This window comes from Adiantum capillus-veneris, chromosome 13 (genome assembly GCF_014529385.1).
Source record: "Adiantum capillus-veneris isolate H3 chromosome 13, ASM1452938v2, whole genome shotgun sequence".
Classification (NCBI taxonomy): domain Eukaryota; kingdom Viridiplantae; phylum Streptophyta; class Polypodiopsida; order Polypodiales; family Pteridaceae; genus Adiantum; species Adiantum capillus-veneris.
Window position 1 is genome coordinate 52,723,145 of NC_140943.1, and position 144,179 is coordinate 52,867,323.

Here is a 144,179-nt window from a genome sequence, read left to right on the forward strand (position 1 = left end):
ATGGCTAGCTTTAAAAATAGAATCTAGATCTATAAAGTTTGAGAAGTATTGAGATTTTTCATTAAAAATTTAACAGAATCCACTTTTGGTAAAGAGTACCACCATTACATGCTTTCACCCTGCTATGACTACTATTTATACATTCACTACTGCAATAAGGCTGGCCAAACGAGACTATTTTGCATTTGTTCCATTAAGAAAAGACCCCCCCCCCCCCCCGCACAAAATAAAAAATTAAAAAAATTTGTGTGTTCTATACGTTAAATCTAACTTCATTGTAAATGTTGTTGGCTTGTAAAGGCCGCGGGAGGTGGGCGAGGGTTGAAAAGGAAGATTTTTTAAAGATTATATCTTATATTTTAAATGATTCTTTCCATCATTCTTTTTTTAAAATTAATACTCTCACACTGTGGGTGATCCATTTTTATAAAAAAGAATTACAACATCACCATGCATATATCGTGCAATGGGAGCTACTAAGCAGAAAGAGCATATAATGGATACACCGATGCGCATGCCTGGAGTAATCATCATGGAAAGTCACAAAGTCAAGGTAATTTACCAAGGACGGAGTTTGCATGGGCCCACAAACATCACTATGCACAGATGCAACCTGCACGTAGCCCTAGCTGAAGCATTCTTTGGAAACTTTGAACGCTGTATTTTGCCCAAAATATAGCCTTCACAAAGATGCTTCATTGGTGCTTCAAGAGGCAACAAAGAAGCAACCATATCAGATTTCTGCAAACGCAACAAACTGAGAAAATTCAGATGCCCAAAACATGCATGCCAAAGTTTTCCATCTAAAACAGTCTTTGAATCCACAATTGCATTTGCAAAATTCTATCCACACTTGTCGTAAAAAGTGAGCTTATTACAGCCCACGGCATAAGATGCCAGATGCAACAATTTCATCACCAAAAATAAGATCATGAACTCTACATCTGTCATTCAAAAATTTCACAACAAGACGAAGTCTAGCAAGTGCAGATACAGACAAAAGGTGCAGATATAGACAAAAGTCTAGCAAGTGCAGATACAGACAAAAGGTTCTTTTTTATCCTAGGTACATAAATTGCATCAAAAAGTGTGAAAAAACTCCCATTCATAGCAATCAACACAATCTTTCCAACTCCTTGCACTGAATAAGAGGCATTTTTGGCACAAGTGACTGAATTCCATGAGGGGACATCCTTGAGAGAGGTAAATAAGTCACGATGAGAGGTAATGTGCTTCGTAGCACCACTATTGAAGTACCACATATGAGCATCTGTAGCAACTGACATACATGCATCATGGATAGAAGGATCATAAGTGCACACTGCACTAAAAGCCCATTCTGCATTTACATCAAAATCACACTCTCCTTTCACGGAAGACTCTACAATAGCTGCACTTATAGTGGAACCAACCTCTTTTGCCTTCAACTTAGGACACTGCTTGATCAAGAGATCTTTAGCTTTACAATAATGGCAACGCATCTTCTTTTTGCCCTTTTCACCAGAACTCCCATATGAGGTGTTAATAGCGGAAGCATTGGAAACAGGTGATTTGGCACTCGCCGAAGAACCATGAGAAGTCGCTACATTGCTATCACCACTTTTTCTTTGACTAGCAATAAAGGCATGTTCAATTGGACGTTGTTTAGCTCTGTTTTTCTTTGAAAGTGACTCTTGCATAGCAATGTGCATAATGCATCAAACTTAACAGCTTCACTATTTCCTTGAGCCATAAGTCTCTAGGTACTAGCAAAAGTCTGGTAAGAATCTGGCAAAGCATCAAGAATAGTCTATACAGAAGGGAACTATAAAAAATGACTTCGTTTGCGGAAATAAGTTGCTTATTAATATCCTTGATACTACCAAGGAAAGTGTCCATTTCATCTTCCTCATGCATAATCTTTGATTCCAACTCTTTACGCAGTAATGCAATTTTAGCACCATTGCGACTTGCATAAAGACTAGCCAAAATATCCCAAGCCTGTTTTGTAGATTTAGCTAAGCGAATGTGAGGGAGTACTAGTGTGCTTCATAGATAATGCAATCAATGCATGAGCCTGCACATCTCTAACATCCCACCAAGCTTGCCCAACCGTAGGCAAAACAACTCTGGAAGACAACAACAATCATGCCACCACAGCTTGCAACATCCTCAACATTGCCTGTATCCTCAAAACCAGGGTGTACATCAATGCCCTGCACAACATTCCAAATTGTTGCATCATGTAATCCCACATTGGGCAATTGTCCTCATCTAATTTATCCTTAGCAACAAAAATCTTGAACACATTTGTGTTGTTGTCAGCCATGGAGAGTGCATGAACTTGATGTAAAAACTGCCCAAAAAGCGGAGAAACAAAGCGGGACCAACATGTTCTATATAGCACAACCGGTAGAAGACCGTAAGGAACCTGTTATGCAGCAAATGGCACTGACTAAAACTTTGCACAAAATGATAAAATTGCATGCACAATACTGCCTTTAGTGTAAACGGAGGTCCCAATCAGCCTGAATGGAAACTTCGAGCAGATCGAGATGTACGAGCGGGCCCAAAGTATTTGTCGATCTGCTAATGCTCATCAAAGCTCACCGACCTGAGAAAGTGAGTGGGCGTATGTTGGCGATGGCGGCTAAGCCCGAGAGGACACAACTTGCTCTGATACCAATTCTTGAAAATAGGGTTGGAGAGAAACACACACAGGTTGGAGAAGACAAAGAAGCTAAAGGATTGCAACAAAGAGTATGTATTGGTTAGTTCACAATGAAAGATAAGTTAGCCCTAGAGTGATGGGCATATATACAACGCACAGGGGGAAAACCTCCTAGTGAGGGAAAAAAATGCCGCGGTGGTCCTAAGTGTGTTCACACACATCACTACCACATATGTATGGCAACATCAACAGCCCATCGCATAGGTTTAAAAATTTGCGAAACAAGACCCATTGATGCCCTTTTTCAAGAGAGGAGACAGAATCGGTCTGCTCCCTTCTCTAAAAACAATGGGAAGGGACCATCATCCCAAGGGAAAGGACGAAAGGTAGGCGGGTGCCTAAAACTATACTCGTCACCTCCACTACTCCAAGTTCAAGGAGAACACTAGGAGCGTGAACCCTACACCATACCGATACCCGGAGCCTCCTACTCATGGTCGACACATAGATTGTTCAGACTAAGAACAACAAACCCTCTCGAACTCACTCTTTGCATCATTCTAACTTGGTCCCTTTGTTTAAGACTCATTTGACTTTTTTATTGTCATTGCTTAGTTTGTGAATGGGCCCCCCTATTAAAGGATTTAGTGACTTCCTTTTCAACTTTTTGGTTTAAAATGTACTTCTTTAGTTGAAAATTGGCCTTTTATTTAAGGGCCTCAAGAATTACATCTTAGCTTTTGATTTTATATGAAAATATCAGCATTTATCTTGTTGTTTTTGTCCAATATGTATCATCATTAGGGATTAGGTTTAAAGCTTCCCAATATTGATAAAGTTGTGAAGTAACATCTCAATGGGGAAGCTTATATATACATGTCACAAGTAACACATGATCAAGAGAATAATGCAAGAAAGAAAATGCCATTAATTAGTGCCATCTTACGCAAAATTATTTAGACCCATTAATCCTTAGAAATTTTTACACAAAATTACTTAGATCCATTTATCATTAGAAAATTTTCTACAATCATGTGATCAATGTCATTGTCATACTTCAAAGTCATCAATATTAACTCTAAAATCCCAACCTATGTTGAAATAATCAAAGCGATTTCTTTACTTCCATTTCTTATGTTTACCATCCATGAATTATTCCTCACCTACTCTTCCATGCCCACATAATTCCATACTTCCATTGTGTGGAATCTCCATAGAATCCTTTTCTTTCTTTTTCCCAGCAACCCCAGTGAGCAAGCAAAAGTGCCTTGGTAGCTTTTCCATCCAAGAACTACCCATCACCTACTCTTCCATGTCCTCATACTTCTATACTTTCCTTGTATGGAAGCTTTGTAGATTCTTTTCTTTTGTTCCACCTTCTCTTAGTAGCCCAACGAGCAAGCAAAAGTGCCTTGGTATCAATCAGAATTGAACTCTGGTACTTGAGAGCAACATCAGATCATCCTCATAACCATCCCACCCTTACAACACGGTTGTAACCAATGCAATGCTTCTCCTTTTAAAAAATATATATATTTTTGTCATGCCCTAGCTCTTTGTTCCTCACAACACGTGTGGCTCCTAGTCGGCACCTCCCGTCGATGACAACACACGTCCATCTAGTGGCTTGTGTCACTTGCATTTTGTAACCTATCTCACTCATCATGTGTCCCATTCTTTTAATTCCCTTTTTGCATTGGTTTACAAACTTCCCTCAGCATCACGCGAAATTCATATTAAAAATTTATGTTCCAAGATTGTAGACACATCTTCCTTTATCATAAACTCTTTCTACAACCTTTCAAAATACATGTTGTAAATAAGAAACCTAATGAATTCTACAAATCAACCTCATCTACTTTGCATTGCATTTCCCGAAAAAGCCAACATGATCATTCACCTTGTTGGCCTCCAAAAGGCTATGAGGGATGGTGAAGCAAATGGTGTAGATTTTTTAGCCATTGATGTAGAGTTTGCCGATGGTAGACACATGCTCTCTTTGGTTGAAAGAAGGCTTTGTACATATTATATCTTCTTTTTATATTGTACATGAGTTTTTATCATTGTAACTTGGTTCTTTCATTTAAGGCTCACTTTACTTTCTTTTTTATTGTCTTTGTTGAGTTTGTAGAAAGGTCCCTTCATCATTTAAAGACCTAATGACCTCTTTTTTAACTTTTTGGTTAGAATTTTCCTTTCATTTAAGGACCTCAAAAATTTCTTTCCAACTTTTGGTTCTGATATACAAATGTCAACATTCACCTTATTACTTTAGTCCACAACATGTATCATCATTAGTAACAAGATCGGGGGAACATTGCAAGAAAGAAAAAAATAGTACCATCTTGAAAAATATTGTTGTTAATATGAACTTTTACACAAAATTACCTAGGCTCCCTATGATCAATGTCATTCAATCATACTTCGAGGTCGTTTCAATGTGGATATTAATTAACTTTATTGAAATATTCACATTTATTTCGTTACACAGTTTATGACAACCTACTAAACAACAAGCAACAAATCTAGGCAACAAGTAACTTTCATGATTACCACTAAAACAAACTTGACCTATTTTAGTCACAAATTGCCATCAATCTATTATACCTTGATCATACAAACCTTTTTACTTGCAAATAAGAAACTTATTAACTTCTACAAACACGACCCTTGTCTACTTTTACCTTCACCTTGTTTATAACATAAAAAGAGGGGGCGAGAGTTCAAAAACAGTGAAGTTCTTTTCTTTGGTTGCAACAAGCAAAGTATATATGTTGTTTTAAGCAATCACCATCAAAGGGTAGAATTGTTTTATTGTTGCATCGTGAAAGAAAGGCAAAGTGAGCATGTTTTGCCTAGGTAGGGCTACAATAAAAACAATTGAAGAGTTGCACTCATGACTCCTTATTTATAAAGCAATGGCACCAAAAGATTTGTTTCCAATTTCAAAAACTTTATACACCAACAAAAAAAAAGGGAGATCAATCTATAGAAGGTAAGCATACACTAGGTAATTAAACGGCCCCACTACCCATCTATATGCTTCGGACAACAAAAGACCAAGATGAGAAAGGCCCTTACTTGCATCCATACAAATAGAACAAGAATTCATTAGTTCTAAATGTGGTTAGTAGAAGACCATATTGACCTATGTGTACGATCCAATTATACTGGGTCATCACCTACCAGAGTGGCTCAAGTGAACAGTTTTTTGAATTCATATCGGAAAGACAATCCAAAGGACATTGATTTCGTAGGGTCACCAATCCTTCTTCAAGAGGATTTTTATATTATTTTGAAGTAAGTTTATAAGATGACCTGTAATCCAACTGGTTTTGGACCCAATCAGTCTTTGTATGACACGACCAAAAATATTCTTCAAAGGCTATGAAAAGGTTCCCTTGATTAGTAAAAAAAAAGAGTCAATTTCTTTAAGTTAATTACAGTCTGATTCAGGTAAAGTCTGATCCTTGTGCAACCTTAGTTTGTATACATGCAAACCCATCAACACCTACACAAAGGCCGGTATTGTTTCCCATTTGTACGAGACCTGTGCCTATTGAAGGCTATGTCCTGTAATTGATTTTTTAAAAAATTGAACCATCTCCATCGAGAATTCTCAATCAACTCGAGACTATAGTGTCTAGTCAGCGATGAGACAGATCAATATACATGAGTATGTCCTCTTCAAGTATCCAGGAACATGACAAAAGAAACACAGAGAGAGAGAGAGAGAGAGAGAGAGAGAGAGAGAGGGGGGGGGGGGGGGGGGGGGGGGCCGGTGTCGGGTTCCTCACCTTAGCTGTACAACTTAATTGGAAAAAAAGTTTTTTGGTGCATCCTCTGTCAACCATCCTAACTGCTTAAAGAATCATAAAGATGTCCTTCAATGGGTCTCGAAAGGCCTAATCATACATAGGAATTCTAAATCTTCCGATTTATGTGACCAAGAGAAATATCCTTATGTTGAAAAGAATGGTACATGATTGGCATAAGCAGAACCTACTAAGGCATCTTTTAACTCTGCCTGCCTTAAGGCATCTCTTAATTCTGTCTGCCTTATCCCAATTCTTTTAATCCTGCAGACACTAATAAGGAGTGTCCTATTTGCAAGTCCAATGGCCCATCATTTACTAAGAATGAAGACCGCCCACACCAGTCGTACTGATGATGCTTTGTAACATAATCAATACTGTGAATGCCAAGTTCCATAGTCTTGCAAGAATTTAATCAAGTGCCCACATTCCAACAATCCATTACTAAGCTCCTCCTGCAGTCTAGCAACACTCTTTCAAATATCCCCCCCCCTTTCCATGTCATGTGCATAGACTCTTTTGTCTTAGCAGCTGAGGCAGCCTGCTTTCCTTATGAGAGGGGTCTTTTTCTAAAGATCCATTCTGCTGATGCTCTTCCGCGAGTTCGCCACAAATCCACGATGTGCAGAAACTGTTCTCAGACTAAGAGGAGCTACGACTCCAAAAAGTTAGTTCATTAAAGTCTAGAAGACCATAAGAACCTATAGGCAAGAAGAGGATTCCTCCTTCGGCCGTTCGCCCCAAATTCGATATCAACCGAATTGCTCCATTGTTGCTTAGTCACCAAGAAAGAGCCTATCCTTCGGTAAATGTCAGCTCTTCAGTGGGTTCCACTGATGTAGTAGCAAAAGACTCTGGTGATTGACCTGCTGGAGGTGGGGAAGGAGTATTTGACAGTCCCAAAAGTGTACCTGGCTCTGGTGACTCTAAGGGAAGCCGATTTGAAAATCCCAAAAGTGAGTTTGGCTTCGTTCCCCAATCACACTGCCAGCAGCTACTATTGTCAGAGAAACATCCATGTAGTTTTCTTTTAAACTCTCTTGATCACTTCAGTAACTTTCTTGCCTACCTTAACACGCTTTTCGCATATGATCAGTCCATCTGCTGCTTGAATAGCCAGGGCAGCTTCTTCATGAGTGCTGTACCTGACAAATCCATAACCCTTATCCCTCGCAATTTGCACATCCTCTATTGATCCAACCCCTAGCCCATTGAACATTTCCTGCAGCTCCTCTTGAGATGCCTGGCCAAAATTGTAAGCACTAACAGTTTGCTGCGACACAAACGCACACACATGCACGAGTGGATTCATCAAGCACCTCAAGACAACTTTGTCTCATGACCTCATTCTCCTACATGCTTAGCTACCTCATCTCACTAACTTCAAACAGGAAAACTTATGTTCCCCCCCCCCCCCCCCCCCCCCCCCCCCCCCCCCCCCCCCCCCCCCCTCCCCACCCACCACACACACACAGCAGCTTCTCATTCCTCTACTCATGCAGCATGAAGTTTCCAAATATTTAGTAGCAAAGCCATGAGAAATTGCAATCAGGTCATATCAAGTGCTAAAAGATACAATGATGACAAGATGCAATCAGGTCTCATTATCATATCCACAAGCTAATACAACCTCTAGGCTCTACCTAATAACACCGTTATATCTTTGATTGGACACACAAGTGCTTACCACATTGTATGAATAGTGTTCATTACATAATGTTACCTTGCGTGCTAGATTGCCGACATATACTGTTGTATATCGCATGTTGTTCTTGATGAGATGCTTTGCACCTTTTTTTGCTTTATTTTCTGTGCAAACAATTCAAGAAAAAAACCACAAGAAACCTCAATAACCCTCCTTGTTACCCTCAATGCAGAAATTCAATTGCACAACCACCAGCACAAGCCAAATGGACAAGCAAAACAGAGAGAGGAATCAACACTCACAAAATATTGAGACAAGATGCACTCACACAAAAACCTTTGCATTCCTCTTTTTCTTTTGCCCAATAAAACAATGCTGATTTACTAGTACTGAAAAGAACTTAGGAAAAAATACTCTAGAATCAGCCTGTCCTTCAGGGAGGAAATGAAAATTCTTGAGACTAGATGGACTCACACAAAAACCTTTACTCTTTTCATTTTGCCCAATGAAACAATGCCTTGGTCTTTCATTTCTTTGCTCATTCCTCTGTCGCTTTCAAACTCTCTGGCTTGTCCTCGGCCTGTCATTGGACGCTTTGTTAGGGCTCTTGGCAAGAACGTGCCCCTGCTCCCCGCATCCATAACATTTGCCCTCTTTGTAGTATTTAGCACACTGCTCTGCTGATAGCCTAGGGCCCGAAGATTTCTTCTTCTGTTGCTTCCCCTTCTTATTCTCACCATTAGGTTGATTCGGCCCCCGTGGAGCAGACAAGGGCAAGTCCGTTGGGTACGTTAGTGTACTGACGTGCATTCCAAATCCGTGCTTTTCGGTATTTCTTATTCTTATTGCACTTAAGAAAAACGTGTAAACTTCTACAAGCTGTCCCTCTTTTATCGGGCTGAATGTCCCCTACTCTAACCCAATTTCGACAGTATAACCACAGTAGAAGTCTCCACGGACAAAATCCCAAGTAAACGGTGACTTTCCACGCACTTTGGAGCACTTTACAAAACCTGGTGAGAAATTACAGCACGCTGAATTCTCTGTGGGCATCAAAACTAGCCGAAATCCTAAACCTGCAATTCTCTGCTTTGCGCTCCGAGTCGCATGCCGATCACTCCTGTGGGTAGCCCTCGAGCTCCCGCACCGGTCACTTGCCCTCTGAATTCGACAAGATTCCTCACGGGAAATTCTATAGATTGTCCTGTACAAGCACCCACAGCTTTCCTGAGGCTCCCTTGGTGATAACTGGCAGTTTAGGTGCGAAATCTAAACCTCCAGAAAAACACAGCTGGCTGTAACTCTCTGTTTCGGATCATTTTGAGCGGAGCAAACACGTCTACACGTGCCTCAGAAGCTCCCACACACAATGGGACAGTTCCCCTGTAAATCGGACGAGTTCTGACGCGAGAAAACTCTCTGTTTTCGCATTCCTTCGCGATGGCACTGTGCGTACAGAAGGAGATTAGCAATTAGCTAATCCGGTTCCTGTACAGAAGACTCTTGCCTTGGCAAACGCACATACAACCCCCAAAACTGTATATGGTCATCTGAGAAGGAAGAGACGCATTACCATACGTGCAAAGGGGGGAGAGAGATGCGCAACAGCAAATCATCGAACTGCATGAGACAAGGGAGAAGGCAAGCTTTCCATTAAAGCTGTGATCACCTGCATCCACTACTAACACAACACATTGTCAAGCAATAAATGAAAATTCAATCCCCCAGCCTGTAGGTTGCTCTTCTACTACCATGTGTCCAATTTGCTCCTTTTGGTTTAATTCCTAGTACCCACCAACTTATAAAGTCTTGCCGAGAGGCCTAAATGACTTTAATTGAGCCTAGCCACTTCTTTATTAGTCGGATTACAATGCCGATCAGCCCAACCATCTTGTGGCTTCTTGGCAGTGACTTCCGCAGGTGAAACTCTCGGCCAACAGCCGTTTCACACTGGCCACGCAATGTTTTGGCATTTGTGATTTTAACAAGAGGATCCCAAAAATTAAATAAAAATCAAGGGAAAGAAACCAACAAATCTATATAGTGGTTGTCACAATCTCGTGACATACCGCCCTCTTAAAACATCAAACGTCCTCGATTGCATGCCATATATACATGCCATAGATGATTTAGTGTGGTAAGCACCCTTTTATCATCGCATGTATCCGCAATTAAGTTGCCAAACATGTGTACAAACACTTAATGAGACCTTCAAAGTTCATACTTTTGTCAAACAATGTACACTGCTATTGCACTGAATCCTTATGTACATTTGAAGTGCTAGCTCTATTATCACCCCTCTTTTGAGCATGTGTCAAGCCCTTTGACCTTTGCTCTATTGAAGTGATTTGAGTTGGAGAATATCTGGGTTGTAAACCAAAAGCTTCAAGGTAAAATTGCAATACATTTGGTGACTCTATTAGTTCACTTTCTTCCATCTACTTTGCATCCTTAGGTGAATAGCTTTTGAACTTCACCAAATAACGTCTTGAAACTTCTCCCTTTTCTTTTCTTTCTTTTGGCCTGTCCTTTAGAAGACTCGGCTGAGTCTTTAGTCTTCTCTGCATTTCCTGACCCTTGGGAAGATTCAAGAGTCGCTTTTGCAAAGGACCTCTTTGTTGAATATTTCTTTGACCGACCCCCTTTCACGTTGACCTGGAATCCATTGTCTTCTCCCTTCAACTAGGCATGACGAAAGTTGGCAACTTCCATACGCTGAGTAAGGGCGGCCACTTTCATCTTTATACAGTAGTTCCTGAGCCCTTTAGGCAGTCCACAACAATACTTCTCTATCTGCTCTGTCAATGGCACAAACCTGTAGGAAGTTCTTGAGAGCAACGCATTACAGAACCTCCCATTGTACTCCTATAGACTCTTGCAAGTACGCACAGTAAGTTGGTGCCAATCCGTCATGACATCGGCTTCAAATTCATTTGACAGCCATGCAAATGCAAACATTTTCTTAAAGTATACCCAATTGGCAAGTGCCTGTCCTTGCATCAACAAAGTCGTCCACCATGAACGCGCATTTCCTTTCAAGAAAGTGGCAGATTTCCCAACCTTGGAGGCCTCTTCAAAATTCCCCCCTTTCATAAGCTATATCAAACTGCTAGAGGAAAGTAAGAGTCTTTGTCTTGTCCTGATATCCATTGAAGGTATCGAATGTCACACTTGCACCACCTTCTTTGTATGGTTTTGGCTTTTCTAGCACTCCCACATTATCATGGGAAAGTGTTTGCAACATAGGCACTATAATAGGAATCATCCGCGCCCCTTGGCAATTGAGATTTTGCGTCACTCGTGCCATATATTCCTACTCGTCGGAAAAACCAGCCATACGAAAAGTGGCATGCGGCACCCCAAACTTGTATTGATTGCATTGAAACCCTTGCTGCATGCCAATATTACCATAGATGGAGTTTGGTATCATGCCTTGCATACCCCCAAACACTGTTCTTGCCATATATTGCTGGTTTCTAGGCGCATAACCAGCCATGCTTTGAAAACACAGATCCACCTTGAAATACCGAGGATGTAGCGTGGGTTGTGGAAAAACCTGACACATAGCCTGGAAATTAGTTCCCTGTCCACTTAAACCGACATTTGGACTCCGAAAGGTGGCTGGCTGTATTGGTATGGCCTATGGATCTGGCATCCTAAACACCTGTTCGTGGACAAAAGGAGTTTGCCTTGGAGCCCCAACTGACTCCGCAACATGCGAGTGCTCCTTGGCCTGCTGGGACGCATAAGGGACCTGAGCTTGAGCCTCAACGGGCTCTCCTGCATGAGAAAGTTGCCTTCTCTGCTGTGACACTGGTTGCACTTGCAGAAATTCCATAAACCTAGGATTCTTCACCAATCGAGAAAACACATTCACAACAACAACCAATTGTGTCCGAAGGTATCCTCGTCTACTTTCCTGGTCATAAATCCTTTAACTTGTGGAGCATTCACTTCAACAAAAGGGTACCGACAATGGTGGTCGGGAACACTCGCCATGCTCGAACACTGGAGGAGGAACAACCTATCTGTCCTGTGAAGAGGAACCCTCTTCCATGGCGTCATTTGTCCTGTCAGCCATAATGTGCTTTATTTTTCGCTGCAAACCAACCAAGGCTCACTCTTTAAGGAAAAAGTGATTCTGTCCCAAGAATAGAAACCATGAAACCGGCCCGTAGGACGGTAGACTTTAGCTTTCACCCGATCTTTACATTGAATAACATTACTTGAACTTTATGACACAAAGGAACTTCACGAATAAACCTGTGACTAGGAATTACACTTCTAACAAACCACGGCTTGATAGCTAGAGTGCTTCCAAGCAGACAGCGACACCCTGTAGGCCCCAAAGGCTGGCAACCCTTTTGGTATTTCTTGATTCTTATTGCACTTGAGAAAAACGTGTAAACTATTTTGTCCCACTTTTATCAGGCTAAATGTCCCCCGCTCTAACCCAATTTCAGCAGTATAACCATAGTAGAAGTCTCCACGGACAAAATCCCAAGTAAACAGTGACGCACTTTGGAGCACGTTACAAAACCTGGCGAGAAATTATTGAATTCTCTGTTTTTGGCCTCCAATTTGCACCAAAACACCTGTTCGGTGATTCCCTAGCTTCCTCAAAGCTCCTGGGACCTGTGGACATCAAAACTGGCCAAAACCCTAAAGCTGCAAAAAATTACAGCAAGCTGGAATTCTCTGCTTTGCGCTCCGATTCGTGTGCCAATCACTCCTATGGGTAGCCCTCGAGCTCCCGCACCTACAGGGTCACTTGCCCTCTGAATTAGACAAGATTCCTCGCAGGAAATCTCTCTAGATTGTCTTGTACAAGCACCCACGGCTCTCTCGAGGCTCCCCTGGCGATAACTTCCAGTCTAGGTGCAAAACCCTAAACCTATAGAAAAACATAAGAGGCTGTGATTCTCTGTTTCGCATCATTTTGATGTGGAGCAAACACACCTACGCGTGCGTCAGAAGCTCCCACACGCAATGGGACAGTTCCCCTATAAATTGGACGAGTTTTCACGCGAGAAAACTCTCCATTTTCTCATTCCTTCGTGATGGAACTGCGCGTACCAGAAGGGGATTAGCAATTAGCTAATCCAGTTCCTGTAGAGAAGGCTCTTGCCTTGGCAGAAAAGGTGATGACGTCGAAAAACTGCAAAAACACTAGGCTGAAAATCTGGCGTTTCTGATGCAAAAACGCTATGGATGTCTGGTGTGAATCTGCTACCGCCGGCTGATCTGCAACTGCAAAACGCTGGGGCTGATCTTTATGAAAACGGTAAGGATGTCTGCTGCAAAAACGCTAGGTGGTCTTGTTGGGGTCTTGCTGAGAAGATGCCTGTCAGACGCTCGGTCTCTGTTGCCTCTTCTCCAAAAAGTGCTAGCGCTATGTTTGTTTATATATCTGCTTGGCTAAATTGCTCTACCCAATTTCCCAACAAAGTCACTTATTAATAATAAGTGAAAAATGGCTAAACTAGGGAAAATAGGTCTATGCACTGTAAAAATACTCCTGATGGGTTCTAATGGTAATCTGATGATCATCTATGTGCAACCAAAGGATATGCATCTACTCTAAGTGCCTGGACATGCACGGTCTGCGAACAAACTCGTAAAAGTGCCAGAACACTTCCTAAGGTAGGCTGACTGAATTGAACTGAACCCTAGTCATGAAGTAGCTTGTCCACGTACACATAGGGTTAGATGTGCACGTTACCTTATAAGTGACTTTTCACGTAATGAATTACAAGGAAATTGTGGCTGCACAAGTGCAGAGTGCAGCTGGACAGCTTGCCCTAGCATTTTCTCACAAGATCAGCCAACGTTTTTGGAGCTATTGGCCCAACGTTTTCAGCTTTCACAACAATCCCATTTCCAGCCTAAGCCGCGCCGTGTTCTCACCCATTCCCTGGTTTCAAAACCTCGCTGGACGTGACTATTGCAACAGAATTCCATCGATCAGTTTTCAGCCACCAGCATTTTTGCATTAGCCACCATGATCAGCCATCAATTGGGTCTATCCGACCTAGATTCAGACTGGTACCAGCAAATCAGCCCCAGTGTTGCCACATTAGCCAAGTTGCAGCGATAGATTCCCATTTCAGATTTCAGCCTCGTCATGGTCGTCACCGCCATAGTCATCGTTTCCTTCGTCGTCGACATAGTTCATCATCTAGCATCATAGCATCAAGATCATTGTACCAGACCTTTGTGCAATCTAAAGCAAATACCTCTCTAGCCATAGAGAGAGGGGCCCTTGGAGGGGGGTTTGGAAACACATCTGGTGTCGCATGTTCTCTCTCTCTCTCTCTCCTTAGCACTCTCATTCACTTGCACTCTCAATGTTCACCCACTTTTTTGGTCATTGCACATTCACTCCCTCTCTAGCATGGAAGGCTCTCCCTTCTGCTAAGTAAACACGAACCTTGAGCACTTAGTAATCACTCATTCTGAGCCGTACACAATCATTCACTTCCGCTGCACATTACATTGTATCAGAGCTCTTTGAAAGTGTTCAGTATCATCACTCAAGGAAAGAAGCACAAAGAACCACAAGAATTTTTTTTTGCTTGTTGTGATCGCACGTAACCCAAGACCATTTGGGCGTGTCGATCCCCAATCTGTGTTTTTGAAGAGTGGCAGGTAACCCAAGAAAGAAGGGCTTGTCCAACCTCCCCTCGTTCCTCTTTTCACTCATTGAGAGCGGACCTTGCACTTAGCGACAGACCAATGGACGTGAGGTGGGAAAAAGCAACCTTGGTGTGAGTGCAAGGCCGCGAAGAGGTGCACCCGCAGGGAAGAGTTGAGTTTGGGTAAGAGAAAAGCCTTCTTAAGTGCAGATTGCAAGCCAAGAACTCAAGAACCTCAAGAACCCAAGACCCCAAGTACCCAAGAGCTCAGTGCATGGTCACCACCTGAAGCGGAGTGGATACTTTGCATGAAGGTGTTGAGAGTGGAGTTGGACAAGAATAAGTTTTTACACCAGGAGGATTGTTTCTTGATCCTCCCCCATCCCCATTTACGCCACGAGTTGCACCACATCCTATGGAGGCTTTGATCAAGTCGATGATAAAGATGATGCTACAAGAGATGCAACGCGCCACATTCGAAGAACGAAGGGCAACTAGTTACTATGGAGCTTGAGCGTGAGCAAGCACGCGAAGCTCAGCGCATAGCGGCCAAAAAGAAGCGCGTGGCTATGGAGTTAGAGCAAGAGGCACAAAGAGACCAATGCATGAAGGAGTTGGTCCTACAGGTACTCTCCTCGAAGTTCGAGCCACTCAAGGCGGTGGGCGAGTCATCAAGTAGCACAGACAGAGATGCAGATTCCAACAACCCAATCACTGAGAAGTTGAAATTTAGTAAGCATGATTTGAAAGATGGATGCTTCTTTGGTTCATTCTTGGCTGCATCAATTTAATGCTTACTTTGTGACTATCAAGAAAATAAGTAACAGTAAAGTTTTGACTGTTGCCATGTACCGAGCAGGTGATGCCATTAATTGGTATCAAGCTTGGCAAGAGTCACAGATGATGGTAGAGCATCTTGAGCATGCCGAAGAAGGCGTACCCCTCTCTTTCAGTTGGGTCTGGAATGGATCTAGATGCGATTACTAAATACGTTGCTGGCAATCATGGTCTAAGATTTGGAATGAATTTTTCTGTGATTTGTCATGTGATGTCTTGTGATGTGACTGTCATTTTGTACAAGTGCTAGATGTGTCGTGTCTAGTGCATCGTTACTAACAATCAATGTCTACTAAGACAATTTTTGGCCTCTGTATGTTTTTGCAGGCGTAATTGAGGGCGATAACAATTCTTTCAAGAGAGAGGTATGTCACAAATTGGTGATGTGGCAAAGCCACCCGGACAAATACACACGTGCTGACGTGGCATGACCACCCGCAAATGTGATGACGTGGCAGATGTGCTGACATGGTAGACAGTACGGCATTCCGCGATTTGCGCTAACAAGTGATGACGTGGAAGCCTGTATGGATTTTCGCAAATTGCGCTGATCCTTTTTTGCCAGCTTTTGGGACCAATAGCTTTTGGAACAGTTTGCTTTTGAGTTTAACTGCTTTTGGGGCTCCCTTGTAAGAATAAAAGAGCCCTAAGGGCCTCACTCTTCAGAGCATTTAGACGCATAGTCTGAGAGCGAAGGACCCTGCAGGAGTTGTAACTTTGATCAAACATTAATATAAAAGAAATACCGAAAGGGGTGCCAGTCTTTGGGGCCGATATCTTTAGACACAGAACTACGCCGGGCAATATCGACCAAATTGAACTGTGATTTTAAAGTTGTGAAGTATTTTCAGTGATTCTCTCTCGTGTCGCGAGAGAATCAAGACTTGGGGTATCCAATTTTGTTACAACGGGCTTTGAACCAACCCTGAACGACGATGTGCACAAATACAATCCTACCACCTTGGATGCCACAATTGCCTATGTGGAGCGTCTTGGCGATAATCGTCACCCTACAAGGAACTTTCTCCCTAGTGATAGATCTTCAAATAGCGCTCGCTTCACAACGCGATCCCACAGACAGCTATAGCCAAAGTTAGCAACATCAGTCTCAATTCAGACAGCAAGCCACAACACCTTATTCAACTTCAACGTTCTATTCTCAAGATTGACAATCTCAAAGCAGATCTTCTTCAAATGCTCCACTTGATTGTGATAAAGGACGTGATTTTTCTCAAGATCGGCGTTCCAATACTCAGCAAGGCTCTTCCTCAAATGTTTCTTCGACTTCAAAGAAGAATGGATTATGTACAATTTGCGGTGGTGACAATAGATGGTATCAATGTCCAAAGAAACCAATCCGAGTAATTTGAAAAGAATTTCAACGTAGAACATCATTGAATTCTAAACAACCAGTTTTTGCTAAAGATAAAGAAAAATTTGTAGTCAATACAATACTATTCTTAGGAAGCATGCTCAGTGCAATTCTTCAGTTTTGGAGCCTCTCTCAAAGCAAGTTTTGAGCCTTCTTCCTCTCAGTAGTCGCTCCATCAATGTTTTGGTAAACAGCGAATGCTCAAATAATTTTGTCAACACTCAGGTAGTTCGACATCTTGGCTTGCCAGCTCAGAAGACATCTCACTTATATGATGTGGAATTAGCAGATGGATCAATTTTAACTTATGATGAGACAGTTCGACAGTTGCAGTTCGAGATTCAAAATTATGCAGATCAACTGGTTTTTGAAGTCATGCCTTTATCTTACTACGACATGATTCTTGGTCAACCTTGGTTATTCCAGTACGATCCAACAATTAGCTTTTGAGGACATCCTATTAATTTGTTCGAAGATGGACGTGAACTGATTTTACATAGACTTTATTATGCGTAACGAGTGATTCAAGCTTCATGTGTACAAGTCAAACAGCATGATACAATGGAGTATGAAGCGAAATATGATTTCCGATGCGGATGCAAAAATTATTATTGATGAATTTTTGAGTTCATTAACTTCTCTTGAACCAATTGATGAAGACAAAGATGATTTCGAGCAAGAAGGTTTTCCAAGTGATACTTCGTTACCAAACAAAGACAAGGACATAGTTAGTTGCAGATTCTAAGTCAAAAGATGATTATGCTTTCTTTGATTCTTTGTTGGATGATGATATGCCAATTGCAAGTCATGAAGTGACAGTTTCTGAAGATGATTCTGAATAATTTTGGGATTTATTATTGGAAGATAATTGCAGTCTCGATATAAAATCCTCTCCAGTGATTAGCAAAGATGAATTTAACCCCTTCGAAGAATGTCTTGAGAAGATTTTCTCTTAACCAAATATTTCACAGTTATTGGAAGATTTTGAACCAGAAGTCTTACATCACATGAAGGATTTTGAAGATCTATCTCTTTGCAGTTAACCTGATTATGCCAGATTGCTCTAAAAAGTCAATGTAATGACATGGGATTTAGCAATCAAAGCAAAAAGGTTTCGCAAGAAGCAAAAGTTCAAGACAAAGGTTTCAAATAACTCAAAGACTGAAGATTTTCGAAGATTCAATGCTTTTCTAGAGTCCTATCACCATCAAAAGTCATTCCTTTAACCAAGGCTCTCATTTTAAATGGGAGGGAATGTCACGATTGTGACTATGTTACAATATTACATCTACTCCTAGTTGCAGATACGCAAAGTGCCATGGCAAGGAGGACCCCTACGCTTGGATGGTCACGACCTTTCGCTCAAGAGACATGCCTCTTCGCCAAAAGCCACACTCCTTCGACGACTGGTCACACCCCCTCGCTCTACGGTTGCGACTCTTCGTCCAATGGTTGCAACTCTTCGCCGAAAGGATGTGTCTTACGTCTAAAGTCGGCTCTCTTCACCATGAGACGTGTCTTTTCATTTGTGTCTCTTCGTCTCCTATATAAGGAGCCTATTGTACTCAGTTTTCAAGTATTCATTCAATCAATCAAACACACATTCAATCTCTTGAGTTTCAGTTTGATCTTAAGTATGAAGTTTTAGTCTTAAATATAGGATTAGCACCATTAATCCTCACATGAAGTCTTATGTGCATGATCAGCAGTCTCATTGGGAGTAGTATCTCCCTTTAGTGCAAGCAATTTTGAATGACTCGTATTTCAGTGTCATTGGTAGAACTCCGTATGAGGCAGCATTTGGCCGTCTGTTTCAATCTTTGTTGACTCAATCGGTCAATCAGTTGCCTGATGCCAATCCTGAGAGCCAGTCTTTGGATGAGATTGCTGAGAGTGTGAAGTTTCGGCTAAGCAAGGCTCAAGAGCCTTATTCTCGTCAAGCTAATAAGCATCATCAGGATGTTACTATCAAGGAAGGGGATTGGGTCTATCTTAGGATCATGAAGCAACCTCTCAAGCAAGTAGGAAAGAAGTGTCCAAAGTTGTCTTTTTGTATGGTCCTTTTCCAATCATTAAAAAGATAAATGAGGTTTCTATGAAATTGCAGTTACCTAACTCATGGTCAATGCACAACGTTTTCCATGTTTCTTGGTTGAAGTTGTTTTAGGAAAACCCACCAAAGGACAATTCTGAAAAAGAAGAACCTGAGATCATTGATGAAGCAGAAGTCATGGAACCGGTACAGATTTTGTTGCATCGGTTTCGCCATGGATCAAAGAAGCAAGCACGACAATACCTTTTGAAGTTCAAAGATCGAGGAACCTGTCACAAGAGGGGCACCACGTGCCAATAGAAAAGAACGGACTGACTAAACAAACTTTTAGCACTTCAATAACAACTGAACTGAGAGAGAGAGAGAGAGAGAGAGAGAGAGAGAGAGAGAGAGAGAGAGAGAGAGAGAGAGAGAGAGAGAGAGAGAGAGAGAGAGAGAGAGAGAGAGAGAGAGAGAGACCACACGCGACACGGAGTGGCGGAATTCCACCCCAGAGGATATTGGCCCCAAACCTTGGCGCCCCTTTCCGTATTTCTTTATATTGCAACAACACAGTACAAGCAGATACTCGAGACTCTGCACCTCCGTATTGAAGCATGCCAGAGAATGAGCCCTAACCTCATATTTAAAGGCCCTTGGCCTAAAAAGCAGTTTACAGTAAAAAGCCTTCAACCTTAAAAGCTTCTGGTCCAAAAGCAAAGCCAAAAAGCTGCCAGCCTAAATCACGGAAATCCGTACAGCCTGCCACGTCATCATGCCAACGCAATTTTCGAAAAACTGCCACGCTGCCCTTAGGGTTAGGTTTAGGATTTTTGCAGTTTTAAGGGTTTCCATTCTTTAGGCTTTGACGCGTCAACAGTTTGTTACATCTCCCCTTCTTGAAAGAGAGTAATCGTCCGCGATTACAGCATATCTGTAAAACAACTCAAGTTAGCTCAAAAATTTCCCAGGGTCATTCCGAGGGACAATCAATTTGCTCTTTTTTATTAAGGAGTTAGCTTCTCCTTTCGGCTGTTTTGATCAAGGAGTTAGCTTCTCCTTTCTGCTCTTTTGATCAAGGAGTTAGCTTCTCCTCTCGACTGTTTTGATCAAGGAGTTAGCTTCTTTGTTCGTCCAGATCGGAACTCTTGATATTCCGGCGTAGTAAAATTAGCCATCACACCAAGACCATACTGATCTTCCACGGGTGTCTTGATGCACTAAAATTACATACCCAGGCAATCTCATCCAATTAGGAATATTCAGTAATTGACACATCACAATGCAACACAAATGCTCACATATACATATTACAAGATACAACAAACAGCGCTGCTGAGCACTCCCCTGAGACAAACAGTCTGTGGTATAAAGCTACTCAACGACTACCTCGTCACTCCCCCCGCAAATAACCTAAAAAGGTCCGGGCCATGAGCTCAGAGGACTGTACAACCAAACGCTCCCCAGACCGTAGTCTGCGTCGCTCGGAGGTTCAAGCATACAACCAAACGCTCCCCAGTCATCGGCCTGCGTCGTTCGGAGGTTTTCTAGCATACAACGAAACGATCCCCAGGCATCGGCCTTCTTGTAACAAGGCGTCTCGTTGAAGTTGTGTCAAACGAGGCCGTTGAGGTTGGTTTTCACGGGAATTTGTTCGTTGTTGCCGGGAGTTTTGGTTAGTGGCCGAAGGTTCTTCTGTGGTAAACTCCAACTTTCCTGTCATGAGCTTGTAGCCGACCGCGGCATGGTCCATAAGCTCTTGCATGGTAGAGACTTGCTTGGAGAGACAATATTCATGCAATGGTGATGGTAGTCCAATGGTGTAGCGCTCGCACTGGTCCTCCAAGGGAATGAACTTAAAGAAGGACACCGGAAGGTACACGTCGAGAAACCTTTGGTTATAGTCGTCCATGGTTTCCGTGGCAAGCATTTTCAAGTTGCTTCACTCTGCCAAAATCTGGACTTCAAACATTGAAGTCATGTAACTACGCGCAAAAACTGTCTTGAAAGCTTGCCAGGTCCTTGGAGTATGCGGTTGTGTCGCGATTGAACTCCACCATTGCATAGCATTATCTTTAAAAAATCCCGCTGCTCGAGAAATCTTGGATTCTTCTGTATAGTTCCCCAAAGCATAGATGTTGTCGAATTGCTAAACGAACTGCAATGCTTTCTTGCGATCTTTCACCCCAGAAAAAGTGAAAAATTTGACTATCGTGCCACCATCTTTGAAATCTTTGGGTTGGTTAGGCCCATGTCCCGGGTATGGATAATAAGGGTATCCATATGAGCTCCAAACATTGTAGCCTGGTAGCGGTGGTGGTGGAAGTGGGGGCAATGGCGGTGGCAAAGGCGGTTGCACTGGATTAGGGTCAGATGGCTGCACCATATTCTTGAAGACTCCCCCGATCAGAACAGACGGTTGAGAAGGTTGCTGATTGGAAGCTCTCGTACTTTCTGGTGCCGGAGGAGGAGGTACCACCTGGGGCATCGGAGAGGGTAACATGTAGTTCAAAAATTGTTGAAAACTTTGTAGCATCGAAAGATTCTCTTGAGGATGCCGTGAAAGAATGTCATGAAGCTCGTTGAGCAGAAACTGCAAATATTCTGTTGAATCCATGAATTCCAAGTATTGGGTTCTTAATTGGCTTATGCCCTGTAAGACACTGCGGTGAAGACGGGAGCGCTGATAAGTCCGGGTTGGAGGGCGAAGATACCTCAAATAAATTCCAACAGCTCTGTCTGCTCTTTTGTAGGACCAGTATGCTTTCAGAAAAGCACACGCCTGATGCTCTGATACCACTGTCACAAGACGGGCACCACGTGCCAATAGAAAAGAACAGACTTACTGAACAAACTTTTAGCACTTCAATAACAACTGAACTAAGAGAGAGAGACCACACACGACACGGAGTGGCGGAATTCCACCCCAAAGAGTATTGGCCCCAAACCTTGGCATCCCTTTCGGTATTTCTTTATATTGCAACAACACAGTACAAGCCGGTACTCGAAACTCTACACCTCTGTACTGAAGCATGCCAGAGAATGAGCCCTAACCTCATATTTAAAGGCCCTTGGCCTAAAAAGCAGTTTACAGTAAAAAGCCTTCAAACTTAAAAGCTTCTGGTCCAAAAGCAAAGCCAAAAAGCTGTCAGCGTAAATCACAGAAATCCGTACAACTTGCCACGTCATCATGCCAACGCAATTTTTGGAAAACTGCCACGCTGCCCTTAGGGTTAGGTTTAGGGTTTTTGCAGTTTTTAGGGTTTCCATTCTTTAGGCTTTGACACGTCAGCAGTTTGTTACAGAACCCATGAGGTAGTGTAGGTTGATGAAGATCGTACCATTGATCTGATACCTGGAAGCACGCCACCGAACCGGCCACCTTACCGTGTGAGCCGAGCACACAACGAAGAGATTATGAACCAAGTGAAAGACCTCTTGGAAAAGGGTCTTGTCCACCCTAGTACCTCACCGTATTTCTCTCCAGTATTGATGGTTTTGAAGAAAGACAGATCTTGGAGAATGTGCATCGATTGTAGAGCTCTCAACAAAATCACCATCAAGAATAGATTTTCGATTTCTAGGATCGATGATATACTCGACAGAATACAAGGATCCTCGTCCTTTAGTAGGATTGATTTGAAGAGTGGATATCATCAAATCAGAAATGCGCCGGGAGATGTCTACAAGACAACCTTTTGAACGACTTTTGGGTTATTTTACTTTTTGGTGATGCCTTTTGGCTTAACCAATGCTCCTGCGACATCTCACCGGATGATGAACAGGATTTTTCGAGAGTACAGGCTATTTGTTGGCACTTTCTTTGACGATATCATTGTTTTCTCCAAGAATGAGACAGAACATAGAGATCAACTGCTTCAGGTCTTTCAGGCATTACGAGATCAAAGGTTAGTGATTAATGCAAAGAAAAGTGAATTTTTCCTACCAGAGATACACTTTTTGGGACACATTGTGTCAGCAGCAAGAGTGCAAATGGATCCGGCCAAGATAGAGACTATCCGTGATTGGCCCGATTTGAAGAATGTCCATGAAGTTAGAAGCTTCTTGGGATTGTGTCGTACTATAGGCGGTTCATTCGAAAGTTTGCAGAGGTTGCTTCCCCTTTGCATATCTTGGCACAGAAAGGAGTCCCTTTCTCGTGGAGACCCGCAAAGGTGACTGCTTTTCAGACATTGAAAGAGAAATTGACTACGGGACCAGTTTTGACTTTGTCGGACTTACAGAAGTCATTTGAAGTATATTGTGATGCTTGTGGTCGTAGTCTGGGTGCGGTCTTAATGCAAGAAGGCCATGTCATTGCTTACAAGAGCCGATTGTGCTCAAGGCCGGAAATGATAGCACAGATTTATGAGAAAGAGATTTTGGCGGTTATCCATGCTCTTACTCAGTGGCGGCACTACGTACTCGGAGCGGATTTTACTGTCTTTACAGACCATCAAGGTTTGCGCTACTTCTTGTCACAGAACCAGCTATCGAAAAAGCAGATGCGGTGGGCGAACATCTTGTCACAGTTCCACTTCCAGATTGTCCATGTTCAGGGACAGAAGAATGTGGTGGCAGATGCTTTGTCTCGGAAGCTGTTAGTTCTGGCTACTTCCGCGATACATCATAGGAGCTTCAAGGATATGGTCGACCAGTATGCCACAGATCCAGATTTTGCAAACGTTTTCACATAGATACGGGATGGGGAGACAGTAGCGGGATATTCCATTCGGGATGGCTACTTGATGAGGAAAACCATGTTGTGCATTACACAGCCATTGAGGGAAAAGGTTATGACTGAATGCCACTGTCCACCTTTTACGGGTCACCGTGGCATTGCTACTACCATGAAAGGGGTAGAGAGATACTTCTTTTGGCCGAGACTCGAGAAGGATGTGGAAGAGTTTGTGCGCAGTTGCTTGGTATGCCAGAAGGTCAAGTTTGACAGGCATAAAGCACAGGGATTGTTACAGCCTTTGCCCATACCCACCCTCCCCTGGGAAAGTATTGCAATGGATTTCATTTTTGATCTCCCAAGAACACAGTGGTCACGATGGTATTCGGACTATTATTGACAAATTTAGCAAAACAGGCTCATTTCATTCCAGTGAAGAAAACAGTCAAGCCGGATCACTTAGCGAGACTATTTGTGGCCCAGATTTTCAGATACATAGCATGCCTGAGACGATTGTCTCCGACAAGAACCCCAGATTTATGAGTTGTTCTCGTCATCTTTCCACCCACAGACTGACGGGCAATCTAGGATTCCCAATTCAATGGTTTTAGATTTATTGAAGTCTTATATCTCAGATCAGCAGACTCAATGGGAAAAGTATCTACCTTTGGTGGAATTTGCCTACAACAACACGATACACTCTTCGATGGGAAAGGCGCCATTTGAGATTGTTGAAGGTGCTTCGGAGGATCCACCCTTCCTAAGCACGAAAGAAAAGATTTTTTAAGCTAATGAGTATACGCGCAACTTAGAGACGGCTTTTGCCAAGGTCCGCGAGGCTTTGCAGAAATCTCAAGAACGAGAGAAAAAGGCAGTGGATCGCTATCGTCACGATTTGAAATTGAAGGAGGATGAGAGGGTGCTCTTACGTTTTGAGAAGGCACGCCTGAGAAAGAAAAAGGGAAAGGAGAGGCTTTTTCCAAAGCTTAGTATGAGATACTATGGACCTTTCCAGATCTCCGAAAAGATCAATGATGTCTCCTCCTGACTGAAACTGCCTGACACTTGGAGGATTCACAATGCATTTCATGTAAGTCTCTTGAAACCATTTAAAGGTGATGTGCCTGATGATGGGGAGCCCGATGAGCAACCTGAAGTGAAAGAAAACGAGGAGATCCTTGTTCCTGAATAGATTTTGGCACATAAGGACACAAAGAATAAGGGTAAAGTAAGAAGGCGGTTCTTGGTTAAATTCAAGAACTACAGTGCATTGGATGCGAAGTGGATGGAGAGGAGGAGGACCTAGCAGATACTCCTCAGACTGTGAAACTTTACCTCGAAGCTTTTGGTTTAGCATAGTCTACTCCAAATGGAACCCAGAATTCAGCTTGGCCGCAAATCTAGTGCAGTGGGATGCACAAGAGGGGACTTACTCCGCTCCTTTGTCAACAGATGCCTTGATCTTTTTTAGAATACTAGAGTCACTGATGCTCTTTGAGCTTCAGGGATACTGGGAGCTGACAGTATTCTACTGTATTACTTTATGAAATGGAATTCCGGAATATGAAACCGATTTGTTCTTGACTTGTTTTTAAGTGCAGGAACTGATAGACGAAATGACTGCAGCATTTTGGTCTAAATGATCTCGAATAGACATGGTTGCAATAGGGGTTAGTCAATTAGACATCTATGAGGGCCCGATTGGATCTAGATGCGATTGCTAGCTACATTGCCGATAAATCACGGTCTAAGATCCAAATGAATGTTGAATGTCATGTGATGTCCTCTTATGTCGAGTGATTACTTGTGATGTCGTGTGATATGATTGTAGATTGGTACATGTGCTAGATGTGTGTTCCTAGTATGTAGGTACTAACAGTCAGTGTCTGCTAAGACAGTTTATGGCCTCTGTCTGTTTTGCAAGCGTAATCGAGGGCGATTACAATGCTTTCAAGAGGGGGGTATATCACAAAGTGATGACGTGGCTGCCCGCTCTGCAGGAAAATCAGAAACCCTAATTTGTTGAAACCCTAACCCTAACTGCAGAAAATCAAAAACCCTAATTTGCTGACGTGGCCTAACACGTGGCAGTTGTACGGACCCCCGCGAACTGCGGCGTGATTTTCGGGCAACAGGGCGACAGTTTTTGATTTTAGCTTTTGGACTTGCTTTGCCTACGCAAGTTGAGAAAGAGAGAGAGAAGCCTCTTTGCTTTATTTCTAATTAAGCGAGAGAGAGAGAGAGAGAGAGAGAGAGAGAGAGAGACTCCTGCTTTGTTTTTTTTTAAAGCTTTTGAGCTTTTGATTTCCAGCTTTTGGGGCTCTGCTTTTGGCAACCCTTGTACCTTTAAATATGTAAGTAGGCCTCTGGACGCAGAGTCCGAGTGTGAGCGCCTGCCCGCACTCTTGTACTTTGAACTCAGATTAATACAAAAAGAAATACCGAAAGGGGCGCCAGTCTTTGGGGCCAATATCTCAAGGCACAGAACTCCGCCGGGCCAGTGTCGAATAATTTGTGAACTGTGAACTGTTTTGAAGTGGTTATTTGGTGCTGTCGCGGCAGATTCTTAACTTGGAGTGTCCAAGTCTGTTACAGATTGCCTTTCTTTCCTCGGGCGCCAAGCGCACTTGTTCACCCTCGCGATCCAAGGATGCCCGTCTTTCTTCACGTTCACGATCCAAGGATGCCTTTCTTTCTTTGCGCTCGCGCTCCAAGGCAGCCCGTTGTGCTTCTCGTTGTAACATCATGTCCATCATCATCTTGACCAAAGCCTCCATAGGATTTGATGCAATCCTTGGCGTAGATGGGGAGGGGGGAGGGTCGGAAAAACCTCTTAGTGGGGAAAATTGTTCTTCGCCACTTCCATGCTCATCACCTCCATGCAAAGTATCCATTCCGCTTCGGGTGATGACCATGCACTGAAGTTTTGGGTCTTTAAGTTCACGAGGAACTTGGGTTCTTGTGGTTCTTGGGTTCTTGAGTTCTTGAGGGTCTTGAGTTCGTGAGGTTCTTGAGGTTCTTCTTTAGCTTGCAATCTGTGTTAGAGAAGGATCTTCTCTTACTCGAGCACTTCTCTTTCCCGCGGGCGCACCCCTTGTTGGCCTTTCGCTCACACCAAAGTTTCTTTTTCCCACCTCATGTCGATTGGCCAGCCGCTAAGTGCACGGTCCGCTCTCAATGAGTAAAAAGAGAAACAAGGGGAGGCTGGACAAGCCCTTCTTTCTTGGGTTCCCTGTCACCCTTCAAAAACACGATTAGGAATCGACATGCCCAAGTGGACTTTGGTTACGTGTGACCGCAAAAAAAATCTTGTGGTTCTTTCCTTGAGTGATACAGAACACTGTCAAAGATTTGATACCAATGTAAGGTGTAGCGGAAGTGAATGTTGAACTTTGCTCAAGATGAGTGCTACGAACTGTGCTCAAGGGTTCCTTTTACTTAGGGAAGGGAGAGCCTTCCGTTCCTTTAATGAGAGAGTGCAAATGATCACAAACAAGTAAATAAACATTGTGAATGAACGTGCTGAGTCTAAGAGATAGAGAGAGAAGAATGTGACACCAGAATGTTGTCAAGCCCTCCTCCAAGGACCCCACTCTCTACGGTGAGAGGTGTAAGGTGCAGCGGATGTGAATGATGAACTTTGCTCAAGATGAGAGCTCCGAACTGTGCTCAAGGGTTTCTTTTGCTTCCGGAAGGGAGAGCCTTCCGTTTCTTTAGTGAGAGAGTGCAAATGATCACAAACAAAGTGGATAAACACTGTGAATGAAGGTGCTGAGACTAAGAGATAGAGAGAAAAGAATACGACACCAGAATGTTGTCAAACCCTCCTCCGAAGGCCCCACTCTCTATGGCGAGAGCGGTTCACTATTGATTGCACAAATCTCTACAATGCTATAAACTTGCCAACGATGTCGACGACGATAAGGACAATGAGGAGACGGGCTGAAATCTGCAAATCTTGTATCTCCTGAATTCTGACTCTATGTCGGTGACGATGGCAATGACGACGATGCGACGACGTGTCACAAAGTGATGACGTGGCGGACAACAGAAACCCTAATTTCCGGAAATCGCAGAGGCTGGAATTTTTATTTTTTTTTTGGAAATTATGAGGGACGCGAATTTTGCTCTTTTTTTTTTTTTTTTAAAGACTCTAAGAGAGAGAGAGAACTGCTGCTTTTTATTTTAAAAGCTTTTGGGGCTCTGCTTTTGGGCATCACTTCTCAGAGCATCTAGACGCAGAGTTTGAGAGTGAAACCCTAACTGCTCTCTTGTACTTTGATGATTGATTAATATAAAAAGAAATACTGAAAGGGTCGCCAGTCTTTGGGGCCAATATATCTAGGCACGGAAGTCCGCCGGGCTAGTGTAAATCTATTGTGATCTATGAATTGTTTTGAAGTGGTTATTTGGTGCTGTCGCGGTTGATTATTGACTTGGAGTGTCCAAGTCTGTAACAGTGGTATCAGAGCACGGCCGATTTCTCTTCTACGGGAAATCCGATCCCCGAATTTTTTTTTCCGCGGCACCTATGGCTTCATGCAAGGATCAGTCGACTCCTTCTGCATCTGGAGATGCGGGCAGGGATCACAACGAAGATTCCGGCAGAGAGTATGGCCTGCCTCGGCCTACTCAGGCGGAGCAAAGAGAGATGGAGCGTCCTCAATTGATTGGCGATGCAACAAAGATGATGCTCAATTTTGCCAAGATGGCAAAATATATGAACCAGACCTCTTTGGAAGAGGTACAGACGAAGTGGAAGAGAACCACAACACCACTCACGAAACCCGCTCTCAAGAAACCTTCTGCCTCCAAGAAATATACGGAGAAGGAACTGGAGAACGTGGTTGATGCACGGATTGCTCAGCTTTTCGACGTGCAAAAGAAAGGCAAAAAGCATGGAAAAAAGCAGAAGAAAGGCACTGACTTCCCGGGATATTTGGGTCGTCGGTCGACATTCGACAAGGCAAAGAAACAGAAGAAGCGTGTCAAGTTTGAAGGCTTACCCAGTTCTTCTTCTGATAGTTCTTCTAGCTCCTCGGATTCAAGCGAACAAGACAGAAAAGGTAAAAAGCGAAGCAAGAAACAAAGCTTCGAAAAGGGTAAGAAAAAGGCAAAGAAGCCTACATCTCACCCAGAGACTGACAGTTCTACTGAGGACTCGTCTACAGACAGCTTAGATTCCGATGACGAAAAGTTTTATGTGAACAAGAAGAATTTTTACAAAGCCAACAAGTATGACTTTCTCGAAGATAAAAGCAAGAAAGTCTGAGAATTTAAGGAAGGTGGCCACTCGATCAAGTTTGATACTTTTCAGCATACTCAGATGCTTCGAAGGCTTTGTCTTTGATACAGCAGTTTGATATCGCTTTCGCGGGAGGACGCTATTCAGAGCACTCCAAGATTCGGAGAGCTACCTTTTACCTTAAGGGGAATGCTTGTACTTGGTGGTCCACGCTTCTTTTAACAAGAGTGCGCCAGTTACATGCCTGAAATTTAAGAAGCTTTTTATTTCTTCTTGGTTGACGCAAGAATATGAACGAGATGTACCGGCTGCTTGGAACCATCTTCGGATGACCAAGAAAGATACAATCAATGCTTATTGTGAAAGATTCTGGAGCTCTTTTCTACCCGCCTCTTCATTCAAGAAGATCTCGTTTAGAGAACAGATTGAGCGGTTTACCTTGGGTCTACCTACAGAGATCCGAGATCACTGCTTGGAACAAAAGTCAGCTTCTGTTCAGGAGTCGAAGAGTCATGCGAAGCGGGGCTTTGCCATTCACTATGGCAGTTTGACCTACCCCACAGATGAGGCCATGACACAACGAGCCGAACAGACTTCTAGGAATGAAAGTAGAAAGAAAAAGAGCAACCCAGAGAAAAAGGATGCACGACCCAAGCATACTCCTGAGGAGAGAGCTCGCTTCATCAGAGAGGGGAAGTGCTTTGGATGCGGGGAACATGGACATATCTCCGCGAAGTGCCCTAAAAAGGCACAGAAAGAACAGAATGATAAAGACGACGACAGGCCTGAGAGTTCGTGAGCAGCTGGGGAACGTGGCAGAAAAAAGGCAAATAGAAAAGCAGAACTGGTACCACATGGCGTGGGACCTGCATCGAATCTAATGAATGAAAGTACAAACTTTGTCGCTTTTGGGGCAAAGTGAAGGATCGGGAAGCTCTTTTGAAGGAGCCAAGGCCAACTTCTTTTCACTTGCAATTGGCGGCTCGATTTGGAATTATCCCCGACAGACTGACGCCACAGGCAGAGGTAGTTCGACTGGCACCCGGATGGGATGTTGCCATTACACCGAGCATTGGCAAACTTCGTTTGCAATGACGGGGGTGTTCAGGGCACGCGAGTGACGTTCTACTCAGGATCCCTTGGTACCACAAGAACTATGCCGTGCTTGACTACCGGGCCGAGAAAGCGACTTTGATAAATGAAGGGCTTAGAGATTGTACTTGATGAACTTCAGTTTCTTACTCATTCTTTTGGGAGAGAACTGAACGCTGGATAGAGGTTGAATATGTTTTGACCTGATCAAAAGAACGCCAAGATTGTTCTCCACACTCGTGCCGATTGCTTTTCAAAGGGCCTGAAGATCAAACCATTGATCTGATACCTGGAAGCACGCCACCGAATCGGCCACCTTATCGTGTGAGCCAAGTACAGAACGAAAAGATTATGAACCCAGTGAAAGACCTCTTGGAAAAGGGTCTTGTCCAGCCTAGTACTTCACCGTATTGCTCTCCAGTGTTGTTGGTTTTGAAGAAAGACGGATCTTGAAGAATGTGCATCGATTATAGCACTCTCAACGAAATCACCATCAAGAACAGATTTCCGATTCCTAGGATCGATGATATACTCGACAAGTTACAGGGATCCTCGTGCTTTAGCAGGATTGACTTGAAGAGTGGATATCATCAGATCGGGATAGCGCCACGAGATGTCTACAAGACAGCTTTTTGGACGACTTTTGGGTTATTTGAGTTTTTGGTGATGCCTTTTGGCTTAACCAATGCTCTTGCGACATTTAACCGGATGATGGACATGATTTTTCGAGAGTACAGGCTTTTTGTTGGCACTTTCTTTGACGACATCATTGTTTTCTCCAAGAATTGAGGCAGAACACAGAGATCATCCGCTTCAAGTCTTTCAGGCATTACGATATCACACGTTAGTGATTAATGCAAAGAAAAGTGAATTTTTCCTACCAAAGATACACTTTTTGGCACACATTGTGTCAACAGCAGCAGGAGTGCAAATAGACCCGGCCAAGATAGAGACTATCCGTGATTGGCCCGATTTGAGGAATATCCATGAAGTTAGAAGCTTCTTGGGACTGTGTTCGTACTACAGGCGGTTCATACGAAAGTTTGCAGAGGTTGCTTCCTCTTTGCATACCTTGACACAGAAAGGAGTACCTTTTTCGTGGGGACCCACAAAGGTGACTGCCTTTCGGACATTGAAAGAGAAATTGACTACGGGACCTATTTTGACTTTGCCGGACTTGCAGAAGTCATTTGAAGTATATTGTGATGCTTGTGGTCGTAGTCTGGGTGCGGTCTTGATGCAAGAAGGCCATGTCATAGCTTACCAGAGCCGTTTGTTCTCTAGGCCGGAGATGACAGCACAGATCTATGAGAAAGAGCTTTACTCAGTGGCGGCATTACCTACTCGGAGCGGATTTTACTGTCTTTACAGACCATCAGAGTTTGCGCTACTTCTTGTCACAGAAGCAACTTTCGAAAAAGCAGATGCGGTGGGCGAACATCTTGTCACAGTTCCACTTCCAAATTGTCCATGTGCAAGGACAGAAGAAAGTGGTGGCAAATGCTTTGTCTCGGAAACCGTTGATTCTGGCTGTTTCCGCGATATATCACAGGAGCTTCGAGGATATGGTCGATCAGTATGCCACAGATACAGATTTTGCAGATATTTTCACACGGATACGGGATGGGGAGACAGTAGCTGGATACTCCCTTGGGGAAGGCTACTTGATGAAAAAGACTATGTTGTGCGTTACAGAGCCGTTGAGGGAAAAGGTTATGACTGAATGCCATTGTCCACCTTTTACGGGTCACCGCGGCATTGCTACCACCATGAAAGGGATAGAGAGATATTTCTTTTGGCGGAGACTCAAGAAGGATGTGGAAGATTTTGTGCGCAGTTGCTTGGTATGCCAGAAGGTCAAGTTTGACAGGCATAAGGCACAGGGATTGTTACAACCTTTACCCATACCCACCCGCCCCTGGGAAAATATTGAAATGGATTTCATTTTTGGATCTCCCGAGAACACAGAATGATCACGATGATTTTCCGATTACATGGCACGTCTGAGACGATTGTCTCCGACAGAGACCCCAGATTTATGAGTTTGTTTTGGAAGGCAATTTGGGAGAACATTGGCACGCAGTTGCAGTTCTCGTCATCGTTCCACTTGCAGACTGACGGGCAATTTGAGATTGCCAATTCAGTGATTTTAGATTTATTTAAGTCTTGTATCTCGGATCAGAAGACTCAATGGGAAAGGAACTTACCTTTGGTGGAATTTGCCTACAGTAACACGATACACTCTCCGACGGGGAAGACACCATGTGCGATTGTTGAAAGTGTTCCGAAGGTTTCATCCTTCCTGAGCACGAAGATTAGATGTTTGAAGCGGATGAATATTCGCGAGATTTGGATACGGCTTTTGCCAAGGTTCGCGAGACTTTGCAGGAGTCTCGAACGACAGAAAAAGGTAGTGGATCGCCATCGTTGCGACTTGAAATTGAAGGAGGATAATTGGGTGCTCTTACGTTTTGAGAAGGCACGCCTACGAAAGAAAAAGGGAAAGTAGAGGCTTTTTCCAAAGCTTAGTGTGCAATACTACGGACCTTTCCAGATCACTGACAAGATAAATGATGTCTCCTTCCGATTGAAACTGCCAGATACTTGGAGGATTCATAATGCATTGCATATGAGTCTTTTGAACCCAGTTAAGAGTGATGTGCCTGATGATGGGGAGCCTGATGAGCAACCCTAAGTGGAAGAAAACGAGGAGATCCTTGTTCCTGAACAGATTTTGGCACATAATGATACGAAGAAAGGTAAAGTCCGAAGGCGGTTCTTGGTTTAGTTCAAGAACTTTCCTGCATTTGATGCGAAGTGGATAGAGGAGGAGGACCTAGTAGATACTCCTCGGATTGTGAAACTTTACCTCGATGTTTTGGTTTAGCATAGTTTACTTCAAACGGAACCTAGAAATTCAGCTTGGCCGAAGATCTGGTGCAGTGGGATGCACAAGAGGAGAGTTACTCCGCTCCTTTGTCAACAGATGCCTTGATTTTGATACTAAAGTCACTGATGTCTCTTTGAGCTTCAGGGATACTGAGAGCTGACAGTATTCTGCTGGATGACTTTATGAAATGGAATTCCTGATTATGATACTGATTTGTTCTTGACTTCGTGTGAGTGCAGGAACTGATAGCCGAAATGACTGCAGCATTTTGGTCTGATTGATCTCGAATAGACATGGTTGCAATAGGGGTTAGTCAATCGGACATCGATGAGGGCCTGATTGGACCTAGATGTGATTGCTAGCTACATTGCCGATAAATCATGGTCTAAGATCCGAATGAATGTTGAATGTCATGTGATGTCCTGTGATGTCGTGTGATGTGACTGTTGATTTCGTACATGTGCTAGATGTGTGTTCCTAGTACGTAGGTACTAACAGTCAGTGTCTGCTAAGACGGTTTATGGCTTTTGTCGGTTTTGCAGGCGTAATCGCGGTCGATTACAATGCTTTCAAGAGGGGGGTATGTCACAAAGTGATGACGTGGCGGACAACAGAAACCCTAATTTCTGCCAGAAACCCTAATTTTCGAAAATTGCGGAGGCTTGAATTTTTTTTTTTGAAAATGATGAGCGACGCGAATTTTGCTTTTTTTTATTAAAAAAAAGAGAAAAAGACTCTCTAAGAGAGAGATAGAACTGATGCTTTTTATTTTAAAAGCTTTTGGGGCTCTGCTTTTGGGCATTCCTTGTTATCTTTAAATTAGTGGTGAGGGCCTCACTTCTCAGAGCATCTGGACGCAGAGTCTGAGAGTGAAACCCTAACCGCTCTCTTGTACTTTGATGATTGATTAATATAAAAAGAAATACCGAAAGGGGCGCCAGTCTTTGGGGCCATTATCTCTAGGCACGGAACTCCGTAGTGCCAGTGTAAATCTATTGTGATCTGTGACTTGTTTTGAAGTGGTTATTTGGTGCTGTCGCGGTTGATTCTTGACTTGGAGTGTCCAAGTCTGTTACACGACGACTCGCTGAAAACGCAGATGCTGAAATCTGTGTTTTCCGAACTGAATGTGCAAATGCTGGCTGATCTGACCGCGCAACGAGGATATTCTGCGGGAAGGTGAGATCTGCAAGGTTCGAGGGCTGTGGTATGGAGTCTATATGCTGAAAACTGAAAACGCTGATGGAGAAAAGGGGCTTGTCGCCGGGAAAATGCAAAACGCTAGGTTGTCCTGTTGATCCAAAAACGCTAGGGCTGAACTGATGTCTTGGTGCAAAAACGCTAAGGGATTGGTTGTCGCCAGGCTGATCAGGAATTGCAAAACGCTGGGACTGATCTGCATTTGCTAAGAAAACGTTGGCTGGTCTTGGTAGCTTGAAAACGCTAGGTCTTCTTGCTGGTCTTGCTGAGAAGGTGCAGTTCCACTGTGGTCTCCTACCTCTTCTGCCAGAAAGTGCTAGTGCTAGTTTTCTTATATATAATCTTGCCAGAATTGCCCTACCCAGTTTCCCAACAAAGTCACTTATTAATAACAAGTGAAAAATGGCTAAAATAGGGAAAATAGGTTCTGTGCACTATAAAATGCTCCTGATGGAATCTGATGGTAATGCTGAGGACCATGGTGTGTGCAACCAGAGGATATGCATCTACTCTAAGTGTCTGGACATGCACGATCTGCGAACAAACTCACAAAAGTGCCAGAACACTTCCTAAGCTAGGCTGACTGGACCCTTGTCATGAAGTAGCTTGTCCACATGCACATAGGGTTACATGTGCATGTGACAAGAGTGGTCTATGCTATTGATTGCACAAATCTGGTACAATGGTCTAGATGCGATCGACTCGCCGACGATGAGGACGACGGCTGAAAATTGAAAACGCTAGGGGCTGAAATCTGCAAATCTTGTATCTGCTGAATTCTGACTATATGTCGGTGACGACGGTGGTGATGATGACACGACGACGATGCGCTGAAAACGCAGATGCTGAAATCTGCGAATAGCGGGCTGAATCTGCAAACTCTAGCTGATTTGACCATCCGGCGAGAATCTGATGTGGGAAGGTGAGGTCTACGAGGTTTGGGGGCTGCGGTACAAAGTCCTACAGCTGAAAATACAAAACGTTGATGCTGTGGGCTGAACTGTCGCCACGAATCTGCAAAACGCTAGGTGATGCAGCAACTCGAAAACGCTAGATGATCTGCTGAAAAATCTGCTAGCGCCAAGCTGATTTGCAACTGTAAAACGCTGGGGCTGATCTGCAAATTGCTGAAAAACGTTGGCTGGTCTTTGGTGGCTGAAAACACTAGGTTCCCTTGCCGGTCTTGCTGAGAAGGTGCACTGCCAGATGCTATCTGTTGCCTCCTTTGCCAGAAAGTGCTAGCGCTAGTTTTGAGGAAATGCAACTACTCTAAGTGTCTGGACATGCACGGTCTGCAAACAGACTCACAAAGGTGCAGAACACTTTAGAAGCTAACTAAACCCTTGTCATGAAGTAGCTTGTCCACATACACATAGGGTTAGATGTGCACGTGACATGGGGCCTATAGGGTGTCGCTGTTTGCTTGGACGCACTCTAGCTGCCAAACCGTGTTTGTTTAAAGTGTTAAATTCCTATCACAAGTTTATCCGTGAAGTTGCTTTGTGTTGTAAGTGTTGATGCCACGAAAGAAAGTCGCGAAACTTGTCACGGAGAAACTACAAGTATTCTGCCGAATCCATGAAAGCCATGTCTTGGGTTCTTTATGGCTTATGCCCTGTAAGATAGAGCAGTGAAGACGTGAGCACGCCCAATGCACAATGGAGTAAGGGTGGGAGTGGCTAATAAGACCGGGGTCAAGACACGAAGATTCTCTAGGGCAAAATTTAAAAGCGAACGTTTGCTTTGTCTGCTCTTTGATAGGACCAATATGCTTTCAGAAAAGCACAGCCTGAAAGTCTGATACCACTGTAACAAGACGGGCACCACGTGCCAACGGAAAAGAACAGATGAACACTTTTAGCACTTCAAATAACACTGTACTGAAAGAGAGAGAGAGAGAGAGAGAGAGAGAGAGAGAGAGAGAGAGAGGGCACGGCACAGAGATGAGGAGTGGCAGAGTTCCATTCTGAGAGAGCATTGGCGACCGGGGTCAAGACACGAAGATTCTCTAGGGCAAAATTTAAAAGCGAACGTTTGCTTTGTCTGCTCTTTGATAGGACCAATATGCTTTCAGAAAAGCACAGCCTGAAAGTCTGATACCACTGTAACAAGACGGGCACCACGTGCCAACGGAAAAGAACAGATGAACACTTTTAGCACTTCAAATAACACTGTACTGAAAGAGAGAGAGAGAGAGAGAGAGAGAGAGAGAGAGAGAGAGAGAGAGAGAGGGCACGGCACAGAGATGAGGAGTGGCAGAGTTCCATTCTGAGAGAGCATTGGCCCCAAACCTTGGTGCCTCTTTTGATATTTCTTTATATTGCTTGAACTTAGTACAAACTTAGTACAATGACGATTCTCGCACTTTGCACCTTCACCCGGAAGAGTGTTAGAGACCGCTATGAAAAGCGATTACATGAAAAGCTTTAAACTCAAAAGCATATGGCCCACAAGTTCGCACTGAAAATTAGCCAACGTAAATCACGGAAATCCATACAGGCTACCACGTCAACACAATCAGCGTGAAACGCGGAAATCCATACAGTCTGCCACGTCATCAAGCTCCACGCAAGTCTCTGTGTGCGTGTCTACACGTGTGTGTGTGTGTGTGTGTGTGGGTCCCGCTTTATTTTAATGGCTTTAGGTCCCCTGGGCCCCATCAACGGGGTCCCGTAAGTTGGTGGGAACTCGTCTTTCAAATTAGGCCACTCGGCAAGACTTTGCAAGTTGGTAAAACTTCTTCTGCTGCTTGTTCTTCTTAGGGTTTAGGCCCCTCGACCGAGATATGTAGGTTGGCTCCGTTCTTCAGTGGCTTGACACTCAGCAGTTTGTGACACACGAAGGGGGACTGTTTTTATGTAAGTGATAAAGGGGCCCCTCTTTTAAAGTGGGTTTTTTAAAAAGGAGGCTAGCCGCCCACCAAATTTGGCCACTCGTTTTAAAAGGTGAGTTTTAGGTGTGGATGAGCACCTTAACTAAGCGAAAGGACACTTAGAAAGGGCATAACCTTTCAAGTGGGGTGCGAAGCTTAAAAGAGGGGCACGTGGCAGCTAGAGGCATTGTGGGCACGATACATGCGTCGCGGATAGTTGGGCAGCACACTCGCACATCAGCAAGAAGGGGGAGCGCCATGAAAGCACTGCCATCCATGACTCTCTCTTGCTCTTTCTCTGCTCCAATTTTGTCACGGGAAAAGGACGTGAGATGAGGTTATCCACTATCGGGAATCATTGCGAAGAGAATCCACTGTTCTACTTCTTCCATACAAGTCCGAGAAGGGGGAGAGGTGAAAGTGTAGCGGCGAGGGTGAGAGGCTCACAACAAAATTTGCTCTAATACCATTATGACAATTAGTGGTGCTAATCCTAGAATTAAAACTAAAACTTCATACTTCATATTAAACTAAGACACAAGAGATGAGAACACTTGTTGAATTGATTTGATTAATTGAATTGTATTTACCTTACGTTAGGAATTAAGAATTTGTTTCTTTAGAAGTTGTTGTGTGAAGTTTGATTTCTAGGATTAAGTTTTTAAGATGTCTTATCCTTTTTTGTTTAATGTTGAGTACTTCATTTAAGTTTTAGCCAAGTAAGTTGCGTCAAATTATTTTGTGCATGCCTTTTCTAAAAACATTTTTAAGTTAATAATGTTTTGTTTTATCTAGTTTTATTTCGTAGCAAATAAAGTGATTTTATTTTTTTCCTTTTCTTGTGTCCCTTGCTTTTATAATTTGATAGTGCTTTATTCCCTCTTATAATTCGTGAGTTCAGACTATTCTAAACTTATGAAGGTATATGTATACATAGCCTCCATTATATAGGAGATGAAAAGATACATATCACGTGACACATCCAACCCTATGTGTCCGTGGACAAGCTACAACACGACAAGGGTCCAGTCAGTCTAGATGAGAAGTGTTCTGGCACTTTTGTGAGTCTGTTCGCAGACCGTCCATGCCCAGGCACTTAGTATAGATGCATATCCTCTGGTTGCACACATCATGATCATAAGCATTCCCATTAGAATCCTTCAGGGAAATTTTTTTAGTGCATTTAGCCTATTTTCCCTATTTTTGACATTTTTCACTTATTATTTTTAAGTGAATTTTGTTGGAAAGTAGGTAGGGCAAATTGAGTAAGTTTGTATATAAGCAAACCTAGGCTAGCACTAATTGGCAGAAGAGGCAGCAGGAGCACAAGCTCAACAGGCAACTTCTCAACAAGAACCCTCTTGGTGGCGTTTTCTCCTCCAAGCAAGAAACCCTAGCCCTAGCTTTTTCCATCAACCACCCGTCACCCATAGCCTCCCAAGCATTAGCGTTTTTCATCCAGATTGCATCACCAGACCACCTCAGCCCTCAGCCCTAGCCCTCAGCCCTTGCGTTTTCCAGAAGCCCAGATCGCCCCCTTTGCATGGCGTTTTTCAACAGATAAAGAACCAGCAGATTTCAGCCTTTGACCACCTGAAGACCAGCAGATTTCAGCCCGCAAAGACCAGCCCACATCAACATTTTTGGTTCCAGACAATTTCATCCATTAGCGTTTTTGGGACAGCAGCAGAGCGGCGTCAGATTTCAGCCAGTAGCGTTTTTGGATAGCAGTTAACTTGCATCAATTTTCAGCCATAGTGCCAATCTCGTCATCCCCGTAGTCAACCTCGACATAGCCTAGGATTGCATCAGTCCACCGTCATCCACTTTATACCAGTTTGTGCAATCAATAGTAGACCACTCTCGCCAACGAGAGTGGGGCCTTCGGAGGAGGGTTTTACAAGGTCTCTGGTGTCGTATTTCTCTTCTCTCTCTATCTCTCAATCTCATGCACTTTCACGCACAGTGTCCATTCACTTGTTTGTGATCATTACTCTCTCTCACTAAGAACGGAAGGCTCTCCCTTCTATAAGAATAAAAAGGAACCTTGAGCACAGTTCGGAGCACTCATCTTGAGCAAAGTTCAAACATTCATTCCGTTGCACCTTACATTGGTATCAGAGCTTTGGCAGTGTTATGTATCACTCAAGGAAAGAACCACAAGAATCACAAGAAATTTTTTTTGCTTGTTGAGGTCGCACGAACCCAAGTTCACTTGGGGGTGTCGATTCCTAATCGTGTTTTTGAAGAGTGACAGGAATCCCAAGAAAGAAGGGCTTGTCCAGCCTCCCCTTGTGCCTCTTTTCACTCATTGAGAGCGGACCGTGCACTTAGCGTCCGGCCAATCGACGTGAGGTGGGAAAAAGCAACCTTGGTGTGAGCGCAAGGCCGCCAAGGGGTGCACCCACAGAAAAGAGCAGAACTCGGGTGAAGAGAAGATCCTTCTCAAACACAGATTGCAAGCGAAAAAAGACCCTCAAGAACCTCAAGAACCCAAGAACCCAAGACCCGCAAGAACCAAAGTTCCACGTGAACTTAAGAACCAAGGATCATAGTGCATGGTCATCACCCGAAGCGGAATGGATACTTCGCATACAGGTGATGAGCATGAGAGAGGCGACGAAGAATTTTTTTCACCAGGAGGTTTTTCCCACCCTCCCCCTTCCCCATCTACGCCACGAGTTGTACCAAATCCTAAGGAGGCTATGGTCAAGTCGATGTTGGACATAATGGCACGAGAAGAAGCGACTCGCATGGACAGGGAACGCGAGCGCGATGAACGAAAAGAAAGAAAAGCAATACAACAAGAAGCAACTCGCATTGCCTTGGAACACGAGCGCGATGAACGAAAAGAAAGAAAAGCACAAAGAAAAGAGGAAGCCGAAGCCAGCGAATGGCCTTGGACGCCGATAGTGAGGTTCAAACAGACCTACGCACTCAAGAATTGATTCGACAAGTACTTGCCTCGAAGTCCGAACCAGCCAAAGATGTTGGGAGTTCATCAACTGGCGCAAGCCGAGATACGGACTCCAACAACCCAGTCACTGAAAAGTTGACTTTCGGTAAGTATGACGGTAAGATGGATGCTACGGTTATTCATTCTTGTTTGCATCAATTTAATGCTTATTTTGCAACAACTAAGAAGACAGGAAATAGCAAGGTTTTGATGGCAGCTATGTACCTTGCCGGTGATGCCATCAATTGGTACCACGCATGGCAAGAGGAACAGTTAGCCGCGCACCTAGAGGAAGCCGATGAATTCACGCCCCTTTCCTTCAATTGGGCTGATTTCCAAGACAAACTCAAGGCGCGGTTTATGCCACCTCAGTACCTCGAACGATTGAAGGACGATTGACGCGCTCTCAAGCAAAATGGTATGCCGGTTATGTCTTTCTCTAATCGTGTTTTGCAGCTAGGTACCCAATTACGCAAGTCGGATGATGAGCAAAAAGAGGCATTCTTTTATAGATTGGACGAGTATATCAAGTACGATGTCGAGGTGCTCAATCCAATCGATCTCAACAAGGCGGTAGCGATTGCTCTCGCACAGGAGATGAAGCACAACAAAGGAAAGCCTAAGGAGAACAAGACTTCCACAAGTACCTCCCAGACTTCTCAAAACCCTCAGAATGGTAAGAACGTTAACTCTTCTAACCAATCTTCCAACAGTCTCTCAGAAAAGAACTCTTTCAATGAACCTAAGGGTAAGGCTAACACAATTGCTAAACCTAAGCTCACTCCAAATGAAAAGATAGCACAAGGAATTTTAGGAGGATACATCAAGTCAGAAGAGCAAAGCACTTATTCTAAGGAAGGTCGTTGTTTTCATTGTCACATTAAGGGTCACATAACAAGAACATGTCCTAAGCTTGACTCTAATGAATCTAAAGAATCCACGAACCCACTTCCTTTGTCAATGCAATCAATGACAACACAAGTGTGCCCCAAGTTTCTCCTGACCCTCCCATTGATGAGTCTCTCATTAAATGTTATGGTCATATGATGGGGCAGCGTTTTGTCATATTGTTTACCCACGTAGTATGCATGATGTGATCAGTCCCTCTCTTGTTGAGAGAGCCCGCCTAGAGGTTAGTCAGAAATCTCCTCTCGAGGTCTCTGGCTTTGCTCCCGGTATGGACTCTCTCATCACGAAAGAGTGCCTTGATGTGTTGTTTACAGTTCAACAAGCTGCTTTCCATAGAAAACTTTTTGTCTCTCCTCTCTCAGGATGTAATTTGATTTTGGGCATTCGATGGTTTCGTGAGCATAACCCTCTCATTGATTAGGCGGAAAATACGTTCACTTTCAATGCCAAAAGTGACTCTTCCATTGTCATTTGTGGAGAGGAAGTTGTTCATTCTCCCTCTCTCATTGGAAATGTGCAGGCGAAGATTGAACGGATTCAGGAGAAGGAGACTCTCTCAGTCTCTTCTTCTCCAAAGCATGACACACAGGATTTGCATGATGATTTGAATAACAATGATAAGCATGATGATTTGGATGATAATGATGAGCCTCCATTATATAGGAGATGAAAAGATACATGTCACGTGACACATCCAACCCTATGTGTTCGTGGACAAGCTACAGCACGACAAGGGTTCAGTCAGTCCAGTCAGTCTAGATTAGAAGTGTTCTGGCACTTTTGTGAGTCTGTTCGCAGACCGTGCATGCCCAGGCACTTGGTATAGATGCATATCCTCTAGTTGCACACATCATGATCATAAGCATTCCCATCAGAATCCTTCAGGGGAATTTTTCAATGCAATTAGCCTATTTTCCCTATTTTTGACATTTTTCACTTATTATTTTTAAGTGACTTTGTTGGAAAGTAGGTAGGGCAAAGTAGGTAACCTAGGCTAGCACTAATTGGCAGAAGAGACAGCAGGAGCACAAGTGTAACAGACTTGGACACTCCAAGTCAAGAATCAATCGCGACAGCACCAAATAACCACTTCAAAACAATTCACAGATCACAATAGATTTGCACTTGCTCGGCGGAGTTCCATGCCTAGAGATATTGGCCCCAGAGACTGGCGCCCCTTTCGGTATTTCTTTTTGTATTGATCAATCATCATAGTACAAGAGAGCGGTTAGGGTTTCACTCTCAGACTCTGCGTCCAGATGCTCTGAGAAGTGAAGCCCTCACCACGTATTTAAAGGTACAAGGGATGCCCAAAAGCTTTTAAAAATAAAAAGCATCAGTTCTCTCTCTCTTAGAGAGTCTCTTTTTTTTTTTAGAGCAAGTTCTCTCTCTTTCTCATGGCATGGAGAAAAAGCAAGATTCGCGTCGCTCATCATTAAAATTTTTTTTTTAAAAAATAATAATAATTATAGCCTCCGCGATTTTCAAGAAATTAGGGTTTCTGGCAAAAATTAGGGTTTGCAAGAATTTTAGGGTGTCTGGCAGAAATTAGGGTTTTTGCTGTCATCCACGTCATCAATTTGTGACATATCCCCCCTCTTGAAAGCATTGTAATCGACCGAGATTACGCCTGCAAAACCGACAAAAGCCATAAACCGTCTTAGCAGACACTGACTGTTAGTACATACGTACTAGGAACACACATCTAGCACATATACAAAATCGACAGTCACATCACATGACATCACAGGACATCACCAGACATCACACGACATCACATGACATTCAACATTCATTCGGATCTTAGACCATGATTTATCGGCAATGTAGCTAGCAATCACATCTAGGTCCAATCAGGACCTCATCGATGTCCGATTGACTAACCCCTATTGCAACCATGTCTATTCGAGATCAAGTAGACCAAAATGCTGCAGTCATTTCGGCTATCAATCCCTGCACTCACAAGAAGTCAAGAACAAATCAGTATCATAATCAGGAATTCCATTTCATAAAGTCATCCAGCAGAATACTGTCAGCTCTCAGTATCCCTGAAGCTCAAAGAGACATCAGTGACTTTAGTATCAAAATCCAGGCATCTGTTGACAAAGGAGCGGAGTAACTCCCCTCTTGTGCATCCCACTGCACCAGATCTTCGGCCAAGCTGAATTTCTAGGTTCCGTTTGGAGTAAACTATGCTAAACCAAAACATCGAGGTGAAGTTTCACAATCCGAGGAGTATCTACTAGGTCCTCCTCCTCCATCCACTTCGCATCAAATGCAGGAAAGTTCTTGAACTAAACCAAGAACCGCCTTCGGACTTTACCTTTCTTCGTATCATTATGTGCCAAAATCTGTTCAGGAACAAGGATCTCCTCGTTTTCTTCCACTTAGGGTTGCTCATCAGGCTCCCCATCATCAGGCACATCACCCTTAACAGGTTTCAAGAGACTCACATGCAATGCATTGTGAATCCTCCAAGTATCTGACCGTTTCAATCGGAAGGAGACATCATTTATCTTGTCAGTGATCTAGAAAGGTCCGTAGTATCGCATACTAAGCTTTGGAAAAAGCCTCTCCTTTCCCTTTTTCTTTCGTAGGCGTGCCTTCTCAAAACGTAAGAGCACCCAATTATCCTCCTTCAATTTCAAGTCGCAACGATGGCGATCCGCTACCTTTTTCTGTCGTTCGAGACTCCTGCAAAGTCTCGCGAACCTTGGCAAAAGCCGTATCCAAATCTCGCGAATATCCATCCGCTTCAAATATCTAATCTTTCGTGCTCAAGAAGGATGGAACCTTCGCAGCACTTTCAACAATCTCACATGGCGTCTTCCCCGTCGAAGAGTCTATCGTGTTATTGTAGGCAAATTCTACCAAAGGTAAGTTCTTTTCCCATTGAGTCTTCTGATCCGAGATACAAGACTTTAATAAATCTAAAATCAATGAATTGGCAATCTCAACTTTGCCCGTCAGTCTGCAAGTGGAACGATGACAAGAACTGCAACTGCGTGCGAATGTTCTCCCAAATTGCCTTCCAAAACAAACTCATAAATCTGGGGTCTCTGTCGGAGACAATCGTCTCAGACGTGCCATGTAATCGGAAAATCATCGTGATCATTCTGTGTAATCGGGATATCAAAAATGAAATCGATTTCAATCCTTTCCCAGGGGCGGGTGGATATGGGTAAAGGCTGTAACAATCCCTGTGCCTTATGCTCACACAGTAAGGTGGCCGATTCGGTGACGTGCTTCCAGGTATCAGATCAATGGTTTGATCTTTAGGAATTGGCATGAGTGTGGAGAAAAATCTTGGCGTTCTTTTGATCAGTTCAAAACATATTCAACCTTTATCCATCGTTCAGTTCTCTCTTAAAAGAATGAGTAAGAAACTCAGTTCATCAAGTACAATCTCTAAGCCCTTCATTTATCAAAGTCGCTTTCTCGGCCCAGTAGTCAAACCACGGCGTAGTTCTTGTGGTACCAAGGGATCCTGAGTAGAACGTCACTCGCGTGCCCTGAACACCCCTCTCATTGCAAACGAAGTTCGCCAATGTTCGGTGTAATGGCAACATCCCATCCGGGTGCCAGTTGAACTACATCCGCCTGTGGCGTCAGTCTGTCGGGCGTAATTTCCAAATCGAGCCGCCAATTCCAAGTGAAAAGAAGTTTGCCTTGGCTCCTTCAAAAGAGCTTCCTGATCCTTCACTTTGCCCCAAAAGCGGCAAAGTTTGTACTTTCATTCATTAGATTCGGTGCAGGTTCCACGCCATGTGATACCAATTCTGTTTTTCTATCTGCTTTTTCTGCCACGTTCCTCAGCTGCTCTCGAACTCTCAGGCCTGTCGTCGTCTTTATCATTCTGTTCTTTCTATGCCTTTTTAGGGCACTTCGCGGAGATATGTCCATGTTTCCCGCATCCAAAGCACTTCCCCTCTCTGATGAAGCGAGCTCTCTCCTCAGGAGTAAGCTTGGGTGTGCATCCTTTTTCTCTGGGTTGCTCTTTTTCTTTCTACTTTCATTCCCAGAAGTCTGTTCGGCTCGTTGTGTCATGGCCTCATCTGTGGGGTAGGTCAGACTGCCAGAGTGAATGGCAAAGCCCCGCTTCGCATGACTCATCAACTCCTGAATAGAAGCTGACTTCTGTTCCAAGCAGTGATCTCGGATCTCTGTAGGTAGACCCAAGGTAAACCGCTCAATCTGTTCTGTAAACGAGATCTTCTTGAATGAAGAGGCGGGTAGAAAAGAGCTCCAGAATCTTTCACAATAAGCATTGATTGTATCTTTCTTGGTCATCCGAAGATGGTTCCAAGCAGCTCGTACATCTCGTTTATATTCTTGCGTCAACCAAGAAGAAATAAAAAGCTTCTTATATTTCAGCCATTTAACTGGCACAGTCTTGTTTAAAAAAAAGCGTGGACCACCAAGTACGAGCATTCCTCTTAGAGTAAGAGGCAGCTCTCCGAATCTTGGAGTGCTCTGAATAGCGTCCTCCCGTGAAAGCGATGTCAAACTGCTGTATAAAAGACAAAGCCTTCGAAGCATCTGAGTATCTTGAAAAAGAATCAAACTTGATCGAGTGGCCACCTTCCTTAAACTCTCGGACTTTCTTGCTTTTATCTTTGAGAAAGTCGTACTAGTTAGCTTTGTCAAAAAAAAATTCTTCTTGTTCGCATAAAAGTTTCCGTCATCGAGATCTGAGCTGTCTGTAGACAAGTCTCAGTAGAACTGTCAGTCTCTGGGCGAGATGTAGCCTTCTTTGCCTTTTTCTTGCCCTTTTCGAAGCTTTGTTTCTTGCTTCGCTTTTTTGCTTTTCTGTCTTCTTCGCTTGAGTCTGAAGAACTAGAAGAACTGTCAAAAGAAGAAGAAGAACTGGGTAAGTCTTCAAACTTGACACGCTTCTTCTGTTTCTTTGCCTTGTTGAATGTCGACCGACCACCCAAATATCTTGGGAAGTCAGTGCCTTTCTTCTGCTTTTTGCCGTGCTTTTTGTCTTTCTTTTGCACGTTGAAAAGCTGAGCAATCCGTGCATCAACCACGTTCTCCAATTCTTCTCCGTATATTTCTTAGAGGCGAAAGGTTTCTTGAGAGCGGGTTTCGAGAGTGGTGTTGTGGTTCTCTGCCACTTCGTCTGTACCTCTTCCAAAGAGGTCTGGTTCATATATTTTGCCGTCTTCGGGTCCTTGGCAAAATTCAGCATCATCTTTGTTGCATCGCCAATCAATTGACGACGCTCCATCTCTTGCTGCTCCGCCTGAGTAGGCCTAGGCGGGCCATACTCCATGCCGGAATCTTCGTTGTGATCCTTGCCCGCATCTCCACATGCAGAGGGAGTCAACTAATCATTGCCTGAAGCCATAGGTGCCGCAGAAAAAAAAAATCGGGGATCGGATTTCCCGTAGAAGAGAAATCTGCGGTGCTCTGATACCACTATAACAGACTTGGACACTCCAAGTCAAGAATCAATCGCGACAGCACCAAATAACCACTTCAAAACAATTCACAGATCACAATAGATTTGCACTTGCCCGGTGGAGTTCCGTGCCTAGAGATATTTTACCCAAAGACCAGCGCCCCTTTCGGTATTTTTTTTTGTATTAATCAATCATCAAAGTACAAGAGAGCGGTTAGGGTTTCACTCTCAGACTCTGCGTCCAGATGCTCTGAGAAGTGAAGCCCTCACCACGTATTTAAAGGTACAAGGGATGCCCAAAACCAGAGCCCCAAAAGCTTTTAAAAATAAAAAGCATCAGTTCTCTCTCTCTTACAGAGTCTCTTTTTTTTTTTTTTAAAGCAAGTTCTCTCTCTTTCTCATGGCATGCAGAAAAAGCAAGATTCGCGTCGCTCATCATTAAAATTTAATTAAAAAATATATATATATAGCCTCTGCGATTTCCGAGAATTAGGGTTTCTGGCAAAAATTAGGGTTTGCAGGAATTTCAGGGTGACTGGCAGAAATTAGGGTTTCTGTTGTCCGCCACGTCATCACTTTGTGACACAAGCTCAGCAGGCAACTTCTCAACAAGAACCCTCTTGGTGGTGTTTTCTCCTCCAAGCAAGACACCCTAGTCCTAGTGTTTTCCATCAAGCACCCATCGCCCATAGCCTCCCAAGCATTAGCGTTTTTCATCCAGATTGCGTCGCCAGACCACCTAAGATGTCACGTGACACATCCCAACCCTATGTGTCCGTGGACAAGCTACACCACAGCAGGGTTCAGTCAATTCAGTCAGATTAGATTAGCAGTGATCTGGCACTTTTGTGAGTCTATTCGTAGACCGTGCATGCCCAGTCACTTAGCATAGATGCATATCCTCCAGTTGCACACAGCATGATCATCGGAATTCCCATCAGAATCCATTAGCATCAGTTAGGGGAATTTTCTAGTGCATTCAGCCTATTTTCCTATTTACTGGGATTTTCACTTATTATTTTTAAGTGACTTTCCTACAAAAGTAGGTAGGGCAATTTTGCTAAGTTAATATATAAGCAAACCCAAGTTAGCAGTAATTGGCAGAAGAGGCAACAGGAGCTTCCCGCTCAACAGGCAACTTCCCCTCATGACCCCCCATCGCCATACCTCCCACTCCTTTTGGCGTTTTTGTCCAGAATCAGCCATCGCCAAATCAGCCCATTTCCTGGCGTTTGTGACCCCTTCAAACAGCCCCCAAAGCCCAACGTTTTTGGGATTGCAAAGCATCAGCAGAATCAACGTTTTGACATCAGCAATTTCAGCCAAGCTAGTGTTTTTGCTGGCGTTTTTGCCTTGCTGTAGCGTTTTGACCTTCAGTCCCAACCTGCTGCAGATACACAGCATTTTCAGCCTTTAGCAAGTTAGCAGATACATCCCAGATCGGTTGCAGAAGTTCCCCCATCTTTAGCCCAAGAAAACGCAGCCAAAACAGTCATTTTCAGCCACCGAAACAGTCCCGAAATTCAGCAATTAGAAGATCTCAGATTTCAGCCGGCAAGTCGCCGTCGTCATCGCCGCCGTCGTCGTCATCAACATAGTCCCATTGCATCAGTCCTTGCATACGCATTTTACACCTTTGTGCAATCAAGGTAGACCACTCTCGCTCGATGAGAGTGGGGCCTTCGGAGGAGGGTTTTACAACCTCTCGGGTGTCGTATCTCTTCTCTCTCCTTCTCTCAGTCTCATTCACTTGCACGCACAATCCACTCACTTTGTTCGTGACCACACCACTCTACAAGACGGAAAGCTCTCTCTTTCCCTAAAGAACTAAAAGGAACCTTCAGCAATAAAGATCACTAATCTTGAGAAAATTTTTAACATTGGTATTAGAGCTTTGGAAGTGTTCTGCATTACTCAAGGAAAGAACCACAAGAACCACAAGAAATTTTTTTTGCTTGTTGCGGTCGCACGAACCCGAGTTCGCTTGGGCGTGTCGATTTCTAATCGTGTTTTGTTGAAGAGTGACAGGAATCCCAAGAAAGAAGGGCTTGTCCAGCTTCCCCTTGTGTCTCTTTTCACTCATTGAGAGCGGACCGTACACTTAGCGGCCAGCCAATCGACGTGAGGTGGGAAAAAGCAACCTTGGTGTGAGCGCAAGGCCGCCAAGGGGTGCGCCCACAAAAAAGGGTAGAACTCGGGTGAAGAGAAGATCCTTCTCCAACGCGATTTGCAAGCGAAAGAAAACCTCAAGAACTCCACGACCCTCAAGACCCACGAACCTCAAGAACCCTAGATTCTCACAAATCAAGGATCTCAAGAACCTCAAGACCCTCAAGAACCCAAGTTCCTCGCGAACTTCAAAACCCAAGATTATAGTGCATGGTCGTCACCCGAAGCGGAATGGATACTTTGCATATAGGTGATGAGCATGAGAGAGGCGGCGAAGATTTTTCCCCACCACGAGACTATTTCGACCCTCCCCCTTCGCCATCTACGCCACGAGTTGTACTCACTCCTATGGAGATGATGGTCAAGTCGATGTTGGACATGATGGCACAACAACAAGAAACGAATCAAGTTGCATTGGCACAACTCGCAAGCAAAGCAGAAGCACAAGAAGCCAAGGACCGCGAGTGCGATGAAAATCGCCTTGCTCAGGAGCGTGAGCGCATTGCTCTTGCCGCAAAACAAGAAGAAAATTGACTTGCTTTCGAACGCGAGCGCGATGAACGCGAGGCTCAAAGGGAGATTCGTCATCAAGAATTTATTTCCCACATCCTAGCCTCGAAGACCGAACCACCCAAAGATCGTGGGAGTTCGTCAAGTGGCGCAAGCCACGACGCGGATTCTGTTGCTAATTTGACTATTTTCTTATTTTTAATGATTAATTTCTTTGTCAAGGATATTTTATTGTGTACACTAAGAACTGTTAAAAGATTGTAGCTACAGGAACTACCATCAAGAACAGACAACTCTGATGTGTCATTTGATGGATGACGGTAAAACATCGCGAAGGAGTTTCCGTAAGTTCGGTGGAAAGGGCCGGGTTACGAGTGCCCCTGATGTGTCACATGATGGGTGACGGGTGCATCAGTAAGGGGGCATTCCGTAGGCTAAGGAGGAAATCCGAACTAAGTAAGAAAATACGCGTAAGAACGCAAGCACAAGAATAAAGATGGGTTCAATGAAGCGTTTTACGAAAAGTAGGAACATTCGCGGGAGGGTAGATGCTTTCCCGCGAGGAGTCTGTGTCTGCATTGCATCTGTGCCGTGTTCTGCACCCGGGGACGCCTGGAATGTGTTCGTGTAGCATTATTTTCACTAACTAAGTGAGTTTTTAAAGTTTGAACAGGTTCACACTTTATATACCTTCATAAGTTTAGAATAGTCTGAACTCACGAATTATAAGAGGGAATAAAGCACTCTTAAAACTATAAAAGCAAGCGACACAAGAAAAGAAAAGAAAAACAAAAACAAACAAACAAACTAACTAAATCACTTTGTTTGCTACGAAACAAAACTAGAAAAAACAAAACATTATTAACTTAAAAATGTTTTTAGAAAAGGCATGTGTAAAATAAGTTGACGCAACGTATTTGGCTTAAAACAAGTACTCAACTTTAAGCAAAAAAAAAAAGGATAAGACGTCTTAAAAACTTAATCCTAGAAATCAAACTTTACACAACAACTTCTAACGAAACACATTCTTAAGTCCTCAAGTAAGCTAAATACGAAATCGAAAAATGAATACTACTACAAACCTACGAAGAGCAAAGAACCAAACTTGACAATATATGATCTCAACTTCGCTGCTTGTCCAAACAGGAAGAAAAAGATTATCACACATATCATGCATAGCTTGAACAGGTTCACACTTTATTTTATAAAGTGGCCGGTTGAGTGACCAGCCCTCTTATAATAAAATAAAGCAAGGCTCTCTAAAAAAACTCAGCGCTAATAAGCTACGCAGGCCAGATTCAGCGATCTCTCTCTCTCCTCTCTCTAGGGGCACCAGGGTTCTGCTTTTTCGGCTCCTATTCCCGCCGGGTGCAAGGGCCTATAAAAGGGCAGCAAGCGTTCCAGTTTTAGACACGCCGGAAGCAGCAGAAGGAACTAGCGCTGGGATTCTGGAGCAAGTGTTCGCGACGGAAATTGCAAGTGTTCGTGTGACGACTAAGTACGGAGGTCGCTTTTTCGAGCAAGGAGCAACATGTATAAGGTGTTGATACGCATTGAGAATTATTGCTTTGTGTGGTTTGTTTTGCAGGAATCTCCCGTCTTACGGGAAAGCCCCTCACGGGAAGTACGGCTTCACGCCGAAGTCCCTTACGAAAAGTACGGCTTCGCGCCTAAGTCCCTTACGGGAAGGAACGGCCTTGTGCCCAAGCCCTTTACGGGAAAGCACGACCTTCGGGTCTAAGATTACAGAACGGAGGGGTTTCCTCGGGTTCTCATGCTTATATAAGAATTCTCCCTGAATAAAGAATACTCTTGGCAGGGGGGGGGACCAGCCCATCTTCTGGTCCCCAATACTGTGTCGATCTTCTCCCTTCTCTCACCTTTGCAAAGTATTTTATTTTTCAGATTTCTAAGTGCTCGTGTACGCTCCCGTTTTGTGACAGTGGTATCAGAGCTCGGACTCCTCTCTTTCTCTGCAAAGAAGGACGATTCCGGGAAGAACGGGAAGAACCATGTCGGGCCAAGGGAGAAGCGTTGAAGAGGAGCTTCAACAAGTGCAAGTTCAGCTTGCGGATTTGCAACAAATCTTACTATTGTCAGATGTCCAAAAGCTCTTGGGCGGAATGAAGAAAACGAATGGAACCGATGCAACCAGGCATCCAGACCACACTGTTGGCGTGAGACCACAGGAGAAAAGAGAAGAAGAACGTGTCGAGGTGCACAAAGGATCTTCGGATCGGAATGAACGGCCTACTCCAAGGAAAGGCAAGGAAAAAGCGCTCTCTTTGCTAGACGAGAGCAAGGTGTCACCAGGAGGTGTATTTTTCCTGTTGCCTTCCGTAAATAAGTATTAGATATATTTATTTTATTTTTACTTGTTTGTCCGAGAACCCTTGAAAAGGTGCAAGTGGACATTGCATGGCCAGTGTGAAACGGCTGCAGCCAAATGGGTTTCTCACATCGGGGATCTAGGTCGGTCAGACAGGGACTGCCCGGGCCAGTTAGCACTGAATTCTGATGAGTATGGAAGCTCGTGTGCGCCAAACTGGAATTTGGGCCACTCGTCAAGTCACTGCAACTTTATAAGTTGAAAGGGGCCAGTAAATTAACCCACATTGTAGATGTTGGTCAAATGGTAGTCTTCAATGATGGTCAGGAGACCGATAGGGACGCCATGGAAGCATCTCCTAAAATTTAGGGAACTGCTATTTTTGACCAGAAAATGTGTTCGCGTCATTAGCTCTGGAATGACAAGGGGAACATTTTATTGCTCTGCTGCCAAGTCAACTGACGCACCAGTTGAGATATTTTTAGCAGGGAAAGCCCAAACTCGGAAACTGGGCGACATGTCAGCCTGTGAGCGATTCTGCCACTCTGAGAGGCAAAAACGAGCTGCATATCAACAAAGGGGGCGCCATTTTCAGCCTCGGGTGGATTGTAGCAGGTATAGAAGCTATGGAATGCTTACCTTGCCCTTTATGCATAGTATGGTGACGGGAGTGATGCCCCGCACGCTACATACTGCTCTCTTTCTCCCCTACGTATAGTATGTTATGCCCCACTAGTGGGCTTCTCATTTGACCTATGTACAGTTCTGGGGGTTTATGCGCGTTTGCCAAGGCAAGAGCCTTCTGAACAGGAACCGGATTAGCTAATTGCTAATCCCCCACAGGTACGCACAGTTCCATCACGAAAGATTGCGAGTTTGGAGAGTTTTCTCGCGTGAAAACTCGTCCAATTCATAGGGGAACTGTCCCATTGCGTGCGGGAGCCCTTGGGACACGCGTAGGCGTGTTCGCTCCGCTAAAAACGATCCGAAACAGGGAATTACAGCCTGCTGTGTTTTTCTGCAGGTTTAGGGTTTCGCACCTAAACTGCAAGGGAACATCGGGGGAGCCTCATGAGAGCCTTGGGATGCGTGTACAGGCTTTTGGGCTCCCGGCAGTGAAAAACAGAGAATTACAGCCCGCTGAATATCTGTGACAGCTCACCAAAAAGCTTCCAAATATCGAGGGAATCCGTCCTAGACAGGTGTTTTTGACCTACAGGGGTTTTTGCGCCGTTATGCTGTTGAAATCCGGTCAAAAACCTGCGTTTTCAGCCCTCGCCAGGTTTGGACAGCTTTGTGAAAGATTGTGCTAAGTGGTCGGATCGTCTACCTTAATTTGAATAAAGAAATACCGAAAGGGGCGCCAGTCTTTGGGGCCTACAAGGTGTCGGTCTCGTGTGCGCAGTGACATTCTAGTCGTTGGACGCAACTGTGCTTTCTTCCCTTCTCAGTGCTCTGTGTAAAGTTAACAGGTAATTGAAATAGTACCACCCTCTACGTTGTATAGGCCGGTTATATGGTTCCATCGACGGGATAGTCACTTTTTCTTCAAAAAGTGCAGCGTGGATTGTTGTGGGTGAAAGCAACATAGAGCTTGTCGATATGGCAGAGAAGAGAGACCAAGTACCTGAAGAGGGATCTTCCTCACATGGCACAGAGAAAATTCCTTCAACTCTTTAAGAAGAGGACAGGTTGTTTAGAATTCAACTGCGTTGTTGCATGGACATGTTTCAGCAGTTGGCTAACAACCCAAGGATGCAGGAGTTCTTACAGGCTCCGACACAGGGTTTTTAGCCTCCTACACAGGGCATGACTGAGCCGTTGCAGGAAAAGGAGATTTCCAATGTGCAGAGGACTCATGATGCTCGAGGAAAAGCCCATGTGGTTAAGCAACTAGCGGTGTCCAATGATCCAAAGCAACTTGCTTTAGCTGGACAGAAACCGTTTGTGAATGGTCAAGGGAGCAATGAACAGGCTATGCGTTAGACCCTTCCATTACCTAATACTTATCCTGGTTATTTTGGAGATGGTTCAGTGTTTCAAGCTATGGCTGGACCTTCCACAGGTTATATGCCAGGGAATGTGTTCGGGACAATGCAAACAGGCATGGGTAACCCTATGTACGCGAACATGGGTGTCCAACCAGGTTTTCAAGGTGCCTATGGCCAGTTTCGAGTGCCTGGAACACAATTTGGTATGGCTGGTTTTTCGCAGCCATACGTACAAAATGCAGATATGACAACGAAAACATTTGATGCGAGTGCTGGAATGAACATTCATGGAGCACCACTGTTACAGGCACCTGTTTATGATAATGTGGCTCCTTTGAGTCAACCTAAGGATTACAAGGAAGGTGGGCAGGGAGTGAAGTTTGAAACTTTCAGAGGAACTGAGGACCAATTAAAGGCTTTGACCTTCATACAGCAGTTCGATGCAGCTTATGCTGGAGGCAACTTCACGGAATCTTCAAAGATACGCAAGGCTGCCACTTTCTTGAAAGGGAATGCGCTTCAATGGTGGACCGCATTGTTGAACCAAGGTCAAGCCCCAACAACGTGGGTCCAATTCAAACAGCTTTTTGCGCCTGCATGGTTGACAAACACTTTTGAAGTGGATGTGATGACAGAATGGCACGAGTTGAATGCTAAACAGTGTGCGAATTTGGAAGAGTACAATAAACAGTTTTGGGCCGCACTGTTGCCAGTCACCTCTTACAAGTTTGTGCCATTGTCAGAACAGATTGAGAAGTACTATTGCGGATTGCCCAAGAAAATCAGGGACTACTGCACAAAGACTACTGTCATGAATATGTTTCAGTTGATAGAGAATGCAAGAGTGGCCAGCAATCTGTCGAAGGGAGATTCCGATGGATTTAATAGCCACAAGAAAGGGTCCCAGGGCAAACAGTTTTCAGCCAAGGGCAATGTTGCAGCAAAGCCTTCTGAGCCTCCCACAAAGAAGCCCTCCACTGAAGAAGCTGATACGTCCAAGAAGCAGTCTAAATCTTCTTCGGAACGAGGACAAGGACAAAAAAGACATTTTTCTGGCAAAACTTTTCAAGAAAGGAAAGCTCTTAGGGAGGCTAAGAAATGCTACATTTGTGAACAGGAAGGACATTTTGCAAATGAGTGCCCACAGAAAAGGTCACAGGATAAGGATGACAAGTCAGACCATAAAGGGAAGAAGCCAAAGCCGAGTGCAAGACTTGTTCCAGATTTGGTTGGAGATCAGCCAAACACAGATGCCACGGAGCTGTGCAGAGCTTGGGGCAAAGTTAGAGACCAAACAGTGTTGGTTTTCTTTGATCTAGGAGCCCGTGCAAATTTCATATCACCAGAATTGGCATCAAAGTTGGGCATTCGTGCAGAGGAGATGGGTATGACAGGCGAAGCAGGTTTGGCATGCCCAAGACATTCAGAGCCTGTTACTCCCATTCTGGGAAAGCTTCGTCTGCACATTCAGAGCTATGTGGATGCGGAAGAATTTCATATTATGCCGCTTGAGGGCTGTGATGTGTTATTGGGTATCCCTTGGTGTTACAGGTTGCATGCTATGGTGGATACTTACAACAAAAAGATTACCCTTGTACATAGAGGAAAGATTCATGTCCTTGATGTAAAGCTTAAAGGCGAGTCTGTTCCAGTTGTTTCTGCTTCTGCTATTTCATCTGTAATAAAGAATCATCTTTCTGCGTACTTGATCTTTGCAAAAGAAGTACCTCAAGTTGTATCTAATTTGTCTACCTTAGATAAAGACAGGTCAACTTTTTTGAGTGGTTTCAGTGATTGTTTTTCGGACTCTTTGCCAGGGGAGTTACCTCCTGAGAGACCTGAGGATCATACTATAGATCTTGTGCCAGGTTCTAGTCCACCGAATAGACCACCATACAGGGTTAGTGCAGCCCAGCAGAAAGAGATTATGGGTCAGGTCAAGGAGCTTTTAGAGAAGGGGCTGATTCAGCCCAGTTCATCCCCTTTTTGTTCGCCTGTACTCTTAGTGCAGAAGAAGGATGGTTCATGGCGCATGTGCATTGACTATCGCGCCTTGAATAAGAATACCATCAAGAACAGGTTCCCCATAACGAGGATAGATGACATTCTTGATCGGCTTGAGGGAGCGTCATTGTTTACAAGAATAGACCTAAAGAGCGGGTATCATCCGATACGCATTAGACCAGAAGATGTCCATAAGACTGCGTTCAGGACAACATTTGGTCTCTATGAGTTTCTTGTCATGCCATTTGGTCTCACAAATGCTCCTGCCACATTTAATAGAATGATGGACAGAATTTTTAAACCACATAGAAACTTCGTGGGTACCTTCTTTGATGACATGATTGTCTACTCAAAGTCTGAAGAGGAGCATAGGGATCACTTGACCGCAGTTTTCAATGAGCTACGCAAGAATAGGCTACTCATTAATGCGAAGAAAAGTGAGTTCTTTTTGCAAGAGATTCACTTCCTTGGGCACATTGTTTCAAAGGATGGGGTACGCATGGATCCTGCTAAAGTGGAAGCAATTAGGTCATGGCCAGACTTGAAGTCCGTACATGACATTCGAAGCTTTCTAGGCTTATGTTCCTATTACAGGAGGTTCATCCGAAATTTTGCTGAGATTGCTTCTCCACTCCATGCACTGCAAGGAAAAGGAGTTACTTTCAAGTGGACAGCCAAGGAAATTTTAGCGTTCAAACACTTGAAAGAGAAGCTGACTTCAGATCCGGTAATTATTTTGCCAGATCTTTCTAAACCTTTTGTGGTTCAATGTGATGCGTGTGGCCATAGTCTTGGTGCAGTTCTAATGCAGAATGGCCGAGTAGTCGCATATGAGAGCAGAATTCTTTTGAAGACTGAAAGGAACTTGCAAGTCTATGAGAAAGAATTGCTGGCAGTAATTCATGCTCTCACTAGTTGGAAACACTATTTGCTAGGGGCTGATTTTGTTGTCCAAACGGATCATCAAACCTTGCGATATTTTCTTACACAGACGAAGTTGTCTGAGAAGCACATGCGATGGGCAAACATCTTGTCAATGTTCCATTTTCAGATTGTGCATGTGCAAGGGAAAAAGAACGTGGTGGCTGATGAGTTGTCACGAAAGCCCCAAATTTCAGCAGTGTCAATTCCGTACCATTGTCAACTAGACGAAATGAAGACACAATATGCTGAAGATTCAGATTTTGCAAGGATCTATGACCAGCTTGTTGATGGGCAACATCATGAGCACTATATGCTTAAGAATGACTTTCTCATGATGCAGGGAAAGTTATGCGTTACTAAACAGTTACGGCCAAAGATTTTGATGGAAAGTCATGCTCCACCTTATGCTGGGCATCGTGGAATTGATGCGACAGTGAAAGGGGTTGAGGCATTCTTCTATTGGCCAGCTTTGCGTCAAGATGTTGACACATTTGTAAGATCATGCTTAGTACGCCAAAAAGTCAAATTTGACAGACAAAAGCAACCGGGATTGTTGCAGCCATTGCCGATCCCTGATAGGCCATGGGAAAGTATAGCAATGGACTTTATCTTTGATCTTCCAAGGACGCAAACAGGAAATGATGGGATTTGGACTATCATTTGTAGGTTCAGTAAGCAGGCCCATTTCATTCCTGTTAGGAAGAAGATAAAGCCAGAACACATGGTCAAGATATTCATGAGTAATATCTTTAAATATCATGGGATGCCTCAATCAATTGTCAGTGACAGGGATCCACGTATGACGATTCTTTTCTGGAAGGCATTGTTTGAGAACATGGGCACTACGCTCAAGTTCTCTTCTTCGTTTCATCCGCAAACTGATGGACAGTTAGAAGAGGCAAATTCTACTGTCTTGGACCTACTCAAATGTTATGTCTCAGAGCACAAGGCAACTTGGGAACACCATCTCCCATTGGTTGAATATGCTTACAATAACACTGTGCATACATCAACAGGTAAGGCACCATTTAAGATAGTGAAAGGAGGAAAGAAAGTCCCACCCATTTTGCAGACTAAGGACAAGATATTTGAGGCAGACAAGTATGTGCAAGATATGGATGAAACATACAGGAAGATAAAGATTGCTCTTGAGAAGACTCAGGCTAAGCAAAAGAAAGCTGCTGATCGTCACCGTCGTGAACTTGTATTTTCACTTGGTGATTGGGTACTTTTGCGCTTTGAAAAGGCCAGGTTAAGGAAAAGGAAAGGCAAGGAACGCTTGTTTCCTAAGCTCAGCATGCGATATTATGGTCCTTTTCAGATTTCAGAAAAGATCAACGATGTAGCTTACAGGTTAAAGCTACTAGAAGGCTGGAAAATACATAATGCTTTTCATGTCAGCCTTCTAAGGCCCTTTGTTGGTGATGTGCCAGAGAATATGCTTGATGAGGAACAACCCGAAGTGGAAGAATTGGATGAAATCCTTGTTCCTCAACAAATATTGGCACATAAAGAAAGAAAGGTTGGAGGAAAAGTTGCAAGACGCTATTTGGTGAAGTTCAAAAACTATCCATCGTTAGATGCCAAATGGATGGAAGACTCTGAATTGGTTTATTCACCTCAGCTATTGCAATTGTATCTTCAAGCCTTTCAGATGGAACCCACAGTGACTTGATGCAGCCTTTTTGGAGCAAGGCAAGAGCATGGTTCATGATGCTCAAGAGAGTAGTTAAGCAATTGTATCTACTCTTTCCATACAGAATTTAGCTAGAGAAGTTTGTGCTCAAGAGTACACTAGAAGACTTCTATGCTTGATATATGTGTCGTAGCCAGGTTGGTGGGATTGTTTAATCGTCCAACGCTACATTTCCGGAAGCATGTATATCTTGGATTCCCATCATAGAATATATGTGATATCAGGAGATATCCGCATGTATTAGTGGCATGCAAGCGAGGTCGCTTGCAGTATTTCAAGGGTGGGGTGTGTCACCAGGAGGTGTATTTTTCCTGTTGCCTTCCGTAAATAAGTATTAGATATATTTATTTTATTTTTACTTGTTTGTCCGAGAACCCTTGAAAAGGTGCAAGTGGACATTGCATGGCCAGTGTGAAACGGCTGCAGCCAAATGGGTTTCTCACATCGGGGATCTAGGTCGGTCAGACAGGGACTGCCCGGGCCAGTTAGCACTGAATTCTGATGAGTATGGAAGCTAGTGTGCACCAAACTGGAATTTGGGCCACTCGTCAAGTCACTGCAACTTTATAAGTTGAAAGGGGCCAGTAAATTAACCCACATTGTAGATGTTGGTCAAATGGTGGTCTTCAATGATGGTCAGGAGACCGATAGGGACGCCATGGAAGCATCTCCTAAAATTTAGGGAACTGCTATTTTTGACCAGAAAATGTGTTCGCGTCATTAGCTCTGGAATGACAAGGGGAACATTTTATTGCTCTGCTGCCAAGTCAACTGACGCACCAGTTGAGATATTTTTAGCAAGGAAAGCCGAAACTCGGAAACTGGGCGACGTGTCAGCCTGTGAGCGATTCTGCCACTCTGGGAGGCAAAAACGAGCTGCATATCAACAAAGGGGGCGCCATTTTCAGCCTCAGGTGGATTGTAGCAGGTATAGAAGCTATGGAATGCTTACCTTGCCCTCTATGCACAGTATGGTGACGGGAGTGATGCCCCACACGCTACATACTGCTCTCTTTCTCCCCTACGTACAGTATGTTATGCCCCACTAGTGGGCTTCTCATTTGACCTATGTACAGTTCTGGGGGTTTATGCGCGTTTGCCAAGGCAAGAGCCTTCTGAACAGGAACCGGATTAGCTAATTGCTAATCCCCCACAGGTACGCACAGTTCCATCACGAAAGATTGCGAGTTTGGAGAGTTTTCTCGCGTGAAAACTCGTCCAATTCATAGGGGAACTGTCCCATTGCGTGCGGGAGCCCTTGGGACACGCGTAGGCATGTTCGCTCCGCTAAAAACTCCGAAACAGGGAATTACAGCCTGCTGTGTTTTTCTGCAGGTTTAGGGTTTCGCACCTAAACTGCAAGGGAACATCGGGGGAGCCTCATGAGAGCCTTGGGATGCGTGTACAGGCTTTTGGGCTCCCGGCAGTGAAAAACAGAGAATTACAACCCGCTGAATTTCTGTGACAGCTCACCAAAAAGCTTCCAGATATCGAGGGAATCCGTCCTAGACATGTGTTTTTGACCTACAGGGGTTTTTGCGCCGTTATGCTGTCGAAATCCGGTCAAAAACCTGCGTTTTCAGCCCTCGCCAGGTTTGGACAGCTTTGTGAAAGCTTGTGCTAAGTGGTCGGATCGTCTACCTTAATTTGAATAAAGAAATACCAAAAGGGGCGCCAGTCTTTGGGGCCTACAGGGTGTCGGTCTCGTGTGCGCAGTGACATTCTAGTCGTTGGACGCAACTGTGTTCTCTTCCCTTCTCAGTGCTCTGTGTAAAGTTAGCAGGTAATTGAAATAGTACCGCCCTCTACGTTGTATAGGCCGGCAAGGACATCTCTATCTCATCTCCATCCTACTCTCCTGATTATACTTCTACTTCTCGATCATCTCGTCAAAAGAAGGAAGCCGCTTCTACTACTACCCTACATCAACCTAAAGATAAGCCTCGATTCAAGAAGCATGGTCGCAAGTCTCAACATCGCATGAGAGTCTTCAAATCGGGCGACAAGGACATCAAGTTCGAAACCTACAACAAACGGAGAGACATCTCCAAAGCACTGTCCTTCATCAGACAGTTTGAAGTCGCCTTTACCAATGGGCACTTCACAGAAAGATCCAAATTACGCCATGTGGGGATGCACCTCAAGGAAACGGCAAGTAATTGGTGGCTAGCCAAGATTCTAGAAGGTTCCCAAGCTAGAACTTGGGAGAGCTTCAAATCTGAATTTTATGAACAATTTCTTCCACCTGACTTCGAGCAGGACATACGGAAGGAATGGGACTGGCTTGCCCAGAAGGAACATGAAAGAGTAACGACCTATGTGGACAAGTATTGGTCGGTTCTTCTGAAGGTCACTCCCTTCATGAAGATTGCCGACGAGGAAAAGAAACGAAAGTTCGAAGCGGGTCTTCAACCGCAGCTTCGAAAGAGTATGAAAGTGTATCCGCATGATACTCTTCAGAGGATGATGGAGTCAACAATCATTGCTGAGGATTTGCACTCAACTGGGACGCCCAGAAAAATGGAGCATAGCACTTACCGTGCAAGACAAAGAGGGGTCTACGATGACCAAGGCGGCCAAGGAAGAAAACGTCCTCCATCTAGCGACTATGATCATACTAAGAAGCCAGAGGGCAATGGCAAGCGAACTAAGTATCTTTCTCCTACTCAACTTCAAAATTTCAGAGAGGAAGGAAGAAAGGACATATGAAACCGGATTGCCCGCTAAAGCAGCAACGGCAAGAACAAGCCTCTACGAGGCAAGAGAAAGCAAGGAAGGAACCCGCACCACCAAGCTCGAACTCAATTCCAGATGTTCAAGGAAACACAGAAACGGAGAAAGGGAAGCGTCAACTTCTGAAGGGTTGGGGGTCTTTAAACAACCAGCGAGTACTGATTCTTTATGATCCAAGATCCACGGATAACTTCATCTCCCTGGATACTACGAAACGTTTGTGCCTCACACCGGCTCAGCTTGGCACACCGGTTACATCCGGATCGGCATTCGAGGGGTTGACAACCAATGCAACTCCCGTGCAAGGACACCTCAATCTTTGGATTGGCGAGTACAAGGACCGCGAATCATTTTTGATGGTACCCATCGAGGGATGTGATATCATCTTGGGTATGCCATGGCACTTCCACATGACACCTATTCCCGATTATGTGGAAAAGACCCTCACTTTTGATCATGGGGGTAAGAAAATAAAAATTCATGCTGATGTAGGAGATTGGCAGTTCCCAATTGTAAGCCATATCTCCATTAAGAAAGAAATGAAGAAGTGTGTTTCTGCTTACTTGATTTTTACACGTGAGAAGGATAAAACTAGTGGGACTCTCTCTCTAGTCTGGAAATTAAGCGTCTTCAATTTATTGAAAAGTACAAAGATTGTTTCACGGAAACACTTCCTAATGAACTCCCTCCGGTATGCCCGGAAGATCACCGCATAGATCTCATACCGGGTAGCTCGCCTCCCTATCAACCCCCTTATCGGGTGAGTCTTGCTCAACAAGAGGAAATTCTGAAGCAAGTCAACGAGCTTCTAGAGAAAGGGTTAGCACGGCCAAGTGCTTCACCCTACTGCTCTCCAGTTCTACTGATGCAAAAGAAAGATGGCACGTTTCGAATGTGCATAGACTATAGGTCTTTAAACAAGATCACGGTCAAGAATCGCTTTCCGATCCCTCGGATTGATGATATACTTGATAAGTTGCAGGGTGCAAGTGTCTTTAGTCGCATAGACTTAAAGAGTGGGTATCATCAGATACGGATCGCCCCTGAGGATGTCCATAAGACTGCTTTCCGCACAACCTTTCGACTATACGAATTTTTGGTAATGCCTTTCGGCTTGACCAATGCTCCTGCGACGTTCAATCGCATGATGGACCGCATTTTCAGCCCGTATCGAGCTTTTACGGGAGTATTCTTTGACGACATACTCATCTTCTCTAAGTCAGAAGAGGAACATCGGAAGCACTTGGACTTAGTGTTTCAAGAATTGCAAAAGCATGAGTTGCATGTGAATGCAAAGAAGAGCGAGTTCTCTCTCAGAGATACACTATCTCGGCCATATAGTCTCTCACAATCAAGTGAGTATGGATCCTGCCAAGATCCGAGTGGTAGAAGATTGGCCTATTCCCACTAAGGTACATGATGTACGTAGCTTCCTGGGATTATGTTCGTATTATCGAAGGTTTGTCCGAGGATTTGCTCATGTAGCAGGACCACTTCATGATTTGACAAAGAAGAAGATTCCTTTCAGATGGGGATCGAGACAACAAGGAGCTTTTGATCGGCTCAAGTACTTGCTAAGCCATGGACCTATTTTGATAGTGTCTGACTTAAGGAAACCATTTGAGGTTCAATGCGATGCTTCAGGCGATTGCATCGGAGCAGTGTTAAACCAAGAAGGCCATGCAGTGGCCTACGAAAGCAGACGGCTTAAGGATGCAGAGTTGCATGCATCAATCTACGAAAAGGAACTCACGGCTGTGATTCACACCTTATCCAACTAGAAGCACTATCTTCTAGGAGCGGATTTTGTGATCAAGACTGATCACCAGAGTTTGCGGTATTTTCTTACGCAAAGGAAACTATCTGAGAAGCAGATGAGATGGGCAAACTTTTTGTCTATGTTTCACTTCCAGATCCTTCACACGGCTGGGAGTAAGACTGTGGTCGCGGACGCATTGTCTAGGCGGCCAAGGGTGAACGCTATCACTTCGGTGTATCACCAAGAATTAGAAGCACTACAGATTTGTATCCGAATGATCCAGATTTCTCCACCATTTGGGGAAAGCTACATCGTGGAGAGAATGAGTTTCCCTATTCCATTCGGGACGGTTATCTCTACCACCATCAGGCCATATGTGTGGCGGAACCATTAAGAAAGAAGATCATGGATGAAGCACACGCTTCGCCTTATGCGGGTCATCGGGGTATTCTCCCTACGACCTTAGCAATGGAAAGATATTTCTTTTGGCCTAGCCTTAAAGCAAACATTGATAAGTATGTCAGGGAATGCTTGGTTTGCCAAAAAGTGAAGTATGAACGGCATAAGACGCCTGGGTTGCTACAACCTTTGCCTGTGCCTAATGAACCTTGGGAAAGTATTGCAATGGACTTCATCATGGACCTCCCTAGAACTCAGACTGAAAATGACGCAATCTGGACCATTGTGGACAGGTTTAGCAAGCAAGCACACTTTATACCAGTCAAGAAAACGATCAAAGCAGATCATATGGCTAGGGTCTTCCTGGCACAGATCTTTAAGCATCATGGAATGCCTAAGTCTATTGTGAATGATCGAGATCCTCGCATGACAGGAAATTTTTGGCGTGCCTTGATGGATAATCTTGGTACGAAGCTGAATTTTTCATCTGCCTACCATCCTCAAACGGACGGGCAAAGTGAGATAGCCAATTCCACAGTATTGGATATGTTAAAAGCTTATGTGTCAAACCGGCAATCTGACTGGGAGAAATATTTGCCTCTTGTCGAGTATGCGTATAACAATATACCTTCATAAGTTCAGAATAGTCAGAACTCACGAATTATAAGAGAGAATAAAGCACTCATAAAACTATAAAAGCAAGGGACACAAGAAAAGAAAAGAAAAACAAAAACAAACAAACTAAATCACTTTGTTTGCTACGAAACAAAACTAGATAAAACCAGAGTTACCGGGGAACGGCATTTTAGGGCCTTGGAACGCCAGAACGGCGTTCCGGCCGGCTGGAGGTTTCTGGAACGCGTCGGAACAGAACGGCGTTCCGGCTGAAAGCTGTCACCCAAACGGGACCACCGGAACGGACTGGAACGGCCGGAACGGCCCCAACGGCAGTTTTTGAAATTTAAAAAAATGACTGTTGGGCAGCCAACGGCCATTTTCAGCAGTGAAAAAAGTATATAATGCCCCCCTCCTCCCCCATTCTTCACACACTCATCAAGCCTCAAGGCCCATTCTCCCTTGCTTGAGCCTTGCTCTCAACTCTCAAGCCAAGCTCATTCTCCCTAGCTTGCTCTCAACTCTCAAGCCATAGTGTGGCGCCGCAGCATGCCTCAAGGCTCAAGCTCTCAACCTCTCTCTCTCTTGGGCTAACTTCTAAGTTCTAACCCTCAACTTTCAAGGCTCAAGGCTCAAGGCTCAAGCTCTCACGGAATCAAGCGACAAGCCTCTCTCTCTCAATCCCTCTCTCTCTCTCAAAGTTCAAGATCAAGCTCTCTCTTTCACGGATAATCCATCATCCATGGCCTCTTCTTCTCGTTCAACCCCCTCCGTTCATGCGGGCAACACTCAAAAGGCGAAGGAATGGTCGTGGTGGGATGAAGTGACCTCGGAGGGCACCTTGTCGGCGGCGGGAGGTTCTCGTGCATGGGGATGCAAGCTATGCTCTTACACGCGGAAAGGGGGGCATGACAAAGTGAGGGCACACTTTCTTCGAGTGCCGGGACATGAGGTGAAATTTTGTGCCAACGTAACCATCGAGAAGAGGAAGGAGCTCGAGGAAAAGGATCGGCAATTCAACCATAAAGCCAAGCCGGCACGCAAAGGTATTGATCCAAAGACCCTCATTTTCCCTTCTTCCTCTCTACCCGGTGTAGGTGTTGGTGCATCTTCAAAAGGTCCAATTCGTCGCCAAAAGACCCTTGCCACCTCTTGGGACCCAAAGAAGAAGGAAGAGGTGGATGCGGCCGTGGCCCGATTCTTCTATCACGACCATATCCCATTTGTCGCAGCGAGGTATGTTCATTGTTTTATGATTCATCAATCTTCTCTCTCATTTCTTCCGTTATCGTCGTTTCCACTTTTTTGATACTAACCACTTCTATGTTTGATCGAAATAGGTCGGAGTATTGGAAAGTCATGGTGCAACGGATAGGAGAGTATGGCACCGGCTATGTGCCGCCATCTTCAGAGGCTCTCCGAACCACCTTGCTCGATCGAGAGAAGGCTATCGTGGAGCAAGCAACCCTCAACATTCAGCGTCTTTGGGCAAAACATGGCGTTTCCCTCATTGCTGACGGGTGGAGCGATACAAGGAAGAGATCTATCCATGGTCTCGTCGCATACTCCAGTGGAGAGATGTACTTTGTGCACTCTCATGATGCCACTGAGAGTGGCAAGTCCGCCGATGTCCTCTCTGCAGAGTGGACAGCGGCCATAGAAACCATCGGTGAGCAACACGTGGTGGCCTTTGTCACAGATGGGGAGGCATCAAACAGGGCAGCAGCAGCTATCATAGAGGGCCACTATCCGCATGTGACAGTGTGCTTTTGCATGGCACACTGCTTGAACAACCTTCTAAAAGACATCGGCAAGCTAGACTGGATTGCTCCAGTCATTGCTGATGCAGTGAAGATGGTTACTTTCATCAACAATCACAACTTGGTTTGGAGTGAGTACCTCAAGAGGTCGGGCGGCAAAGTGCTTCTAAAGTATTCAGATACCCGCTTCGCATTCAACTTTCTTCTTGTACGCAGGCTGTCTGAATGTCAAAATGCGGTCCGACAGGTCTTCATCAGTGATGAGTTCACCACCTCCCTCTATGCAAAGACAGTTGCAGGGATTTTGCAAGGATAAGGCAGAGGATCTTGAGTTCTGGAAGGAGCTCAAGAGTCTAGATGCACAGGTAAAACCGGTGGTTCATTTGCTTCGATTTCTGGATGGCATGGATCCTTGCATTGGCAAGATTTATGAGGCAATGGACCGCATGATTGAGCAGCTTGCACAGCTTGAGCCGAACGCAGAGCGATATGAGGAGATCCATGCGCTTTGCAGCTCGAGGTGGAATTCATATGCCTCTCCTTTACACGGGGCAGCGTACATGGTGGATCCAGAGTTCCAAGGTGCAGGGCAAGAGACAGATAGGGAAGTCATGAACCAATTTACAGAGATCTTAAACAAGATGGTTCTAGACAGAGATGGGCCGACGCATTGTCAGAGATCAGCTGAGACAGTACAGAGAGATGCGGGGGTCATTTGGCAGTCCAGATGCTCATATTGATCACAGGATAATAGGTTCAGTGCTTTGGTGGGAGGACTATGGCTATGATGGCCCTGAGCTTCAGAGATTGGCGATCCGTATTCTCAGCTAGTCAGTTAGTACCTCATGCTTGGAGCAATTGTGGAGTACCTTTAGCCACATTGCTTCCAAGAAGAGAAATCGGCTTGGAGTGGAGAAGGCTAATGATCTTGTCTTCGTCAGCGCAAATTTGAAAATGCTTTGCAAGAGTACAGACAAACAGACAGATCCTTTTACAAAGTGGGAGATGGAGCAAGAGGCTTCTCAGGCGGGTGGAGATGCACATCCACCAAGACCAGGTACTTCATCTGTGGCTGAGATCGAGCCGGACCTAGACCTCGATGATGAGGAATGGGAGGATGTGCATGATTTACAGCCGGCTACTACGGATTGGGAGGCCTCTCAGGCTAGTGGCTCTTGAGTCTTGAGTCTTTGCCATTTATCCACCTTTTTGTATGGCTGCTTGAGCCTTGCCCTCTTTGCCATTTGTAGCTACTAGCATCTTTATGGTATTTGTCACCTTCAGTCTTTTGGTATTGTGGTCACTGAAGTCTGGTTTGAACTTTGCCCCCCTTTGGTTTTTTTGTAGCACCTTGGCCGCTGGCGGCCCTTGAGGCTTGTTACTATGTTAGCCATAATTAATTCCAAAGTGTTATCTCTGACTACTACTCTTGCAATTATTTGAGAGCATTGTGTATGTACTATGGGCATTGTGTTTGCTCATTGTTGTTCATCTGGCTATGTACTCTGGGCGCCTCACATCCCAATCAAGTCATAATAAGGGTAAATGGTCTTCGAATCGTGTTTTTTCAATTTTGTGGGTATTAGAGTCAAAGGACTCTAATACTACTTGTATTCAAACACATAACGCTAAAAAAAATAATATTTGGGTGTTTTTTTAGCCTGCCGTTCCGCGCCGTTCCCGTTCCGGGCCAATTCCCGTTCCCCCGTTCCGCAGGGAGGCCCGTCGCCGTTCCCGTTCCGCGTTCCGGGTAACTCTGGATAAAACAAAACATTATTAACTTAAAAATGTTTTTAAAAAAGGCAAGTGTAAAATAAGAATCAGAGCAATAGTATGATCCTCGGGACGAGATGCGGGTAACTCGCCTGGCAGGCCTTCAGAGATACAATCAGCATGTGAGTAGAGAAAAACTTTGTGTTCTTTGTCTAGTTCACACATGTTCGTTCATGTTCATCATTCAATACCATACACTCATCGACGGGGAAAGCACCTTTTGAGATTCTCTATGGTAAGCCTTTGCTTCCACCGATCCTTTTAACTAAGGATAAGATCTTTGCAGCAGATGAATTTGTCCGGGATTTGGACACAGCCTACGGGCAAGTTAGGAGAGCTATTCTACGCTCTCAAGAAAAGCATAAGAAAGCTGCAGACAAGCACAGAAGGAATCTAGACTTAACAGTCGGACAGTTAGTCTTACTCAAGTTTGAGAAGGCAAGACTTAAGAAACAAGCGTCTCATAAGGGGAAGGTGGTAAAACTTTCTACCCGTTATTATGGGCCGTTTAAGATCACTGAGCAAGTGAATGATGTCACCTTCCGATTAGAGCTACCGCCTAATTGGAGGATCCATAATGCTTTCCATGTCAGTTTACTCCGGCCGTATGTGGGACCGCCTCCGAGTCAGCCAAGTGCTGAGGAACCTCCTGAGGTTGAGGAAACAGAAGAAATACTCCAACCGGAGCAGATAGTAAGTCATCAGAAGCGGCCCCTCAAGTCCGGAAAAATAACACGGAAGTATTTGGTTAAGTTTAAGAACTATTCGAATTTAGATGCTCAGTGGATGACGCAGGAGGAATTAGCAGCTTATCCCGAGATACTGGAGGTATATGTCCAAGCACTACAGTTGAGGTCAACTGTTTAGAAGCCAGAGGGATGTTGCTAATTGGACTATTTTCTTATTTTTAATGATTAATTTCTTTGTCATGGATATTTTATTGTGTACACTAAGAACTGTTAAAAGATTGTAGCTACAAGAACTGCCATCAAGAACGGACAACTCTGATGTGTCATTTGATGGGTGACGGTAAAACATCGCGAAGGAGTTTCCGTAAGTTCGGTGGAAAGAGCCGGGTTACGAGTGCCCCTGATGTGTCACATGATGGGTGACGCATGCATCAGTAAGGGGGCATTCCGTAGGCTAAGGAGGAAATCCGAACTGAGTAAGAAAATACGCGTAAGAACGCAAGCACAAGAATAAAGATGGGTTCAATGAAGCTTTTTACGAAAAGCAGGAACATTCGCGGGAGGGCAGATGCTTTCCTGCGAGGAGTCTGTGTCTGCAATGCATCTGTGCCGTGTTCTGCACCCGGGGACGCCTGGAATGTGTTCGTGTAGCATTATTTTCACTAACTAAGTGAGTTTTTAAAGTTTGAACAGGTTCACACTTTATTTTATAAAGTGGCTGGTCACTTAAAAGGTTCACACTTTATTTTATAAAGTGGTTGGTTACTTTTAAGTGACCAGCCCTCTTATAATAAAATAAAGCAAGGCTCTCTAAAAAAACTCAGCGCTAATAAGCTACGCAGGCCAGATTCAGCGATCTCTCTCTCTAAAAGTGCCAGATTCAGCGATCTCTCTCTCTCCTCTCTCTAGGGGCACCAAGGTTCTGCTTTTTCGACTCCTATTCCCGCCGGGTGCAAGGGCCTATAAAAGGGCAGCAAGCGTTCCAGTTTTAGACACGCCGGAAGCAGCAGAAGGAACTAGCGCTGGGATTCTGGAGCAAGTGTTGGCGACGGAAATTGCAAGTGTTTGTGTGACGACCGAATACGGAGGTCGCTTTTCCGAGCAAGGAGCGACAGGTATAAGGTGTTGATACGCATTGAGATTTATTGCTTTGTGTGGTTTGTTTTGCAGGAATCTCCCGTCTTACGGGAAAGCCCCTCACGGGAAGTACGGCTTCACGCCTAAGTCCCTTACGGGAAAGTACGGCTTCGCGCCTAAGTCCCTTACGGGAAGGAACGGCCTTGTGCCCAAGCCCTTTACGGGAAAGCACGACCTTCGGGTCTAAGATTATAGAACGGAGGGGTTTCCTCGGGTTCTCGTGCTTGTATAAGAATTCTCCCTGAATAAAGAATACTCTTGGCGGGGGGGGGGGGGACCAACCCATCTTCTGGTCCCCAATACTGTGTCGATCTTCTCTCTTCTCTCACCTTTGCAAAGTATTTTATTTTTCAGATTTCTAAGTGCTCGTGTACGCTCCCGTTTTGTGACAGATTCCAATCATCCAGTCACAAAAAAGTTGACTTTCAGTAAGTATGACGGTAAGATGGATGCTACAATTATTCATTCTTGGTTGCATCAATTTAATGCTTATTTTGCGACAACTAAGAAGATAAAAAATAGCAAAGTTTTGACGACAGCTATGTACCTTGCCGGTGATGCCATCAATTGGTACCACGCATGGCAAGAGGCACAGCTAGCCGCGCACCTAGAGACAGCCGACGATTTCACGCCCCTCTCTTTTAGTTAGGCTGATTTCCAAGACAAGCTTAAGGCGCGGTTTATGCCACCTCAGTACCTCGCACGATTGAAGGACGATTGGCGCGCTCTCAAGCAAAATGGTATGCCGGTTATGTCTTTTTCTAATCGTATTTTGCAGCTAGGTACCCAACTTCGCATGTCGGATGAAGAGCGTAAAGAGGCTTTTCTCTTTGGATTGGACGAGTATATCAAGTACGATGTCGAGGTACTCGATCCAATCGATCTCACCAAGGCGGTAGCTATTGCTCTCGCACAGGAGATAAAGCACAACAAGGGAAAGCCTAAGGAGAACAAGACTTCCACAAGTACCTCGCAGACTTCTCAGAACGGTAAGAACGATAAGAATGGTAAGAATGATAACTCTGCTAACCACTCTTCCAACAGTCTCTCTTCAAAGAATTCTTCCAATGAATCTAAGGGTAAGGCTAATACAACTGCTAAACCTAAGCTTACTCCATATGAAAAGGTAGCACAAGGAATTGTAGGAGGTTACATCATGTCGGAAGAACAAAGCACTTATTCTAAAGAAGGTCGTTGTTTTCATTGTCACATTAAGGGGCACATAAAAAGAGCATGTCCTAAGCTTGAATCGAATGAATCTAAAGAACCCATAGCACCCACTACATCTGTCAATGCAATGAATGATAACACGATTGTGCCCAAAGTTTCTCAGGACCCTCCCATTGATGATTCTCTCATTAAATGTTATGGTCGTACATCGGGGCACCATTTTGTCATATTGTTTGACCCAGGTAGTATGCATGATGTGATCAGCCCCTCTCTTGTTGAGAGAGCCCGCCTCGAAGTTAGTCTGAGATCTCCTATCGAGGTCTCTAGCTTTCGTCCTGGTATGGACGCTCTCATCACGAAGGAGTGCCTTGATGTGTTGTTTGCAATTCAACAGACTGCCTTCACTAGAAGATTTGTTGTTTCTCCTCTCTCAGGATGTGATATGATTTTAGGCATGAAATGGTTTCGTGAAATCAACCCTCTCGTTGATTGGGAGGCTAGCACTTTAACTATCAATGCCAAAAGTGATTCTCCTACTGTCTTTCATGGAGAGGACATTGTTCCTTCTCCATCTCTCATTGCTAATATGCAGGACAAGGTTGAACGGATTCGAGATAAGGAGACTCTCTCAGTCTCTTTTTCTCCATAGCATGACACACAGGAATTGCATGATTATGAGAAGCATGATGATTTGATGGATAATGATTTGCATGATCAAAAGGTGATTTCTCACAAGCATGATGAATTGCATAAAGATGATGTGATTGTTCACAAGGATGGTGTGTTAGTTGATGCTTTTTCTAGCGAAGCTAACCTCGTTGTAGATTCGATCAATCACCAAGAATCGATCTTGGCTTTCGAGTCAAGGTCCACAGATCCCCCACAAGAAGATTCAATAGATCCCGAAGAAGCGATCTTGACTCTCGAGTCTTGGTCAAAAGAACCCTCACAGGAAGTATTATGTGTTCGCACGATTGATACGCACGCATTGTTCGAGTGTTTCATTCGTGAAAGTTTCCTGTATTTTAGTCAGCATCCTTATGTGATCCCTTTTCCTAGGCATGACATACTGTATGTTGAGCACGTTTCTATCATGGATGAGCACGAATGTATGCGGATTGTGCATGAAAAGTTGAAAAGTTTGTATGTCAGGAAGTCACATTCCATGTCTCTTCCTTGGCATGACACAGTTTCCGAACGATCACACATGATAGTATGAGCACCAAGCATGGGCATTTCCATTGTGGTTTGCCATGGTTGATTGATTTCGATCAAACAGAAAAAATTCGAGCGCATTGTTTGCATGTGTTTAATGAACGGGTTGTCACTCCGTCTCTATGTTCATCTACATTGCATACACAATCTTTAGAGAAGACAAGATTTCTTTCCTTCACTTTACATGGAATGGGTATGTTAATGGTTTTGTGTTGGAGATGGTTTTAGGAATTTTCAGCCATGGAGATTCTTGAAGACGAAAGAAGCAGGACTCTAGACGAAGTTGAAGCAAGAAAGAAGATTCAGAAGACTTTGTGTCGTTTTCGACGCGGCCCAAAGAAGCAAGCGTTGCAGACCTTTATGAAGTTCAAGTACCGCTCGACCCACACATCAGAGTGGGCCGGCGAAGAGTCCCTTCCAGGATTCCGGATGCTGTTGGCGATCTCCCTCGACGCCATACACTTCGATACCAGTACCTCACTTTGAAAAGGAGGGGATGTCACGTGACACATCCCAACCCTATGTGTCCGTGGACAAGCTACACCACAGCAGGGTTCAGTCAATTCAATCAGATTAGATTAGCAGTGATCTGGCACTTTTGTGAGTCTATTCGTAGACCGTGCATGCCCAGTCACTTAGCATAGATGCATATCCTCCGGTTGCACAGATGCATATCCTCCGGTTGCACACAGCATGATCATCAGAATTCCCATCAGAATCCATTAGCATCAGTTAGGGGAATTTTCCAGTGCATTTAGCCTATTTTCCTATTTATTGGGATTTTCACTTATTATTTTTAAGTGACTTTCCTACAAAAGTAGGTAGGGCAATTTTGCTAAGTTAATATATAAGCAAACCCAAGTTAGCAGTAATTGGCAGAAGAGGCAGCAGGAGCTTCCCGCCCAACAGGCAACTTCTCAGAAGTACCCCCCCTCATGACACCCCATCGCCATACCTCCCACTCCTCTTGGCGTTTTTGTCCAGAATCAGCCGTCGCCAAATCAGCCCATTTCCTGGCGTTTGTGACCCCTTCACGCAGCCCCCAAAGCCCAACGTTTTTGGGATTGCAAAGCATCAACAGAATCAGCGTTTTGACATAAGCAATTTCAGCCAAGCTAGTGTTTTTGCTGGCGTTTTTGCCTTGCTGCAGCGTTTTGACCTTCAGCCCCAACCTGCCGCAGATACACACCATTTTCAGCCTTTAGCAAGTTAGCAGACACATCCCAAATCGGTTGCACAAGTTCCCTCATCTTTAGCCCAAGAAAACGCAGCACAGTCATTTTCAGCCACCGAAACAGTCCCGAAATTCAGCGATTAGAAGATCTCAGATTTCAGCCGTCAAGTCGCCGTCGTCGTCATCGGCATAGTCCCATTGCATCAGTCCTTGCATACGCATTGTACACCTTTGTGCAATCAAAGTAGACCACTCTCGCCGACGAGAGTGGGGCCTTCGGAGGAGGGTTTTACAACCTCTCGGGTGTCGTATCTCTTCTCTCTCCTTCTCTCAGTCCCATTCACTTGCACGCACAATCCACTCACTTTGTTCGTGACCACAGCACTCTACAAGACGGAAAGCTCTCTTTCCCTAAAGAACAAAAAGGAACCTTGAGCAATAAAGATCACTAGTCTTGAGAAAATACAACATTCATTCCGCTGCACCTAACATCAGCCCTGGCGTTTTCCAGAAGCCCAGATCGCCCCCTTTGCATGGCGTTTTTCAGCAGATAAAGAACCGGCAGATTTCAGCCTTTGACCACCTGAAGACCAGCAGATTTCAGCCCGCAAAGACCAGCCCACGTCAGCGTTTTTGGTTCCAGACAATTTCAGCCATTAGCATTTTGGGACAGCAGCAGAGCGGCGTCAGATTTCAGCCAGTAGCGTTTTTGGACAGCAGTTAACTTGAATCAATTTTCAGCCGTAGTGCCGATCTCGTCATCCCCGTCGTCGACCTCGACATAGCCTAGGATTGCATCAGTCCACCGTCATCCACTTTGTACCAGTTTGTGCAATCAATAGTAGACCACTCTCGCCAAAGAGAGTGGGGCCTTCGGAGGAGGGTTTTACGTCGTCTCTGGTGTTGTATTTCTCCTCTCTCTATCTCTCAGTCTCATGCACTTTCACGCACAGTGTCCATTCACTTGTTTGTGATCCTTGCACTCTCTTCCTAAGAACGGAAGGCTCTCCCTTCCATAAGAATAAAAAGGAACCTTGAGCACAGTTCGGAGCACTCATCTTGAGCAAAGTTCAAACATTCATTCCGCTGCACCTTACAATACATATGAAGAGGCATGTTTATTGACGAAGAGACACGTGACTCTACACTAAGAGTTATATCCTTTGACCAATAGTTGTGACCAGTCGCTATAGAGACATGATCATTCGGTGTAAAAGTACAACCATTCGAAGAAGAGTTGTAGCGGTTGGGCCAAGAGACGCACCCTTTCGAGGACAAGGGTCTCCATTCTGGTCCATATTTGTATCTGCAACAGGATCAAGTGCAAGAAGGTAGCATATGGATGGAGTATACGTCACAATTGTGACAAAAATACACTTATCCTCTTTGACCAAGAATTTTTAAGCAACTCTCACTCAATACAGTCCTAAGAAAAGTGTTATATTTGCAAACCGCACTGCCATAACTAAAGAACTCGACCTCCTTTGTCCAACAATTGGATTGATTGCTCATGTCGAAGATATTCTTTTTCCTTTCATCCAATCTTGTGGCGCTTCAGGCAGAGTTTGAGGTCAAAATGCACTTATCCTCTTCTACCAGTAATTTTTATGCAAAACTCTCTCCCTCGTGTCGGCCGAGAGATTGGCATTGAAGAACATGAAAAAGGGAATCGAACTAAATCACAAATTACGAACGATTCTTGATATACAATCAACTTCTTTAAATTAATCTCTTCAATCTTTGAGTTTTGTACAAGAATTTGCAAATCCGGTGGACTTCCACCTTATGGGTATTGTCACAAAGTGATGATGTGGTGTATCCAACTTGAAGAGAAATGGCCGAGTGGACAAGGGAAGCTGAATCCTAAATGGACAAGTGTCACGAGGACGTGGCAGTTATTAACCATGTCACAGAGATGTGGCAACTGCTAACCTTGGTTGTTGGTTTCTTTCCAATGGGGTTTATTTTATTTGTTTTGAGACCCTCTTTTTGAAGTAGCAAACAGTCGGACATTGTATGGCCAATGTGAACGGTAGATTCACCCGCAGACGGGAAGTGGTGGGCACTGGAATTCGTATGGTAAGAGGATGTCTAGGCTCAGAGCAAGATCATATAGGTCCCCCCGTCGCACTTAGCAAGTTGGTGGATACTAGGAAGTGAACTCAATTAAGGCGTAAAGTCAAGGTGGGACTACCAACAAAAAGTATCCGACAGTTGGGCCACATTGCATTTTTGGATGCGGTCCCAATGAGGATAGATGGTCAGAGCACCAGTGGGAGCCCAACGGAAGCATCTCCTAAAATTTAGGGAACTGCTATTTTGGGCCGTGAAATGTGTTCGCGTCATTACCTCCGGTATGACTAGGGGAACATTTTATAACTCTGCCGTGAAGTCAACTGACGCGTCGGTTGGGATATTTTTAAGCGGCGAACCCGAAACGGGAAAATGCTTGAAAATGCGCCAAGTGTCACATTTTCGTGAACTTTCCTCTTGCAGAAAAATGGGCGCTGATTTTTATGTTGGGAGAGGCCTCATTTGCAACCTGTCACAGGTTAAGAGCTATGGAGTGCTTTCTTTCCCTCTCATGTACAGTGTGGTGCTAGGAGTGATGCCCTGCACACTACACACTGCTCTCTCTCTCCCCTACGTGCAGTTATGTGATGCCCCACAAGAGGGCTACTCATTTGACTGATGTACAGTTGTGTGGGTTCATGCTTTTGTGCTGAGGCAAGAGCCTCCTTGAGCAGGAACAGGGGTAGCTAGCTGCTGCTCCAAAGCAAGCACTGGTGAAGGTCATAACCTCACCGAACAGGTGCAAAATCAGCGCTGTGTATGCGCTGTAAATTCACTGTTTTTCAGCCGTACGGACGCCAGGATCATTGGGAATCGTGCCCCACTGGCAAAGGACAGTTAGGGGACTGTTTGGGGCTGAAAACAGGGCAAAAACCAGTAAATACAGCGTGCTGAATTTACTGTTTTTGGACAGGAATCAGAGGGTATACGCCAGTGCGAGCGAGTTCCAGCAGGGGAATTGGTTTCGCGCAAGTTTTGGGGCTGTTATGCTACCGAAATTTGGCCAAATCAAATGGTATCTAGGTGGATACACGTGAAGGATTCCCAGGACCTTACCTTGTAATTTACCCTCCTAAAGAATAAAGAAATACCGAAAGGGGCGCCAATTTTGGGGCCTACAGGTTGTCGGCGTCTGCTCGAAGCATTCTAGCTTCCGAGTCGTGTGTGTGTTTAAGTGTTAACTCCCGTTACAGGTTCTCTTTGCAAAGTGCTATGTGTGTGTGTTTAAAGTAAAGAATTTCGGGTGAAAGCCAACGCCTACCGCCCTACGGGCCGGTTTCATGGTTCCATCGCCAGGATATCAATCACTTTTTCCTCAAAGAGTGAGCCTGGATTGTTCAGGGTAAAGACACACAGTGCAAGAACGCGGGGACTACACTATGGCCGACAAGGGGAAGGGAATTATGGAAGAGGGTTCCTCTCCATAGGACAGGCAAAAGATTCCTATGGTTTTTGAGATTGGCGAGAGCTCACGGCCACGTCAGTCTGTACCTCCTGTCAACGTGAATGTCCCTACAGTAGTACAGGGCTTTATGACAGGGCAACTTGAGGATCATGCGTTTAAGACTCAGTTAGTTGCCGCGGTGAATGTCTTTTCGCAGCTGGGGCAGAATCCGAGGTTTATGGAATTCTTGCAAGCGCCACCAGTGCAACAGCAAAATAGGCAACCTACGCCGCGTACGGAGCTTGTTGAAGCTCAAGCCCAGGTACTTCATGAGGCGCAGGAGGAAAGGGAACACTCGCATGTTGCGGAGTCGAGGGCTCCAAAGCAGGTTCCTCCCGTGCTTGAACAGGTGGCTAGAACGCCTATTCCACAGTTTATGCCAGTTCAGCCCGCCACCTTTCAGAGCCAGCATGCTGTCTTGAATGGACAGGGAGCTGGATACCAGGCTATGCATTCAGTTTTTCCACCACCCACGGTACATCCTGGGTATTTCGGGGGTGGATCAGTGTTCCAAAGTATGGCTGGTTATGCGTCTGGAAGTCAGCCGTACATGCCAGGAACAGTGTTCGGGGGTATGCAAGGCATCATGCCAAACCCCATGTATGGTACTATCGGCATGCAGCAAGGTTTCCACGGCAACCAGGGCCAGTTTGGGGTGCCACAGGGTCATTTTGGCATGGCTGGTTTTTCTGGACAGCAGCGAGATATCGCACCTCTGACACATAATGTGAATGGCCAAGGCGTGCCGATCATGCCTGGTACAGTGCCCATGTTGCAGACCATTCCGTATGACAACTTGGGGGCACTAGAGAAGCCGAAGGCTTACAAAGAAGGTGGTGCAGCAGTAAAGTTCAGTACCTTCAGTGGTTTCGAGGACAAGACAAAGGCACTCACTTTCCTCCAGCAGTTTGATACAGCTTATGCGGGAGGGAATTTTACAGAGGCCTCGAAGGTCAGGAAAGCTGCCACTTTCTTAACGGACAATGCGCTTACATGGTGGACGACATTGTTAATGCAAGGACAGGCACCCGCCACTTGGGTTTACTTCAAGCAAATGTTTGCATCTGCTTGGCTATCAAATGAATTTGAAGCCGATGTCCTGACAGATTGGCACCAGCTTACGCCAGCTTCGTGTAAGAGCTTGCTGGAGTACAATAGGAGGTTTTGTAAAGCATTACTCTCAGTGACCTCCTACAGATTTGTGCCATTGACAGAGCAGATAGAGAAGTATTGTTGTGGGCTGCCTAAAGGGCTTCATGACTACTGTACAAAGAACAGAGTGGCTACCCTTACTCAGCTTATGGAAGTTGCGAACACTGGTCTTGCCCTGTTGAAAGGAGAGGACAGTGGATTTCCGAGCAGTGATAAAGGAGGGCAGCAAAAGAAAAATTCAGCGAAGACGCCCTTTGTGAAAACGGCTCCTGATGTGTCACAGGGGTCAGAACAGGCCACCAAAGACAAGGATTCAGTTGGGACTTCTGGAACGCAGGCAAAGAAACAGAAAAGGAAGCCTTTTGTGCGCAAGTCGCTCGAGGAAAAGAAGGTCCTAATGGCTGAAAACAAATGCTTTATATGCGAGCAGCCTTGTCATATTTCTATAAATTGTCCACAAAGGAAAAGGCCAGCTGACTCAGAGGATAAAGAAGACCAGAAAGGCAAGAAGCCTAAACCCACGACAGGTTTAGTGCCAGACATGGTGGGTGACAGGCCCAGCACAGATGCCAGTGAATTATGCAGGGCATGGGGTAAAGTTAGGGATCAGACGGCACTCATCTTCTTTGATCCAGGTGCCAAAGCCAACTTTATCTCACCAGAGTTAGCTATGAAGCTGGGCATCAAAGCTGAAGAGATGGGGTACAACGCAGAGGCAGGGTTGGCATGTCCTTGGCACTCAGAGTGTGTTACTCCCATCATTGGAAAACTTCATCTGCATATTCAGTCGTATGTGGACACTGAAGAGTTTTACATCATGCCGCTGGAAGGTTGTCACGCCTTGTTGGGGATCCCGTGGATGTTCCGAGTGCATGGAGTCTTGGATGCCTACAACAAAAAGATCACTGTACAGCATAGGGGCAAAACTCACATCTTGGATGTAAAGCTTGAAGGAGAGTCAGCCCCTATTGTATCTGCTTCTGCTATCACTTCTGTACTAAAGAATCATCTTTCTGTGTACTTGATTTTTGCACGTGATGTCTCAGATAATGATCAGTCAAATTTATTTGTGTTAGATAAAGAAAGGTCAGCATTTTTGCAAAAGTTTAGTGATTGTTTTTCTGATTCATTACCGTCGCAATTGCCGCCAGAGAGACCTGAGGACCATCGGATAGATTTGGTGCCAGGGTGTAGCCCACCAAATAGACCTCCCTACAGGGTTAGTGCGACGCAGCAGAAAGAGATTATGGGCCAGGTTGAGGAGTTATTAGAGAAGGGGCTGATTCAGCCTAGTTCTTCACCCTTTTGCTCCCCAGTGCTCCTAGTGCAGAAGAAGGATGGCTCATGGCGCATGTGTATTGATTACCGTGCGTTGAATAAGAATACCATCAAGAATAGGTTTCCTATTCCTCGCATTGATGATATTCTCGATCGTTTAGAGGGTGCTGCAATTTTCAGCAGGATAGACCTGAAGAGTGGGTACCATCAGATTTGTATAAGCCTAGAGGATGTGCACAAGACTGCGTTTAGAACGACATTTGGTCTTTATGAGTTTCTAGTGATGCCGTTTGGGTTAACAAATGCTCCTGCCACGTTCAACAGAATGATGGACCGGATTTTCCGCTCGCATCAACAGTTTGTTGGAACATTCTTCGATGACATGATTGTGTATTCGAAGAATGAAGAGGAGCATAGGCGTCACTTGACCATTGTGTTCGAAGAGCTGCGCAGTCACAGGTTACTTGTCAATCCTAAGAAAAGTGAATTCTTCCTCGAAGAGATCCACTTTCTGGGGCACATAGTCTCGAAGGATGGTGTTAGAATGGATCCCGCAAAGGTCGAAGCTATCAAGACATGGCCAGACTTGAAGACTGTGCACGATGTCAGAAGCTTCTTGGGATTGTGTTCCTACTATAGAAGGTTTATCAGAAATTTTGCAGAGATAGCATCGCCTCTTCACGCATTGCAAAAGAAAGAGGTCACTTTCAGATGGACCCAAAAAGAGATTTCAGCTTTTAGTCTCTTAAAGGAAAAGTTGACTTCAGATCTTGTTATTGTTTTGCCAGATCTCAAGAAGTCATTTGTGGTCCAGTGTGACGCGTGTGGCAGTAGCATCGGAGCAGTGCTAATGCAAGATGGACGGGTAGTAGCTTATGAAAGCCGAATTTTGCAAGGGCCAGAGAGGACTATGCAAGTCTATGAGAAAGAGCTCTTGGCCGTGATTCATGCGCTTTCTAGCTGGAAGCACTACCTCTTAGGTGCTGATTTTGTTGTCCAAACAGATCATCAGACCTTGCGATACTTCTTGACACAGTCAAAGTTATCCGAAAAGCATATGCGATGGGCGAACATTCTTTCCATGTTCCACTTCCAGATTATGCATGTGGAAGGCAAGAAGAATGTTGTGGCTGATGCGTTATCAAGAAAGCCACAAATTTCAGCTGTGTCAATTCCTTATCATCATGAGTTAGATGACATAAAGGAATAATATACTGCTGATGAAGATTTTGCAAGGATCTTTGAACAGTTACAAGAGGGGCAACATCACGAGCACTACCTCCTCAGAGATGGTTTTATGATGATGCATGGCAGACTTTGTGTCACTAGGCCACTACGACATAAGGTCATGGAAGAGAGTCATGTCCCACCGTATGCAGGGCATCCTGGCATTGATGCAATAGTTAAAGCGGTAGAGACGTTCTTCTATTGGCCTACCTTGAGGAGAGATGTGGATGCCTTTGTGCGAGCATGCATAGTTTGCCAAAAGGTCAAGTTTGACAGGCAAAAGGCACCAGGGTTGTTACAACTACTGCCGATTCCGGATAAGCCATGGGAAAGCATTGCTATGGACTTTATCTTTGATCTTCCAAGGACGCCAACAGGGAATGATGGTATATGGACCATTATCTGCAGGTTCAGCAAGCAGGCCCATTTTATCCCTGTCAGGAAGAAGATAAAATCTGATCAGATGGCACGCTTGTTCATGTACAATGTGTTTAAGTACCATGGTATGCCACAATCGATTATCAGTGATCGTGATCCTCGCATGACCAGTTTGTTCTGGAGAGGATTGTTTGAGAACATGGGTACTACGCTCAAGTTCTCGTCTACGTTCCATCCACAAACTGATGGACAGTCAGAAGAGGCCAATTCTACTGTCTTAGATCTGCTGAAATGCTATGTGTCAGATAATAAGGGCAAGTGGGAACAGTATTTGCCTATGCTTGAGTATGCGTACAATAATACGGTGCATTCGTCTACTGGCAAAGCACCTTTTGAAATTGTTGAAGGCGGCAAAAAGGTTCCTCCCATTTTGCATACAAAGGACAAGATCTTTGAGGCAGATCGATATGTTGAGAACATGGATGAGATGTATAAGAAGATTAAAGTTGCCTTGGAGAAGACTCAGGCAAAACAGAAAAAGGCTGCTGATCGTCACCGTCGTGAATTGCTACTATCACCTGGTAATTGGGTTCTCTTAAGGTTCGAAAAGGCAAGATTAAAGAAGATGAAGGGCAAGGAACGGCTGTTTCCTAAGCTCAGCATGCGATACTATGGGCCTTTTCAAGTGCTTGACAAGATCAGCGATGTGGCTTACAGGCTGAAACTGCCTGATGCGTGGAAGATTCATAATGCGTTTCACGTGAGTCTTCTAAGACCCTTCGTGGGTGATGTGCCAGGAGATATGCCAGTTGAGGATCAGCCAGAAGTTGAGGAACTTGATGAGATCCTCGTACCTGAGCAAGTTTTGGCACATAAGGACAGAAAAGTTAAAGGACAAGTTGCAAGACGTTATTTGGTGAAGTTCAAGAACTATCCGCCTATGGATGCAAAGTGGATGGAAGAGCATGAACTGTCAGAGTCACCAAATGTATTGCAGCTCTACCTTGAAGCCTTTGGGTTACAGCCTACTTATGCCCCAACCCAACGTGTGCAAGGGAGGGGTAATGATAGAGCTAGTACATTAAATGTACATATGAATTCAGTGCCATAGATGGAAATGGCAAAAGTATGAAGGCCTCATTAAGTCATTTGTATCTATGTATGTTACGACCTTTCTTGCGGATACATGCGATGATAAAAGAGTGTTAATAGCACAAGATCATCAATGGCGTGTATTTATGGTATGCAATCGAGGACGTTTGCGATTTCAAGAGGGGGGTATGTCACGAGGACGTGGCAGTTATTAACCATGTCACAGAGATGTGGCAACTGCTAACCTTGGTTGTTGGTTTCTTTCCAATGGGGTTTATTTTATTTGTTTTGAGACCCTCTTTTTGAAGTAGCAAACGGTCGGACATTGTATGGCCAATGTGAACGGTAGATTCACCCGCAGACGGGAAGTGGTCGGCACTGGAATTCGTATGGTAAGAGGATGTCTAGGCTCAGAGCAAGATCATATAGGTCCCCCCGTCGCACTTAGCAAGCTGGTGGATACTAGGAAGTGAACTCAATTAAGGCGTAAAGTCAAGGTGGGACTACCAACAAAAAGTATCCGACAGTTGGGCCACATTGCATTTTTGGATGCGGTCCCAATGAGGATAGATGGTCAAAAGACCAGTGGGAGCCCAACGGAAGCATCTCCTAAAATTTAGGGAACTGCTATTTTGGGCCGTGAAATGTGTTCGCGCCATTACCTCCGGTATGACTAGGGGAACACTGTATAACTGTACCGCGAAGTCAACTGACGCGTCGGTTGGGATATTTTTAAGCGGCGAACCCGAAACGGGAAAATGCTTGTAAATGCGCCAAGTGTCAACTTTTCATGCACTTGCCTCTTGCAGAAAAATGGGCGCTGATTTTTATGCTGGGAGAGGCCTCATTTGCAACCTGTCACAGGTTAAGAGCTATGGAGTGCTTTCTTTCCCTCTCATGTACAGTGTGGTGCTAGGAGTGATGCCCTGCACCTGCTTGCAGGTTTTGGCAATTATGTGAGCTTATGGCAAGAGATGCTTTGGGGATTATTGCTTTTGGGAGGAGTACTATTGGGCCTCTGCTCTTAGGCAACCCTTGTACTATTTATAAGGAGCCCTTGAGGCCTCACTCTACAGAGCATCTGGATGCAAGAGTCTGAGAGCAGAGGACCCTCGGGAGTTGTAAGTTGCAACTCGTAATAATAAAGAAATACCGGAAGGGGCGTCTGTCACAAAGTGATGACGTGGCGGACAACAGAAACCCTAATTTCTGCCATAAACCCTAAAATTCCTGCAAACCCTAATTTTTGCCAAAAACCCTAAATTCCGGAAATCGCGGAGGCGGATTATTAATTTAAAAAATATATATATTTTTTTTTTTGGAAAATGATGAGTGACGCGAATTTTGCTTTTGCTTTTTTTTTTTTTATAAAAAAAAGAGAAAAGACTCTCTAAGAGAGAGAGAGAACTGATGCTTTTGATTTTAAAAGCTTTTGGGGCTCTGCTTTTGGGCATCCCTTGTAACCTTTAAATTAGTGGTGAGGGCCTCACTTCTCAGAGCATTTGGACGCAGAGTCTGAGAGTGAAACCCTAACCGCTCTCTTGTACTTTGATGATTGATTAATACAAAAAGAAATACCGAAAGGGGCGCCAGTCTTTGGGGCCAATATCTCTAGGCACGGAACTCCGCCGGGCCAGTGCAAATCTATTGTGATCTGTGAATTGTTTTGAAGTGGTTATTTGGTGCAGTCGCGGTTGATTCTTGACTTGGAGTGTCCAAGTTTGTTACAGTGGTATCAGAGCACGGCCGATTTCTCTTCTACGGGAAATCCGATCCCCGAATTTTTTTTCCGCGGCACCTATGGCTTCAGGCAATGACCAGTCGACTCCCTCTGCATCTGGAGATGCGGGCTGGGATCACAACGAAGATTCAGGCAGAGAGTATGGCCCGCCTTGGCCTACTTAGGCGGAGCGGCGAGAGATAGAGCGTCGCCAGTTGATCAGCGATGCAACAAAGATGATGCTCAATTTTGCCAAGAACCCGAAGATGGCAAAATATATGAACCAGACCTCTTTGGAAGAGGTACAGATGGAGTGGCAGAGATCCACAACACCACTCCCGAAACCCGCTCTCAAGAAACCTTCTGCCTCCAAGAAATATACGGAGAAGGAACTGGAGAACGTGGTTGATGCACGGATTGCTCAGCTTTTTGACACGCAAAAGAAAGCCAAAAAGCACGGCAAAAAGCAGAAGAAAGGCACTGACTTCCCGGGATATTTGGGTCGTCGGTCGACATTCGACAAAGCGAAGAAATTGAAGAAGCGCGTCAAGTTTGAAGGCCTACCCAGTTCTTCTTCTTCTGACAGTTCTTCTAGCTCCTCGGATTCGAGCGAAGAAGACAGAAAAGGTAAAAAGCGAAGCAAGAAGCAAAGCTTCGGAACGGGCAAGAAAAAGGCAAAGAAGGCTACATCTCGCCCAGAGACTGACAGTTCTACTGAGGACTCGTCTACAGACAGCTCAGATTCCGATGACGGAAAGTTTTATGCGAACAAGAAGAATTTTTACAAAGCCAACCAGTATGACTTTCTCGAAGATAAAAGCAAGAAAGTCCGAGAGTTTAAGGAAGGTGGCCACTCGATCAAGTTTGATACTTTTCAGGATACTCAGATGCTTCGAAGGCTTTGTCTTTTATACAGCAGTTTGACATCGCTTTCGCAGGAGGACGCTATTCAGAGCACTCCAAGATTCGGAGAGCTGCCTCTTACTTTAAGGGGAATGCTCGTACTTGGTGGTCCACGCTTCTATTAAGCAAGACTGTGCCAGTTACATGGCTGAAATTCAAGAGGCTTTTTATTTCTTCTTGGTTGACTCAAGAGTTTGAGCGAGATATATGAGCTGCTTGGAACCATCTTCGGATGACCAAGAAAGATACAATCAATGCTTATTGTGAAAGATTCTGGAGCTTTTTTCTACCCGCCTCTTCATTCAAGAAGATCTCGTTCAAAGAACAGATTGAGCGGTTTACCTTGGGTCTACCTACAGAGATTCGAGATCACTGCTTGGAATAGAAGTCAGCTTCTATTCAGGAGTTGATGAGTCATGCGAAGCGGGGCTTTGCCATTCACTCTGGCAGTTTGACCTACCCCACAGATGAGGCCAGGTCTACCTACAGAGATTCGAGATCACTGCCTGGAATAGAAGTCAGCTTCTATTCAGGAGTTGATGAGTCATGCGAAGCGGGGCTTTGCCATTCACTCTGGCAGTTTGACCTACCCCACAGATGAGGCCATGACACAACGAGCCGAACAGACTTCTGGGAATGAAAGAAGAATGAAAAAGAGCAACCCAGAGAAAAAAAAAAGGATGCACGACCCAAGCTTACTCCTGAGGAGAGAGCTCGCTTCAGGGAAAGTGCTTTGGATGCGGGGAACATGGACATATTTCCGCGAAGTGCCCTGATACGGCACAGAAAGAACAGCATGATAAAAACGACGACAGGTCTGAGAGTTCGAGAGCAGCTGAGGAATGTGGCAGAAAAGGCAGATAGAAAAGCAGAACTGGTACCACATGGCGTGGGACCTGCACCGAATCTAATGAATGAGAGTACAAACTTTGCCGCTTTCGGGGCAAAGCGAAGGGTCAGGAAGCTCTTTTGAAGGAGCCAAGGCCAACTTCTTTTCACTTGGAATTGGCGGCTCGATTTGGAATTACGCCCGACAGACTGACGCCACAGGCGGAGGTAGTTCAACTGGCACCCGGATGGGATGTTGCCATTACACCGAGCATTGGCAAACTTCGTTTGCAATGACAGGGGTGTTCAAGGCACGCGAGTGACGTTCTACTCGGGATCCCTTGGTACCACAAGAACTACGCCGTGGTTGACTACCGGGCCGAGAAAGCGACTTTGATAAATGAAGGGCTTAGAGATTGTACTTGATGAACTTCAGTTTTCTTACTCATTCTTTTGGGAGAACTGAACGATGGATAAAGGTTGAATATGTTTTGACCTGAAGAAAAGAACGCCAAGATTTTTTTTCTCCACGCTCATGCCGATTGCTTTTGAGAGGGCCTGAAGATCATACCATTGATCTGAAATCTAGAAGCACGCCACCGAATCGGCCACCTTATCGTGTGAGCCGAGTACAGAATGAAAAGATTATGAACTCAATGAAAGACCTCTTGGAATAGGGTCTTGTCCAGCCTAGTACTTCACCGTATTGCTCTCCAGTGTTGTTGGTTTTGAAGAAAGACGGATCTTGGAGAATGTGCATCGATTATAGCACTCTCAACGAAATCACCATCAAGAACAGATTTCCGATTCCTAGGATCGATGATATACTCGACAGGTTACAGGGATCCTCGTGCTTTAGCAGGATTGACTTGAAGAGTGGATATCATCATATCAGGATAGCGCCAGGAGATGTCTACAAGACAGCTTTTCGGACGACTTTTGGGTTATTTGAGTTTTTGGTGATGCCTTTTGGCTTAACCAATGCTCCTGCGACATTTAACCAGATGATGGACAGGATTTTTCGAGAGTACAGGCTATTTGTTGGCACTTTCTTTGACCACATCATTGTTTTCTCCAAGAATTGAGGCAGAACACAGAGATCATCTGCTTCAAGTCTTTCAAGCGTTACGAGATCACACGTTAGTGATTAATGCAAAGAAAAGTGAATTTTTCCTACTAGAGATACACTTTTTGGGACACATTGTGTCAGCAGCAAGAGTGCGAATGGACCCGGCCAAGATAGAGACTATCCGTGATTGGCCCGATTTGAGGAATGTCCATGAAGTTAAAAGCTTCTTGGGACTGTGTTCGTACTACAGGCGGTTCATACGAAAGTTTGCAGAGGTTGCTTTCCCTTTGCATACCTTGACACAGAAAGGAGTACCTTTTTCGTGGGGACCCACAGAGGTGACTGCCTTTCGGACATTGAAAGAGAAATTGACTACGGGACCTATTTTGACTTTGCCGGACTTGCAGAAGTCATTTGAAGTGTATTGTGATGCTTGTGGTCGTAGTCTGGGTGCGGTCTTGATGCAAGAAGGCCATGTCATAGCTTACGAGAGCCGTTTGTTCTCTAGGCCGGAGATGACAGCACAGATTTATGAGAAAGAGCTTTTGGCAGTTATCCATGCTCTTACTCAGTGGCGGCATTACCTACTCGGAGCGGATTTTACTGTCTTTACAGACCATCAGAGTTTGCGCTACTTCTTGTCACAGAAGCAGCTTTCGGAAAAGCAGATGCGGTGGGCGAACATCTTGTCACAGTTTCACTTCCAGATTGTCCATGTGCAGGGACAGAAGAATGTGGTGGCAGATGCTTTGTCTCGGAAACCGTTGGTTCTAGCTATTTCCGCGATACATCATAGGAGCTTCGAGGATATGGTCGATCAGTATGCCATAGATACAGATTTTGCAGATATTTTTACACGGATACGGGATGGGGAGACAGTAGCGGGATACCTTCTTCGGGAAGGCTACTTGATGAAAAAGACTATGTTGTGCGTTACACAACCGTTGAGGGAAAAGGTTATGACTGATTGCCACCGTCCACCTTTTACGGGTCACCGCGGCATTGCTACCACCATGAAAGGGGTAGAGAGAGATTTCTTTTGGCGGAAACTCAGGAGAATGTGGAAGAGTTTGTGCGCAGTTGCTTGGTATGCCAGAAGTTCAAGTTTGACAGGCATAAGGCACAGGGATTGTTAGAGCCTTTACCCATACCCACCCGCCCCTCGGAAAATATTGAAATGGATTTCATTTTTTTTTATCTCCAGAGAATACAGAATGATCACGATGATTTTCCGATTACATGGCACGTCTGAGACGATTCTCTCCGACAGAGACCCCAGATTTATGAGTTGGTTTTGGAAGGCAATTTGGGAGAACATTGGCACGCAGTTGCAGTTCTCGTCATCGTTCCACTTGCAGACTGACGGGCAATTTGAGATTGCCAATTAAGTGATTTTAGATTTATTGAAGTCTTGTATCTCGGATCAGAAGACTCAATGGGAAAAGAACTTACCTTTGGTGGAATTTGCCTACAATAACACGATACACTCTTCGACGGGGAAGACGCCATGTGAGATTGTTGAAACTGCTGCGAAGGTTCCATCCTTCCTGAGCACGAAAGATTAGAAATTTGAAGCGGATGAATATTCGCGAGATTTGGATACGGCTTTTGCCAAGGGTCGCGAGACTTTGCAGGAGTCTCAAGAACGACAGAAAAAGGCAGCGGATCGCCATCGTCGCGACTTGAAACTGAAGAAGGATGATTGGGTGCTCTTACTTTTGAGAAGGCACGCCTAAGAAAGAAAAAGGGAAAGGAGAGGCTTTTTCCAAAGCTTAGTATGTGATACTACAGACCTTTCCAGATTACTGACAAGATAAATGATGTCTCCTTCCGATTGAAACTGCCAGATACTTGGAGGATTCACAATGCATTGCATGTGAGTCTCTTGAAACCTGTTAAGGGTGATGTGCCTGATGATGGGGAGCCTGATGAGCAACCCGAAGTGGAAGAAAACGAGGAGATCCTTGTTCCTGAACAGATTTTGGCACATAACGATACGAAGAAAGGTAAAGTCTGAAGGCGGTTCTTGGTTAAGTTCAAGAACTTTCCTGCATTTGATGCGAAGTGGATGGAGAAGGAGGACCTAGCAAATACTCCTCGGATTGTGAAACTTTACCTCGATGCTTTTGGTTTAGCATAGTCTACTCCAAATGGAACCCAGAATTCAGCTTGGCCGAAGATCTGGTGCAGTGGGATGCACAAGAGGGGAGTTACTCCACTCCTTTGTCAACAGATGCCTCGATTTTGATACTAAAGTCACTGATGTCTCTTTGAGCTTCAGGGATACTGAGAGCTGACAGTATTCTGCTGGATGACTTTATGAAATGGAATTCCTGATTATGATACTGATTTGTTCTTGACTTCGTGTGAGTGCAGGAACTGATAGCCGAAATGACTGCAGCATTTTGGTCTGATTGATCTCGAATAGACATGGTTGCAATAGGGGTTAGTCAATCGGACATCGATGAGGGCCTGATTGGACCTAGATGTGATTGCTAGCTACATTGCCGATAAATCATGGTCTAAGATCCGAATGAATGTTGAATGTCATGTAATGTCCTGTGATGTCCGGTGATGTCCTGTGATGTCGTGTGATGTGACTGTTGATTTTGTACATGTGCTAGATGTGTGTTCCTAGTATGTAGGTACTAGCAGTCAGTGTCTGCTAAGACGGTTTATGGCTTTTGTCAGTTTTGCAGGCGTAATCGCGGTCGATTACAATGCTTTCAAGAGGGGGGTATGTCACAAAGTGATGACGTGGCGGACAACAGAAACCCTAATTTCTGCCAGAAACCCTAAAATTCTTGCAAACCCTTATTTTTGCCAAAAACCCTAAATTCCGGAAATCGAGGAGGCGGATTATTAATTTTTTTATTAAAAAAAAAATTTTGGAAAATGATGAGTGACGCGAATTTTGCTTTTGCTTTTTTTTTTTTTTTTTTAAAAGAGAAAAGACTCTCTAAGAGAGAGAGAGAACTGATGCTTTTGATTTTAAAAGCTTTTGGGGCTCTGCTTTTGGGCATCCCTTGTAACCTTTAAATTAGTGGTGAGGGCCTCACTTCTCAGAGCATCTGGACGCAGAGTCTGAGAGTGAAACCCTAACCGCTCTCTTGTACTTTGATGATTGATTAATACAAAAAGAAATACCGAAAGGGGCGCCAGTCTTTGGGGCCAATATCTCTAGGCACGGAACTCCGCCGGGCCAGTGCAAATCTATTGTGATCTGTGAATTGTTTTGAAGTGGTTATTTGGTGCTGTCGCGGTTGATTCTTGACTTGGATGTCCAAGTTTGTTACACGTCAGTCTTTGGGGCCAATGCTTCTAAGCGCGGAACTCCGTCATGCCTTGTCAACTCTCTCTCCCCCTTATAAAGTTCGGTGATTTTGCAGTCTTTATGCCTGTACTGCTCTTGATTTCTCGCTTGGAGGTTCCAAGCCTATAACAGGTATGTCAAGGTTCTACAAAGTCTTATAGCAATCTCAATGCTCGAGATCAAAAGATCAAAGGAACAAGGAGATAGTCTTGAGATTCTTGAGTCTGCGCATGGACATAAGACCCAAGAAGACTTCGGAATAATTCCTTGAGTCAAAGGATTGACGACATGAACAATGAACAAAGCTTTTTTGTTTATAATGTTTAAGAGTATGAATGTATGATTTCGACTATAAAATGAGTGAATGGTGACATAATAAGTTGATGGCATGCTTTGCATAAGCAATCGCATCAAAAGATATACATCCAAGAGAGTCGGTACGATATGGCTTTAAGTTATGTACACGCTCAAAAATGTGGTGTCCACAGATGATATCGCTTTGAGTGAATGATCACACTCAAAGAAAGATGTTTGGGTATGTTTGGATGAAGCATTATAGCCACGGATAGACTTTTCAAACCCACTTCAAGCGTCTGTAGCTAGCTGTAACCGGCCCGTAGGGCGGTAGGCGTTGGCTTTCACCCGAAATTCTTTACTTAAAACACACACACAGAGCACTTTGCAAAGAGAACCTGCGACGGGAGTTAACACTTGAATTCACACACGGCCCGGAAGCTATAATGCTCCGAGTAGACGCCGACAACCTGTAGGCCCCAAAATTGGCGCCCCTTTCGGTATTTCTTTATTCTTTAGGAGGGTAAATTACAAGGTAAGATCCTGGGAATCCTTCACGTGTATCCACCTAGATACCATTTGATTTGGCCAAATTTCGGCAACATAACAACCCCAAAACTTGCGCGAAACCAATTCCCCTGCTGGAACTCGCTTGCACTGTCGTATACCCTCTGATTCCTGTCCAAAAACAGTAAATTCAGCACGCTGTATTTACTGGTTTTTGCCCTGTTTTCAGCCCCAAACGGTCCCCCAACTGTCCTCTGCCAGTGGGGCACGATTCCCAATGGTCCTGGCGTCCGTACGGCTGAAAAACAGTGAATTTACAGCGCATACACAGCGCTGATTTTGCACCTGTACGGTGAGGTTATGACCCTCACCAGTGCCTCCTTTGGAGCAGCAGCTAGCTACCCCTGTTCCTGCTCAAGGAGGCTCTTGCCTCAGCACAAAAGCATGAACCCACACAACTGTACATCAGTCAAATGAGGAGCCCTCTTGTGGGGCATCACATAACTGCACGTAGGGGAGAGAGAGAGCAGTGTGTAGTGTGCAGGGCATCACTCCTAGCACCACACTGTACATGAGAGGGAAAGGAAGCACTCCATAGCTCTTAACCTGTGACAGGTTGCAAATGAGGCCTCCCCCAGCATAAAAATCAGCGCCCATTTTTCTGCAAGAGGAAAGTTCACGAAAATGTGACACTTGGCGCATTTTCAAGCATTTTCCCGTTTCGGGTTCGCCGCTTAAAAATATCCCAACCGACGCGTCAGTTGACTTCACGGCAGAGATATAAAATGTTCCCCTAGTCATACCGGAGGTAATGACGCGAACACATTTCACGGCCCAAAATAGCAGTTCCCTAAATTTTAGGAGATGCTTCCGTTGGGCTCCCACTGGTCTTCTGACCATCTATCCTCATTGGAGCCGCATCCAAAAGTGCAATGTGGCCCAACTGTCGGATACTTTTTGTTGGTAGTCCCACCTTGACTTTACGCCTTAATTGAGTTCACTTCCTAGTATCCACCAACTTGCTAAGTGCGACGGGGGGACCTACATGATCTTGCTCTGAGCCTAGACATCCTCTTACCATACGAATTCCAGTGCCGACCACTTCCCGTCTGCGGGTGAATCTACCGTTCACATTGACCATACAATGTCCAACCGTTTGCTACTTCAAAAAGAGGGTCTCAAAACAAATAAAATAAACCCCATTGGAAAGAAACCAACAACCAAGGTTAGCAGTTGCCACATCTCTGTGACATGGTTAATAACTGCCACGTCCTCGTGACATACCCCCCTCTTGAAATCGCAAACGTCCTCGATTGCATACCATAAATACACGTCACTGATGATCTTGTGCTATTAACACTCTTTTATCATCGCATGTATCCGCAAGAAAGGTCGTAACATACATAGATACAAATGACTAGTTGAGGCCTTCATACTTTTGCCATTTCCATCTATGGCACTGAATTCATATGTACATTTGATGTACTAGCTCTATCATTACCCCTCCTTTGCACACGTTGGGTTGGGGCATAAGTAGGCTGTAACCCAAAGGCTTCAAGGTAAAGTTGCAATACATTTGGTGACTCTGACAATTCATGCTCTTCCATCCACTTTGCATCCATCGGCGGATAGTTCTTCAACTTCACCAAATAGCGTCTTGCAACTTGTCCTTTAACTTTTCTGTCCTTATGTGCCAAAACTTGCTCAGGTACCAGGATCTCATCAAGTTCCTCAACTTCTGGTTGATCCTCAACTGGCATATCTTCTGGCACATCACCCACGAAGGGTCTTAGAAGACTCACGTGAAACGCATTATGAATCTTCCATGCATCAGGCAATTTCAGCCTGTAAGCCACATCGCTGATCTTGTCAAGGACTTGAAAAGGCCCATAGTAACGCATACTGAGCTTAGGAAACAGCCGTTCCTTGCCCTTCATCTTCTTTAACCTTGCCTTTTCGAACCTTAGCAGAACCCAATCACCAGGTGATAGTAGCAATTCACGACGGTGACGATCAGCAGCCTTTTTCTGTTTTGCCTGAGTCTTCTCCAAGGCAACTTTAATCTTCTTATACATCTCATCCATGTTCTCAACATATCGATCTGCCTCAAAGATCTTGTCCTTTGTATGTAAAATGGGAGGAACCTTTTTGCCGCCTTGAACAATTTCAAAAGGTGCTTTGCCATTAGACGAATGCACCGTATTATTGTACGCATACTCAAGCATAGGCAAATACTGTTCCCACTTGCCCTTATTATCTGACACATAGCATTTCAGCAGATCTAAGACAGTAGAATTGGCCTCTTCTGACTGTCCATCAGTTTGTGGATGAAACGAAGACGAGAACTTGAGCGTAGTACCCATGTTCTCAAACAATCCTCTCCAGAACAAACTGGTCATGCGAGGATCACGATCACTGATAATCGATTGTGGCATACCATGGTACTTAAACACATTGTACATGAACAAGCGTGCCATCTGATCAGATTTTATCTTCTTCCTGACAGGGATAAAATGGGCTTGCTTGCTGAACCTGCAGATAATGGTCCATATACCATCATTCCCTGTTGGTGTCCTTGGAAGATCAAAGATAAAGTCCATAGCAATGCTTTCCCATGGCTTATCCGGAATCGGCAATGGTTGTAACAACCCTGGTGCCTTTTGCCTGTCAAACTTGACCTTTTGGCAAACTATGCATGCTCGCACAAAGGCATCCACATCTCTCCTCAAGGTAGGCCAATAGAAGAATGTCTCTACCGCCTTAACTGTCGCATCAATGCCACGATGCCCTGCATACGGTGGGACATGACTCTCTTCCATGACCTTATGTCGCAGTGGCCTAGTGACACAAAGTCTGCCATGCATCATCATAAAACCATCTGTGAGGAGGTAGTGCTCGTGATGTTGCCCCTCTTGTAACTGTTCAAAGATCCTTGCAAAATCTTCATCAGCAGTATATTATTCCTTCATGTCATCTAACTCATGATGATAAGGAATTGACACAGCTGAAATTTGTGGCTTTCTTGATAACGCATCAGCCACAACATTCTTCTTGCCTTCCACATGCATAATCTGGAAGTGGAACATGGAAAGAATGTTCGCCCATCGCATATGCTTTTCGGATAACTTTGACTGTGTCAAGAAGTATCGCAAGGTCTGATGATCTGTTTGGACAACAAAATCAGCACCTAAGAGGTAGTGCTTCCGGCTAGAAAGCGCATGAATCACGGCCAAGAGCTCTTTCTCATAGACTTGCATAGTCCTCTCTGGCCCTTGCAAAATTCGGCTTTCATAAGCTACTACCCGTCCATCTTGCATTAGCACTGCTCCGATGCTACTGCCACACGCGTCACACTGGACCACAAATGACTTCTTGAGATCTGGCAAAACAATAACTGGATCTGAAGTCAACTTTTCCTTTAAGAGACTAAAAGCTGAAATCTCTTTTTGGGTCCATCTGAAAGTGACCTCTTTCTTTTGCAATGCGTGAAGAGGCGATGCTATCTCTGCAAAATTTCTGATAAACCTTCTATAGTAGGAACACAATCCCAAGAAGCTTCTGACATCGTGCACAATCTTCAAGTCTGGCCATGTCTTGATAGCTTCGACCTTTGCGGGATCCATTCTAACACCATCCTTTGAAACTGTGGCCCAGAAAGTGGATCTCTTCGAGGAAGAATTCACTTTTCTTAGGATTGACAAGTAACCTGTGACTGCGCAGCTCTTCGAACACAATGGTCAAGTGACGCCTATGCTCCTCTTCATTCTTCGAATACACAATCATGTCATCGAAGAATGTTCCAACAAACTGTTGATGCGAGCGGAAAATCCGATCCATCATTCTGTTGAACGTGGCAGGAGCATTTGTTAGCCCAAACGGCATCACTAGAAACTCATAAAGACCAAATGTCGTTATAAACGCAGTCTTGTGCACATCCTCTGGGCTTATACGAATCTGATGGTACCCACTCTTCAGGTCTATACTGCTGAAAATTACAGCACCCTCTAAACGATCGAGAATATCATCAATGCGAGGAATAGGGAACCTAATCTTGATGGTATTCTTATTCAACGCACGGTAATCAATACACATGCGCCATGAGCCATCCTTCTTCTGCACTAGGAGCACTGGGGAGCAAAAGGGTGAAGAACTAGGCTGAATCAGCCCCTTCTCTAATAACTCCTCAACCTGGCCCATAATCTCTTTCTGCTGCGCCGCACTAACCCTGTAGGGAGGTCTATTTGGTGGGCTACACCCTGGCACCAAATCTATCCGATGGTCCTCAGGTCTCTCTGGCGGCAATTGCGACGGTAATGAATCAGAAAAACAGTCACTAAACTTTTGCAAAAATGCTGACCTTTCTTTATCTAACACAGATAAATTTGATTGATCCCTATCTGAGACATCACGTGCAAAAATCAAGTACACAGAAAGATGATTCTTTATTACAGAAGTGATAGCAGAAGCAGATACAATAGGGACTGACTCTCCTTTAAGCTTTACATCCAAGATGTGAGTTTTGCCCCTATGCTGTACAGTGATCTTTTTGTTGTAGGCATCCAAGACTCCATGCACTCGGAACATCCACGGGATCCCCAACAAGGCGTCACAACCTTCCAGCGGCATGATGTAAAACTCTTCAGTGTCCACATACGACTGAATATGCAGACGCAGTTTTCCAATGATGGGAGTAACACACTCTGAGTAGCCAAGACATGCCAACCCTGCCTCTGCGTTGTACCCCATCTCTTCAGCTTTGATGCCGAGCTTCATAGCTAACTCTGGTGAGATAAAGTTGGCTTTGGCACCTGGATCAAAGAAGATGAGTGCCGTCTGATCCCTAACTTTACCCCATGCCCTGCATAACTCACTGGCATGTGTGTTGGGCCTGTCACCCACCATGTCTGGCACTAAACCTGTCGTGGGTTTTGGCTTCTTGCCTTTCTGGTCTTCTTTATCCTCTGAGTCAGCTGGCCTTTTCCTTTGTGGACAATTTATAGAAATATGACAAGGCTGCTCGCATATAAAGCATTTGTTCTCAGCCATTAGGACCTTCTTTTCCTCGAGCGACTTGCGCACAAAAGGCTTCCTTTTCTGTTTCTTTGCCTGCGCTCCAGAAGTCCCAGCTGAATCCTTATCTTTGGTGGCCTGTTCTGACCCCTAGGACGCATCAGGAGCCGTTTTCACAAAGGGCTTCTTCGCTGAATTTTTCTTTTGCTGCCCTCCTTTATCACTGCTCGGAAATCCACTGTCCTCTCCTTTCAACAGGGCAAGACCAGTGTTCGCAACTTCCATAAGCTGAGTAAGGGTAGCCACTCTGTTCTTTGTACAGTAATCGCGAAGCCCTTTAGGCAGCCCACAACAATACTTCTCTATCTGCTCTGTCAATGGCACAAATCTGTAGGAGGTCACTGAGAGTAATGCTTTACAAAACCTCCTATTGTACTCCAGCAAGCTCTTGCACGAAGCTGCCGTAAGCTGGTGCCAATCTGTCAGGACATCGGCATCAAATTCATTTGATAGCCAAGCAGATGCAAACATTTGCTTGAAGTAAACCCAAGTGGCGGGTGCCTGTCCTTGCATTAACAATGTCGTCCACCATGTAAGCGCATTGTCCTTTAAGAAAGTGGCAGCTTTCCTGACCTTCGAGGCCTCTGTAAAATTCCCTCCCGCATAAGCTGTATCAAACTGCTGGAGGAAAGTGAGTGCCTTTGTCTTGTCCTCGAAACCACTGAAGGTACTGAACTTTACTGCTGCACCACCTTCTTTGTAAGCCTTCGGCTTCTCTAGTGCCCCCAAGTTGTCATACGGGATGGTCTGCAACATTGGCACTGTACTAGGCATGATCGGCACGTGTTGGCCATTCACATTTTGCATCAGAGGTGCGATATCTGGCTGCTGTCCAGAAAAACCAGCCATGCCAAAATGACCCTGTGGCACCCCAAACTGGCCCTGGTTGCCGTGGAAACCTTGCTGCATGCCGATAGTACCATACATGGGGTTTGGCATGATGCCTTGCATACCCCCGAACACTGTTCCTGGCATGTACGGCTGACTTCCAGACGCATAACCAGCCATACTTTGGAACACTGATCCACCCCCGAAATACCCAGGATGTACCGTGGGTGGTGGAAAAACTGAGTGCATAGCTTGGTATCCAGCTCCCTGTCCATTCAAGACAGCATGCTGGCTTTGAGAGGTGGCGGGCTGAACTGGCATAACCTGTGGAACAGGCGTTCTAGCCACCTGTTCAAGCTTTGGAGCCCCCGACTCCGCAACATGCGAGTGTTCCCTTTCCTCCTGCGCCTCATGAAGTACCTGGGCTTGAGCTTCAACAAGCTCCGTACGCGGCGTAGGTTGCCTATTTTGCTGTTGCACTGGTGGCGCTTGCAAGAATTCCATAAACCTCGGATTCTGCACCAGCTGCGAAAAGACATTCACCGCGGCAACTAACTGAGTCTTAAACGCATCATCCTCAAGTTGCCCTGTCATAAAGCCCTGTACTACTGGAGGGACATTCACGTTGACAGGAGGTACAGACTGACGTGGCCGTGAGCTCTCGCCAATCTCAAAAACCATAGGAATCTCTTGCCTGTCCTTTGGAGAGGAACCCTCTTCCATAATTCCCTTCCCCTTGTCGGCCATAGTGTAATCCCCGCGTTCTTGCACTGTGTGTCTTTACCCTGAACAATCCAGACTCACTCTTTGAGGAAAAAGTGATTGATGTCCCGGCAATGGAACCATGTAACCGGCCCGTAGGGCGATAGGCGTTGACTTTCACCCGAAATTCTTTACTTAAAACACACACACATAGCACTTTGCAAAGAGAACCTGCGACGGGAGTTAACACTTGAATTCACACACGGCCCGGAAGCTATAATGCTCCGAGCAGACGCCGACAACCTGTAGGCCCCAAAATTGGCGCCCCTTTCGGTATTTCTTTATTCTTTAGGAGGGTAAATTACAAGGTAAGATCCTGGGAATCCTTCACGTGTATCCACCTAGATACCATTTGATTTGGCCAAATTTCGGCAACATAACAACCCCAAAACTTGCGCGAAACCAATTCCCCTGCTGGAACTCGCTTGCACTGTCGTATACCCTCTGATTCCTGTCCAAAAACAGTAAATTCAGCACGCTGTATTTACTGGTTTTTGCCCTGTTTTCAGCCCCAAACGGTCCCCCAACTGTCCTCTGCCAGTGGGGCACGATTCCCAATGGTCCTGGCGTCCGTACGGCTGAAAAACAGTGAATTTACAGCGCATACACAGCGCTGATTTTGCACCTGTACGGTGAGGTTATGACCCTCACCAGTGCCTGCTTTGAAGCAGCAGCTAGCTACCCCTGTTCCTGCTCAAGGAGGCTCTTGCCTCAGCACAAAAGCATGAACCCACACAACTGTACATGAGTCAAATGAGGAGCCCTCTTGTGGGGCATCACATAACTGCACGTAGGGGAGAGAGAGAGCAGTGTGTAGTGTGCAGGGCATCACTCCTAGCACCACACTGTACATGAGAGGGAAAGGAAGCACTCCATAGCTCTTAACCTGTGACAGGTTGCAAATGAGGCCTCCCCCAGCATAAAAATCAGCGCCCATTTTTCTGCAAGAGGAAAGTTCACGAAAATGTGACACTTGGCGCATTTTCAAGCATTTTCCCGTTTCGGGTTCGCCGCTTAAAAATATCCCAACCGACGCGTCAGTTGACTTCACGGCAGAGTTATAAAATGTTCCCCTAGTCATACCGGAGGTAATGACGCGAACACATTTCACGGCCCAAAATAGCAGTTCCCTAAATTTTAGGAGATGCTTCCGTTGGGCTCCCACTGGTCTTCTGACCATCTATCCTCATTGGAGCCGCATCCAAAAGTGCAATGTGGCCCAACTGTCGGATACTTTTTGTTGGTAGTCCCACCTTGACTTTACGCCTTAATTGAGTTCACTTCCTAGTATCCACCAACTTGCTAAGTGCGACGGGGGGACCTATATGATCTTGCTCTGAGCCTAGACATCCTCTTACCATACGTATTCCAGTGCCGACCACTTCCCGTCTGCGGGTGAATCTACCGTTCACATTGGCCATACAATGTCCGACCGTTTGCTACTTCAAAAAGAGGGTCTCAAAACAAATAAAATAAACCCCATTGGAAAGAAACCAACAACCAAGGTTAGCAGTTGCCACATCTCTGTGACATGGTTAATAACTGCCACGTCCTCGTGACACTAGCCTACTTCCATGGATTCACACTTCACCACACAGCACTCGAATGCAAGATTGCATATGGGCATACAGTGTACATGTCTGTGATGTGTACATGTTATCTAACATCTATTCAATTTTAGGTTCTCTCTCTCTTTTGCTAATACGTGCAATACAGCACAACTGCTTTGACTAGTACGGTTAGGTTTTCCCGTCATGCCAATATTTCTGTATTACCACACACAACACTCGAATGCAAGATTGCATATGGGCATACAGTGTACATGTCTTTGATGTGTGCATGTTATGTAACATCTATTCAATTTTAGGTTTTCTCTCTCTTTTGCTAATACGTGCAATACAGCACAGCTGCTTTGACTAGTACAGTTAGGTTTTCCCATCATGCCAGTATTTTTGTATTACCCCTTCCATACATCTCTAAGCTTTCACAGGTTTCGTGATTAGATGCACAATATGAAAATGTGCATAAAGCAATACAGCCCTAACAATTACCCAAGGGGCAATGGTGATCTCCTTGCTCATAGCCCAAGCACAACAAATTTCATATGTATGGCATAAGAAGAATGATAGAAAAATATGCACAAACAATGAAATCTAAACAGTTACCAGCAGGCTCTTGGTCGCTCATCTCCTTCCTTGCTGCTCAAGCACAGAAAACGGCTTAATCTTTAACAACCGAAGAGCCATATGGAAGTACACATAAAGCCACGATATCAAAGCAATTACCAGGAGGCTCTTCATCTGTGATCTCCTTGCTCTCTGCCCAAGCACAGTGAATTGCTTTATCGCCAATCACCTTCCCTGATTTTGAAGACAAATCAAAGAAGACCATCAATTTATAACGAACCAGATAAATAGCATAGACGAACTCAAAACAACACCTGTCATCTCTTCGATCGCTTTCACAGCATCCTGAAGAGCAGTAAAATACAGCACAGAAAATATCAGCACACTGCATTGAATCAATATTGGTAATACAAGTGTACTAACGTGATCAAGACAAGTGCTCAACGAATTTCAATGCACCTCCATGATCAACAGTGTTATTCAAGAAATTTCCATGCACCAACAGGCCATTAATTGACCCTACCTCTCTCTCTCTGAAAGAAACAAAGCCAAATCCCCTGGATCTTCCACTTCGTGGATCCCAAATGATTCGTGCAATCCTGTAATGCAAAGAAGGCTAAATTCGAACCAACCAATAAGTTCAGAGCTTTTGTGCACATCAGTATAACTGACCAGAGGGCCTTTCCATTTATCAACCTTATAGGTCTCACCCCATTTTTCACATGTTATAAGTGTTTGACAGAGCTTACGAGCAGCTTGGATATGCACTGAAGGACTTGAAGAGTGCAGCTTCAGTGACATGTATGCTTAACGAGCCAACAAAGATTGTGTGATGTTCTGCAATTCCAGCCAAGAAATCAACATCACAAAATAAAGCACGTTCTAACATTGCACAAACCCAGCATTTGCACAGATTTTCAAACATCAGAATTTGGCTTGCCAAACGGCTTCCTACCTGTCCAATCTTCCCATTGTTCACTTGGAAAAGCCCAATTAACTCTGATAGGTAACTTGAAACTGCAACATGGCCGATAAAAAACCATTGAAAACAAATCTAACAAGATGCGAGATGGTTAAATTGAAAATATCTGAAATCACATAGAAGCTGGAAAATCAAGCTAGAAAATCCCCAAGATACACATACAGCTGCCTTCCATTAAGCGTAGATATAGCCATTGCTGCAGCATGATGATCTTGATATTCCACAAAACCATAACATGACTACCAAAAGAATGATCCCATCACCCCAAAGTTGTGCTATAGACGCGATTAAATAAAGAACTGTAAGCAAACCTTGGCCTTTCTGATCAGTCTACAGGTTACCAGAGGGCCGATTGTACTAAAAACCTCAGCGAAAAAGTTATTTGACACTCTGTGGTGCACATTGCCTACAAACCTGAAATGCAAAATACCCGTCAAACTTGTGTGCACTATCACAATCCACCACTTGAAGATGTACATAAAAATGAAAAAGTATATTCCGCCAAAAACAAGCAAATGGAAAACCAACTCACACTTTACAGCAAGAACTAACATCGAGACCTACTGGTACATATCCATGCGTAACTCCCACATCCTGCAAAAGTGAAAAGTTAACACAAAACCAAATTGAAAAAAACAGGACAAAAAGCCAAGGGGGCTGTGAAACAAAGAAAGGAAAAACAATAATCTCTATATGAGCATGGCTGTGTGAAAACTGCAGCATCCTGTGAATCCGCTTGGAAGACTGTCCACCTGGTAAATAGCTCAAATGTGCAGTGTGTACGTCGGCATGACAGTGCCAGCTTTCACCAGTGTCCGTGCGTGCACTTAAGCTTTGTCATTCATTGTGCAAGAAAACCCACCACAATATAGTTGTGGGTGAATTGTGCGTGTTCCTTTTCCTTTTCCGTTGTTTTCTTTTTCTTGTAAGCATAGGGTAATTTCCTCTTGCCTGTGAATCGGTTGAAAGGAGAACTGACTGCTGAAGGGATGCCTGATGATGAGTAAGGGAATCCAAAATGGTCGTTCTATATTTTTTAAGGGCTTCACTTCTCTCCTGACTACGAAGAAGGCGCTCTTGGTCTTCCTGTAAACTGAGGTGTTGCTGTGAGTGTGCCCGGACACAAGTAAGCTGTTGCACACGTGAGAAGGGGCCACTAAGGCAAGGGTGCTGCTCTTCAAATTGCAAAGGACTGCCATCGCAAACACAAGCACCGACTTTGGAAGAGGAAGACAGGGCCTCAACCTTCAAACCGTGCCGATCATGATAATGTGGATGACTGCAGAGGTCTCCATAGCCAAAAAGCTTGCACGCACGGGGCGAGTATGAAAGCAACCTAATTACTTGAAGAAAATTATCTTGTCGATGCCGCGGACTGAGTAGCTTTGCATTGGGGCCGCCATTGCCAAAAGCTCGACAGTAAACTGACGGAGGACTCGCTGCGGACATATTGCCAGACGTTTTGAACTTGAGACTGGAGAGACGTCATGGGGACAATAAAAATCTCCAGCAAGTTTGAACTCGAGACGCCTAGCGCACGAGTGTAGGGACATTCCATGAGGAAAGAATATACGGTGTCGTTTGTCGGTAAACAAAAAATCCAAACTTGTTTGTTGGTGCAATGTGCTTCCTTGGAACACCAATTGCATATTTCAGTGCATGACGCTATGCTATAAACGGAGAACGCGGAGGACCTACAAAATACCAAAAATAACATACTACATGCCATAAAACGACAAATTTGCATACCTGACCAATCGCACAACGCATAATCCATACCATAGTGAACAAAGAGAGACAGGGAGCAAGATAGAGTGAGAGAGAATGTGCAGGTGCACCTCCTAAAGCGGAGTGCTACGCCAGCACGGCGAGAGAGGAGAGGAGAGAAGAGAAGAGAAGAATGGATACAGATACTAGGTGCAATCTCCCCTCGTGCAAGAGTGAGCATTTTCATCTTGCACGTATTTAAATACTTATAGATTTTTGAATGCTCAAAAATGAATACACATTGTCCGCCCGGACATAAAGTGACTATAGCTCACAAAGAGCTCTTTAATAATACAATGATAATGAATCTGCTATCCTTTGCACATTCCATAGAGCAGCTATGCATTTTCCACCTGTCAGCTGTAGTACATAACAAAATATCAATTCCATTACACGTTCGTTGTTTAGAATTGATTTCAAACGGCACAATGAACAAGTTGAAGATTTTGCGAGGTTTAAGCTTGCATGTTGGCACAAAGCACAACACTAATCACAAAGAGGAATTTGAATTAATCGATATCCATGAATTTAGAGCATTTCAGGCATACAAAAATGTACTAGGACACAATTTCAAGCACTCTATGAGTATTGAGTATATGATATGTATCACGCAAGTGCATGTTCATCTTTAGGGCACGCCAGGCTACAGCCAGAAGCTTATGTCGGGCAACTCCTTTAGGACAAGGGACAGCTTCATCACATGAGGTTGATCGATTGCAGTCTTTTGACACGAAAGAGGTGACCAAATTACTCGAGAGTATGAAGCCTCCTCATTTTGGCAATGAGGAGAGAGACAACAACAAAAGATACAATGAACACGTTTCTTGGTAATTGGGGGAAACTCACCATGTTCGCCACACTCTAGATGCAGTAAAGGCACATCAAACGAGTATCAAACTTGAAGGAGCATTTTCCTCTTGCACGCATTTATTTATAGATTTCTTGAATGCTCAAAGTGAATGCATATTGGCCAACCGGACAAAAATGGCCATAGCTCATAAAGAGCACTTAAATAATAAAATGTCCATAAATATGTTATCCTTTTGCATAACCCTTAGCTTTTTTCACTTGTCACCAACAATAAATAAGTCATTTTCCACTTTCATTACATGCCCCTCTGTTCGAAAGCAATTGTCCTTGGTTGCAAAGATAAGAACTCGTGAACCATACTTGTCAAAAAAATGGTTAGTATTCTGTGTCAGAAGTATTACATGTTGAAAAAATATATATAAAATAAATAACATTGCTTATGCTTGTCATCATCCACATACTGCATATTCTAGTGTCCCATACCACTAGAATAAGTAGTATATATCATATCCTGATGAATCAAGAATCAATCTTTATAAATTCCAATTCCATGAACATTATCACGACAGGAAATCATCGTATCCCAAATCCAATTTCAAATCCAAATATAAGTCTAAATCCAAAATATCTTCCATTTTATATACACGGGTAACAAAATCATACTAAGAACAATGGTGGCCAGTCAACACTGCAACATGATTATGTGATCTGTGTTGCCTCAACCGGCGAATCTACACCAATAAGATGTGCTCCCTAAATTGGTGAATGCTGCCTAAACCGGTGGATCCGCATTTAGTCTTGTTCAGAATAGTGAATCTACAGTTTATTGGTGTGCTGCCTAAATTGGCGAATCTGCACTCGTGCTGGCTGAACCAGCAGATCTGTATGTACAATTGGTGTTGCCTTGCTTTCTCCCTTCTCTCTCTCTCTCTCTCTCATATATATATGTGTGTGCGTGTGTATACACACACACACACACACATATATATATATCAAAAAATATCTACTCTGTCTCTCTCTCTCTACCCCCTCTTGCTTTCTCTCACTATCTCCCTCTACCCCCCCTCTCTCTCTCATGCTCTCTCTCTAGCGCACTTGAGCATGAGAGAGAGAGAGAGAGAGAGAGAGAGAGAACGAGCAAGAATGTATATATGTGTGTGTGTTTCAAGTATATACACCTAATAACTAGCCACCATAGAACAATACCTCCTCAAGGCATAGACGCTAGCAAGAGTAAAGGTTTGTACAAAAACATTCTTGCTGTAGAAAAATGCTCGTACAATAGGTAAAGAAGGCATGAATGCATCCCCTTTATAACAAATTGAATTCAGTTGTAAGAATCCATTATTCTTGAATACATATCGTCTAAGCGATCGAGGAGTCATTTATCGAACATCCAACAAATGCTTTATGAAACCAGAGTAGAGAAGGTATCCCTCACCTGCACCCATAGCAATAAAACAATATTCAGTTAGTAATGGTGTTGTATGCAGGTAATGATTGGGAATCCCACGTGTTATAGATGTCACCCCACTCTATTTCAAACATAATATACTGACCGAAAGATTTATGCAATCCCGTAATATTTACAAAGAGGTTCATATACACATTACACTCCAGTTTTAAGTGCTCACTTAACATCAGAACCAGGGGAAGTCCATGGATCATTTACATCTTCACCAAGACGGGAGAAATAATACAATCCAGACGGAACAAGGCCAGAGATTATCAAAATTTCAGCATAATTATGATGCGCTGATCTAAATTTCACATGTTATCATAGAGCTTCTTATCTCCATCCCCGATTCATACCATGTCAGGTAATATTTATGAATACCACACAAACTTATCCTGCCAAGACCATAATGTCATCAATGCCAAAAAGTGTCAATCTTTGGTAAAACCTCACATAGTCAAACTTTTAGTAACCTTCCATTCTTACCCAAAGTAACCATTCCAAAACATGCAGAAAACTTATCAGCTAACCACATAACAGAACATCGTTCAAGGCCATTAATCCTGACAATACCCAATCCCAGCAAGGTAGCATGATTAGTACATAACCGAGGATAGCCCGAAGATAATGAAATGTGCAGTGAGTTAGAAAGTGCCCCTCAAGCAAGAGTGTCTTTTCAATCTATCAATACACCAGCCTATATGACTCGCGAGCTCAACAACAATATTATACATCCAGCCTCAAGCCAGAAGATCCCCTAAGTAGGAGCTCACCAACAATATTCTACATTCAGTCCCAAGCTAGAAGATCCCCCAAATATGACAACATCTACTCGACAATGCTTATATCCATAATCGGGTAGCAAGGCCCAAAATCATTAGTAACAAGCCAACTTCACAACTCGTAGCCAAAAATAGAACAGACATGGTCAAGGTTAATCATGCAGTCCACATAAAAGTATAATCAGCATCAACAGGCGAGTAACCCATGTTATTTACACAACTCAGATAACATATGCAGACATCCTCAACCTCAGCCGGCCCATCTTTATATCACAATTAGTAATCTTTAGGAATTTGCACCTGAGAAGTTTGCGGGGTAGGAGCTGCCAAATCCATGACAACAAGTTTCTCCTTCTCTTTGGCCATATTGGTTTCCCCACACACACTCACAAACAACCGGGGGGGGGGGAACAATATAGTAGCAAACACCGAGAAACAGGCAGCATCACTAAGTGAGAATGAACTCATTGTTTATATAGGAAGCTTGCAGAGCCGTAGCCTTCATGTATTCCAAAATTGGACGCCAATAATCCATCCACATCCTTGCCTACTAAACACGGCCCACCATCAACCATATTCACGCAATTCATATCACACCAAACTCCACAGCAATAGGTGAAGGCACGCGGCACCAGAAGCCAGAAGAGGAGATAGGGAAATAAAAGCATACCCATCCGCCTGTGTACGGCCTTAACTCGCAGCCTTCCTTAAAAAATATACATTAGTTACTTGAGCCAAAATAAGCGGTGGTACGTGAAGTTGGACTGTATGTTCACATTGCGTGTGAGTGTATGCATGCAAGATCTACTTCACCTTTTTTAATGGAGATTAGTACAACCTTAGCCCATTCTTTCTATTTTCTGTTGCTTGTGATTCTACCCTCATACAATCGAGTCAAGCTGGAAATGTTGAAAACCACATGGGATGTAGATAGGAGCTGGGATTGAGGCAATCAAGCGCTCTGAAGGAGAGTGCTTGGGAGGAAGACCTGCTGAATACCATGGCATGCATGGTGCACACGAGCTATACTTCCATAGCTCGAAACCCTTGTTAGGGAAATATATTAAACCTAAAATTTAATATGTCCCACCTAAATATGTATGGACTGATGACTAGGCCTTATCTTCTCTACCTCGTAGTTGAGGACGACTATGATTTAAAGAGAGAGTAATGTCATAAAATCTAATATTTAGCTAACCCAAATGATTTTCTCATATTAAACTGATCATTAATGTGGGAGAAGAAACAGGAACAAGAGTTAGAATAGAGACATGTGCTTCTAGACCTATCTCAGCAGGGGACCAAAAGGAGAGATGGTTATATATCAATAGGGGTCCAAAAGGAGATTGTCTACCAAAGAGAAATGTGTAATAAGTGCTTCTTATCTTAGAAGGGGACCAAGAGGAGAGATTGTTGCATCTCAATAGGGGTCCAAAAGGAGACGGTATACCAAAGAGCAATGTGCAATAAGTGCTTCTAGACTTATCTCAGTAGGGGACCAAGAGGAGAGATGGCTACATCTCAAAAGGGGTCCAAAAGGAGGTAGTCTATCAAAGAGAAATGTGCATCTAATGGAGCTTAAAAGACCTTAGGGTTAGCTTCATTAAAGACCTCCAAAGGTTAGTGTTAAAAGTCCTTAGACCTTAGGCAAGCTAGGGCTGTGCTTAAGGTGGGAACCCAACCCAAGCTTGAGGTGCTTGTCATGCTTGGTGAGACTAAGGTGCTTGAGGTGCTTTTCATGCTTGATGAGTAAGGTGCTTGAGGTGCTTGTCGTGCTTGCTGACCAAGGTGCTTGAGATGCTTGTCGTGCTTGCTGACTAAGGTGCTTGAGGTGCTTGTCATGCTTGATGAGGTAGGTGCTTAAGAAGCTTCCCATGCATGGGGGGTAAGGTGCTTGAGTCAAAAAAAGAGAGGCTACAAAAGAGATGGAAAGCCCCAAAGTTAGGGGAATCTTTGACTTAACCTCCCACTCACCCAAAGAGCAACCCCTTTCTCAAGGGCCACATGGACACATGTCAAGCTCTCCCTATGTTTAGCCACATGGTATGCTTGAATCCTATTGGCTTGCCTAAAGAGGGGTCCAATGAGCTTCTAGTTCAATTCAACAAATAGCTAGATATTTTCAAGCTCTCTCTCTCACTCTCAAAGAGGTAAGGAGGACACTTGTCCAAAGACCACCCATGTTGCTTGAAATGCATTGTGCATGTGATTGGCTAGCCTTAGAGGGGTCCAATGAGCTTCAAGCTTGAGGAAAAAGGAGGGGTCGACCAAAGCAAGCAAGGGGTGTGCTTGGGGGTATACACCCTCTCACACACTCATTTTTTCAAACATTCTCACTTGGTGAAAGTGGAAGAACTCCATCTCCTTCTCCAAGCTTGTTGAGAAGTTGAGAGCCTACACCAACACTCTTGGCTATGGAATGTAAATCCAATCAAGAGCTATGCTTCAATGCTTAAGCTTTCCATCTTCTCTATCTTCATTACTATGCTATCATGATATGCTAAGCAAGAAGAGTGATGATAAGTGAGGAACTATTTATTTCTCCTATGAATGATTCTTCTTCCTCTTCCCTACCCTTATTCCCCACTAGCTCTCTCCACCTTCGAAGGTGTTTGAGGCCGGGGATGGTTAATGCTTTTACAAAGTTTATGTTATGATCGTGATGCATGAAGCTTTCCATCTTCATAGCATCACCAAGGTCACAAGGAACACAAAGATTGTATTATACCAAATCTCTCTTTATGCGAGAATCTATAATACAAAAGCCTATTGGAGGGGGGACCGGCTCCACATAAATCCGGTCCTCAAATGTTATCAAGTTATCTAATTCTCTAGTCTCTCTTGCAAAAGTATTGTTCATGCCAAGTTGTGTGGGCTGATGTCATGTTTGCTGCCATCAACTTCGCCCTTGCATGGAAAATAAAAAAGATGGTGGGTGCAACTACGAGTGAGAGAGGTACCATCTGTTCTTGCTGACAAATAAGAGATATAGGGAGAACTTTGACTGCTAGGGTTAGTGGGGTAGAGTCGAAAAGTAAAACTCTGTGTGTATCTATAAAGTGCCAAAAATGATGGCTACATGCGAGGGAGAGACGGGGTCCATTGATTGGCGCCATGCATAACACAAAAGTGGTGGGTGATGGTTGCAAGCATTCACTACTGGGAGTGGGGTGTGGTAGTGAAGCTGGTTAGTAGGCGAGTTGCATGTCTATTACATATTTGATCACTTTTGTAGATGATGCAACTTGAAACACTTGTCCATTCAATTGTAAAGATAATGCACTTTATAACCCTTAAAAATGGCTTTCATTTGAACAAAATCAGTTTGGCGGTAAATTTATGATTGATAACGGTGGAAAGTAGGTAATGATTTCTAGAGTTTTTGTGGATAAATAGCATTAGGTGAGAGATTATTGCTTCTCATACACTTACCCAAAATAGAGATAACATGCCATATCATGCTAAGTTGTCATATAGCCTTTCATTTGAATTTTTTATGATTGTAACTCATTTCTTATGAGTTACAATCACAATCATAACTCATTTGGTCAATTGATCATGTACATACATTGCATTTGTAGTGCACTTTGTTAGTAGACTCATGGTGAATCGTGGCTAGAAGCATTTAGAGGAAGTGAAGGGTGTGATGAGATTTTTGATTGGTACAAAAGAATTGTGCATTTGCTTGAGATAAGGACACATCTGTAGTCGACTACATGGATGCAAATTATGCAAGGAATGTGGACAATAGAATGTCTGAGTCAAGTTCTCTTTACATTCCCTATCGGTCCAATTTCATGGAGATCTTGTTTACAAGGTTGCATGTTTCAATCTTCCATAGAAGAGGAGTATGCTATTGCATGAGATGCCGATAAGGAAGCTATAGGGCTTACTTGTTTGGTGAGAGCTAACTGGACGCAAATGTAGATTTCAAGTTTTGTATTGCGATAGTCAGAGTGCTATTTAGCTTGCCTTGGATCCAATGTTTCACGCAAAGACGAATTAGATCGTGTTGCACTCTATCAAATTTCTTACTTTTAGAAGCAACTAGTCTGTCATCTTGTAATGCTTTAACCGGCCTATTGTAATGAAAATGGAAAATTACTTATTTATTGCAGGTGGAAATTGACTTATTTATTACAAGTGTTAGGTGGAAAAAGTTAAGGGTTATGCAAAAGAATAGCATATTTATGAACATTTTATTATTTAAGTTCTCTTTATGAGCTATGGCCATTTATGTCTGACTGGCTAGTATGTATTCACTTTGAGCATTCAAGAAATCTATAACCACCTAGTACCGATAGCCCACACACATTTGAATGCACTAGATCTAACTTTCAAGATCTTTTTTTTGCTTGGGAGATTCAAGCAAATTGATATTGCATTCTTAGCATGCACATAATGCTCACACAATTCAAAACTTGAAAAGTTAAAAATGTGAAAATAATCAAAATGAGATAGAGCTTTCATTCCAATTTAGCTCAAATGGCCTAACTAGCTACGCCATATAGAAGTATTTGGCTGCTTGATTATATTTACAACATGATTTTGGATCGTATATACATATGAAGTGTAAAGAGTACCACCACTTGTCTCCTCTAGCTAAGATTAAAGATTCTAAGCATGCCACAATCATCGGTTCCAGTGGGAGAAATTTTTGATGCGTACATGCATATGTTGGCACTTTTGACAATGTTTGACTCCCCACAGGGATATGTCTTTGCATGCACATGCTTTGGGCGCCTGTTTGATCGTCGTCACAGACTTGTACGTCTTTGTGGATACTACCATTGTACGCTTTTGTGGAGCTTTGGAAGAACCAAATGCATATGTGCTTGTCCAAAAGAAGCAAAAGTTTCCTATTGCCTATGCAGCTAGAACTCGAGTCCTACCAAACCCCGAGCGAACACTTCCGAGCAAGAAAAAACCGAGCAAGTTTCATAAAAGTGAAGTTCATTAATAAGGATCAACTATAAGGTTTCAAGTCAATATCAATAGTATATTGACTACCTGCATAATGCTTTCATCATGGATTCTAAGTCCTAGGTATGTACATGCTACATTTGCATGAACTGTAACTAATATCTGCATGAACTGTTGAATACTGCATAATTCTTTCAGCATGGATTCCAAGTCCTAGATATGTACATGCTACATTTGCATGAACTGTAACTAATATCTGCATGAACTGTTGAGTACTTGCATAATGCTTTTAGCATCAATTCCAAATCCTAGGTTTGTACATGGTACACTGCTACATCTGCATGAATTATAACTAAGCCCCCGTTATTCTTACTTTGCAAGGTGATATTCTATATCTTCTTTCCAAAGACCATAACTTCGATCAAAATGGTATTGTTGATCCTCTTATAATCGCAATCCTTAGGTCTCATTTTTCTCCTACTATGCAACATTAGAATTATGTCCCCGACCCTAACTTGATTGAGGTGGGTTCAAATAGAGGCGCCAAAAGAGGAGCATACTTATTGGTAGTTCTATTGGCCCTACTTGTGCATGAGGCCTTTGCTCAACAGAGCAATGTGCCTCGAGAGATCATCAGATGGGTTGTGAGAACAAGTTCCGAGGCATCCTTGGAAGACATGGAGTGGGGCAGATGATGTGTCACCATGCAAATGGTGTGGCGGAACAATTCCTCTCTCGGGTGTACCTCTTATGTGTGTCTTGATAACACCACCTTTATCATGTGAAGCTACAAGACTCAAGGCAACATCGGGGTGAGGACCCATTTTGAGGGTTTCCTCTTTATAATGTCAACCTCTATTGTCCTTAGGTTTTCTCCCTCTCCTAATTGAGACTAAAGAGAGAGAGAGATTTCAGCAATTGACGAGCTCACCGTTACAAAGAAACGTCTTTTCTTTTTGCTATGCTCTCTCTCTCTCTCTCTCTCTCTCTCTCTCTCTCTCACACACACACACACACACACACACATGTTATGTGCACGTGTACACGAGAGACATAGAGAGAGAGAGAGAGGAATTTCAGAGGAGACGAGAGAAGCCATGGTAGAGTTGGCGGATCTTGACGAGTTCTACATGCGATATTATGTGGGGCACAATGGCCCTTCAAAGTTTTCAAAATTCCCAAAATACCCCTGGTTTTAAAATTAAATATTTGTAAAAATAAGAAAAGTGTCGCTTTTCATGAGAAGACTAATTGTCTATCAATCCAAGATGCTAAAAGTAAAATTTGAGTTGGTTTTGCAAAAATAAAAAAAGTTGTAGCTTTTCATGAGAAGACTAATTGTCTATCAATCCAACATGCTAAAAGTGTATGCCAGCACATCATTTTGGAGGTATAACAAGCTTATCTCCAGCATAAACATTATCCCAATGCAAGCCATTTGCTACTTTCAGGTCATCCAGAGAGATCCCATATTTCCTGAAATGGCCCATAGAGTATCTCCCCTCTTGATTTCATAACTGTGACTTTCTTTGGGCTTCACAACTTTACTATCAAAGCTCTCACTCTCCTTCAGCTTGGGCTTGCAATCAGTTTTCTTGGGTGGATAAAAAGGCGAAGGAACCAGGGCTTTTCCTCGACCTTGGGCTTCTCCTCCGCCTTTGGCTCAGGTGGGGGAGGTTCCATTTTTTTTGTTGCTTTCATTTCCTCATGTGGTACACTTTTCAGCTCATCTGAATGAGGAGGAATAACCATAGGAGGAGGGTCCACCTTCACAAACTATACTTGCTCTTCAATGTAGACCTCCTCTGCATACGGTCTCCATCAGGAAGAGTAAAATCCTCTCGATCTCCATAATACTCTTCAATGAGGACGTCCTCTTCTTTTTTCGCCTTCACAAATCTAAAAATACCCCATGCAACTCCAACTGCCACTGCTGGCGCACCAAGAACTTTGGCTGCAGCTCTCTCCTTCCCTCTTTTCCTTCCTCACTAGATGACATCTTGTCACATTAATCTTCTGGGCGCTGGAGGTCTCTTCTTCACCTACCTATCTATGGCATGAAAGAACCGTCATAGTATGTGGCCTGAAAGGGGTGCAATGGCGAGATGGGTACTGGCTTTCTCATGAAGAAGAAGCGAGAACGAGAATTGTGGTCAACGAATCTCTCTCTCTCTCTCTCTCTCTCTCTCTCTCTCTCTCTCTCTCTCTCTCTCTCTCTCTCTCTCTCTCTCTCTCTCTCTCTAGCAGCGCGCGCCGACGCGCGCTGCTAGAGAGAGAGAGAGAGAGAGAGAGAGAGAGGTAAAGGTAATTTTCTTGGGTTGAATCTCATTGCGTTCTCATCAGAAGTCCGCCCAGTCGACATTGGTAACGGAGCAATCGGCAATGGCAATGTCATCGTTGGAAACATGCTAGATACGTACAGAGGGTCGCTGAGGCGGATTAATCACCTTCAGACGGTAGTGAAGAGCGCGGAAAGAGGGAGGGGTGGGGACTGGCTGTAGGCGAACTCGAATTGGGAGTCGAGGCCGATGAGGCATTGGCCGTTTCCCTGCACGCGGAGCATGTGGGAAGCTATTATAAGCTATCAGGCATCTCTCTCTCTCTCTCTCTCTCTCTCTCTCTCTCTCTCTCTCTCTCTCTCCTAGTCCAATAGCTCAAAGAGGTGATTTGGAGCGCGCATGTAGCACGTATCGACTGGGAGAGAGATCCGTTGATGCAGGTCGGGCGACGCAGCTTGGAGAATGGCAGGTGCGCGCAGAGTGCCTAAGGCGACAACAGACTTATAATATTCATTCTTCAATTCTCATCAGCTAGCTGCACCTGCTAATCGGAAATAGGGCGGGATCGTAATAAACCACTTAAGATTGCTCACACAATATGGGTACCGGTATTTCAGAAGCCAGGGCTATCTTTGCTGCAATCAGCAAACTAGACTCTTCAGCAACGTACTATGAGTATTGGACATCCATTATGTGTGCTTCGGGGATCTCAAAAACACCGATGCGCAACTTCTTGAGGCGCCTCATGGTTGCTTTCGTGCGGGCTACATTGGACAGAAATGAGAAAGACGTGGAATATATGCTAAGAAACTGGGAGAATGGCAGTAAGATCCTCAAACTGGAAGCCTAAGCCGTTTATGCTCCCACCATTGCTAGAGAGAGAGAGAGAGAGAGAGAGAGAGAGAGAGAGAGAGAGGAGTTCTCTCGATCTTGAAGCTCTCCATTGCTATTATTCTCTTTTGAATTTCATATTGAGGAAAACTTGACCTGTGAAAGCATCATGCACTCAGACATGAAGGTGGTGGTTGTTGGTGAGCGCTAATTATGTTCACCTTTAATGCAGTTATGCTCTCTCAGACGAAATCCTCCATCGACCCAAAGAGAAAAAAGCTACGATTTTGTTGTCGAGGACGGCCAGGATCGTGTTGTATTCAAAATTGATAGTCGTCCCCTCAGTTGGCTACCCTCCTGGACCACGCTATCCATATTGCTTTGTGTGTCCACAAGTCGAAGTGCTCATGAGAAGTGGGATAGCATCGCAAATTGACTACATCAAGGAAACATGTAAACAGTGCTCGAAAGAAAGTTGGCCAAACATCTTCTGTATACTTTCATCTGTAGAGCTATCGCCTGCAAACAACACTGCAATTTAGAGAGAGAGAGAGAGAAGGATCTACAAGAGCGAGCATAGATAAGATTGGGCATTGAAGGCATATTGTGTTACACAAGAGAGACGATTTTCCACGGTGGACTGAGAGAGAGAGAGAGAGAGAGAGAGAGAGAGAGAGAGAGAGAGAGAGAGAGAGAGAGAGAGAGAGAGAGAGAGAGAGAGAGTAGCCAATTGCACAGTACACGCTATGCTTGCCTTTGTAATTTTGGAATTCATAATGTTAATGATAGTGTCTTAAGCCCAGAGAGAGAGAGAGAGAGAGAGAGAGAGAGAGAGAGAGAGAGAGAGAGAGAGAGAGAGAGAGAGAGAGAGAGAGAGAGAGAGAGAGAGAGAGTATTCAATTGCGTGGTACACACTATGCTCACCTTTGTAATCTTGTAATTTCGTAATGATAATAATAGTGTCTTAACCCCAAAGAGAGAGAGAGAGAGAGAGAGAGAGAGAGAGAGAGAGAGAGAGAGAGAGAGAGTATTCAATTGCGTGGTACACACTATGCTCACCTTTGTAATCTTGTAATTTCGTAATGATAATAATAGTGTCTTAACCCCAAAGAGAGAGAGAGAGAGAGAGAGAGAGAGAGAGAGAGAGAGAGAGAGAGAGAGAGAGAGAGAGAGAGAGAGAGAGAGAGAGAGAGAGAGAGTTTTTGTTGATTCTCCACTTTTTTTGGAGAAAAGATACCACCCTCTCCCTTTAAAAGTTGGTATATTCTCACAAGTAATCTCGCCATATCATTGAGAAGTATCTCTTGGGATTCACTGTTTATTAGCTTTTTCTTTTTAGACATACTGGTGATATTCTCTCCACACTTCCTCAAAATCTATTTTTTCACCCCCTCAAATTCAAAATATGTGGGATTACTACGTTATTTTGAGCGCTTATTGTAAATCTTAAAATTTAGGTTCAATAAACCATTTTAGCATTTTCAAACGGTCTAGAGATCCATTAACCCATCTTGTCTAAGTGTAGCTACAATTGACAATGATTAAGCACATCCCCATTTAAGGACCACAGTGTTGCCACAAGCTTGTCTAGATGAAGATGCTCGTGCAAATATGACAATGGCCATGCTTCAGAGTGTTAAATACAATGCCTACCTTAAGTGTAAAGACAATCAATGGCCTCGGTATGCAAGATCTAGCCGAGATATTATTTAATCAATCATCTATTGCCTTGACTTCTAGAAATTTGGTCAATCTCACTCATTCTTTAATGGCAGAACTGGGTTTGCAAAATCGAGAAATGAATAGGTCAAATATGAGGAAGAAAAGTGTGAAAAGGAAGAGGTTAATATTTTGTGGATGCAGATGTGGTACTGGTGGAGGATAGCCATAGGCTTGAGTTTGTCACTAAACCCATTGATGGGGGAGGGTATGAAATTGCACATAGGGATAAACAGATTATTGGCCCGAGGTAAAGGTTGGAAATATGGTATGGGCAATTGGAGTTGAACTAGGATGTAAAACCACAAGCATGGGGTTGTCGCACCTTGTTCTTGGCACCACAAAAAATATCTCGCATCTAGGTCGACCCTCGATGAACCCTGGGGGGTCATGGAGGGTTGTTTATGGCTTTGCACAACACAAGCAACCTGCATACGTGGAAGATTCATGACATGGAGGTGTAAATTTAAATCGGGGCATTAGAGCACCAAATAGAGTTCCTAGTGCCTTTTGGTAGAAATATAAACATGGAAAGATCATAAAGTGGCGAGTAAAACTGACGAAAGTATTTCAGACTAGAGTTGCTTCGGGCAACCACATTAGAATGTGCTCCATTGATCTAGTAGTTCTCATTCGCTCGGTTTCTTCTCCGCTCGGAAGCACTCGCTCGGATATTGGGATTCTTTCTATAACTCCGGGTGTTCACTGTTCAGTACCCCCTATATAATGTGCGTTCAAGGGGTAAAATATCTCCCCTCTTTTAACATGTTTGAAGGAATAAAATGACCCCTTATTTTAGAAAATTTATCCAAAATTGAATATAAAAATCCCTTATTTTAATGTATCTTTGTTAAATTTCCTAAAATCCTTGCATTTTAAAACCCCTCCTATCAAACTCACGTTATACATTAACATGATTACATAGTGCACCCCCCGAGGGCTAGAATTGAAGATATGCACATGACTCAGTTTCAATGGGAGGAGCTTGATGAGCTATACAGGTCTACGATTAGACTGCACCTTGGTGAGTCGGTGTACTTTTCAGTGTTAGAATGCGAGACTACTCATGCTTTATGGCAGAAATTATGTGACAATTACGAAAAGGATACGGCTAGCAATAAATTTTTCTTGATGCAAAAATTTATCAACCTTCATATGAAGGAGTCAGCTAGTGTTGCTGGCCATATCAATGATTTTGATTCTCTTTTTGCCCAAATTCGTGCACAGCGTATGACCATTGATGATGAGATGAAATCAATCTTTTTGCTTTATTCATTGCCACCCTCTTGGGATATCTTTTGCATAATTGTTAGTAACTGTACTCCTAATGGTACGCTAAAATACAATGATGTTACTAGTGCACTTTTGTCATAGGAGATGCGTCGAAAGACCATGACTAGCTCGCATTATAGCGAAGTTCATTATGTGCAAAGGGATGATAAACAACGTAAGGGCCGGGCTGCTCTTCGCAACGTGAGTCTAAGAAAGAGAGCAATAGAGATGCATCAAAGGGTGGATCAAAGTCTCAAGGTTGCCGCAATGTTCAATGCCATTATTGTGATAAATTTGGTCACATAAAGAAGGATTGTTATGCTTGGAAGCATGACAAAGAGAAGGGCAAAGATAAAAGCAAAGATCATCATGATAAAGAGGAGAAACCAAAGAGTTCGGTTAAGATTGAAGAACTGAACATAGTTTAGGATGATAGTGATGCGCAAGACATTAATATGTTGACTAAAAATAATGACGTCTTTTATGATGCACATGAAACTCTATCTTTGTAGAGTTCTATGCCAGCTGAATTCCTTGTTAGTGGTGAAGTATCTGTACATGGATTCTTGATTCGGGTGCTTTGTTGCATGTCACACCTCATAGGCATTGGTTTACTACATACAAGGAAACCATTGACTCTGTTACAATTGGTGACAGTTACTCTTGTGACATTGTTGGCGTAGGTGATATTGCCATGGTTATGGCAAATGGGGTGAAGTTTATCATTCATAATGTGCTCATGTTCCAATCTTGACATGCAATGTGATTTTGGTTGGACGTCTTAATGACTTGGGTTACAAAGTCACTTTTTATCGGTAGTCTTGGCGTGTTGCGAAGGGTCATCTTATTATAGCCCATGGTTCTAAAGTTGGTTCACTTTATCCTCTTTATGTATCTGATAAAAACAATGTTCTTTCTGTAACCGAGCTGCCAACCATTGCTTTGTGGCATAGCCGGTTAGGACATATGTCAAAGAAGGGAATGGAGACACTCTCGTTTGGGCTAGTTATCGTCCTTGTCATTTTCTGATTTTCCATTTTGTGAGCACTATCAATATGTAAAGCAAACACGGACACATCCTACACATTCTTTTGACAAAGAAAGAAAACCCTTAAAGCTTGTGCACAGTGATTTATGTGGGCCTATGCCTTCTAAATCCCATGGTAGTGCATCCTATTATGTTACATTCATCAACGATGCAACATGACATGTTTGGGTCTATGCCATGAATTCTAAAGATTATACCTTTTCTTGCTTCAAGAAGTCCTTGTCTGGTGCTGAAACTCAGTTTGAACATAAGTTGAAAGCTTTGCGCTCAAACAATGCTAGAGATTATGTCTCTAAAGAATTTATAGACTTTTGTTCAAGTAGGGGAATTAAGCATGAGTTTACAACTCCTTATACCCCTGCACAAAATGGTGTTGCAAAACGAATGAATAGGACCATCCAAGAGTGGATAATGTCTATGCTATCACATACTAATTTATCGCCCGCGTTTTGGGCTGAAGCATTATACATAGTCGTGTATTTGATCAATAGATCACCACAGGCTTCATTACAGTTTCGTGTACCTTTGGAGTTATGGTCATGACATAAATTGTCTTATGAAAAACTCCGCACATTTGGTTGCGAAGCTTATGCACATGTACCCAAGGAGTTGCGTGCTAAGCTAGATCCTAAGTTCAGGAAATACATCTTCATTGGCTATGGTGTCGATGGTCAATTTGGCTATCGTTTATGGGATTTGAAAAGTCGATCAGTGATCCGTAGCAGTGATGTTTTCTTTAATGAGACTAAGATGCATAGACAGCCAGTGAAAGAGGTTGAATTTTGGAAAGTGACGTTTTCGAATGTATCACCTCGTGTCCAAACAGCTGGGAGCCACTTATTACACATGCTAGTACAAGCTCTGATCAGCCGCAGAGATCTCAAAGTGTATCACATTCGCCAGAACGTTTTGTTCTAGGCGTGGATTTTCTTTTGCTGACAGATAGTGGTGAGCCTTCTTGTTACAAAGAGGCTATGCTAGCCAATGATAAGGTTCAGTGGGAACTTGCTATGAAGAGGGAGCTGTCCGATATTGCAAAGAACAAAACATGGGAACTTGTTCCGTTGCCAAAAGGTAGGAAAGCATTGCCTTGTAAATGGGTTTTACAAGAAGAAGATTGAAAATTATAAAGCTCGTTTAGTGGCCAAGGGTTTCAAGCAAGAATATGGTGTCGATTTCCAGGAAATATTTTCCCTGGTGGTCAAGATAACCACATTGAGAACGTTGCTTTCTTTGGTTGTCACTGAAGATATGGAGCTTGATCAAATGGATGTCATTACAACTTTCTTACATGGTGATCTTGAGGAAGAGATTTATATGCAGCAACCTGAGGGGTTTGTGCTAAAGGACAAGGAACATTTGGTCTATAAGCTTATGAAAAGTCTCTATGGCTTGAAGCAATCATCCAGAAAATGGTATGAAAAGTTTGATACATTTATGCGGTCCCTAGGCTATAAGCGCAATAATGATGATCCATGTCTTTATGTGAAAAGACAACCCAATGGACACCTTATTATGCTTATCCTTTATGTAGATGACTACTTATTGGATGGTCATTCCAAAAAGGACATTGTTGACTTGAAAACCAAGCTGAAAAGTCAATTTGACATTGAAGATTTGGGTGAAGCCAATCATATTTTGGGTATGCGCATTACTCGTGACCGTAAGAAGAGGTTGTTCTACCTTTCTCAAAAAGAGTATGTGCACAAGGTTCTTAAACGTTTCAACATACAGAAGGGGAAGGCTTTGCGTACTCCATTGCCTGCATATTTGAAACTTAGCAAGAACAAATGTCCCAAATCTGCTAAGGAAAAAGATGCGATGGCTAAGGTTCCTTATGCTTCAACTTGTGGTAGTCCATGGTGGCTACAATACCTGACATTGCGCATGCAATGGGAGTTGTCAACAAATTTATGTCTAACCGTGGTAAAAAGAATTGGGATGTTGTCAAGTTGATTCTCAGATACTTGAGTGGCACTACAGATAGACATTTATGCTATGGTCGTGGAGAGTCATCCATTCAAGGATTTGTAGACAGTGATTATGCAGGCTATGTTGACAATCATAAATCAACAACACGGGATTTACACATTTGCTAGTTCTACTATGTCTTCAAGATTCGTTCTTCAAGACTATACATCCATTTCTACCACAGAGGGAGAGTATATTGCATTGAGTGAGGCATGAAAAGAAGCTATTTGGCTTGCTGGCCTAGTGAAAGATCTTGAATTGGAGTAGTGTCCACCAGTTCTTCACTGTGACAGTCAGAGTGCTATTGCCTTGGCTAACAATCCAATGTTTCATTCCAGAATGAAACACATTGATGTGCGTTATCACTTCAGTCATGAATGCTTGGCAAACAAGAGCCTTGTTTTAGTGAAGGTTCTTATGTGAGATAACACAGCGAATGCACTCACTAAAAGTCTCTCCAACCATCGGTTTCAGCACTGTCGTGAGTTGACGGGCATTGGGTGAAGCGTGGTTCTCTTCCATTCTTATGGTCTTCTCCCACATTGGCCATCAAGTGGGAGAATGTTAGGTTTAATGGCCATGTGGCCGACCGCCCATCACTAACTGCTACTAACCCTAAGTGTACAACTATACATTCGTGTGAGCCACTAACACAATGTAGAGTTTGTATTGAGCCTAAGTGCATAAGATAGAGAAGAAAGAAAGGGGGCACACAGTGTGTGTCGGCTCTCTCGTCCAACCTGTTTGTGTGTGCATTCATCTTCCTCTTTCCTTGTGCTCCTGGCTCCTCTCTTCCACAAAGAACGGAAGAGCAACTTGAAAAGGAGCAACAAAATAACACAAAGCTCGAGGAGTCATACAATGTGGTCAAGAATACACTCACAACTGTTAGCCATGCAAGACACACCGACCCTGACTTCAACATCACAAGCTCCAACTGCAATATTAGAAGAGTTGAAAGCAGTCAAAGATGAGCTAGCGCAAGAAAAATATGACTGACAAGTCCTCAACTGCTGGTCATCGAGCTATGCAAGCCAAGAAAGATCAAGAAATTTAGTAGCTCAAGGACCAACTAGCAAGAGCATAGGTAGACCTAGCTGACCAAGCAAAGAAAAGTGCTTTGGAGTTACAACATAAAGAGTTGGCAATTGGTGGCCTCCAAGACAAAGCTATTGGGCTAGTGCAACAGACACATGCACCAGAGACAATGTTCACAAGTGTAGACCTACCCCCAGTAGATCTGCCAAGCACATCTATTGAGGGAGGCCTCCATGATTTTGAAGAAACAGAGGAGACTCCGGATGCAAGAAGGGAAATAAAAAAGTGGATATCAAAAGTTTAGGATCCCTCTCATAGGGAGTATATGCCATATGAGCTAAAGGTACTAGAATCAACAACCCTAGCCATATGAAATCGTGCAAAATTTTGGCCATGATATGATTCCATTACCGCTGATGAAGCAAGAGGCTATCTTGTGAAAATGAAAATTATTGCCCACTCCTGAGCCAAACCTAAAGGGGCAGAATAAAGATGTACCTGTGAGACAGTGGACCAAGTGCTAGCCATTTTAGAGAATCAACCCCTCTAGCGCAAGGAGTGGTTTGAGAAGCGACCACAAGGTGAGACCTTCTATTGCAATGCACCGCAACATCTCATGATCGACCCACATTTTGTCCCATCAGTAGAAGGAGCTCTTGGGATAACTACTACAGTTGGCAAAGCAAGAGGCCATCAATACTCGACTACCCAGTTATATCAAAGCCGGCCAATAATTTCCCATCCACAAAAAGCTACATGGTTCATACTTTACAGGCAGTGATAACACATATGCGTGATTCCCGGACCTCACTTGTCAGATGCTAGTAAAGATTAAAAAAATGATTATCACTTGCATCAAAACATTCAAGGACATCAAGGCAGCAGAGCAGGCATGGCAAATGTTTCTTGAGGGCACCAAGGGCATATGTTGGAATATGGAAACATAAATTTTGAGCCACAACGTCATCATGGGGTTGTTTGCTAAAGTCATGTTTTTGCCCTCGCATTATCTGCAAACATTCGGGGAGGCATTCATGACAATTTTCTTTGAGATGGATTATACCATCTTCTACCCCATGACCAAAGATCTTCTTGCCCTCCACATAGCCAATCAAAGCACATTAATGAACAATCCATTCAAGGATCTGGCAATCCAAGTAGAGATTTCAAGGCTTGAGCATAAAAATTCAAACATCTCACAAAGACTTTCAACAAGAAAAGGACCTTTGACTACTAAAGATTCAACCGTCAACTTGAAGACCAAAGGTTGTCAAAGATGGAGCCAAAGACAAAGACACAACTTGCACAAGGCATGCAAAGGCTAGGAAGGGGGGAATGTTGGTCGATGGACCAGATGGGCACCCTTCTAGTTGACCCTTTCATCATGTGCCATAGTTTTCTATGTCTCGACAATTTCTTTTGAAAACGCCTTGTAATTATATGAGAGTCTCTGAATTTAGCCAAATGATCTATAAGCCGATCTATGGTAAATCTGAATGTAAAGCTTGATTTTGAGATTGAGCCTTGCAAAACCGGCCACTGACCAAGAAAACCCTAGGTATAAAGATCAATTTTTGTAAGTGGGAAAAGAGACATTATCATTATCAGGGTTTTTGAAGTTTTGGAGCATACAACTGAGAGCAGCTACTCTCATGGGCTTTGTAATCCATTTTTCTTGAGCTCTAGTAATCCAAATTTGATTCCAATTATTGCATTGTGTTCCTTGTCTACTAATTTTTAATTTAAGTGTAACCATTGTCAATTTTGTTGTAGTTTGTGACTATGCATGAGTGAGCTAAATCGTCTGATTTGAGTGCTTTGATGGTTGTTTTTTGACGTTTCCACCTTAGGAGAGTGTTCCTATACCATATAGTGACCTTTTAGGTATGTTCTGTTGCAGTTTGCATGACCTTGATTATGATGGATCATGATTTTGGTACCGTCTTGGATTGCGGCCAAACTTGGTAGGATAGTGCTTCTATGCTTCTTAGACCTCCTCCTAGAGTTTCATTGCATTTGGACTTTGTTTGAGTGCTGAAATGGAGTGACAACTGAGAGTTGTGACATAGGAATAGGCAGTTGGCCAATTTCGAGAGTGATAGACTTGCTCGTGCTAGAGATAGCTTCATTCCATAGGTTCACTTCTTGAGGTTGACACCTCAAAGAGTCTCCATGCCCTATTCGAGTCGCTTCCCTGAGTAATGACATGATGCTACTGCCACATAGTTATGCTACAGACATCCATCTCGGCAACTTGCTAACACTTTTTTACGCACATTTGTTATTATTTGCAATGAACTTGATCTATATATCTCACATTTATGTAATCTATAGTAATGCCTTGTACTCTTTTGTGGTTCCGATTTGAGCATTTTATGGTAGTTGGTGTTGAGTTTGCATAGATTTTCATGAGAGTCGTGGTGAGGTATTTGGAAGCCGAGCATGGGGGGATGGGATACCTAGTGTGAGTTGATTAGCACCCTAGAGATCCCCTTATCACAATCTTGCCATCAAAATGTATATATGGGTATAGGTGTTTGATGGTAGCAATATCTCTTTAAGAAAAGAGAAAATTCAAGATGTTCTTGCTCAAAAGAATCTGTTAAGCATCTCAAAAATCTGGTTCAGTAGCGTACTCGTCTACCTTAGAGATTAGATCAATGTGAGAGGCTATTGACACAACATTGCATTGAGGTCTATGTGAGAGTGCATTGGCTACTTGATTGAGCTTGTTGCCAAGAATGTGAGCAATGTGAAAATGAAATTATGAAAGGAAATTTATTCACCTCATTTGTTTGTTGGAAAGCTTGGTTTGTGTCATGAAGTACAAGACTCAGGTGATCCATTCGAATGGTGAAGGGCATCCCAAGTAAGTAATGCTTCCACATGGCATGTAAGATAGCTAGAAGCTCTTTTTCATAGATGACAAGAATCATGTATGCTATGGCATGCCGTTATGGCATTAAAATTGACCTCAAATGGCTTTGAGAGGTCTGCTCACACTAAGATAGGTTGAGATGCGAGTCTTTCTTTGAGCTTAGTCGAGAGCATAGATGACCTACAAAATACACAAATAGCAAGCTACAGACAATAAAATCGACAAATCTACATACTTGGTGAATCGCACAAGCACATATTTGAAGCTATACACAATCTAAGAGAGACAAAGAGCAAGAGAGAAGCATGTGCGAGTGCACCTCTCATAGAGAAGAGTGCTACACAGACACAAAGAGAGAAGAGAAGAAGAACACAGACTCTGGGTGCAATCTCCCCATGTGCAAGAGTGAGCTTTTTTCTCTTGCACAAACTTATTTATCATAGATTTTTTGAATGTTCAAAATGACTACAGATTGTCCACTCATACATAAAGTGACCATAGATCATTAGATATCCATAAACTTGTTATCCTTTTTGCATATTCCATAGATCACTTATGCTTTTGCCACGTGTTAGCTGTAATAAATGATTATCAATTTCCATTACATACCTCTTCATTAGGAAAGCAATTGTCCTCAGTTGCTAAGTTAAGACTCTGCAAATGATTCTTGTTAAAAGCATTGGTTAAAATTATGTATCAGATATGTCATGGATCAAAATAAAAACTCATAAACTTAAACAAACAAATTTTCTTATGCCTTTTGTCATCCACATACTGCATATTCTAGTGTCCTATACCACTAGAATAAGTAGTATATGTCAGATTCTAATATATCAGGATATCATTGGTCACAGTAATCCTTCAATAATCAACTCTCATAAATTTTAAGTCCAATTTCATAAACGTTGTGAGCGGGATGAAAACACACACAGTGCCTCTATAACGACCCGACACACACTCTTGGGAAGATACACACACACACACACACACACTATGGGGCACCACTCGGCTTAGACAACACACCTGGCTGAGACAGGGAACACACCTCTGGAGTGAGAGGAGAGAGACTATCCACTTGCCCACTCCACACAGACACACACACACACACACCCAAAAAACTCAGCTCAAAAGAGGATAATTTCTGATGTTTAGATACAATTGAGCTTGGGCCAACACCAATGGGGCAAATAGCTCACACAATATGGGTAAAATAAGCCAGATACAATCACAAACTAGAGCAGAAACTTCGCTCATAGGAGAAACTTACACATAAAAACAGCAGGAAAAGAGTGAGGAATTTGGCAAAATGGACAGTACCATCGCGTCCGGAACGGCCCAAAACCCCAGTCTACAATGTCAAAGTGCTCAAATCCGACCTCGGATGAGCAGTTTACGGCCAAAATAAACTCCAAAATGAGCAAAAACACACCTGCGGCTGTTCCTCCTCTCTTCTCCACGTTTTTTCTGGTCTTCTCTCTATTTTTTCAGTTCCCACACTTAGATTTTTTAGTTGGGCACCCTTGGCCTTTTAGATGACCTCAAACGGACCCCGAACAGGCCAAAAACTGACCTCGCAGTGCATAGTTGTCACCCTGCTGCATCCATGCGCACACCTGGCACTCATTTCTTTTCAATAATGTGTCTCGAAACCACGTGAGGTGGCCCCAAAAAGTGGTCCTAATGATGACCTTTCTGCATAACTCTCACAAGAAAACACCACTTTGTGTCCGTATTCATCCACGTGCAAATATTGACCCCGTTCGGCCTCCTGACGCCACTCGATGCCATCTGACGCACCTGCTTACCTCATGTCGTCGGCCCGCAGATAGCTTCCACGAGAAGTTTTACGCGCTACCAACTCCTCCTTATTGTAGGAAAAACACACTAGTACTGATAATAGTGAAAATCGCTGCACTATGTACACCCTGTCCTACCTGTACACACGTGGGCCCCACGTAACCACCTGGCTATGGAAATTGGGTAATCCTTTATTCGATGCACCATGCATGTGTATGTACATATGCGCAATCCCTTGCTCAAAAGAAATCCTGACAACGTTATTGAATTTTTTTAAATCATAAACCAAATCCAAATCCAAGTCCAAATCCAAGTCCAAATCCAAATCCAAATCTTTTCCATTATATACTTGAGTAACAAAATCATACTAGGGGCAATGGTGGCCAGCCACTTAAACATGATTTTGTGATCGGTGTTGCCTAAATCAGTGAATCGACACCAATGGGACATGCTACCTAAATCAACAAATTTGCACTTGTGCTCTCTAAACCAACAAATATACACTTAATATTGTTTAAAGTAGTGAATCTGTTGTTTGTTGGTATGCTATCTAAATTGGTGAATTTACCTAGTTAATTGTTGTTGCCTAAATCGGCAAATCTACACCAAGAGGAGCATTTACACACTGCCTAAATTGGAGAGTCTATGTGCAGGTGACCAATGAGGCAAGGCATAAAAAACCCAAAATATTAAATACTTATTTGACACCAGATTGTTGTAGGTTGGTGCATACATGGTGTTGTTGATCATCCCAAATCACTTCAGCTCATGTGAGTACCTTTGTAGGTTAATGATTAATCATTTCAAGAGTAATTCCAATCAGTGCAAGTACAAGTCACAATGTTAGAGATGGTTGATATCACAACTCATAAGATAATGCAGGTAAGTAAAAGAACCTTGCCTTCTAAAAATATCCAGCGATATTTTCCCCTTGTTGCAAAATTGCTTGAGTGTAGCCCCTGTGGTATATATATGCAAAGAGAGTCACTTAAAAGAAATAAAATGAGCATTCATCAAACAAGTATATTAAGCTGGGAGACTGTCGCATAAGAAGATGTTGTAATAGGTGGTGCAAAATTTATAGGTCTTAAGATAAACGAGAAAATAGAATAAGCACTAGAACAGTGCATTGTACATGGCATCTGGGCCTAAAGATACATAAAGAAAGCTAACTCATCAGAGACAATTCAAATTTTCTTGTTAGATATATTTATCAAAATGTATCCAAAAATTACAAACTTGGATGTTCTTTGAAGAAATAGCTAGCAGTCAAATGAAAAAGTTAGCATGAATGGGATCAGTAGGTTCTTTGAAGAAATAGCTAGCGGTCAAACAAAAAAGTCAGCTTGAATGGGACCAATAGGTTTGTCTAGGAGTTTGGCAGAGTCTTGTAGTAGGAATTTAGTATACTCGACCAACTAAGTACTGAATTATAGGTTAGTTTAAATATGTGGTCATGTAAGAAGCAGAGAATTCCAGCCAGAATGTTAAAGAATATTGCTAGTGAAGTATGACCTCGTTATGATAAACAAATTTGTACAAGGAAAATCAAGAGGAAAGAGGACTTACAGTGGTATGGTTGAACCTTGTCATAAATTTTTCCGCTCGTTTGAACTTAGTGATCAAACACAGAATGCTAAGGTTTGGTGATGATTCCAAATTACTTTAACTCATGTACTTCGCTTTATATGCAATAATGTTTCTCAAAGACAAAGTACTAAAGACGATTTCCTACTAGATTCAAGTGAGAGTTGAACTATACACTAAATATATTAACAATTTGGAAGCCTTAATTACAAAATTGATGAGAAGTCTATCTATCTTTAAGTAGAGGCGTTGTGTGTCAATAGAAGACAATGTAAAAGTTACATAAATTTAGAAAATGGTTTGCAAAATTGGGTAGGCAATCTGCATTGAGACTGTATCAAAGTGATAGTAAGCTCAAACAATAAATGAAATGAAAAACTAATCATGGTGCTTGATTTAGAAAATTGTTAGAAATTACATCCCTAAATATGACTTACAGTTACATGACCTTATACTTGGTAAAGAGTCATAATATTGATAATTACGAGCTAATTGATGGTAAATCAAGCCATGTACTCCTGAGCGTGGGATGTTTTTGTAGCATCTTTTGATGTCTCTGGAGAAAATTTGTGTCGCTTTAGCGGAAAGATTAAGGATGCAGTCATAGAAAGAGTCTACAATCCACAATGATTGTAAGTGAAGATGGTGGCATAGTAATGATTTATTGTCAAACTTTTTGGCTCGCTCCTTAAGCAATGGCAATGGGATGCATGTTTTTAGGAGGCAAGTCATTAAGAGTGAGGTTTTAGTAGCAGCATGACTTCAACATGTTATCCATCTACATGAGGTTTTGTGAAGCTTGTAAATGCCAATAAGATAGGGAAGTAAGCGAAGATCGGGGGCAATCAATTGATTAGGAAAAGAGAGGACTATTGTGGTAACTTCTTCAATCCCAAGTGGTGAGAGCGTAAAATCCGAACCTTGTAAGCGTTTGTGAGCTTCAAAGAGGACGAATGCCTTACATATTATAATTACATTGTTTGGAGCTTTGCCAACACAAGTAACGAATTTTTTTTTCCTGAGTTCGTCTATCTCATGTGATAGGTTCAGGTGTGTGTGGTGTTATGTCTTGATGGATAAGTGTTTGACACAATAAGAACGAAAAAAACTTGAGGATTCCATAGGAGTTAGGTTAGGGGGTAGTATGATGCTCTTCGAGTAGACTCAAGGTGTGATGAAGATCATCAAATGCTTCAAAAAAAAAAAGTGGTTTTGTCAGGATGTGCCCTAGGCCATTGCCACAAAGCTGAGCCAAGTCGGGACTCATAAAGTGACTTTAGTCCGTGGAGAGTGTGTGTTGTGTAGTAGACTCCAGATTACATAAACATTCATGAGGTGTGGGTGAGCAAAAACATCCTTAGCATTACAAATAGTAACTTTCAAAGGTGGGTCAAAAGCCCAACTGAAGAAACATTCATCCCATGGCAGGGTAGTGCAGATACCAAGTCCAAAGATAAGCAAGTTGAAAAAGGCCATGAGGTTTTTTGATGTCTAGTAGGGGATTAACAAAGTGTAGAGGGATAAAAATCCCTTTTGACTTGCCCTTGGATAAAAAAATGTAGACTCCCATGTAGATCCCTAGAAACCTGCATTAATTGTAAAGCAAGGACTTAGCATTGGTAATACAAGCTTGATTAAAGGCTGCTTTTGTTTTGGGAGTGGGCAGATGCCTGGGTGAGGTATGTGGCATAGTATGGTTAGCTTCACAACGAGCCTTCTTGGTCGAGCATGCGTCATATGGCTCCTTATTGCCGAGCAAGACAAAAACGTTAACAAACATATCCACATCCGATGCCGAGCTACAATTTGGGGTAGGCTGGTTGAATAGTACCAAATGTGTAATGGCATCCTTAAGTTTTTGCCTGTAAAAAACATGAATTAGAAGAGCCTTAATAACTTCTTGGGCTTCCTTAGTAAGCCAACTCATAAGGAAATTGTGGATCTTTTGAGGCTCGATCTGGGGAGGAAGAGGGGTAATTGGTTGAGCATTAGACAAAGGGTGTGCTCGAACCACAAGACATTATTATCCCGTTAATGATCCCCTTGCTCAACGTGCTCACAACCGCATTTAAGGAATATGCAATGCATGTTACAAACTTGCATAATATAGTTAGTATCTCGTGTCGATGTAGAAATTATGACTTTGACCCCTACGACACACCCAAAAGAGGCATTACAACATCGAGGCTCAAAGCAAGACATAGTGAAGGGGGTGGCAATCAGGGTGTTCTCAATAATACTAAAGTCATTGGCCTTAAGAATCTGATTGAGACCTTGCTTAATAGAAATCTTATCATTATCATTTAATAAAGATTCTTGGGGAGGGGAGCAAGTAACGTAACGTTACCAAAGGCCCAAGCTTTGTGGCGATCTTCTCCCAGAAATAACTCCAAGAGACGGCTTGGGATGAAAGGATTAGTGTATGTCTCGAAGGCGAGGCTTCGGCAAGGGGTAGTCACAATGAAGTCCTTGTTGACAAGAAGTTGCTCTTCTTTATCAAGATCCATGGGAATAAGGGGGACTTTTGGTTGTAGTGGGGGGCAACATTGTCACCTCCGAGAAGCCATTCAGAAGAAGGTGCTTCTTTCTCTGCCGGATGAGCGGGTCGTTCCAAAATTGCTTGCCATTTGCTTTCATGAATCTATGCATTACATTCGGTGGTGCTCCAACCACTCCTTTCTCTTGCGTGCATCAGCCTTGAGTAATTTTTTCATAAAATCTACTATCTAGCTAACCCAAATAATTTTCTCATATGAAATTGATCATTTAATGAGGGAGAATAAACAGGAACAAGAGTTAGAATAGAGACATGTGCTTCTAGACCTATCTCAGCAGGGGACCAAAAGGAGACATGGTTGCATCTCAATAGGGGTCCAAAAGGAGAAATGTGTAATAAGTGCTTCTAGACTTATCTCAGTAGGGGACCAAGAGGAGAGATGGTTACATTCCAATAGGGGTCCAAAAGAAGATAGTCTATCAAAGAGCAAAGTGTATCTAATGGAGCTGAAAGATCTTATGATTAACTTCATTAAAGACCTCCAAAGGTTAGTGTTAAAAGTCCTTAGACCTTAGGCAAGCTAGGGCTGTGCTTGAGGTGGCAACCCGGCCCAAGCTTGAGGTGCTTGTCGTGCTTGCTGACTAAGGTGCTTGAGGTGCTTGCTGACTAAGGTGCTTGAGGTTCTTATCATGCTTTATGAGTAAGGTTCTTGAGGTGCTTGTTGACTAAGGTGCTTGAGGTGCTTGTCATGCTTAATGAGTAAGGTGCTTGGGAAGCTTCCCATGCATGGGGGGTAAGGTGCTTGGGGGGCTTAAGTCAAAAAGAGACCCTACAAAGGAGGGGGAAATCCCTAAAGTTAGGGGAATCTTTGACCTAACCTCCCACTCACCCAAAGGGCACCCCCTTTCTCAAGGGGCACATGGCCACATGTCAAGCTCTCCCTATGCTTAGCCACATGGTGTGCTTGAATCCTATTGACTGGGCTAAAGAGGGATACAATGAGCTTCTAGTTCAATTCAACAAATATCTAGATATTCTCAAGCTCTCTCTCTCTGAAAGGGGTAAGGAGGACACTTGTCCAAAGACTACCCATGTTGCTTGAAAGCATTGTGTATGTGATTGGCTAGCCTTAGAGGGGTCCAATGAGCTTCAAGCTTGAGCAAAAAGGAGGGGTCGACCAAAGCAAGCAAGGGGTGTGCTTGGGGGTATCCACCCTCTCACACACTTATTCTCCTACAAATGTTTCTTCTTCCTCTTCCCTATCCTCATTCCCCACTAACTCTCTCCACCTTTGAAGGTGTTTGAGGCCTTGGGATTGAGGCCGGGGATGGTTAATGCTTTTACAAAGTTTATGTTATGCTCATGATGCATGAAGCTTTCCATCTTCATAGCATCACCAAGGTCACAAGGAACATAAAGATTGTATTATACTAAGTCTCTCTTCATGGGAGAATCTATGATAAAAAAACCTATTGGAGGGGGGACCGGCTCCACATAAATCCGGTCCTCAACTATTGTCAAGTTCTCTAATTCTCTCTCTCTCTCTCTCTCTCTCTCTCTCTCTCTCTCGCAAAAGTATTGTTCATGCCAAGTTAATTAAGTACTATAGTTATGTTGCTACTACTAATTAAGTTCACCTTCTATGTTCTCAAAGTAGTCTCACTAAAATGCTCACTCTAATTCTCTGAATTCTGTTATTCTCAAAGTTCATCGGCCATTTCCATTACATTGGTATCAGAGATATTGGTTTCTCTTTTTTGCTTAAGAAGAGAGGTCCTTAAGTTTTCCATGAAAGGTTGGGCCTGTTTATTGCAATAGGGTAAGTGGGACATGGATCTAGTATCTTGGTTGAAAAGGACTTAGTTTGAGGTACACCGTTGGGAACTATAGTCTTAATAATGGAGTCTCTTGGGGCTTGCCTTTGGCTCAACCATTATTGAGCTACTAGCAAGTGGGACATGGATCTAGTATCTTGGTTGAAAAGGACTGAGTTTGAGGTACACCGTTGGGAACTATAGTCTTAATAATGGAGTCTCTCGGGGCTTGCATTTGGCTCAACCATTATTGAGCTACTAGCAAGCTCAACATGAACTATAATCAACCGAGCAATGTTAGACCCTCTCCACTAGTCTTTGCCATCAACAGTGTCTAAACCACGCGTGTGGATGCTTAAGAACTGATTTTCAAAGGTAAAGAAGAGTAGCGACTAAGGTTTTTCAAAGTTATTCGATACATAAGTATAATTAGCATGGCTGACAATAACCAAGAGAGTAGAATGAACATTGATAACTTTGATTTTGCACATGAAGGTGCTAACGATGATACCCCATGTTTGTTAATTACCTCGTTACTAGGTTGCAGCAAGCTATGGGCAACCCTGCTTTGCAAGCCGAAGTTACTCATCAACTTTGTGCTTATGGGATTTCCCTTCCTCTCCAAGAGGAGAGAGAGAGCTAAGGAGGCCTCTTGATGAGACCCCCAAAAGAAGACTCTCTCCCCTAAGAGAGGAGGAATCCAAAGAATGAGAAAGAAGAAAATCCCTAAGTTTCTCTGAAGATGTGGATCCTCGAAGATGCCAGTCTAGACGATCGCCAACTCCTCCTTAGAGGAAACGGTTAACCCACAGTCCTTCTCCTCGTCACTTTGAAAGGGAAGAGAGGAAACGAAGGAAGAAAAGGGCAAGAAAGAGGTCACCCTCTTCTCCTTCTTCTTCACCTTCCTCCTCTTTTAATGAAAGAAATAGCTATTCTTTTAGAGAATACAAGAGGGGAGGACATTGCAAATCTTACCCTGCATGGTGAAGGTCCCAAAAGCTCAAGAAGTTCAAAGAGGGAGGAAAGAGCATCTCTTTTCTCACCTATGATGGCACCTTTGGTGCTATCGACCAAGTACTGGCCTTCATCCATCATTTTGACCTTTGGAGACGAGGTCTTTATGGAGTCCTCCAAGCTATGCCATGGTGCTATGCACTTCCAAAAATCTTCTTGTCAATGGTGGGCTAGCCTTCGTGGCAATGGCGAATCCCCAGAGACATGGAAAACTCTATGATTTTCCATCATGAAGAAATTCCTTGCAAGTGATGCAAAGGAAAAAGTGCTTACCGAATGGCGAAGTTTGAAGCTGCTCTCCAACGAGTCTATCCACAAATATGTGAACAAGTTTTGGAATTTACATCTCAAGGCTACTGTCTTTCAAAAGATAGACTTCGCTAAGCAAAAGCAACAATTATGTGCGGGATATGGTTGAGTATGTCAACTCCCAATGGCCTGGTTCTATCACAAAAGTAATCCACCATACTATGGTTGCTTCGCACATAAATTTCCAACAAGGGGCCAAAAGAGATGCCAAGCCCATGGAAAACAAATATCGAAATGAAGCAAAGGGGAAGAATAATGCCCAAAACTCTTCCTAAGGAAATTCCAACAACAATCGGTCCAAGGAGAAGGGAGTTTACAAAGGTCAAAATAAACTCTCCTGAAGAGCTAGAAGCTTTTTGTAATACCCACAAATGCTTTAAGTGCGGAAAGCAAGGACATGGCTATGTTCTTGCCCCAAAGAAATACCCGCAATGAGACTCCTAGAGCTTCCACGACCAAAGCTAAAAGAGGATGCTCATTGCAAAGGATCACCTCTCTCCTATGCTTGGGGAAAGGTAAGGGAGCATGATGCCTTCATCCTATTTGACCATGGCTCTACTCACAACTTCATATCAATGGAGTTGGCCACTAAGTTGGGCATTCGAGCTCATGAGATGGGAGATGTGGTTGTAGCCGATGGAGCCTTCAAGGGGCAAGAAGCCGCAGTTACTCCCTTGATTGGGAAATTGAGGCTTCACGTCCAAGTCTATGTTGACAAAGAAGATTTCTTCATCTCTCCTCTCCAACATGAGGATGTTATCCTAGGTGCACCATGGTTCAATCGCATGGCTGCCAGCATGAAGTTCCTTGAAAGGAGAATCCACTTTACCTATAGCCATGTATATAGATGCTAATGAGCTGGGGAACACCATATCTTTGGTAAATACGCTTGCTTTTGATAAGTCCATGAAAAGCTCTACTTCTGCGTATATGATTTTTGTTGGAGAATCTTTAAATGATTCTAATGTTTTCACAAGTAGCAATAAGGGAATCAAGAGGAATTAGAGTTGTCTAGTTTCCTAAATGGATTCCAAGATGTTTTCATTGATTACATCCCGCGTGAGCTACCTCCAAAATGAGTGGATGATGACCATGCAATAGAGATTCTACTAGGAAGCTCACCGCCTAATAAACCTCCTTATTGAGTTTCACAAGCTCAACAAGAGGAAATCATGAGGCAAGTGGATGAATTGGTGGAAAAAGGGATGGTGAGGCCTAGCTCCTCTCCATTCTGTTCATCAGTACTATTAGCACAAAAGAAAGATGGCACATATCACATGTGTGTCAACTATAGAGCAGTAAATAGGATCACTATTAAAAAAAGATTTCCCCTGGCGCGCAGGTAGAAGATCTATTTGATAAGTTACAAGTTTTGGCGTGACAAATGCTCTAGCCGCATTCAAACTCATGATGGACAAAAATATTCAGGCCACTCAAATTCTCTTGAGGAGTACAAGCAACACCTCCACGTAATCTTTTAAGTTGTGAGAGAGAATAAGCTTTTCACTAATCAAAAGAAAAGTGAATTTTTCCTACAAGAGATTGAATATTTAGGTCACATTATCTCTAAATATGACACCCGTATGGATCCAACAAAGTTAGAGGTAATAACAGGATGGCCTAATCCAAGGAATCTATAGGAGGTACGATGCTTTATAGATATGTGTGCATACTATAGATGCTTCATAAAAAAATTCTCCCTAATAGTAGGCCCATTACATTAAGTATTCATGGACTACAAAAGTGCAAGAAGATTTTGAGAAGCTTAAAGAGAATCTTATCTCTCGACTTGTGCTCATACTACTAGATATCTCAAAGCCATTTGAGGTCCAATGTGATGCTTGTGGTGATTGGCTTGGAGCTATTTTGATTTAAGAAGGGCATGCCATAGCATATGAGAGTCAAAGACTCAACTCCGATAAGCGAGTATTGGGAAAATACAAAAAAGAGCTACTAGCTGTTCTATATGTTCTAGACACGTGGATACACTATCTCTTGGGGACTCCATTCATCCTACAAATGATTCACAAAGCCTCAAAAACTTCATGACGCAAATCACGCTCTCCGAAAAAAAAAATGAGGTGGGAAAATTTTCTTTCGCAATTTAAATTTCATATTGCTCACATTGCTGGCAAGCACAATCAAGTGGTCAATGTACTTTCACGATAGCCAAGGGTAAATGTGTTGTCAATATCAACTCACAATGATCTATCTTTTATGACAAATGAGTATGCTATTGACCAGGACTTTAAGTATGTAAGTACAACCTTTGCATCAAGGAAGAAAGAAGAACCATTCACCTTGGAGGATGGTTATCTTCTAAATGGCAATAGGCTATGTGTTACTCACCCATACAATAAGAAAGTTGTATGAATCCCATGCTTCTCCTTATGTGGGGCAAAGAGGGATTCCATAATCTAGTAGACATGTATTTTTGTCAGTCTACCATGAAAAGTAAACATACAAGAGTATGTTTCAAAATGCGTGGTACGCAAGAGTTGAAATTTGACCGAGGGAAGCAACTTGGATTGTTTTAGTCGACATGCTTAGCAAGAAAACACACTGTATGCCTATCAAAAAGACTATTAAGGCACATCAAATGGTAACCCTCTTCAGATCTCAAATTTTCAAGTATCATGGCTTGACAACATCCATAGTGTGGGACATAAATCCTAGAATAACCAGTAATTTCTAGAAGGGTCTCTTTGAGAATCTAGTAGGTAGATTAAATTTCTCTTTCGGCTCACTTTGGTCATCCACAAACGGATGACCAAAGTGAAATAATGTAACGATTCTTGAATCTACCACAAGCCTATGTCATGGCAGTAGATCATCGTTCTCAATGAGAGAGGTACCTACCTCTTATAGAGTATGCATACAATGACATTGTACATACTTCTATGGGGAAAGTACATTTTGAGGATAAAGGGGAAATATCCAAAAGTCCGTTACTACTTAAAGTACATGGGAAGATCTTTGCCTACTGATGAATATAGCCGAGACTTATTAAAAAGGTTATATCCATCTTACAGCAAAGGCAAAAAGGGATGCTGCTAATAAGCACAGAAGAGCCTTAGCCTTTAGGAAAATGATTGGGTCTTGCTAAAGTTTCTCAAGGCTCACCTAAGGCATATTACAGGCAAGAATCCTATGGGCCACCAAAAGTATTATGCTAAACTAGAAAAAACATACTATGGTCCTTTTTTTAAAATTCTTAAGCCAATCAATGAGATGGCTTATTAGTTAAAGTTGCCCAACCATTGGCTCATGCACAATGTTTTCCATGAGAGCCTACTTAAGACTTACAAAGGAGCGCCACCAAAAGAAGCAACAGTAGCAGACCCTCCAAAAATCGAAGGTCAAGATGAGGTACTTCAGTCTGAGTCCATCCTATGACATGAAGACAAGGTATTAAGAAACAGTAAGATTATCCAAAGATATCTTGTTAAGTTTAAGAGTTATCCTTTTAAAGATGCTAGATGGATGCAAGGAACCTAGTTTAAGGATAATATGAACCTTGTCAATTCTTACAATGTTACACTAGAGTAAGCAAATGAAAATGCATGTTAAATGAACAATGTTTTTGTCTTATAAGACTAGTAATCTTATGCATGCTTAGAATCATGTTTATGATGAGACGTGTCTCTCAAACACTAAGTAGAATTTGTCACTCTAATTTGGAAATATGATATGGACTCAAGAGCAGAAATGCTTGCGACAACTAAGTCTCCCAAGCACCAAATGATTAGTCAACCATTCTGGAAGGGTGTCGTAGGGTAAAAATGGATCCTCTACCCGCTAAGAAACATGGACTAATCACTAAGCTTTATCTTCTCCACCTCATAGTCGAGGACGACTATGATTTCAAGAGAGAGGTAATGTCATAAAATCTAATATCTAGCTAACACAAATGATTTTCTCATGTTAAATTGATCATTTAATATGGGAGAATAAATGGGAACAAGAGTTAGAATAGAGACATGTGCTTCTAGACCTATCTTAGCAGGGGACCAAAAGGAGAGATGGTTGCATCTCAATAGGGGTCCAAAAGAAGATTGTCTACCAAAGAGCAATGTGTAATAAGTGCTTCTAGACTTATCTCAGGAGGGGACCAAGAGGAGAGATGGTTACATCTCAATAGGGATCGAAGAGGAGATACTCTGTCAAAGAGCAACGTGCATCTAATAGAGATTCAAGACCTTAGCATTAGCTTCATTAAAGACCTCCAAAGGTTAGTGTTAAAAGTCCTTAGACCTTAGGAAAGCTAGGGCTGTGCTTAAGGTGGGAACCCAGACCAAGCTTGAGGTGCTTGTCGTGCTTGGTGACTAAGGTGCTTGAGGTGCTTGTGCTTGATGAGTAAGGTGCTTGAGTTGCTTGTTGTGCTTGCTGATTAAGGTGCTTGAGGTGCTTGTCATGCTTAATGAGTAAGATGCTTGAGAAGCTTATCATGCCTGGGGGGGTAAGGTGCTTGAGTAAAAAGAGACCCTACAAAGGAGGGGGAAAGCCCTAAAGTTAGGGGAATCTTTGACTTAACCTCCCACTCACCCAAAGAGCACCCCCGTTCTCAAGGGGCACATGGACACATGTCAAGCTCTCTGTATACTTAGCCACACGGTGTGCTTGAATCCTATTGGCTAGGCTAAAGAGGGATCCAATGAGCTTATAGTTCAATTCAACAAATATCTAGATATTTTCAAGCTCTCTCTCTAAAAGGGGTAAGGAGGACACTTGTCCAAATACTAGCCATGTTGCTTGAAATGCATTGTGCATGTGATTGGCTAGGCTTAGCGGGATCTAATGAGCTTCAAGCTTGAGCTACAAGGAGGGGTCGACCAAAGCAAAAAAGGGCGGTGCTTGGGGGTATACACCCTCTCACACACTCATTTTTCATACATTCTCACTTGGTGAAAGTGCAAGAACTCCATCTCCTTCTCCAAGCTTGTTCAGAAGTTGAGAGCCTACACCAACACTCTTGGCTATGGAATGCAAATCCAACCAAGAGACATGCTTCAATGCTTAAGCTTGCCATCTTCTCCATCTTCATTACTATGCCATTATGCTATGCTAAGCAAGAAGAGTGATGATAAGTGAGGAGCTATTTGTTTCTCCTACAAATGTTTTTTCCTCCTCTTCTCTATCCTCATTCCCCGCCGCTAGCTCTCTCCACCTTCGAAGGTGTTTGAAGCCTTGGGATTGAGGCCGGGTATGGTTAATGCTTTTACAAAGTTTATGTTATGCTTGTGATGCATGGAGCTTCCATCTTCATAGCATCACCAAGGTTACAACGAACACAAAGATTGTATTATACCAAGTCTCTCTTTATGGGAGAATCTATAATAAAAAAGCCTATTGGAGGGGGGACCGGCTCCACATAAATCCGGCCCTCAACTATTGTCAAGTTCTCAAATTCTTTCTCTCTCTCTCTCTCTCTCTCTCTCTCTCTCTCTCTCTCTCTCTCGCAAAAGTCTATTGTCAAGTTCTCAAATTCTTTGCTCTATTGTCAAGTTCTCAAATTCTTTCTCTCTCTCTCTCTCTCTCTCTCATTCCAAGTTAATTAAGTACTATGGTTATGTTGCTACTGCTAATTAAGTTCACCTTCTATGTTCTTGAAATAGTCTCACAAAAATACTCACTCTAATTCTCTTAATTTTTCTATTCTCAAAGTTCATCGGCCATTTCCATTACATTGGTATCGGAGCTATTGGTTTCTCTTTTCCTGCTTAAGAAGAGAGGTCCTTAAGTTGTCCATGAAAGGTTGGGCCTGTTTATTGCAATAGGGTAAGTGGGACATGGATCTAGTATCTTGGGCTAAAAGAACATAGTTTGAGGTACACCGTTGGGAACTATAGTCTTAATAATGGAGTCTCTCGGGGTTTGCCTTTGGCTTAACCATTATTGAGCTACTAGCAAGCTCAACAGGAACTATAATGAGCCGAACAATGTTAGACCCTCTCCACTAGTCTTTGCAATCAACATTGTCTAAACCACGGGTGTGGCTGCTTGAGAACTGATTTTCAAAGGTAAAGAAGAGTAGCAACTAAGGTTTTTGAGGGTATCAAAGCACAAAGGAATTCTATACATAAGTATGATTAGCATGGCTGACAATAACCAAGAGAGTAGAATATTGAACATTGATAACTTTGATTTTGCACATGAAGGTGCTAACGATGATGCCCCCATGTTTGTTAATTACCTCGTTACTAGGTTGCAACGAGCTATGGGAACCTTGCTTTGCAAGCCAAAGTTACTCAACAACTTCATGCTTATGGGATTTTCCTTCCTCTCCAAGAGGAGAGAGAGCTTAGGAAGCCTCTTGATGAGACCCCCAAAAGAAGACTCTCTCCCATAAGAGAGGAGGAATCCAAAGAACGAGAAAGAAGCGAATCCCTAAGTTTCTTTGAAGATGTGGCTCCTCGAAGACGGAGGTCTAGACGATCGCCAACTCCTCCCTAGAGGAAACAGTTAACCCACAGTCCTTCTCCTCATCACTTTGAAATGGAAGAGAGGAAACAAAGAAGATAAAGGGCAAGATAGATGTCACCGTGTTCTCCTTCTTCTTCACCTTCCTCCTCTTTCGTTGAAAGAAATAGCTATTCTTTTAGAGATTACAAGAGGGGAGGACATTGAAAATCTTACCCTGCATGGTGATAGCCGTTTTTTGGCTCTTCAAAATTGCCATAGTGAGCTACCTCACCCTATCAAATCACTCAAACATTGTGGTTATCCTCGCCCTTTGACTGTACATAGGCGTGTGTGAGTTAGGGGACTTCCCCCATATCTCCTTAAAAATCCTAAATTAGCTAGTCTCTAGGCTAGTTGAGCCAAAAAAAGAAAAAGAAAAAAAGAAAAGTATATTATGGCCTTTTTTGTGTGTAAATATTTCATTGTATAGCCGTTTTTCGGCTCTCTGTGATTGCCATAGTGAGTTATCCCCCCCTATCAAATCACTCAAACACTGTGGTTACCCTCACCCTTTCACTGTATATAGGTATGTGTGAGTTAGGGGACTTTTCCCATATCTCCTTATTGAAATAAAAAACCCTCAATTAGCTAGGCATTGGGCTAGTTGAGCCAAAAAAATAAAAAATATAAGTATATTATGGCCCATGCGTATGTAAATATTTCTTTGTATATAGGGCCTAAATAAAAGATTTTTTCATAATTATTTTGGTATTTATTTAAATATTTTTACCTACGTGTGTGTTATTTATGCTCTGTACATTGTCTCACCATTACCATAATTTTTTCTTACCATTTTTCATACTCTTTATTCCATATAGAAATATTTTCATGTAAGCTTCTCTTATATTTGGTGTAACTCCACTCCAACAAAAATCCAAAAAAACTAGTTTTATTTATGTGTATATTTTTTCACTATTGTGATTTTTCCCTTCCTACATCAATTTTGTTTTTTTTCTAAAAAATTAGAACACCAAAAATATTTATCTTTTTATGGTAGCCTCATAATGAGAGAGATTTCTTTTGACCCCTTTATATTTTTTTCCACTTATATTATTTATATTTGACATGTACATATTTTTTAGACCCCTCAATATTTGATTTTCTTAGTTGTACTATTCACTTATATCATAATCTCAACAATATATCTTCAATTATAGACCTACCAAATAAGGTCAAGGGTAGGTGGCATGCATACATGCACTATGGAGGGCTCACTCTTGGAGGTATTCAAAAGAATCATCCAAAGAAGGACCCCACAAGGACCTTGTGCAATGGAAAAAAACGGTCGGTTTTGTTGAATTTTTAAAGTTCACTTGCTCTCCGAATTTGAAAAGGTGATACAAACAAAAGTTGTAGCTCGTGGGCTGAACTTTTGCCTCAAATTTTTTCATATTTTTTTGAGCTACGAGCTGTGAGCTATGATTTTATTAGTGGAACCCAGTTTTCCCATGCTATGTAGCCACACTCTCTCTTCCACTTTATCATTTTCCTCTTTCACACACACTTCTCCACTCATCATCCCCACCTCTCTCACCACTCCTCTCTGCACCCTACTCACCTTCTCTTCAACCTTGAAGAATAAGAGAAACCATGGTGAACTCATACCTCCCACACACAATTTCATTCCAAAATTGACCACCTAGTCTCATTTTTCCTCCTCCAAATTACCCATATCTATAAAAAAAAACCACAAAATTCAGCCTCCTCTCTTAAAAGACAGCATCATGGTGGTTGATTACTCAGCTTCAATTACCTTGTCTCTCAAGGAAGGTCAAGAGTGGAGACAAAATGTACCGTCAAAGCTAGTGGACCGTCAACAAGCGTCAAAATTGGCCCTACTCAAGACACTTGGAGCATCAACCTTGTAAGAAATCCACCTTTTCTTACCTCTTAAGAGTTTTTCTTCCTTATTTGTATCCTACATGGATACTCCCATTGTAAATATCCAATTCAATTTGTAAATTAATACTAACTATACTAACACTAACCCACTATGAAAAGTCCTATCACCTCCATTTCTCTCCTCTCTCTTTCCCCACCAACTTCGTGATAATTCCAAGCAAAAGAAATTAGATAAATTGCTGAAAATCTAACCCAACCATGGTTAGAGGAGTAACCCTAGCCTTCAAAATTGCTATAAAAGGAGGGTGTAGCTAGCACAAAAAGGAGAAGCCATAAGCAAGAGCACTATGCTATAGCTTGAGAAGCCAAGATCAACCTCTCTAGAAGGAGCTCTTGAGTGGAAGCTCATTGTCTTATGCATGTGCATGTGTTGTAATAGGGGATTAGCAAGGGAACTCTATGCCATTGTAAGAGAGAGAGTGATCATTCAATTGAGAGTAGGAAATCTATCATTTCTCCTACTAGTGTAAGCCCAACATTTGCTGAATCAAGGAGGGTGGATTTGGACTAAGCTTGGATACTTTGTCTCCCTTCCAATGTGAAGTAATGGACAACAATGATGCGTAAGTGTCTTGGTGTTTTTTGTTAAGTTCTTGATAGCTTGTCTCTGGTGTTGTCATCAATCTAGCCATAAATCCCACATACTGTAAGAGGGCGACATGGTGGAGAGGACTCCCCTGGCCTTAAGACAGTGATTGGGGTGGCTTTTCTTGTGATGTGTTGTGGTGAAATTTACGCAAGCTATGTTGATCAAATACTAATCTCACTTTGATTTGTCATGACAGATTTGTAAGAAGGTATTAATGCAACAAGCACCCCCTCCCCCTTTCTCTCTCTTTCTTAAATATATAGTTGTGTTTGCTTGATCATTGCCGATACGTTTCAAAGCAGCCCGAGCACTCTCTCTCTCTCTCTCTCTCTCTCTATCTCTCTCTCTCTCTACGCGTCCTAGTTCGCATCCAAAACTAGGTGGTGCCCCAAATTTGTGTAGGGTTAGGTTGCGAGTTTGTGTGTGTGTTTGTTGTTTTTTTCCAACCCCAACCCAATTGAGCAGCATGGGAGCCTAGAAGAGTGCTTGGAGGCCACTCTCCTTGTTGCCCGCCCCAGACCGCCTCAAATTGGTGCCCCCACGGAGGAACGGCTTGTGTATTTTTGTGTAGAATCAACCTTTAGCATAGTCAAGTAGTTTGCATGAATCACGAAAATTTGTATGATCCCTTCATTCCCATTGCAAGGCAAAAGGTACACATAATTGTTAGTACTAAGTTGCAATTTCAACGTGTCATTCGTAGAATTTTAGGTCCTCTTAGGTTGGCCGAGATAAACGCTTCAGTAAATCCTTTTATTTTGCCTCTCATTAGGTACGACCTTAGTTTGGACGTCTATATTTTTGTTTTGTTTTAAGCATTAGGTCATGCATAGACCATGGATAATGGCCCAGGAATAGAGGTTTTCCCCTTCCATTTCACTCCACACATTAGAATAAACATTGCAATTAGTAGGGAAATCCATTTTCAACAACGTATGGTGTTCATGTTTGGTGCCCAAAGAGTAGGAGAAATTCTTGCATCACCAAACCCTGTCATTTTACCTCTCATCAACTACCACACTTCTTTTGATGTACATGTGTTCATTTTATTTTAAAATGAAGTGCAGCCCGGCAAAATAGTGTGTATGTTTGTTTTTTCTTTGTCCAAGTTGTTACAAGAAACAAAAAACGATCATTTGTTCTAACTGGGAATGTGTGTGCAGTGAAAGTTCAATCCTTAGAGATCTAGCTCTATTACCAATTGAGTTGTAGGAGCAAGTAGTAAGGCGTCTCCCTCATAACAAGAGGGTGGTGAAGTTAAGACGGAAGGTCCTACGCGTGGATTCCATTTTCCTCTTGTTGTTGGGCACTAAGGAAGACCGCGCATTCATCCAACTAGTGTGTGCCCTAAGATTGGTAAATAGAGTGAAATTTGGCGTGTGGCGAGTGCATTTCACCATTGAGGAAGACTCTTCAGGAAACTTGCGGCCAGAGTTCATGCTTCATAGACTCACATTTGGTGAATTTTTCCCTTATTTGCGTCTTATTAATAGTCTTCCTTTCGCTTTCAACAAAGGAGATAGGGAGCTATTCAGAGCTTGTCTTAATAAAGAGAGCATAGATAAGATTGCAAATTTGTATAAATTCTCATCCTTCTCTACTTTCTATGACACTTTGTTCATAGAGACATTGTAAATCTCTTTATGCTTTTGAATGATTTAACCATAATCCTAAGGAGTTTTTGTCCAGGAATTTTGTAGCACAAGTGGAGTCTTTAAATCTTGCAAACTTGATTGGACTTGATGAGGATGTTCTTTATGAAATTGTGAGAAGGTTGCCTCACTCCGACTGTGTGGAACTCGAAGGAAAGGAGCTCCTAGTCAATTGCTACTTTTTCACGGCCTTCGACGAGCATAAAGATCTAGTTTTTATACAAACCGCTTGTGCGTTGGGAATTGTAGAGCAAGTGCAATTTATCACTTGGGACGTGGTTGCTCTTTTGGATCTAGAAAATGAAGTTCTAGAGATTTCTGTTTATCGCCTTAGCTTTGAAGAATTTCAACCCTTCTTAGAGCTCATCAATAGTCTACCTTTTTGTTTTGATCAAACAAATCGAGACCTTATTGAAGCTTGGATAGCTGAAGAAGAAAACCTAGAGTGGTATTTTCTTACTTCTTCATTTGTAGGCGAGTGGTTCTAAATCTCTATTGTATCCCTTATCGTAACTCGTGTTGTAATCTTTCATAATAATGGAGAGCCAACGCCAAATGTCTGGATATCCTCTTTTCTTTGGAGAGCGTGGAGAGGATGCAGAATTATTTTTAGCAAATTTCAAGATGTCTTGCCGTATCAAGAGGATAGTAACCGATCAAGAACGTGTAGAAATGTTTAAGGTGGTCCTTAGGAAAGATGCTAGTACTTGGTTTGACTCTTTGCCTGAGGAAGTTAAGGGGAATTACACAAAAGTTTTGAATCGTTTTAAGAGATACTTCTTTGATCCCCAAAACACTCAAAAACTATGGCAAGACATTGTTTCTCATAAGCAAAAAGACTTAGATGACTACTACTTGTACAAGCAAGAGTTTCTACGTCTTTGGGCTCTATGGATACGAAATGTTGCTAACCCTGGTGATGGTGCAGAATTTTTAAAGAAGGAGAGGTTCATAGCCGGACTCTTTCCTGACCTTAAGGTAAAAGTTGAGGCGGGTGCACCTGCTACTTTTGATGCAGCGAAAACTAGGGCTGCTGAGAAGTATAGGAAACTCAAGTGCTTAAGGGGAGAGGTTCCAATAGAAGGTCTTAGACCCAAAGGTAAGTCACAAGCATCAACATCTAGGGAGCTTCCTGAGGTATCGGCTGAAGTGATTGAGAAGTTAAATGAATCTTTAAGCAGCCTGTCAATTCACCTTGCACAAGCTGTAGGTCCAAAGGGACAAGCAAAGAAGTTAGAAGAGAGAGAGCCACGAACTAGGAGAGTCTTGCAATGTTGGAATTGCGGAGAGTCTGGACATGGGATGTATAATTGTCCTTGGCCCCGTGGAGAGCCAGGGAGACCTAACTTGAATTACCCAGTGATGAATGCAGGAGAACGAGCTGGTCAACAACCAAGGCTTCTACAAAGGCCAAATGGACCAAGACCACCTCCACAAGGGGTAGAAGGAGTTCCACCTTTGCCAGATCCAAATGTGCATGTGGTAGAGGTGACAAATTCAAATGAGGTTGACATGGAAGCCAATGGCATTAAGCGTGGCCGAGGGAAAGGTAAAGAGAAAGAAGGAGTCACATCACAGAGTGACCATGGACAAGGCAAAAAGGCAAAGGAGACCAAGGAAACCAAGAGGACTCGACGTCGTATCAACCTCCAAGACTTCCCTCTTGGACATGGTATGGCTCCGTACAACTTGTTGGAAGACATGCGAGGTAAGGGTCCTGATATCTCATGGCCTCAGTTTCTTGCATTATGCCCACAAGTTAGGAGGGATTTAACAAAGGCAGTTAGCACTAGGAGAAAGGTAAAAGAGAGTTTTCCTGTTGTAAAAATTGCACATGCTGAAATGAACGAGGATATTACACCTGTGCTGGATTGTTACATAAAAGGAAGATTGGTTAGGAAAGGTCTAGTGGATGGGGGTGCACAAATTTGCATCATGACAGAAGGGCTCATGCAAAGACTAGGCATGCACATCCATGAGACACCTGAAATCAAAGTGAAAATGGCAAACAATAGCAAGGCTAGGTGCGTAGGCATTTGTAAAAATGTTTTTGTGGAGGCCTTTGGCATTAAGAAGGCAGTGGATTTTTATGTTATGTCGACCAAGGGAAGTGGTTATCCATTTATCTTAGGAAGACCATGGCTAATGAAAATGCGAGCTTTGCAGGATTGGGAGAGTGGGAAATTAATTTGCAGGAATGACAATCATAAGAAGGTTGTCTTTGACATGAAGGAACAACGCCAAGAGGAGCTCCATGAAGAATCATCTCAAAGTGAGACGGAAGAAGGTTGGACCGATAGCACTTCAGAAGAAGAAAGTAGTAGCAGCATTACTGAAGAGGAGTCTTCCATCGAAGTCATGGGGATAAGGTTTAAGCCAAGCAACCAAGAGACCTCTTGTCGAGGTTTGGAAGAGGTAGGTTCCCAAGAGAACCAAAAGGTGGAAGATAAAGGA

At 43.4% G+C, this 144,179-nt stretch overlaps 1 protein-coding gene and 1 pseudogene across 4 annotated transcripts; both read right to left on the reverse strand.

Annotated features, from left to right (window-relative positions):
* Positions 1-6,436: 6,436 nt before the first annotated feature.
* On the reverse strand, positions 6,437-100,825 carry LOC147444001 (oligouridylate-binding protein 1-like). 4 transcript variants are annotated; one of them, XM_086526768.1, is made up of 14 exons: positions 100,280-100,825; positions 99,861-99,922; positions 99,640-99,742; positions 99,491-99,567; positions 99,302-99,363; positions 99,096-99,183; positions 98,870-98,945; positions 98,661-98,691; positions 98,506-98,580; positions 98,386-98,418; positions 8,189-8,274; positions 7,535-7,738; positions 7,377-7,449; positions 6,437-7,298 (listed from the first exon to the last, which is right to left on the reverse strand). In XM_086526768.1, the coding sequence occupies exons 1-14, from the start codon at positions 100,775-100,777 to the stop codon at positions 7,261-7,263; spliced, it is 1,506 nt and encodes a 501-aa protein (XP_086382894.1). In that variant the 5' UTR covers positions 100,778-100,825; the 3' UTR covers positions 6,437-7,260. The 4 variants fall into 4 exon arrangements, with proteins under 4 accessions (XP_086382894.1, XP_086382895.1, XP_086382892.1 ...); XM_086526769.1 differs by having other exon boundaries at positions 6,466-7,298; positions 7,535-7,708; positions 100,280-100,824; XM_086526766.1 differs by having other exon boundaries at positions 6,466-7,449; positions 100,280-100,822.
* Positions 100,826-110,445: 9,620 nt separating this feature from the next.
* On the reverse strand, positions 110,446-111,065 carry LOC147444002 (uncharacterized; annotated as a pseudogene).
* Positions 111,066-144,179: the final 33,114 nt, after the last annotated feature.

What these genes read in the sequence shown, in the direction of transcription:
- LOC147444001 (XM_086526766.1), bottom strand. Translation starts at nt 100,777, where the DNA reads ATGTCCGCAGCGAGTCCTCCGTCAGTTTACTGTCGAGCTTTTGGCAAT. An exon ending in GACTGATCAGAAAGGCCAAG is followed by an intron (nt 99,568 to 99,639) that starts GTTTGCTTACAG and finishes TTCTTTTGGTAG; the next exon opens with TCATGTTATGGTTTTGTGGA. An exon ending in TTTCTTTCAGAGAGAGAGAG is followed by an intron (nt 98,692 to 98,869) that starts GTAGGGTCAATT and finishes ACTGCTCTTCAG; the next exon opens with GATGCTGTGAAAGCGATCGA.